This window comes from Rhinopithecus roxellana, chromosome 6 (assembly GCF_007565055.1).
Source record: "Rhinopithecus roxellana isolate Shanxi Qingling chromosome 6, ASM756505v1, whole genome shotgun sequence".
Lineage (NCBI taxonomy): Eukaryota > Metazoa > Chordata > Mammalia > Primates > Cercopithecidae > Rhinopithecus > Rhinopithecus roxellana.
The window spans coordinates 126,966,608-127,110,786 of NC_044554.1; the positions used below are offsets into that span (position 1 = coordinate 126,966,608).

The 144,179-nt window shown below is 39.8% G+C and overlaps 1 protein-coding gene and 2 pseudogenes across 1 annotated transcript; 1 reads left to right on the top strand and 2 right to left on the bottom strand.

Annotated features, from left to right (window-relative positions):
* Positions 1-19,194: 19,194 nt before the first annotated feature.
* Positions 19,195-92,331, top strand: SDHAF3 (succinate dehydrogenase complex assembly factor 3). The gene is made up of 2 exons (XM_010363286.1): positions 19,195-19,738; positions 91,565-92,331. Exons 1-2 carry the CDS (start codon positions 19,565-19,567, stop codon positions 91,766-91,768), a joined length of 378 nt encoding a protein of 125 aa, XP_010361588.1. The 5' UTR covers positions 19,195-19,564; the 3' UTR covers positions 91,769-92,331.
* Positions 45,052-45,772, bottom strand: LOC104662285 (annotated as a pseudogene).
* Positions 92,332-116,270: 23,939 nt separating the features above from the next.
* On the bottom strand, positions 116,271-117,024 carry LOC104662290 (annotated as a pseudogene).
* Positions 117,025-144,179: the final 27,155 nt, after the last annotated feature.

Sequence of the window (144,179 nt, forward strand, 5' to 3'; positions counted from 1 at the left end):
GATTATAGGCACGTGCCACCATACCCTGCTAAATTTTTAAAGTATTTTTAGTAGAGACGGGGTTTCACCATGTTGGCCAGGCTGATCTCGAACTCCTGACCTCAAGTGATCCGCCCGCCTCAGCCTCCCAAAGTGCTGGGATTACAGTTGTGAGCCATCACACTCGGCCTGTTTAATGATTTTAAATTACACGTCAGTTTAGAGAAATTATAATTGTTTACAAGTCACCTAAAGTATCTACAATATACAAACTATAATAAAAAGAATTTAATTGGAGGAAGCAAAATGTCACTCTGTTAGCTTATAAAACAGACTATGTTTTAGGATTGTGCTTCTCAAAGTATGGTCTATGGTTCAGCGGCATGGGCATCACCTGAGAGCTTGTTAGAGATGTAAGATCTCAGTTCCCTCACTGAACCAACTGAATCTGCATCTGCATTTAAAGGAGATACCCAGATGACTGGTGAGCACATTACAGTTTGAGAAGCACCAATTCAGGGTGAAGGCATTCTAGGAAAATCCTTCTTTTCTCAGGCCCATCTTCTTGAGACATTAGGTAGCTTCTCCAGTAGGAGTACTATGGAAAACATTCTGTGTGCTCAAGAATCCCTTAGGAATATTGGCAGCCCTTTTTGATCTGATGGGCTCATTAGGAGCCTGATAAAGAAATTAAAAATGAAGAATAGGCCTGGCGCGGTGGCTCACGCCTGTAATCCCAACACTTTGGGAGTCCAAGTCGGGCGGATCACGAGGTCAGGAGATTGAGATCATCCTGGCTAACACGGTGAAACCCCGTCTCTACTAAAAATACAAAAAATGAGCGGGGCGAGGTGGTGGGCGCCTGTAGTCCCAGCTACTCGGGAGGCTGAGGCAGGAGAATGGCGTGAACCTGGGAGGCGGAGCTTGCAGTGAGCCGAGATTGCGCCCGCTTCGGCTCACTGCACTCCAGCTTGGGCGACAGAGCGAGACTCTGTCCCCTCAAAGAAAGTAATAATAAAAAATAAAATAAAATAAAATAAAATAAAAATGATAGTAGCGTATAGTAAATACATAAACCAGTAAGTCACTTATTATCATTATCAAGTATTATGCACTATACCTAACTGCATGTGCTGTATTTTTATAGGCCTGGCAGCACAATGGGTTTCTTTAGTAGAGACAGGGTTTCACCGTGTTAGCCAGGATGGTCTTGATCTCCTGACCTCGTGATCCGCCCATCTCGGCCTCCCAAAGTGCTGGGATTACAGGCTTGAGCCACCACGCCCGGCCCACAATGGGTTTCTTTACACGAGCATCACCACAAACAGGTGAGTAACATGTTACTCTATGATATTATGACTGCTACTATGCCACTAGGCAATAAGAATGTTTCAGCTCCATTATAATCTTTTAGGACCACTGTTGTATATGTGGCCCATTGTTGACTCAAAGATTGTTATGCAGGGCATGATTGTATTTAAATTTGGTACCTGTGAACAAAAAATTTTCTTTAATATTATATTCTTATATATGGCAAAATAGATTCTCTATAGACTGTTTATTCCGCTACAGTTATTGAAAAGGCTATAATTCTGTCATACATCCATAAAGGAAGAATACATCTGTGTTCTGTTTGTTTGTTTGTTTGTTTGTTTGTTTGTTTGTTTTTTTGAGACAGAGTCTCGCTCCGTCACCCAGGCTGGAGTGCAGTGGCCGGATCTCAGCTCACTGCAAGCTCCACCTTCCGGGTTCACGCCATTCTCCTGCCTCAGCCTCCAGAGTAGCTGGGACTACAGGCGCCCGCCAGGTCGCCCGGCTAGTTTTTTGTATTTTTTAGTAGAGACGGGGTTTCACCGTGTTAGCCAGGATGGTCTCGATCTCCTGACCTCGTGATTCGCCCGTCTCGGCCTCCCAAAGTGCTGGGATTACAGGCTTGAGCCACCGCGCCCGGCGTGTTTGTTTGTTTTTGTTAGTATAGATGGCATTTGACATAACTTTGAAATGTATATTTCATGACTGGATGCATATGTTGTGACATTGTTACATTTTAAAATAATCTCATCGATTAAGAACATTATTATACTATCCGAAAGGCCATTTGGAGTTCAAGTAAATAAGATAATTAAAATGAATGAAATAATTTTGCGATTTGCTCTAAGCATAATTCTAAGATCTGTGTTACATTTGCTAATATGTTTGTAAAGAAATACTGTAGCCATTAATTGTCAAAGTCTTATTTTATTGGGGAGGAACAAGTGTTTGTTTGTTTAAACACTCTTAGTTCAGCCTTGAAAATATTTAAGGGCCGGGCACGGTGGCTTACATCTGTAATCCCAGCACTTTGGGAGGCAAGGAGGGCAGATCACCTGAGGCCATGAGTTCAAGACCAGCCTGGCCAACATGGTGAAACCTCCTCTCTATTAAAAATACAAAAAATTAGCTGGGCATGGTGGCGCACACTTGTAATCCCAGCTACTCCAGAGCTGAGTTGGGAGGATTGCTTGAGCCCAGAGATGGAGGTTGCAGTGAGCAGAGATCATGCCACTGCACTCCAGCCTGGATGACAAAGTGAGAGACTATTAAAAAAAAAATTTAGACAGTCATATACAGTTATATCATATCATTATTTCAGTTAATTTAAGTTGTATATATCTAACAATGTCATGGTCTAAAGTGAAAATTAGGTTTAAAAAACGTATTTTTAAAAAATAATGGATAGTTTCTACTGACTACCAATTTATATCATCATGATCATCATCATCATTACCATTGTTAACTCGAATCATCACTTTTTATGTGCTAGTCACTAACTATTCTCAATGTTTTGTTTTGTTTTGTTTTTGTGATAGGGTCTCACTCCGTTTGCCCAGGTTGGGGTACAGTGGCACAATCTCAGTTCACTGCAGCCTCAATCTCTCTAGCTCAGGTGATCCTCCCACCTTAGGTTCCCAAGTAGCTGGGGTAACAGGCATGCACCACCAGGCCTGGCCAATTAAAAATTTTTTTTTTGTAGAGATGGTGCCTTGCCATGTTGCCCAGGCTGGTCTCAAACTCCCAGGCTCAAGAGATCTTTCTGCTTTGACCTCCCAAAGTGCTGGGGTCACAGACATGAGCCACTATGCCTGGGCTTCTAAATGCTTTTTACATATTAAATAGCTAAATTCACAGACGCTTTTGTTTTTTTTTTTTTTTTTTGACAGTCTCGCTCTGTCGCCCAGGCTGGATTGCAGTGGCGAGATCTTGGCTCACTGCAACCTCCACCTCCTGGGTTCAAGTGATTCTCCTGCCTCAGCCTTCTGAGTAACTTGGGTTACAGGCGCCCACCACCACGCCTGGTTAATTTTTGTGTTTTTAGTAGAGATGAGGTTTTACCACGTTGGCCAGGATGGTCTCAAACTCCCGACCTCAGGTGATCCTTCCGTCTCTGCCTCCCAAAGTGCTGGGATTACAGGCATGAGCCACCACGCCCAGTCTCAGACGCTTTGTAAGTACCTAACAATATTTTCATTTTAAGAGGAGGAAACTGAAGTCCAGAGAGGTTAAACAACTAGCCCAAGGCATAGACTTCAAAAGTGGCAGAGCTGGAATCTAGCTGAATATGACTTAGTCACCCTAAATTTGTAATAATGGATAGATACTGTATTCTTATATAGACAAAACAGACTTCAAAGCAACAACAGTTTAAAAAGACAAAGAGGAACACTACATAATGATAAAAGGATTAGTCCAGCAGGAAAATATCACAATCCTAAATATATATGCACCTAACATGGGAGCTCCCAAATTTATAATACAAGTATTACTAGACATAAGAAATGAAATAGATGGCAACAAAATAATAGTGGGGAACTTCAGTACTATACTGACAGCACTAGACAGGTCATCAAGACAAAGTCAACAAAGAAACAATGAACTTAAATTAAACCCTAGAACAAATGGACTTAACAGATATTTACAGAACATTCTACCCAAGAACTGCAGAATATACATTCTTTTCATCAGCATACGGAACATTCTCCAAAACAGACCATATCATGGGCCACAAAACAAGTCTCAATAAATTTCAGAAAACTGAAATTATATCAAATAGCCTCTCAGACCACAGTGGAATAAAATTGGATATTAACTCCAAAATAAATCCTCAAAACTATACAAACACATGGAAATTAAATAATTGCTTCTGAATGATCTTTGGATCAATAATGAAATCAAGATGGAAATTTTAAAATTCTTTGAGCTGAATGATAATGGTTACACAACTTATCAAAACCTCTGGGACACAGCAAAAACAGTGCTAAGAGGAAAGTTCATAGCATTAAATCCTTACATCAAACAGCCTGAAAGAGCACAAATTGACAACCTAAGGTCACACCTCAAGGAACCAGAGAAACAAGAACCCAAACCCAGCAGAAGAAAATAAATAACAAAGATTAGAACAGAACTAAATGAAATTGAAACAAAAATAAAATACAAAAGATAAATGAAACAAAAAGCTGGTTCTTTGAAAAGATAAATAAAATTGATAAGCCAGTAGCGACAGTAACCAAGAAAAGAAGAGAGAAGATCCAAAGAAGCTCAATTAGAAATGAAATGTGAAATATTACAGCTGATACCACAGAAATACAAGAGATCATTCAAGGCTACTATGAACACCTTTATGCACACAAACTAGAAAATCTAAAGGAGATGGATAAATTCCTGGGAATATACAACCCTCCTAAATTAAATCCGGGAGAAATAGAAACTCTGAATAGACTAGTAACAAGTAGTGATATTGAAACAATAATAAAAAAAAATACCAATCAAAAAAAGTCCAGGACCAGTTGCATTCACAGCTGAATTCTATCAGCATTCAAAGAAGAGTTGGTACCTATCTTACGGAAACTATTTCACAAGATAAACAGGAATTCCTCCCTAAATCATTCTATGAAGTCAGTATCACCCTAATACCAAAGCCAGAAAATGACATAAGAAAAAAAGAAAACTACAGACCAATATCCCTGATGAACACAGATGCAAAAATCTTCAACAAAAATATTAGCTAATCAAATCCAATAGCATATCAAAAAGATAATACACCATGATCAAGTGGGTTTCATAACAGGGATGCAGGGATGGTTTAACATACACACGTCAGTAAATGTGATACACTACACAAACAAAAACAAAAATCACATGTTCATCTCAATAGATGCAGAAAAAGCATCTGACAAAATTTAGCATCCCTTTATGATGAAAACCCTCAGCAAAATTGGCATAGAAGAGACATACCTTAAGATAATAAAAGTCATCTATGACAAACCCACAGCCAACATTATACTGAATGGGGAAAAGTTGAAAGCATTCCCCCTGAGAACTGGAACAAGACAAGGATGCCCACCTTTACCACTGCTATTCAACATAGTGCTGGAAGTCTTAGAGCAATCAGACAAGAGAAAGAAACAAAAAGCATCCAAATTGGTAACGAGGAACTCAAACTGACACTGTTCGCCAATTACAAGATTGTATACCTAGAAAACCCTAAAAACTCACCCAGAAAGCTCCTAGATCTGATAAACGAATTCAGTAAAGTTTCAGGATACAAAATCAATGTACACAAATCAGTAGCACTGCTATACACCAACAATGACTAAGCTGAGAATCAAATCAAGAACTCAACCCCTTTTACAACAGGTGAAAAAAAAGAAATATTTAGGAATATACCTAACTAAGGAGATGAAAGCTCTCTAAAAGGAAAACTATAAAACACTGCTGAAAGAAATCACAGATGACACAAACAAATCGAAACACATCCCATGCTCATAGGTGGGTAGAATCAACACTGTGAAAATGATCATACTGCCAAAAGCAATCTACAAATTCAATGCAATTCCCATCAGAATACCACCATCATTCCTCACCGAACTAGAAAAAACAATCCTAAAATTCATATGGAACCCCAAAAAAAAGCCTGCATAGCCTAGCCAAAGCAAGACTAAACAAGAAGAACAAATCTGGAGGCATCACATTACCCAACTTCAAACTATACAACAAGTCTATAGTTACCAAAAGCGCAAGGTACTGGTATAAAAATAGGCACACAGACCAATGGAACATAATACAGAACCCAGAAACAAAGTCAAATACTTATAGACAACTGACTTTTTTTTTTTTTTTTTGAGACGGAGTCTTGCTCTGTCACCCAGGCTGGAGTGCAGTGGCGCGATCTCGGCTCACTGCAAGCTCTGCCTCCCGGGTTCACGCAATTTTCCTGCTTCAGCTTCCTGAGTAGCTAGGACTACAGGCGCCCCCCGCCACACCCGGCTAATTTTTTGTATTTTTAGTAGAGACCGACTTTCACCGTGTTAGCCAGGATGATCTCCATCTCCTGACCTCCTGATCCGCCCGCCTTGGCCTCCCAAAGTTCTGGGATTACAGGCATGAGCCACCACGCCCGGCTGACAACTGACCTTTAACAAAGCAAACAAAAACATAAAGTGGGGAAAGGACCCTGTATTCAACAAATGATATTGGGGTAATTGGCAAGCCACATGTAGAAGAAGGAAGCTGGATCCTCATCTCTCACCTTATACAAAAATCAGCTCAAAATGGATCAAAGACTTAAATCTAAGACCTGAAACCATAAAAATTCTAGAAGATAACCTCAGAAAAACTCTTCTAGATATTGACTTAGGCAAAGACTTCATGACCAAGAACCCAAAAGCAAATGCAATACAAAGAAATAGATGGGACCTAATTAAACTAAAAGGCTTCTGCACAGCAAAAGAAATAATCAGCAAACAGACAACCCACAGAGTGGGAGAGTATCTTTGCCAGCTATGTATCTGATGAAAGACTCATATCCAGAATCTACAAGGAATTCAAAAAAATCAGCAAGAAACAACCCCATTAAAAAGTGGGCAAAGGACGTGAATAGACAATTCTCAAAAGAAGACATACAAATGGCCAACAAACATGAAAAAATGCTCCACATCACTAATGATCAGGAAATGCAGATCGAAACTGCAATGCAAAACCATCTTACTTCTGCAAGAATGGCCACAATTTTTTAAAAAATAAAAACAAATAAAAGATTTTGGCATGGATGTAGTAAAAAGGGAGCACTTTTACACTGCTTTTGGGAATGTAAACTAGTACAACCACAATGGAAAACAGTATGGAGAGTCCTTAAAGAACTAAAAGTAGAACTACCACTTGATCCAGCAATCCTACTACTGAGTATTTACCCAGAGGAACAGAAGTTATCATTCATAAAAGACACTTGGTCATGCATGTTTATAGCAGCACAATCTGCAATTGCAAAAACATAGAACCAGCCTAAATGCCCTTCAATCAATGAGTGGATAAACTGTGGTGTATATATACACACACACCTTGGTATTTTATATATATACATACATATATATATATATATATATATACACATACACACACATATATATAAATTGTATCAGTTTTCTCCAAAGACTTTTCCCTCTCCATGCATCTGTGACATGTTTCCTTCTCTTGATATATGTCATTGTCAAGGAATCCTTGTTTTGACACTTTTTTGTAAATCAGTTGCTTTTTCTCCTTGCCATTGCCCACCTGCTTAGACTCTGTATCTCTCAGTGAAAGTACTGCAACAGTCTTCTGATTGCATTTCCTTTCTTTAGCTTTTTTTCTACCTCCAATTAATAGGACATAACATATATAGTATTCCATGGAATACTACTCAGCCATAAAAAGGAACAAAATAATGGCATTCACAGCAACCTGGATAGAGTTGGTGATCATTATCTAAGTGAAGTAACTCAGGAATGGAAAACCAAACATCTTATGCTCTTACTTATAAGTGAGAGCTAAGCTATGAGGATACAAAGGCATAAGAATGATATAATAGACTTTGGGTACTCGAGTGGAGGGGTGGGAGGAGGGTGAGAGATAAAAGACTGCACATTGCATACAGTGTACACTGCTCAGGTGATGGGTGCACCAAATCTCAGAAATCACCACTAAAGATCTTTTTCGTGCAGCCAAACACCATTTGTTCCCCCAAAACTATTGAAATAAACAACAACAACAAAACAGAATAGATACTGTAAATTCATTCTAATTTGAGGAGGACAGAGAGAAGGGAGATAACGTCCCTTGTCAATTTTTTTTCATTTGTTTATATATTTACTGACTTTTGCTTTCTGTAGGTTAAATGACAATGGCATTATGAAGTTGACATATTTGTCTGAATTATTATTTAAATTTTTTCTTCAATTTTAAGAGTGCTATGTACCATGAAAGTACAGTGCTATGAAAAAGTGAGTTAGTAATAGTGTGGCTGCCAGTGTTGCCTTTGATTACAATGTGACTTTATATCCTGGGGGCACAGGTTGTACTCTGAGGACAATGGGAAAGCTTTGGAAGATGGTGGGCTGTGGAAGACACCTGAGTGGAGCCATTTTTTAAAAAGATCAATTTGAATATGTTATGTCCTATTAATTGGAGGTAGAAAAAAGCTAAAGAAAGGAAATGCAGTTGGGAGATTGTTGAAATCCTTTAACTGAGACATACAGAGTCTAGGCAGGTAGGGCAATGGCAAGGAGAAAAAGCAACTGATTTACAAAAGTAGTATCAAAACAAGGATTCCTGGACAATGACACGTATCAAGAGAAGGAAAGATGTCACAGATGCGTGGAGAGAGAAAAGCCTTTGGAGAAAACTGATGAGTTTAGCTTGGAACAGAGACACTGAAAGGATGACAGGACACCCAATTTGGACTTACCCCTTGGTTATATAGAGAGGAAGACTCTAAATGTGGAGAGGTCAGAGGTGTGTGTATGAGGCTTGGAACGGCTTTTTGAGAAGCTTTGCTGGCGGTTTTCCAGATAAGGGTCCAGTGAGGCCTTTGAAGTAGTTACAATGGGCTTGGCCAGATGAGGGCAGCAGAGCATCAGTAATTGCTGGGGACAGCTGGCCAGGACAAGAGCGCTGACACGGAGTCATGTTTGGATTGAGCCTTCAGATGTGTTCACATTTGTGGGCTGGAAGAACTACAGCCAGTTAAGGAGACAGAGGGAATGGGGTCCTGAAGGTAGGATCGCCTGGGCAGTACAAATGTGCGGAAGGCAAAGATGCAAAGGCTTCTAGGAAGTCAGGAGGGGGTAGGAGTGTGAACAGAAGCAAATGACTAGTGACTTTGAAGAAAGCGATTTCAGAGGAATAGTGAGGCCAACACCAGGTTAAAAGGGATCAAATGGGCTGGGCACGGTGGCTCAATGCCTGTAATCCCAACACTTTGGGAGGCCGAGGCGGGTGGATCACTTGAGGTCAGGAGTTCGGGACCAGCCTGGCCAATATGGTGAAATTCTGTCTCTACTAAAAACACAAAAAGTAGCCTGCAATCCGAGCTACTTGGGAGGCTGAGGCAGGAGAATCACTTGAACCTGGGGAGGCAGAGGTTGCAGTGAGCCGATATCGCACAACCGAACTCCAGCCTGGGCGACAAAGGCCAGACTCTGTCTCAAAAAAAAAAAAGGAGGTGGGGGATTAAGTGAGGAATAGGTATGGAGATGGAGAAAGTGGGAACAGGAATGTATATTTTCAAGTCAGTCAGTGAAAAAAAGCTGAGTAACAGGATGATCTTTTAAAGGGGAGGCAGAATAGACAAAGAGCTTTTCTTTTAAGCTGAAGTATTCTCGTGAGTGTTGATGAGCTCAGTGAAATAATATCATGAAGAAAATAACTGAAAACGCCTGTGAGAGAAAGAACGAGGGAATGGTTATGAAGACACTCTTCAGAAGAGCTGGGATATAATCAAGAGTTCTGGTGGAAGATATAGATAATGGAGAACTTATGGATCAAAGATTGCCAACATTGTATAGTCAGCCCTTCATATCCATGCGTTCTGCATCATGGATTTAACCAACTCAGGATCGAAAATATTCAGAAAAACAATTGCATCTGTACTGACATATACAGACTTTTCTTTGTCATTATTCCCTAAACAATATAGTACAACAACTATTTACATAGCATTTATATAGTATTAGGTATTATAAGCAATCTAGAGATTATTTAAGGTATATGGGAGGATGTGTATAGGTTATATGCAAATAACTATGCCATTTCATATCACAGACTTGAGCATTTGCAGATTTTGGTACCTGGGGAGCATAGGAGAAGCACTGGAACCAATTCCCCATGTATATCAAGAGATGATTGTATAAGTAAGCTGTATTCCAAATGTTCATTAGTTATCTGGAAAAGTTAAATCGTTTTCCCAGAGAAACATGTGGTATTGCTGATGTGGCATATGGAAAGATTCTAGGGTGTGCTCTTCAGACCGTGACATTATAATCACCTCCCCCTACTTTATAAATGCAGATATAACTCAAAGTTATGTTTTTGCTGTTTTCACTTTGCTTTCTCCTCCTCAGAGAGAAGTTTCACTTTTATGGTTTAAAATATTGTTAACTATATAACAATATTTTCCCCCATTGTTGCAAAGACTCTTTAGTACAGAAAAGCCTGAACATTTAATAATTAGTTTTTAACACAGTGCCTTAATATCTTGTGTACTTTCCCAGAACTCAAATGTCTCCAAGATGGGAATTCAGATCACTGGTTCTGAATCCTGGCTCCACATTAGAATCACCTTGCCTGGAGCTTCTAAGCAATATCAATGTCTAAGCCCACCCTTGGAGGTTTGAATTGAGGTCTCATTCAAGTAGTTGAGAATGAGGCCTAAGAACCAGTATTTTTTTAACCCGTTTCACAGGTGAATGTAATATACAACAGATGTTGAGAGCCACTGACTTAGACCATTAAAGGAACTGCACTGACACTATTAGGTAAATTTTCAATGCATCATTTAGGGTAGGCTGTCCCATTCAAACTCAGTGTGATTAAAGTAAAATGTATTTCCACAGCAGTTTTCTCTCCAGACTTTCTGTCTTCACTTGTACATCCACAAAGGAAAACATGAAGACCTCTTAGATTCAGCCTTTTTTCCATTTCCTCATATCCGGTCAGTCCTTAAATCCAATGTCCTTCATAGAAGTCTCATGCCCATGCTCCCAGAGCTCTGCCTGCCTCTAGGTTATGAACTCCTGGCAATCTCTTGCTGTCTTTTTTGGCTCAAGTGCAGACAGCTGAGTTAATCATGTTCTTCAGGCATGTTGTCATCATGGATTCATGCAAGGCCCTTTGTTTAAATGAAGGTATTTATTCATTCAATAGTCTATTTTGCACATGGCTGCCAGATTGTTTTTAAAAGACTGCTTTCATCAATTCTCTTGGCTCACATCTCCCAGTAACTCCTCATTTCCTACTCTGTAAATGGTGAACTACTTTGTGTGCCTTTTAAGGCTTTGTATAATTGGTATTGAAACTCCAGGGATTCAGTCTAGGTCCTGCTGCTCACCACACAGGAAGCCAATCACTGAGAGAGTATTGCCAGGGAAGAAGGCTTTATTCAGGTGCTATAGCTGAGGAGATCAGAGATCAGTCTCAAATCCATCTCCCTGACCAACTAAAATTGAAAGTTTATATATTAGGAAAGAAAAATAACTACGTGTGGGAAAACAGGACTTAGGGAGGGGTAAGGAAGAGAAATTGGTCAACAGGAAGCAGGTGGTCAGTTAGGCAATAATAATGGCTAAGGGATCTGGCATCTCATTGTCCAAATGCAGTGATTTAGTAAGTTTCAGTTCCTTGATACTATGTGGAAGGCCTGATGTTTGGTTTCCTGAGATACTAACTCAGATAAGAAAAATGTAACTTTCTTAAGTCTTAAGAATCTCCCAGACATTTTTTTTCTTGCCATTATCCCTTAAACAATATAGGGAATAACTAAAAAAGTCTTGTGAGGGTCAATTTCTATGTTTTTTCAAAAGAAGCCATAAACATCAGTTTTATGGGACAATTGGGCCAGTTTCATAATCAACACCCATTCAACTTAGGATGTCGCTTAACTTCTCTGGCCCATTTTACCACCTGTAAAATTATACATTAATAAATATATAAAGACATGTAATTATATAATACTATATATTATACATGTATAATTCTTTTTGGATCCAAATAAATATTCCTATTTTTTAAAGGACTATTTTCTACTCTGCCTGCAATAGGCTATTCATTATTCTAATCAGTTTGGTTTCTTCACTGTTCTAACAACACAAGCTCAGTGTTGCTTTTCATGTTGTTTTTCTCTTTTGAAAAACCCTCAGGTCTTTTCTTAACCTGTCTATACGGTATCATTATTCGAGGCACAGCTTAGATTCCACTCATCTATAATGTCTTTCTAGATGAGTGCGTGAGTATATGATCACACAATTTGAAATATAATCCATTTTGTTTGTGTTGTTCCTAGTCCTTAAGTATCTCTTTTTAATATTTTCTAAATATTCTGTTTTTATGTTCCTTTTCCTTGCTCTAACATTTATGTAGAAGGATGCTTTAGAATTTTTGAGTGGTTGTACTTTTCTTTTGTGTTAAGTTTTAATTTTTGTGGGTACATAGTAAGCATTATGATTTTCTAATGTTGTGCATTGTGGTCAGAGAATAAGATCTGTAAAATTCCTGGTTTTTAAAAAATTCATTTACATTTTTCTTTGTGATATCATCTAATTTTTGATCAGCTTTTGTCAAGATTTTTATTGAAACTCGAAAGTAATATAAATTCTTTGTTTTCAAGTTTTTAAGCCAGTAATGTAAAATATCTTTTTACATGTAAAAGAGATATAACTTATTGTTCAAAATTGGGAACTACATCCATAATCTTACCAGTGTTTTAGCATATTTGCTTCTAGAGTTTCTATTTTTAAAAAATGACTAAAATCCACATGTATTATATATATTTGTATCCTGCTCTTGGTTATTAACAATAATTTGATGTGTTTTGTCATTAAAATATCATAATTAACATCATTTTTAAAGCATATTTAATATTCTATTATATGGCTATATCATAATTTACTTAATTCCTTGGTTTTGGACATTTACATTTCATTCTTTTTTTGCAACTATAAATAATATATCATTCTTCAAATGTTAATAGACTGGAAACACACCTCAACCTCCCATTCCTACTAATCTTTAGAAATGAGATAATGTATATTTTATTTTATTTTATTTTTTTGAGACGGAGTCTCGCTCTGTCGCCCAGGCTGGAGTGCGGTGGCCGGATCTCAGCTCACTGCAAGCTCCGCCTCCCGGGTTTACGCCATTCTCCTGCCTCAGCCTCCCGAGTAGCTGGGACTACAGGCGCCGGCCACCTCGCCCGGCTAGTTTTTTTGTATTTTTTAGTAGAGACGGGGTTTCACCGTGTTAGCCAGGATGGTCTCGATCTCCTGACCTCGTGATCCGCCCGTCTCGGCCTCCCAGTGCTGGGATTACAGGCTTGAGCCACCGCGCCCGGCCGAGATAATGTGTATTTTAAAAAGCAGTAACTGGATTGGAAAAGATGGGGAATTTAATAGTAATAATTTAATAGTAATTGAATTCTGTTTTAAACAGTTTTTAAACAAATTATGTAAAATATCTTTGTATATGTAAGAGATAACGTGTTGTTCACAATTGGGAACTACATTAGTAATCTTACGATGATAACAGTACCGTAAGAATTGAACTTCAGAAACTGTGAAGATTCCCTGAGTGATGGAGAATAGATCTCATTGAAAAAGAAAGCTCAGCCCAAAAGGTGAGTACATGAGTACGGCTAGAAGCAGTTAAGAGTGATTACCAGAATGTACCACACCTGGAAGAGATAAACACTATGCGCAGGGAGGGTCTTGGCAGCGAACAGGGTGATTAATTAGGGTGCCACAGCAGGAGCAGCCAGGTGGCTGCCTTCAGGTGAAGGCAATAGGTATGGGAGATTGGGTCAGAGAGATGAGAATGTGCCCTTAAGTGGATGACAAGGGCACACAAGAGGGTAGGAATTTCCACAAGTGTAAGACTAAGACACCCACTAAGATACTCAGACTGGCAAGGTATCCTAGTGGCACATTGTCTCTACTCCCTTACGCTTACTGAAAATTGACAGACATACAATCCTTGGTAGCCTGTCTTTCCCTTGAGAGAAGAGACACACTAATTGGGCATCTGAAATACAAAAGTAAGTACCTGGTCAGAATTGTTCATATTTGTGGAAAGCCAATACCAGGAAATACAATGAACTCAACGAATATAAGTACTTATACCTCAGGAAACAGTTAACAGAGCAAGCAGAACAGGATGAGAACAGAGGATAGTGTATCACTAACTACGATTAGGGAAACTAAATTTGAACAATAATCTGAACCTACAATTGGAATTGACATCAATACAGGACATTGCAGAGGGCAGGCAGGGAGGGAAATAAAATCATGCTGATGTTCCTGTCTTATTTGGAGGAGCATATAGGAACTGATTAACCTTAGATATTGTTTGAATGATATGATATTATGGATACATGTTGAAAATGCAAGGGTGATGAGTAGAACAACAGAAATAGAATTTAAAAGTTTCCAACTGGTAGTTCAATAAAAGGCAATACAGTCGAAAAAAATCTGGAAATTGTGGTTAGTAGAAAACACAAAACATGACAGCAGGGAGTAATCCAAACAGACCATGAAACACAATAGGCTAAATTGATCAACTGAGAGACTGCATAAAACCCAGTTATAGTAAAGAGGAGAAAAACAAAATGACATGTGATAGTTGAACATAAAAAAAAATTGAAGCAAATGCTAACAAAACAAAAGCAATTGTAACTATACTAATATCAGATAAAAAATAATTTTTTGTTTGTTTGTTTGAGATCGAGTCTCGCTCTGTCATCCAGGCTGGAGTGCAGTGGCACGATCTTGACTCACTGCAACCTCCATCCCCCGGGTTCAAGCAATTCCCCTGCCTCGCCCTCCTGAGTAGTTGGAATTACAGGCAAGTGTCACCATACCCGGCTAATTTTTTGTATTTTTAGTAGAGATGGGGTTTCACCATGTTGGCCAGACTGGTCTGGAACTCCTGACCTTATGATCCGCCCACCTCGGACTCCCAAAGTGCTGGGATTACAGGCATGAGCCACCATGCCTGGCCAGATAAAATACAATTTATGACAAAAATACTGAAAGGAACTTGAACTATTTCATGTTATTGAAAGGTATAATAAAGTATAACAATCATATACATAAGTCTTAATTTGTCTAACAACATAGTTCCCAAAACCACAAACCAAAAACAAATACATTCATGTGGAGAAACTGACAAATCCACAGTCATACTGGGTGAATCCAAAGCTCTACTTACTGAAATGAAAAGATCGAGGAGGCAAAAAAAAAAAAAGAGAAAGTATAGAAAATTTGAATAATATAATCAACTGGACCAGATAATGCAGTTTTTAGTTTATTCTTTTTGCACGGCTAAGGAAATACAGTTGACCCTTGAACAACATGAGTTTGAACTGCACCGGTCCACTTACATGTAGATTAAAAAGAAAATACATTGAAAAATTTTTGGAGATTTGTGACAGTTTGACAAAACTCACAAATTGCATAGCCTAAAAATATTTTAAAAATTAAGAAAATGTGAGGTATGTCATAAATTCATAAAATACAATGCAAATACTAGTTTATTTTTATCATTTCTTACCATAAAATATATGCAAATCTATTAGAAAAAGCTAAAATTTATCAAAACTGACACATATGAACGGACAGTATATGGGGCCATTCACAGTATAGAGAAATGTAAACAAAGGTGTAGTATTAAATCATAACTGCACAAAATTAATGGTGGTTCATACTGTTATACTGTAATAATTTCATAGCCACCTCCTGTTGCTATTTGGTGAGCTCAAGTTTGCAAGTATCTGCTTAAAACAGTATGATGCTAGGACCAGGTGTAGTGGCTCACGCCTGTAATCCCAGCACCTGGGGAGGCTGAGGTGGGTGGATCACATTGTCAGGAGATCAAGAACATCCTGGATAACACGGTGAAACCCCGTCTCTACTAAAAATACAAAAATTAGCTGGGTGTGGTGGCACACGCCTGTAGTGCCAGCTACTGGGGAGGCTGAGGCAGGAGAATCGTTTGAACCCGGGAGGCAGAGATTGCAGTGAGCCGAGATCATGCCATTGGACTTCGGCCTGGGTGACAGAGGGAGACTCCATCTCAAAAAAACAGAAACAAAAAACAAACAAAAAAATCTCTGTGTGATGCTAATAATCTCTGTGTGAACAGTTCATCTCTCCAGTAAACTGCATATCCCAGTAAAAAAAAATTTGTCACAGTTCTTGCATTTTTTTTATTGCATCCAGTGCAGTACAGTAAACCTTGAATAACACCAAGGGACCCATGTGAAGTGCCACTAGCAATGCTGGAAGTACTCCCAAGAAGCAGAAAAAAGTAATGACATTAAAATAAAAAGTTAAATTGCTTGATATATACCATAGATTGAGGGCTGCACCTCTGGTTGCCAGTCATTTCTGACATACAATTCATCTTGGAAACAGATGACATAAACTTATGGTATTAATAAATATACTACAGTACTGTAAATATATTTTCTCTTCCTTGTGATTTTCTTAACATTTTCTTCTCTGTAGCTTACTTTATCATAAGAACACAGTATATAACACACATACAGTATGTGTTAATCAACTGTTTACGGAATTAATAAGGCTTCTGATCAACAGTGGGTGAATCCAAAGCTCTACTTACCGAAATGGAAAGATCGAGGAGGCAAAAGAGAAAGTATAGAAAATTTGAATAATATAATCAACTGAACAAGATAATGCGGTTTAAGTTTATCCTTTTTGCACAGTAGTTATGTTTTGGGGGAGTCAGAAGTTATATGCGAATTTTTAACTGGCATCCCTAACCCTTGCATTCTTTAAGGGTCAGCTGTATATGGATTTTTTTCCATTCCCTTTTAATACAAAATTTTGCCTACTTTGTCAGATGTTTTTCTATCAACTAAGATGCTGGCTTTTGTGTTGCAGAATTCATTGATTTCTATTTTTTTACTATTATTATTATTATTTTTGGAGACAGAGTCTTACTCTGTCCCCCGGGCTGGAGTGCAGTGGTGAGATCTTGGCTCACTGCAAGCTCCGCCTCCCGGATTCACGCCATTCTCTTGCCTCAGCCTCTCAAATAACTGGGACTACAGGTGCCCGCCACCACACCCGGCTAATTTTTTGTATTTTTAGTATAGACAGGGGTTTCACCGTGTTAGCCAGGATGGTGTTGATCTCATGACCTCGTGATCCGCCCACCTCAGCCTCCCAAAGTGCTGGGATTACAGGTGTGAGCCACCGCGCCCGGCTATTATCATTATTTTAAAATCAGGAATGGGTGTTGAATTTGTTAAATGTTTTTCAACTTCTGAAGCAATGGTCATTTTTTTCCTATAGTATATCATTAATACTTTAAATTATAAAATATAACATTTTATTTGGACTTTCAGTTGATTTTCTGTTCTCAATAATCAACAATTATAAACATTTAAAAACATTCCTTATGGTTTGATTTTTCTCTCCAGATACAAACACATTAAGTTTCTCTTTGATATTTTTTATGTAACTTGTTTCAGAAATTCAGAAAAATACTAAAGACTATTATGCTTTCTAAATTGACTTTCAGAGAATGGACTTTCCATTAATGTATTTGCTTTTCTAATTCTTTGAACAGTATGTTTAAGCTTGAAATTTTGGTTTTAAGACTATCTTCTATCTTACCACTGCATTTCAATAATTAGACATATCAGATACCATATAAAAACGTTAAATAACACCTTCCTTTTTATAGTTTTCATCGTCACACAATGATGTACCTAAAGTTGAGACTCCAAGGTAAGGTGGGAAATGAAAGACAATTTCTGGTGTTGTTTTGGGGGACTATGGGTAGTCACAATGGCTAGATCCAGTTTGTACATCTCTCTAGGCCTCTTAAGCATGTGAGAGCTGTTCGGGTTCAAGATGTATCTTGTCCCAGACTTTTCATTGTTCTCAATAATTTAGAACTTGAAATTTGAGTAACTATAATTTGAAAACTGAGCCACTTATGCAACTGAATTCAAGACCGTAAAAACGTTGTGTTCTTATCTAATGATGTAAAGCAGTTTCCAAATCTTTTGTTATCAGTTTCTCCCCCTCCCCACTCCTTTCTCACTTCCGTTTGAGAGAAAAATGCTTTAGCATTATTTGCAAGCAAGACTTATTTTCAACGTTTTAGTCAAGACAAGAGTATAATACAAAGTAACAATTCAGTACACTATATGCAGGTGTTTCTTCTTCTTTAATTTACTTTTCCTTATTTACCAATTCTCTCCATCTCTTTTGACCTCAAAATTCTTTATCTGCTTGTCAAAAATTGTCCCTAGCCGTCTCCTTCCATTTCTAGTTTTGTGTGAGGTAGTCCACAGAAGCAGTACGCTGAATAGTGCAGTTGCTGTGTTGATCATCCCTATGGCTATAGGTGGTTATTATATTTTGTGTGCCCTGAAAGGCTTAGGCGATGTGTTACATATATAATTTTAAGGCATTTACCCCACTTTTTTAAAACAAAAAATTTTTAAGCAATTATTTAAGAGTGGATACATGTTCTCTTTCACTTTACAAAACATTTTGGAGGGAATCTGAGAGAAGTCATGGTTAGAGATTAGTAAAGTTGGAAAGCACTGCAAATTACCTAACCCAGCTTATTTACATGTGAGAAAATCTGGGCACAGAGCGGTTAAATCACTTGCAGAGTAACATATAAAAAAAAACAAACACATGAAGGAAGGATAAAGGAAAGGTCTGCATGAAGTGTAGTGATCTAGATTGGTGGCCAGAAATACAACTGTGATCTTATTTTCAGTTCATGGCTATTTTTACCACAAGAGCAACACCGATCAGCCTAAATTGGTCAGGGAAACAGAGGAAGTTTTGTCCTGAAAATGTAGCTCACTGTTCAGCTTGTAAAAAAATAAAATAAAGGTTGTCATTATTATTGCTTGATTCCACTTTTCAAGGGCTAACCACTTGTCTTGGCTTCTCTTTCACCCATCATCTGCTATTTTTGAGCATTGATTATCCAATGCTTTGTGGACCCTTTCTACTCTATTTTGGCTCAATTAATTCCTTTTTTAATTAATTCATTGGCAGAATGTTTTCTCACATTTTCACAAGTGTTGGCTCTTGAAAGAGGTATTTATTACACATGTTCCTTGACTCCAAAGGAAACCAGAAAAAAACAAACTGGAACAAGAAATTTGGTAGGAGGAACAGAAACGAAGTTGCATGAAAAAGGCAGTGGAGTGGGACTGAGAAGTGACAACTGCCCACGACTGACCTCCCTCTTTCAAGGCCTGTGTCGCCAGGACGCTGCCCAGAAGAAGCCACAACGAGGCGCAGGCGCGATTCCACGAGGGCCACGCCCCTCCTAGAGAAGGACCGACCCGTTTCCGCCCGCATCGGAGCTTGGGTTTCCGGAAGGACCTGATTCTGGAAGGGACCAAACCGGATAGAGGTCGCGCGCCCTCTTTCGTCTGCCTTCCGGTTCACTAATAAGCAATTTCGCAGAAGGGCTGGAACGGCTCTTCCCTCTGCGCAGGCGCAGTCGTCGCTTGACCCGCGGCGCTATGCCGGGGCGGCACGTTTCTCGAGTCCGGGCTTTGTACAAGCGCGTCTTGCAGCTGCACCGTGTTCTGCCTCCGGACCTCAAAGCCCTGGGCGACCAGTACGTGAAAGACGAATTTAGGAGACATAAGATCGTTGGTTCTGACGAGGCCCAGCGTTTCTTGCAGGAATGGGAGGCAAGTGACGCCCCCTTTTCTCTGCCCAAGACCTTTGGGGTCCCTCGGTGTCCCGGTTTCTCGTTCCAGTCCCCCATGCGGGGTTAAACAGAGCAGCAACCTGTTCTGTTTGAATTAAACAGCGTAATGCTGTTCGATAACACTTTCCAAAATTTCTCCCACGGGTTTCTCACTGGAGCATATCCTGTTACTTCAGCGTCCCCAATTCAGCTCAACTTTTCAGCTCCTGCAGATGCCAGGTGCTGGAAGGATGAGGGTAGGAGGTCACAAAAATGAGCAAGTCGTCGTTAAGTGTTCAAAGACTTCAGGAGCTTTTTGTTATTTTAAGTGCTTTTGCACATAGTAAGCGCCCATTAATAAATTAGTGCTTCTCTTATTAGTTTTCACATTTAAAGGCTTATTTCCGTAATTTATGATTTCTTTAATCTCAGCTGTTTTGGTTTGGTTTAAATAATTTTCTCACTTGGCTGATACAGAAATCAGGTAACATGAAAAAGACCATAGATTACAAAAGGCAGGAGATTACACACTGTGAAGGAGAAAAATGCTGGTGCCAGTGAAGTCAGGTGAAAGTTGTTTCCTCCGGGGTCTCAAGTCAGTGTTACATCGCCCTGCACCATTGCGGTAAATGTTAAACAGACACATGCATTAGCAGTAAGTCGTTTGACTTTTTTTTTGGTATTTTTGAGTGAAGGACAAAAGATATTCAGAGTATTTCGTGGGGCTCGGGGCCCTGCAGGATTGCCCCAAGTTTTCATTTGCAAATGTAAAGAAATGAATGGAATTAGAGATTGGAATGACAGCTCAGATATTTGAAAGCATGAGTTGGAGCTGGTATGAAAATAGAGGTAAGCGATTCTTCGGCCTAAAAAGTTGAAGGGGAGTTGACTAAAGTCTGCTTTTTTTAAAAAAAATCAAAAGAATGGTTAGGGTGAGCACAAAATTTGCACTGATTTCCAGAATTCTTATTTGAATAATTATTGAAGCTTTTAAGAGCGACATTTAGAACAATCGGGAAATTTAGAACTTTCTTGAAAATCATGGCGTATTTGATGTAATTCGCTTGCCTGAAGCCAAGGAAGTTGAAGCTTTTCAGGTACAGAGCACTTTATTTTAATACGGTAATTTGGTTTTGGAGCCTGAAGAACTGGATTCAGATTCAGTCTCTGACATTTATTAATATTAAGTGTCAATCACTTAATTTTTCTGGTCTTATTTTCTCATCTATAAAATAATAAGTGTTTATGCATCTCAAAATTTACGTATGTAAATGTATTTACAAGCACTTGTTTGTTGCCAATTGTTACGAAGCTATAAGATACTGTATTAAAGTATTTTACATCTTTTAAGGTAGGTCATTTTGTGGCCGTACAGGAAGGAGAGTAGCTCTCTGTTGGGAGGAAATAAGGTTTTTTTGAGAAGTCTTAAAATGTAAGCACTTGGAAGCCTTTTAGGGAAACAGTAGGAAAGAGGAGCAACTCAGAAAAAAAATTGATAATAGGTTGTAGGAGAGAAAGAGGGTATAAAAAAGAACTGCATAAATAAAAAATGTGTTAGTTGACCTAGTAGGCTTGGTAACTGGAATTGAGGTTTTTAAAACTCTTGGAATAATTTTAGACATACAGGAGAGTTAGAAAGACAGTACAGAGTTCCCTACATCCTGTTTCCCCCTATGTTAGCATCTTACATTATCAGGGTACAGTGATCAAAAGCAAGAAATTAACATTGCTACAATATACTGTTAACTACAGGCTTTATTTACAATTTGCCAGCCCTTTCACTAATGTCCTTTTTCTGTTCCAGGATCCAATGGGGATTTTACAATGCATTCAGTCATTCTTTTTCCTTAATCTCCATTCTGTGAGAGTTCCTCGTCTTCTTATCTTTCATTACCTTGATAATTTTTTGAAAAGTACTGGTCTGTTAACTTTGTGGAATGCCTCTCAATTTGAGTTTGTCTGATGTTTTCTCATGGTTTAATTGATGTTACGCATTACTGAGAATACCACAGGGGCTGAAGTGTTCTTCTCAACACTTAATGTCAGAGGTCATGTGATATTAACATGACTTCTTACTGGTGACGATAACTGTGATCACTTGGTTAAAGTAATAGTCCGCCTGGTGTCTCTACTGTAAACTTACTATTTCACTTTTGAAATTAATACATATCTGGTAGGTACTCTCAGGCTTTCAGATGACTACTAATCTTAGCATTCATTGATGGATTTTGCCATTGGGTTCGCTCATTCCTTTTGGACTTATTAGTTGACATACGTCTGTAGAGAACAGTTTTCCTGTCTTCCCGGACCATTGTTGATCTACTGGAATTAATGAATTGGCAGCTGGGTAAAGAGAAATTTAAACACAGTGATCTCTTTGGATAACATAATTATCACAGTTGCAAGGCAGCTTAACCTAAGCCTGGGAGTTAGACGTGGTAGGTTGGATCCTACCAAGAAAGATACTTGAAGAACTAGTCTTTTTGACAGAGTAGGGCTAGAGAAGAGCTAATGATTGGAGGGGGAAAAAAACCTGGCTAGAGAAGTTTTATCACCAGAGAGTAATATATTTAAGACTTCCAAGTCTTTTTTCCCCCCACATGTTCTTCAAAACATCTAATTTATGACTGTTATACTAGATACTGCTAGATATGACATGGATTTGTATGCCTTTATTTTTCAGTTAGTGCTCATTACAAACTTGGCACCTGTTGTTTGAATATTACTTAATGGTTACGTTTACATCAAACTAAGAGTAACTTGTGGATTTCTAACTTGATACGTTATGTAGAGTCTGGTCTACACAATCCCAATCCCTCACACATATCTAAACTTAATTGTGAACTTGAATGGATTCTGAATTTGTTTTACATCAGTGGGCAACGTTGGGTAAGTTACCACTGAAGAAAAGAAAGGGATCAAGAACACTAGAGGCCCCGTATTTGGAAGAGAGTTCTCTAGTTCCTTTCATTTGTGATCCTGGAAAACTGGCAATATAATAGTAGAGAGAATTCAGCTGGGGGAGGTTTTTGTTCAAGGACCAACTGGGGCAACGTGGAAGGAAAGTATTTTAAGTATATAAATGTAAAAGCATGTTTACAGAGTAAATAGTGAATTTGTATAATTTCTCTCCATAAGAGAAAAAATAAAGTTCAGGAAGAGTTTTTGGGAATCTATTAAGGGAGAGTGTACGATAACTGGTTTGTAAAATGTGCATTGTAATCTCAACTCTTAGGAGGTAACTATTAGAAGTGAAGTTGAGACTCCATAGATCAGGGGTCTTACTATGGCATTTTAAAAGTTCTGACTGCTCAATTTTGAGGAATAGTTGATTTAAGTAAGGCTTTCTATTTTTCTCTCTGTGCCTACCACTTATTTTCTAGGAAATCAGAATAAGCATTGAAGATTAAATAGATAAAACATGTTGGTGAGAGAATATGAAACAAAGAGCACGCAAGAGTGTGCTCTCAGGAGCTACCTGAAGAGACTTCATGTGTTTAATTTTTCTTTTTCTGTCCCATTTATTTTTCTCAATTGCCTCTTGCCTAGTTCCTGTTGTTTTTCTTAAGTACCTGTTTTGTTCTGTGTCTGTTGGGGAATGTTTTTTAAGTGTTTTGTTTTTAGAAAAAGGTATAAACATTTTTCAGATAGTTTTGATCAATTGCTATTTCCAGACAATGTACTAGGCATTTAGGACACAAAAATGAATAATAAATATATTTTTACTTTCACAATGTTCAAAGTTTAGTAGAAAAGGATAGACAATTGCAATATAGTATGAAAGAGTGTCTATTAAATGCTGTGGGATCAAGGAGGAATGGAGGAAGTCGAAAGCTATACAAGATGGTTAAGTCTTGAGTAGGTCAAATTTACCATGTCAAAAAGAGAACCTTTTAGAAAGAGGGAATAACATATGCAGAGGCATCGAGGTAAGAAACAGTATGACTTTTTTTCCAGGAACTGCAGTATTGTGTTTGGAATTTAGTGTTTTACATGGAAGATGAGGAAGAAATAAAGCTAAAGAGGTGGCAGGAGACAGGATATTCTCCTAAGGGTTTTAAGTTTTTATTTTGAATCATTGAAAGCTTCTTAAATGGTGGAAATGATATAAATTGTATTCTAGAAAGATCATGTTGGCAGCAACATAGAGGAATAATTGAAGTAAAAGCCGGATTGAAAGTAGGGAGAACTGTTAGTAGATGGATGTAGTAATCCCAGTCTCAAATAGGTATATGCCTAAACCAAGACAGAGGCCTTGAAAATGGAGGATATAGATGTATGAAAATTTTTTTTTTCCTTTTAAAGTAGATTGGAACTTGACTTGTTGACTAATACAGTATTAGTGAAGGAGAAGAAAACAGAATGGATAACTCTCAGGTTTGGAGCATGATACCAGTAACCAGAATAGTCATATAGGAGGAACAGATTGGGAATGAGTTCAATTTGGTGTGCTTTGTACTAAACATTCTCATGGAACAGTTACATGAAGATGTTCAGAGAGATATATGTTGGTCTGATACTCAGGAGACAGATTGTGGCTGGAGATACAGATTTGGAAGTTACTACCTGTAGTTGGTGGACCAAAGATGTGGGTGGAAGTGCCCCTTTTGGTTATAGTGTTGGGGAAGTTGGTCAAAGATAGAACATTAACATTTAGGAGTTAAGAGAATGAAAGTAGTCATATAGTGCTAGAATTTTTCTTTTTTATCTTTTATCTTTTTTTTTTTTCCATCTATATTTGTTCCTAGTTACTGCTACAAAGGAAGTACTTTTTTGCTTTTTTAAATTTTAAGTTCTGGGATACATGTGCTGAACGTGCAGGTTTGTTACATGGGTATACATGTACGATGGTGGTTTACTATACCTATCAACCCATCATGTAGGTTTTAAGCCCTGCATGCATTTGATATTTGTCCTAATGCTCCTACCTCCTCTTTTCCCCCACCCCCTGAAAGGCCTGGGTGTGTGATGTTCCCCTCCCTGTGTCCATGTGTTCTCATTGTTCAATTCTCACTTATGAGTGAGAACATGCGGTGTTTAGTTTTCTGTTCTTGTATTAGTTTGCTGAGGATGATGGTTTCCAGCTTCATCCATGTCCCAGCAAAGGACATAAACTCATGCTTTTTTATGGCTGCATAGTATTCCATGGTGTATATGTTCCACATTTTCTCTATCCAGCCTATCATTGATGGGCATTTGGGTTGGTTGCAAGTCTTTGCTATTGTAAATAGTGCTGCAGTAAACATATATGTGCATGTGTCTTTATAGTAGAATGATTTATAATCCTTTGGGTATATACCCAGTAGTGGAATTGCTGGGTCAAATGGTATTTCCGGTTCCAGATCCTTGAGGAATCACCACACTGTCTTCCACAATGGTTGAAGTAATTTACGCTCCCACCAACAGTGTAAAAGTGTTTATATTTCTCCACATCCTCTCCAGCATCTGTTGTTTCCTGACTTTTTAATGACTGCCATTCTAATTGGCATGAGATGGTATATCATTGTGGTTTTGATTTGCATTTCTTTTTTTTTTTTTGAGACGGAGTCTTGCTCTGCCGCCCAGGCTGGAGTGCAGTGGCCTGCTCTCAGCTCACTGCAAGCTCCGCCTCCCGGGTTCACGCCATTCTCCTGTCTCAGCCTCCCGAGTAGCTGGGACTATAGGCGCCCGCCTCGTCGCCCGGCTGGTTTTTTGTATTTTTTAGTAGAGACGGGGTTTCACCGTATTAGCCAGGATGGTCTCGATCTCCTGACCTCATGATCCGCCCGTCTCGGCCTCCCAAAGTGCTGGGATTACAGGCTTGAGCCACCGTGCCCGGCCTGATTTGCATTTCTCTAATGACCAGTGATGATGAGCTTTTTTTCATGTTTGTTGGCAGCATACATGTCTTTTTTTTTTTTTGAGAAGTGTGTGTTCATATCATTTGCCCACTTTTTGATGGGTTTTTTTTTCTTGTAAATTAAGTTCCTTTTGTAGATTCTGTATATTAGCCCTTTGTCAGAAGGATATATTGCAAAAATTTTCTCCCATTCTGTAGGTTGCCTATTCACTCTGATGATAGTTTCTTTTGCTGAGCAGAAGCTCTTTAATTTAAGTAGATCCCATTTGTCAATTTTGGTTTTTGTTACCATTGCTTTTGGTGTTTTAATCATGAAGTCTTTGCCCATGCCTGTGTCCTGAATGGTATTGCCTAGGTTTTCTTCTAGGGTTTTTTGGTTTTAGGTTTTACGTTAAGTCTTGAATCCATCTTGAGTTGGTCGTAAGGCGTAAGGAAGGGGTCCAGTTTCTGTTTTCTGCATATGGCTAGCCAGTTTTCCCAGCACCATTTATTAAATAGGGAATCCTTTCCCCATTGCATGTTTTTGTCAGGTTTGTCAAAGATGAGATGGTTTTAGATGTGTGGTGTTATTTCGGAGGCCTCTGTTTTGTTCCATTCATCTATATGTCTGTTTTGGTACCAGTACCAAGCTCTTTTAGCCTTGTAGTATAGTTTGAAGTCAGGTAGCGTGATGCCTTCAGCCTTGTTATTTTTGCTTAGGATTGTTTTGGCTATGTGGGCTCTTTTTTGGTTCCATATGAAATTTAAAGTAATTTTTTTTCTAGTTATGTGAAGAAAGTCAATGGTAGCTTGATGGGAATAGCACTGAATGTATAAATTACTTTCAGCAGTATGGCCATTTTCACAATATTGATTATTCCCATCCATGAGCATGGAAGGTTTTTCCATTTGTTTTCTCTCTTCTTTGAGCAGTGGTTTGTAGTTCTCCTTGAAGAGGTCCTTTGTGTCTCTTGTAAGTTGTATTCCTAGGTATTTTATTTTCTTTGTAGCAATTGTGAATGGGAGTTCACTCCTGATTTGGCTCCCTGCTTATCTATTATTGGTGTATAGGAATGCTTGCAATTTTTGCACGTTGATTTCATATCCTGAGACTTTGCTAAAGTTGTTTATCAGCTTAAGGAGTTTTTGGGCTGAGATGGGATTTTCTAAATATACAATCATGTCATTTACAAACAGACAATTTGACTTCCTCTCTTCCTATTTGGATACCCTTTATTTCTTTCTCTTGTTTGATTGCTCTGGCCAGAACTTCCAATACTACGTTGAATAGGAGTGGTGAGAGAGGTCATCGTTGTCTAGTACTGGTTTTCAAAGGGAATGCTTTATCATTTTTATTGTGTCTATTTGATTCTTCTCTCTTTTCTTCTTTGTTAGTCTGGTCAGCAGTCTATTTAGTTAGTCTTTTCAAAAAATCAGCTCCAATTCATTGACTTTTTTTGAAGGGTTTTTCAGGTCTCTGTCTCCTTCAGTTCTGCTCTGATCTTAGTTATTTCTTGTCTTCTGCTAGCTTTTGAATTTGTTTGCTCTTGCTTCTCTAGTTCTTTTCATTGTGACAGTAGGGTGTTGATTTTAGGTCTTTCCCACTTTCTGATGTGGGCATTTAGTGCTATAAATTTCCCTCTAAACACTGCTTTAGCTGTGTCCCAGAGATTCCGGCACATTGTCTCCTTGTTCTCTTTGGTTTCAAAGAAACCACTTTCAGGAACCTCAGTCAATCATAGTCTTGGTCTTTTCACATAGTCCCATATTTCTTGGAGTCTTTGTTCATTCCTTTTCATTCTTTTTTCTCTAATATCATCTCCACGCCTTATTTCAGTAAGTTGATCTTCAGTCTCTGATATCCTTTCTTCCTCTTTATCGATTTGGCTCTTGATACTTGTGTATGCTTCATGAAGTTTTCGCGCTGTGTTTTTCATCTCCATCAGGTCATTTATGTTCTTCTCCAAACTGGTTGTTTTAGTTAGCAGTTCCTGTAACCTTTTGTCAGAATTCTTAGCTTCCTTGCATTGGGTTAGAACATGCTCCTTTAGCCTAGAGGAGTTTGTTATTACCCACCTTCTGAAGCCTACTTATGTCAATTCATCAAAGTCATTCTCCATTCAGTTTTGTGTCCTTGCTGGAGAGGAGTTGCGATCGTTTGGAGGAGAAGAGGCATTCTGGTTTTTGAAATTTTCAGCATTTTTGTGCTGGTGTTTCCTCATCTTCATGGATTTACTTTGGATGGGGTTTTGTGTGAGGGTCTTTTTTGTTGATGTTCATGTTGCTGCCTTCTGTTTGTTAGTTTTTCTTCTAACAGGCCCCTCTTCTGCAGGTCTGCTGCAGTTTGCTGGAGGTCTACTCCAGACCCTATTTGCCTGGGTAAAACCAGCAGAGGTTGCAGAACAGCGAAGATTGCTGTCTGCTCCTTTCTCCTGAAGCTTCGTACCAGAGGGGCACCAGCCTGATGCCAGCCAGAGCTCTCTTGTATGAGGTGTCTGTCAACCCTTGTTGGGAGGACTCTTCCAGTCAGGAGGCATGGAGGTCAGGGACCCAGTTGAGGAGGCAGTTTGTCCCTTAGTGGAGCTCAAACATCGTCCTGGGAAAGCCCTCCTTGTCCGCATCCACTGCTCTCTTCAGAGCCGGCAGGCAGGAACGTTTAAGTCTGCTGAAGCTGTGCCCACAGGTGCTGCTTCCCCCAGGTGCTCTATCCCAGGGAGATGGGAGGTTTATCTGTAAACCCCTGACTGGGGCTGCTGCCTTTCTTTCAGAGATGCCCTGCCCAGAGAGGAGGAATCTAGAGAGGCAGTCTGGCCACAGCCGCTTTGTTGCATTATGTTGAGTTCCTCCCAGTCCTTAGTACTGTCAGGGGGAAAAGAGCCTACTTAAGCCTCAGTAATGGTGGATGCCCCTCCCCCCACCAAGCTCTGTTGGCCCGGGTCAACTTCAGACTTATTCTGGCAGCGAGAATTTCAAGCCAGTGGTTCTTAGCTTGCTGGCCTTCATGGGAGTGGGACCTACTGAGCGAGACCACTTGGTTCCCTGGCTTCAGCCCCCTTTCCAGGCGAGTGAACGGTTCTGTCTCGCCCGGATTCCAGGCACCACTGGAGTACGGAAATAAAAAAACAAACCTGCAGCTAACTCGGTGTCTGCCTGAATAGCCGCCCAGCTTTGAGCTTGAAACCCAGGGCCTTGGTGGTGTAGGCACACGAGGGAATCTCCTAGACTTCAGATTACAAAAAACCATGGGAAAAGCATAGTATCTGGGTCGGATAGCACAGGCCCTCATGGCTTCCCTTGACTGGGAAAGAGAGCCCCCTCACTTCTCCCCGCTCCTTGCGCTTCCCCGGTGAGGCAACACCCCACCCTGCTTCTGCTTGCCCTACATGGGCTGCACCCATTGCCTAACCAGTCCCAGTGAGATGATTTCTACATTTCTACATTAGTTGGAAATGTAGAAATCACCCGCCTTCTGTGTTGGTCTCACTTGGAGCTGCCAACCGGAGCTGTACCTTTTTGGCCACCTTGCCACATCCAAGAGAATCCATTTTCTTTTTCTTCCCTTCAAGTAAAGACAATGATCCCGGTATCACGGACTGACTGTAACTGCTCTTACTTGATTATGTTCAATTCTTTATATTTGTGTGATAATTTAGATATCATAACATTTTCTTTCTCATTTTATTTTGTCGCATTTGTTCGACAGGAGGAAATGCTTCAGACTTCAGGTAGCCATTCCTTTGTAACTCTCATGGGATGTCTTTTTCTTATATATGATTTTGAAGTGGATCATCATTTGTATGTATGTATCACACATACAAATGTATTATTAAGTGGCATGTCACCTATATTTAGAGTTTTCTTAATATAATTAGGATTGGATGGATATTTGGCTAGTTTTTATAAATGTACGCTTCTCTTACCTAATTTGTGGACCTCATTTTGTTGCTTTTGAACATCTTGATTTATAGTTTTAGCTTGCAGGAGAAAAGGAATGAATTGCTTCTCTGTTTAGTGAATGGATTGGATGTGTCAGGGATATGTCTCTCAAGTATGAGTGGGTCATTTGGGTCTCAGTCAAATTGTTAATTCTGCATTTTACTCATCGGTGTTTTTGTGATGGTTTATTCAATGGTGATTTGTCACACATACATGTTTTCTACATCAAGTTTTTTTTTTCTTTGTTTTTGAGACTGAGTCTCCCTCTGTCGCCGAGACTGGAGTGCAGTGGCACTGTGTGGGCTCACTGAACCCTCCTCCTGGGTTCAAGCAGTTCTCCTGCCTCAGCCTCCTGAGTAGCTGGGATTACAGGCATCCACCACCACACCCAGCTAGTTTTTATATTTTTAGTAAAGACGAGGTTTCACACGCTGTAACGCCCCCTTTGGGGCTGCACAGTTGCTGACATCTCCAAGTTTCCAGGCACCACTGCCCTCCCCTCATCCTGATGCTGGCACCCAAGGTGAAAGTCACTGTAGTATGCCTGGTCCAGCCACAGCCTCGCACGAAGCCAGTGCCTGGAGCTGCCCACCCCACCACAGACCCACCAGAGCAGCCGGCACACCTGGCTGTGCACCATGGCTGGATCCCACACTCGCTTGCTCACGTATCCCTTGCTGCTCTGTGCCTGGCTCGCCCTCAGTAGACATGGGATCCAGGCTGGCAGCGTGAACCGAGCGTAGCCTGCCAGCCTGGGTGGGCAGAGCAAGCCTAGTGGCCAGCTCAGAACTAAGTGAGGCCTGGGCAGGGGTGCTACCCACCAGAGAAGATTTCCGGCTGGCAATAGGACACTGGAAAAATCCTGCATCAATATCAAACAAGTCATTTTACTTCCATAGGCCTTAGTTTCTTCATCTTTAACATGAAAGGATTTCCAAGTAAAGATGGCAGACTGGGGATATCACGAGCTTATTTTTTATCTCCTCTCCCTTCCAAAGCCAGACTAAACTAGTAGTAAAGCAATTTTTAAAAGGAATAATCCATAATGACTAGAGAACAAGAATGGAGCCATTAGCAGCCAAGCTATTTCAACAGATTTTCTGAAGATGGAAAGCAGAAGAACAGTGTAAATAATGAAGCAAAGCAGACAGAGGAGGCCACAGTTCAGAATACAGAGAATACACCTAAAGAGATAGCCAAGCTGCCAAAACCAAGTGAACTCAAACACCAGGTTAGGTAGGAAATCAGGAGCGGGAAGCAAATACAGGCAAGATTAACCCTAAAACTAATTTCCCAATCAACAAGCCTATCTATATGTATAGTTCTTGGTTAGTTTCTTATTGCTTTATTCATAAATGTGGACAGATAACCAAAATTCTCGAGACATTTGAAACATGAAAGAGACCAAAATAAAACAAAAAATGTCCCCAGAGGAGATACACAGAAAAGAGGACATTTCTTTTTATTATAAGCCCTTCTACACTGTTAGCCTGAAGTGCTAATTGCCTGGTATTTCTATTTGAAAGATTGTTTTCAGTAATGAGATGAGAATGGAAATTGCTGGGCTGTAACTGTTAAACTTTCTTAATAATCAGGCACACACTCTTTTTTGAAAGGTTTCTTTGGGCCTTAGTTGTCTCAAGAGGGAAAATAATATTTTGCCTCTGAATTAGGGATGGACCAAAAGTTCCTTTTTACTAAACTCTTAAGATGTGATTATGTTATGAGGTGAGTTAAACTATTGAATCAAATGGCTTGGTTAAAGTATAAAGACAAATAGAATGTTTAGGATTAATATGTGATTGGCCACATTAATATGAAAAGAACTTATTTAGCTCAATAGGAAAAAACTTAAAGCTTTACTAAAAGAAATGGGCAAAAGAGACTCTTAAGAGGTCATTCTGTGGTTTATGTACAAAGATGTTAATTGCTGTGTTGCATATCTATAGTAAAGTGAGAATTTTAAATTACTGTAAATATCCAATGATTGAATAATGAAATTATAGCCACATAATGGATGGGTTAGTATGCAGTTATTAGAAATGGTGTTTCAGAAGAACTAATAACATGGAAAAACTGTAACATAATTTCATATAAACTTTATCTTTGGATGATAAGATTAAGAATGATTGTAATTTTCTTCTGTGTACCTCAGATTTTCTTGATTCTCTGCAAATATCAGGTGTTACTTTAGTAATTATAAGAAAGTTATTAAAGATAATTTTTAAAATGCACTGAATATATTTAATATTTTTACCAGTCGTATTTCACAGAGGACTTGAGGCAGACATGCTCACTGAGTCAGCTACTAGCACCTTATATATACATTTCCTAATTTTGCTTTTAAAATTTTGTAGGTTCAACTCAGACTTCTTCATGTTTAATAAATGCTGATGTCATCTATATATTTTGTATGATTTCTTGTTGAGTTTTCTAAGTGAAATAAATGAAAATCTAAATGTGTAGATTCAAAATTTATCTAAATATTTCTTTTTTACTTAACCATTAGAAAAAATATTTGGAATCTTTAGGACTCTAAACCGAGATCAGAAAATCATCATGATTATCTATTTGGTACCTGTCATCAGTGTCATCTATCTGGTCTAGTATTATGTCTTGTTAAGCAACGTGAAGAATCTTACGTTTAATTTCTTAGAGATCATACTTAAATATTCAATGATTTTCCACTAACTTAATTTGATAAAAATTAAGTTACCATGTAGTAACTGTATTCTATTTTAATTTTTTACCTTTTTCCCCTATGTTTTGTGGAAGGTGAATGAAGGCTGTCAGTGAGGTAGGATTGAGAGGGGATATAGATTAACTGTTGGTTTGTCTTCTGACACATCAATCAGGGAGGATGGAAGACAAACAGGCTTCCCTTGGCTTAGAAATCAGTAGGCTTCAGAAAGAGATTCTAGGTAGGTATGTGCCACCTTGATTGTGATCATACAGGGTCTGGTAATTGATCTTGCAGTCTGGAGTTGGACTTTACCAACATAACCAGAAATGATCAGATTCTTGGCAGCAGACTCACATTACTTAAATTTATATAACATTGAAGTATAAAGAAGAATACTGATTTATTTTTTCTGCTGCTAGGGGACTGGGGGCTAGTGAAGAGGGCTCTCATTTCCAGGAGTTAGAATATTTATATTTACTTCCAGGGGTAGGGGGGACATCTTTTCGGATATGTCTCAGAATCATGTATTTTTTTAGATTTTAGAAAGTGAAGAAATAGTATTTAGTGAATTTTAAGAAACATCGAGTGGGATCTAGGGTGGTACTGTAATCAAATACATTAGTATATCTGCAGAAAAAATTTGAATATTCACAGTAAGTGGAGTAAATAAAGACTTCATGTACATTTATGTCAGGATTTGCTGCCAGATAAGTTCTGAAAGAGCTTTTGTTTTTAAGAACTTCTTTGACTTCAGGGAATTGTGGACCTCTATTAAGCTTTCTGGAAAACTGAATTAGTGTTTAGAAGGTTGCCTGGTAAACATGGAATTAAAATGACAGGGAGTGGGTAGGCATGAGAGCTTTTTTCATCAGGCCTCACTGTGTCTGCAGTAGAAAACATCCCTTTAGTGATTATTTTTGTGGGTTCTACAGCTTCGTTGCCCTTTTTTCCTGAACAGTACTGAATGCATATTATAAGTTTGCCCTCAGTCCTTTATTTTTATGTTAACCACCTTCTTTCTGTTGAGGTATCATTGTTACTCTTACACATGTTAATGGATTAAACTACTTCTTGCTTTTTTTTCCTAGGCCCGAAAAATTTCAGATTCTTCTCTTTGTGTGTAAATTTAATTAGCTTAACCCCAGAGGAGGGAGAATGATATTTGCCTCACAAGTTGTTGCTCTTCTTTACTCCTAAGTCAGTGTAACTCAAAGCATTTCTAAAGTAAATTGCACTTTGCTTTCAGAGCTCTAAAATACTAAAATGTTTATGTTTTATTCAAAAAATTTAAAAATTATAGTATGGTTTATTTTCCTTTAAAAGACATTTCATTGTTATAAACACACAAAAACATAAGACCAAAACCAGAGTATTATTGTACATATCAGAGGTTAAGTAGGAACTGTTTCTGGACTTTGGTGCAATGACTCTTTACTGATGAAGAGGTCTATAGTTTGTTTAAAAACTATCCCACTTAAAAACAAATCCATACACTTTTCACGCAGCTGACTCCATGCCCCCTTTCCAAAGCTCAAAATGGCAGTAGATGATATAGCAAACACATACCTGCAGAAACAGCTACAGCAGCTACCTGGGTGAGATAGCTGCCAGCTGCAGCCTCAGCGGATCTGACTTCACAGCATATGCCTTGAATGTGGCCCCTCCAAAAAGTAACGTGTTTATTGCCTCACACTTCCAATCATAGGCCTCAAGAGTTTGTCTATGTGATTTATTTATTTTATAAGCTATAGATATATATAACTGATAACTCTGGATTACTGATGAATAACCAGAATGAACACCATTTGAAAAGAAAAATGCTGTGAATATCATTAAATGCTTTTATAAGGCTAAGAGAAAGATGCATAGCGTGAAAAGAACTTCTTTTGTTTTTGAGACGGAGTCTTGCTGTGTTGCCCAGGCTGGAGTGTAGTGGCATGATCTCGGCTCACTGCAACCTCCACCTCCCAGGTTCATGTGATTCTCCTGCCTCAGCCCTGCAAGTAGCTGGTATTACAAGTACCTGCCACCATGCCCGGCTAATTTTTGTATTTTTAGTAGAGACAGGGTTTCACCATGTTGGCCAGGCTGGTCTTGAATTCCTGACCTCAGATGACCCACCTGCCTTGGCCTCTCAAAGTGCTGGGATTACAAGTGTGAGCCACCTCACCCAGCTGAGAAGATGTTCTTTAAAATGTTTGGAAATTTTTCCAAGTTTGATACAGTTTCTGGGTGCTTATAACACCCCTACTGTTTAATGTACATGCTTTAGATTTTCAGAACACTTTTAGAAACTGCCATGTGATCATATTCTAATTTGTAATTAAATCTAGTAAGGGCAGAGACACATTCTCAGAGAGGTGTATTATGATGTTTTCCCTGCTGTGGAATTTACATGGAAAGAGATGCTCAGTTTTATTTCTTCTTCATATCCCCTTGCTTAAACCTTTCTTTCTCTTATCTGTCACCCTGTTCATCCTACTCCTCTTCTCCCCCATCCCCCCAGGAACTTTAGCTTTTTTCTTTGCACTGTCTAATTTTCCTGAAGTGGCTACATCCTTGTCATATTTCTCATTCAGCTTTACCCCCTTATTATTTTGTTATCAGTAAGGTTACTCTACATCATACCTAATTTTGGTCTTCAGTTAAGAGGCCAGTGTTTGTGGATTTGTTCTTAGGATACAACTCTAAACAGAGCAAGAAGCTAGCTGGCAGTGATAGTTTGTGGACGTTAGGATCCTTCTTCCTGCCTCTCTTAGCTGCTCCAAAATGCTTCATTTCCAGATCATCAAATTTAGATTTCCTTTCTTAGATGTTGTCTCCGACCTGTGAGAGCACTTCTTAAAAATCTGCAACAATTAGGCCAGGTGCGGTGGCTCACACCTGTAATCCCAGCACTTTGGGAGGTGGAGGCGGGTGAATCACGAGGTCAGGAAATCGAGACCATCCTGGGTAACACGTGAAACCCCGTCTCTACTAAAAATAGAAAAATTAGCCGGGCGTGGTGGCGGGCGCCTGTAGTCCCAGCTACTGGGGAGGCTGAGACAGGAGAATGGCATGAACCCGGGAGGCAGAGCTTGCAGTGAGCCAAGATTGCCACTGCACTCCAGCCTGGGCGACAGAGCGAGACTCCCTCTCAAAAAAAAAAAAAACAAAAAATACCTGCAACACTAATGGGGATCTCTGGATTTTTCTTTTTGTACTTATGGCTTGTACAAAGAAGGGAAAGTAACTCTTAGCCCATTGGTTTCTTGGGGTCCCCTTTAGTCATATTGACTGCATTATTTGCTAGTCCCTGTATATATATATGTGTGTGTGTGTGTGTATATATATATATATATGTATTTTTTTTTTTTTTTGAGATGGAATCTCACTCTGTGGCTCAGACTGGAGTGCAGTGGCTCAATCTCGGCTCACGGCAAGCTCCGCCTCCCGGGTTCACACCATACTCCTGCCTCAGCCTCCCAAGTAGCTGGGACTACAGGCGCCCGCCACCACGCCCGGCTAATTTTTTGTATTTTTAGTAGAGATGGGGTTTCACCATGTTAGCCAGGATGGTCTCGATCTCCTGACCTCATGATCCGCCCGCCTCGGCCTCCCAAAGTGCTGGGATTACAGGCGTGAGCCACCTTGCCTGGCCTAGTCCCTGTGTGTATTTTTAAAGAAGAATTTGGTAGATTCACGATTGTTAGGATAGATATAAATAAATGTATTTATCAGAGACTATCTTAAATATGCGTTTCTATGCCATTTTCAGTTAATGTATTTGGTTTCACCTGTCATAATTTGTCCAGCTATTGAGACAAAGACTGATAGGAGTTTCTGAAGCTTGATGCTCTTATGACTAACTGTAATTAATACCTTGAGTGTATTTCTGAAGAGTTGTTTATAAACTGATTTTTTTTTTAATATAACTTTTAGGTATATTGGCAAACTTACTAATTAAAAGAGTTCTTTTGTGAATCCTTTTGAAAAGTGAATTATCAACCTGTAATTTGTTTCTTTGTATAAACCTGTATTTGCATAAATCAAATTTGTTTTAAATAGGATATGTCTAGAAATCTTGATGCATGTATCTGAAAAGAAAATTTGTTTCATGTGAAGAATTCAGATTTGGTACATTCAATAAGTAAGACCTGCCATATTATTTTATTTTAGTTCCACTCTTTTTAACAAAATGCTATCAAAATATTTACAGCCTAAATTAAGGTGGTGGCAAGAGTTTGTGTAAGATTGAACTACGGTACATTTTTAAACTGTATTTTCTTAAACAGTAACAGGTAGTGTGAAGTTTTGCAAAGTTTAAAAAGTTATGCAGTATTTTTTTTCACTTTTAAAAGCATAACTGGAATCTGAAATTATTTTGCTTTAGCTTAGTCTGTAGTTATAGAAGTAGATGTATATTGTGCATTTAAATATAATGTTTGTTCACTTACTACTTACTATAGTTTAATACCCAGCAATTTATTGCTCTGCTTAATACTTGGAAGATAGTAATGATAATTCATCTTAGTTTGAATGCTTGAATTAGCCATAAACAGTGATCTAGTCCTTAATATAAAATGGTAGATTTATACTGAAAATATTAAATAGAATGTGATTCCTATTGTGTAATATTTAACTGCACCGTTTTCTTTAAATATAGGGTTTTTTGTTGGTGGTGGTGGTGGTTTGTTTTTCAGGGCTGTCTGGGAGCCTCACTACTATTTATTACATTCTTTCTTTGGGAAAGTATATACAAACTGAAGCTGAGAACATTGGGAACTTGTCTACATCTCTCACATCCTCTGCATAGCCTACTAGATTTAGATTGTCAGTCAAAGGAGAACCCTTTCATGATCTAACATGGTTCTGTTAGAGCCCATGGAAATTAAATCCTTTCCCTGATAACTGAGAAGGGAGTCTGTGGGTTAGGGAACTCTTGGAAATTTCCTAGGAACTAGGAGAAACACTTGTGATATAAATCAGGCCAGCTATATTTGTTCATGACCTTAACAAGTTGAGAGTCAAGGATAATGCACAGGACATTATTAAGTTCAAAACTAGAAAGGAAACAACAGGTCAGGAGCAGAGATTTCAGGATGAAGTTCAAGTCAAGGACATGGAGAAATTATTCAAAATGTAGCCCTTGAACTGTGTGAGGGTTTTCACACTATGTCAGAGAGGACTAGACAGAAGCAGCCCAACTGAGTTCAGTTGTTTGCTCAGTTATTCAATGTCTACTCTTTTTTTAGGGGTTACAGATATTAATACAGTCAGGATCTTTAAGGACTTTGTGAGCCTGCCACATACCAGTATATGAGAGGGTGAGACCCATTGTGTCTTAAAGAATAATTGTTGTGAATGCTGGTCTTTTGGCAATGTGACAGTGATTTGGAGTGTGAGCACAAGAGGGAAAGCATATCTTTTTCTTAGCTATTGAATTTATGATTATCTATTCAATAAATCTACCATGTCACTTGCCATTCCTTCATATACCCTCATTCCATTTGCTTTTTTTTTTTTTTTAATAGATGGAGTTTTGTTTTGTTGCCCAGGCTGGAGTGCAGTGGCGCCATCTTGGCTCACCACAACCTCTGTCTCCTGGCTCTGAGCAATTCTCCTGCCTCAGCCTCTCGAGTAGCTGGGATTACAGGCAAGTGGCACCACACCCAGCTAATTTTATATTTTTAGTAGGTTTCACCGTGTTGGCCAGGCTAGTCTCGAACTCCTGACCTCAAGTGATCCACCTGCCTTGGCCTCCCAAAGTACAGGATCACAGGTGTGAGCCACTGTGCCAAGCCCCACTGGCTTTTTTTTTTTTTTTTTTTAATGGAGTCTTTCTTTGTTTCCCAGGCTGGAGTGCAGTGGCACAATCTCAGCTCACTGCAACATTCGCCTCCCAGGTTTAAGCAATTCTCCTGCCTCAGCCTCCTGAGTAGATGGGATTATAGGTGCCTGCCACCACACCCAGCTAATTTTTTTTTTGTATTTTTAGTAGAGATAGGGTTTCACCATGTTGACCAGGCTGGTTTCGAAGTCCTCACCTCAGGTGATCCACCTGTCTTGGCCTCCCAAAGTTCTAGGATTACGGGCATGAGCCACCACTGCCCAGCCCTCATTGGCTTTTGAAGATCATTTTATCTTTGAGTTTATTTTAAAAATATGTATACCCATGTGAGAGATTGCATTTTAAATTTAATATGACTAACACTTTTAATAATTATCTGACACTGGTTAACATCTAGCCACTTACTCTGTGACCTTGGGTAATTTGATTAACCATTCTAAGCCTTGGTTTCCTCATCAGTAAAATGGGCATAGCAACAGTACTTAACCTCTAAGGTTAAGGATTAAATAAGATAGTATATGCATAATAGTTGCCCAGTGCCTTACACATAGTAAGTGCTCAATAAATGTTAGATATTTTAGCTTTAATGTTGACACAGTATTTTTTTCGTGCTGCTTTGCCAGCTGGAGACCTCTGTGGCTAGCAACACCTGCATCTGGTCCTCGCTTGTGCCCAGGCTCGCTGCAGGAGGCACCTACCCACTAGGCCCATTGGACCACGCCTGGCTTTCACTCTGGCCCAGATCCTGTGCTTGCCACAGGATCCACACTCAGCCTGTGTCTGGGCCAAGTGTTCCCCAGCCTGCCTGTGTTACAGCTCATTCAGTCCCACTGCCCTGCTCTGCCAGTGCCTCCGGGGCTGGCCTGGCCATGCCGCTGCTTCCCACTGCATGGGGTGGCTGCCCAGTGCCGGCTGAAGGTCACAGTGTTACAGCCTTTTTCCTACCTGTGTTCGGTGGTTCCTGAGTTCTTGTCCTGTGTCCAGGAAGAATGAGGTTACACTGACAACCAAAGGGTGAGAAGAGCAGAGAAGAGTTTTGTTGAACAACAGAACAGGTCTCAGCAGAGAGGGGACTCAAAGTGAGTGGTCCTCCACCTGAAGGTGGGTAGTCCCCCATACCTGGAGATGGGCATTTCCAAAATATGGCTGAGTCTGGGGCTTTTATGGGCTCAGAATGGGGGAGTGTATGCTGATTGGTTTGTGAGTATGCAAAAAAGGCTAAAACAAAGGCACCACTCAAAGGTAGGCCTGACAGTATAAAAAAAGCCAGTTAGGGAAGGGTGGGTATATGTAAAATAGGTGAAGGGTAAGGATCAATCAGAGGAAAGGGCACCAGACGGAAAGAGAGTTTCTCAGTCTGGCCTGTAGATTTATCTGAGACTCATAGCTTGACTTTTAGGCTTTAAACTGTCTTTGGTTTGAAATTAAGGTTTCACTGTGGACCTGCCCCTATCTGCCTAGGCATTTGTCTGCCTCCTGCTGCTGTCAATGTGGGGTAGGAAGTAGGTTGACAGGAAGGAGACAAGAATTCCAGATAAGAGTGCTCTGAAAACAAATTTTGTAATTTTATTATTCTTAACTTAAGTCTTTCTTCTTTCTTCTGTATGCTATTAGTTGCCAAATCCTGTTGATTCTTTTTTCCTTTACAGTATCAGAACTCTGACCTGTTATCTCCATTTCAATGGTCAGTACCTCTGGATGTGTATAGTTATTTCATCAATAATCTTGACTTTAGTCTCTTTTAACTGTCACCTTATAAAGTACAACTTTGATCATTTTGTTACCCTTGTCAAAACTGATGAGTGTTTTCCCATTGACCTCTCTTTAATGTGACATTCAAAACTGCAAAATCTGGCCTGAATGTATTTTTTCTACCTTTATCTCAATGTTCTTTGTCATGAGTTGTATGTTCTAGTCATTTAACTGAGCATTGCTCTCTGAAAGTGGCCTCAGGTTGTTTTGACTCTGACTGTTCATTTGGCTGCAATGTTTTACTGTATTTCTCTGCATGGCCAAACCCTAAAGTGTCTTTCAAAACAATCTTCATATGGTGCTGTCAATTCTTAACTGATTAATTCTTCAAATGGAAAGAAATCTCTATGTCTTTTAATTTCCCTCAAATTGTATTTTTCTGTTTTGGTTTTTTTTTTTTTTTTTTTTTTTTGGAGACAGAGTCTTGCTATGTCACCCAGGCTAGAGGGCAGTGGCGCAATCTCAGCTCACTGCCAGCTCCGCCTCCCGGGTTCAAGCCATTCTGCTGCCTCAGCCTCCTGAGTAGCTGAGACTACAGGTGCCTGCCACCATGCCTGGCTAACTTTTTGTATTTTTAGTAGAGACATGGTTTCACCGTGTTAGCCAGGACGGTCTTGATTTCCTGCACTCGTGATCCGCCTGCCTTGGCCTCCCAAAGTGCTGGAATTAGTCTATTTTGGTACTTAATGTTATCTACATTATATTATAGTTACTTATGTACATCTTTTTGCCACTAGTTGATGGTAAGTTCATTGAGGACACAAACAATGTTCTACTTATCTTTGTAAAATTACTGGGAGAGTAGTATGTTATAACAGGTGTTCAGTAAGTCTTTTTCCCCCCAAAAGAAAAATGAGTGATTATTTTTTGACAAAGACCAAATATGCTAATTACCACAGCTGGATAAAAACTTGAGCAAAGGCCGGGCGTGGTGGCTCAAGCCTGTAATCCCAGCACTTTGGGAGGCCGAGATGGGCGGATCACGAGGTCAGGAGATCGAGATCATCCTGGCTAACACGGTGAAACCCCGTCTCTACTAAAAACATACAAAAAAACTAGCCGGGCGATGTGGCGGGCGCCTGTAGTCCTAGTTACTTGGGAGACTGAGGCAGGAGAATGGCGTAAACCGGGGAGGCGGAGCTTGCAGTGAGCCGAGATCACGCCACTGTACTCCAGCCTGGGTGACAGAGCGAGACTCCATCTCAAAAAAAAAAAAAAGTTGAGCAATCAAATGTGTGAACTGTAGTCTTTTTTTTTTTTTTTTTTTTTTTGAGAGAGAGAATCTTGCACTATTGCCTGGGCTGGAGTGCAGTGGTGCTATCTCGGCTCACTCCAACCTCTGCCGCCCGAGTTCAAGTGATTCTCCTGCCTCAGCCTCCCAAGTAGCTGGGATTACAGGCGCATATCACCACGCCTGGCTAATTTTTTGTGTTTTTAGTAGAGATACTGTTTCACTATATTGGCCAGGCTGGTCTCAAGCTCCTGACCTCGTGATCCACCTATCTCGACCTCCTCAAGTGCTAGGATTATAGGCGTGAGCCACTGCGCCTGGCCCGAATTGTAGTGTTTATAAAGATTAATAATTTAAACAAAGTGTTAAATTCTGAAATTGTGTTTCATAAATATATGAGAATTTAGGGCATTAGGCTTATTCCAAGCACTTTAATTCATGTCTCTATGTAGATAATACTGTCAACCCATTAGGCATATATGATCGTATGCATAGCTGGTTCAGTTTTTACTGTTTTTTTTTGTTTGTTTGTTTGTTTGTTTGTTTTTTTGTTTTTTGCTATTTGGCTATTAATAAGCTTTTTGTCTTTATAAAACTAGTATCAAGCATCTCTAGTTTCTAATTATTCAGGACAAGTTAAAGTAGCTTAATACTCCTGTTTCTTTTCCCATTTAATGTAGTCTTTTAAGTGCCTAAAGTAGGGGAGAGAAAAGGAGAGGGTATTTAAGGAATTTAAGATCTTGAAGTGGAAAAGACCTAGAAGAGTCGTAACTGCTGAGTCTTATAAAGAAAATGAAATGGAGTGTCTGCATGCAATTTCCTTAAGGTACAAATGAACACCACTATCTTCTCTTAGGAAGAAGGAGCAACTTTTCAGAATTATTTTCTTCTTAAATTCTTTTTTTTTTTTTTTTTTTTTTTTGGCAGAACCTCACTGTCGCCCAGGCTGGAGTGCAGTGGCATGATCTTGACTCTCCCTCCTGGGTTCAAGCGATTCTCCCACCTCAGTCTCCTGAGTAGCTGGGATTACAGGCACATGCCACCACATCTGGCTAATTTTTGTATTTTTAGTAGAAAGGGGTTTCACCATGTTGACCAGGCTGGTCTTGAACTCCTGACCTCAAGTGATCCACCCACCTCGGCCTTCCAAAGTGCTGGGATTACAGGCATCAGCCACCGCTCCCTGCCCCTTCTTAAATTCTTCTAAGAATATTTACTTTGTTTAAAAACTGGATTAATCTTTTCAAATATTAGAGACTATTAGGGTAAACTAATATCCTATTCTGATACTTTTTTTTTCTTTTTCCATAAGTTATTGATATACAAGTGGTATTTGGTTACATGAGTAAGTTCTTTAGTGGTGATTTGTCACATTTTGGTCCACCCATCACCCGAGCAGTATACACTGCACCATATTTGTAGTCTTTTATTCCTCACCCTCATCCCACTCTTTCTTGCAAGTCCCCGAAAGTCCATTGTATCATTCTTATGCCTTTGCATCCTCACAGCTTAGCTCCTACATATCAGTGAGAACATACAATATTTGGTTTTCCATTTGTGAGTTACGTCACTTGGTATGATAGTCTCCAGTCTCATCCAGGTCACTGCAAATGCTGTTAATTCATTCCTTTTTAGGGCTGAAAAGTGTTCCACTGTGTTTGTGTGTGTGTGTGTGTGTGTGTGTGTATACACCAGTTTCTTTATCCACTCATTGATTGATGGCCATTTGGGTTGGTTCCATGATTTTGCAATTGTGAATTGTGCTGCTATAAACATGCGTGTGCAAGTATCTTCTTCAAATAATGAAAAAGATTATCTTTTCCTCTGGGTAGGTACCCAGTAGTACCTGGATCAAATGGTAGTTCTACTTTTAGTTCTTTAAGGAATCTCCACACTGTTTTTCGTAGTGGCCGTACTGGTTTACATTCCCACTAGCAGTGTAGAAGTGTCCCCTGAGCACCGCATCCACGCCAACATCTATTATTTATTTATTTATTTATTTATTTATTTATTTATTATGGCCATTCCTGCAGGAGCAAGACGGTATCATGTTGTGGTTTAGATTTGCATTTCCCTGATCATTAGTGATGTTGAGCATTTTTTCATACGTTCATTGGCCTTTTGTATTTCTTCTTTAGAGAATTGTCTACTTACGTTCTTTGCCCACTTTTTGATGGGATCGTTTGTTTTTTCTTACTGATTTGTTTGAGTTCATTGTTGATTCTGGTTATTAGTCCTTTGTCAGATGTACAGATTGTGAAGATTTTCTCCCACTCTGTGTTGTCTGTTTACTCTGCTGACTGTCCTTTTCTCTTTAGTTTAATTCAGTCCCAGCTATTTATCTTTGTTCTTATTGCATTTGCTTTTGGGTTCTTGGTCATGAAATCCTTGCCGAAGCCAATGTCTAGAAAGGTTTTTCCAGTGTTGTCTTCTAGAGTTTTTGTAGTTTCAGGTCTTAGGTTTAAGTCCTTGATCCATCTTGAGTTGATTTTTATATTATGTGAGAGATGAGGATCCAGTTTCATTCTCTTACATGTGGCTACCCAATTATTCTAGCACCGTTTGTTGAAAAGGTTGTCCTTTCCCCACTTTACTTTTTTGTTTGCTTTGTCAAAGATCAGTTGGCTCTAAGTATTTAGGTTTATTGCTGGGTTCCCCATTCTGTTCCATTGGTCTGTGTGCCTATTTTTATACCAGTGTCATGCTGTTTTGGTGACTATTGTCTTATAGTTTGAAATCAGGTAGTGTGATGCCTCCAGATTTGTTCTTTTTGCTTAGTTTACTTTGGCTTTGTGGGCTCTTCTTTGGTTTCATGTAGATTTTAGAATTTTTTTTTTGTAATTCTATGAAGAATGATGCTGATATTTTGATGGGGATTGCACTGAATTTGTAGATTGCCTTTGGCAGTATGGTCATTTTCAAAATACTTATGTTACCCATCCATGTACATGGGATGTGTTTCCATTTGTTTGTGTGATCTATGATTTCTTTCAGCAGTGTTTTGTAGTTTTCCTTGTAGAGGTCTTTCAACTCCTTGGTTAGGTATATTCCTAAGTATTTTATTTTTTTTGCAGCTGTTGTAAAAGGAGTTGAGTTCTTGATTTGATTCTCTGCTTGGTTGCTATTGGTGTATTGAAGAGCTACTGATTTGTGTACATTAATCTAGTATCTGGAAACTTGGCTGAATTCCTTTGTCAGTTCTAGGAGCTTGATAAAATTAATTTTGTGTGTATATACATGTAATTTCAGAAATTTCCACATGATGGCAGAAGATACTTATGTCTGAGAAGGCGTAACCAAATGAAAACTTTACATTTAAATTTTATCTGAAGTAATATTTGTCTTTTTACGTTCTAACTAGTGCATTTCATATTTGAATTGTCTGATACAGATTTGTTGCCACTTTAAATATTTTATATATGTTTTAACAAATTTTAAAAGGGAGTAAATATTTTTTCTACTATATACAATGTTAATCCATTTTTGAAAGCTTCATGGGTAATCACTGAATAGTGTTTAAATAATTGGTTTGGTAAAAGTCATTTTTCTTAGTAAGTTTAGGGGATATTGAGGGCATTTATTTATTTACCAGTTATAGATGAATATATGAAACCCAACATGTGAAATTTTTTTTTTTTTTTTTTTTTTTTTTTTTGAGACGGAGTCTGGCTCTGTCACCCAGGCTGGAGTGCAGTGGCGGGATCTCGGCTCACTGCAAGCTCCGCCTCCCAGGTTAATGCCATTCTCCTGCCTCAGCCTCTGAGTAGCTGGAACTACAGGAGGCCACCATCATGCCCGGCTAATTTTTTTTTTTGTATTTTTAGTGGAGATGGGGTTTCACTGCGTTAGCCATGATGGTCTTAATCTCCTGACCTCGTGATCCACCCGTCTCGGCCTCCCAAAGTGCTGGGATTACAGGTGTGAGCCACTGCGCCCGGCCTCAAATTGTATTTTTATTTTATATATTTTTTATTTATTTATTTTTTGATTTTGTACAAGATTTTATTAAAGGTCTTTACAGAGCAACATCCAGATTCCAGAATATAGCTGCCAAGGAGACCCTGTTATGCTGTGGGGACTGACTGGGGCATGGCAGGTGGCTCTGGCTTCCCACCCTTCTGAGATGGGAGTGGTGGGAAGTGTCTCATCTTTGGGTTCCAGGATGCTCCCTTGGTCAGGCAGGGGCGTCTTAGGGCCAGTCTTACCAGTTGGGTCCCAGGGCAGCATGATCTTCACCTTAATGCCCAGCACACCCTGTCTGAGCAACACATGGCGCACAGCAGCATCAATGTAGTAGTTAACAGGGTCTCTCCTCTGGATCATCAGGCCATGCACAAACTTCATGGATTTAGCCCTCTGTCCTCGGAGTTTCCCAGACACCACGACCTCACAGCCTTTGGCCCCGCTCGCCATGATGAACCGCAGCACACCATAGCAGGCCCTCCGCACAGCAGGCCTTCCTAGGAGTTTGTAACGCAGAGACTGGGCAATGGCACACAGACCTCTAGTGGCCACCTTTTCAGCATAAAGCTCTACACTGCTCTCTGGAAAGCCAAACCTTTTCTGAACAACAGCAGTCAGTTCCGGAATCCGCGGACCCTTCTCACCAAGAACATTCTGTGTTCTGGTGGCTAAGATAATGATTTCTGTCCTGGTTGGTGTAACTCACACCTCAACTCCAGAGTAGCATTCTTCAGCCAGCTCCCGAGTAAGAAACTCATTCAGTTCAGCTTTGAAGATGCCATCAGTGACAAACTTCCTCTTCTTGGAAATTTGCACAGCCATCTTGCTGCCACGCTCCGCCGAAAGAAAAGCCAGAATGTATTTTTAAAATGAGACTTGAAAGTCAAAATTACTTCTTGATCCATGGGGCTACATAATGGATGTTGTGTTAGTAGGCATGGAAACATTATTAATCTCCTTGTATAGCTCCATCAGAGCTCTTGGGTGACCAGGTGCATTGTCAGTGAGCAGTAATATTTTGAAAGGAATCCTTTTTTCTTTTTTTTTTTTTTTGAGAAGGAGTCTCGGTCTGTCCCCTAGGCTGGAGTGCAGTGGCGCGATCTCGGCTAACTGTAAGCTCTGCCTCCTGGGTTCACGCCATTCTCCTGCCTCAGCCTGTGGAGTAACTGGGACTACAGGCGCCTGCCACCACACCTGGCTAATTTTTTGTATTTTTAGTAGAGACGGGATTTCAACGTGTTAGCCAGCATGGTCTCGATATCCTGACCTCGTGATCTGCCCACTGTGGCTTCCCAAAGTGGTGGGATTACAGGCATGAGCCACCACACCCAGCCTAGGAATCTTTTTTTTCTGAGCAGTAGTCTGAGTAGTGGGGCTAAAATATTCAGTAGCTGGGACTACAGGCATGCACCACTGAGCCTGGCTGTCCGTTGTTTGTTTAAGACTTAGTATTTTAAGATTAGTTTTAGGTTCATGGCAAAATTAAGAGGAAAGCACAGAGATTTTCCATACACCTTCTGCCCCAACATATGCATAGCCTCTCCCATTATTAGCATCCCCCACTGGAGTAGTACATTTGTTACAATAGATGAACAAACTGTAGGGGTGATGGAAACTTTTACTGTACCCTCTGAAGTTTCTGTAGTTGAATCTGTGATAAACTGAAAGCAGACAGATTAATAGGAGAAAGACATACAGATTTATTATGTGCATATACGTATACAAGAGTCTCACAAAATAAAAGACTCAGGCCAGATGATTGGAATTTTTATAGTATCTGTAGCTGCAGAAAGAAATAGGGGCTTGGGACTTCTAGGGAGTGGAGGTGCGGACAGACAGCTTTGGGAGGATAAGAGGAAGAAATCTAGTGAACAAAGGTTGTCTTGTTTTGTAGATTAAAATATCTTGGGGAGCAGCCCTCCAAAGAATGGGTAAAGCTTCTGTGGGTGAGGTTGTTAACCTTTAGTCTCTCTTTCCTGTGGTACGGTCTTTCCACATCCATCTTTAGGCAGATTAGGGGTCCTCAGAGAAAACCAGCTTGCATCCGCTGGTTCCCTGCTGTTCCCCAGTCAGGATACCAAAGAACCTTACTTTGGGGTATCATTTTCTGAGCCCCAACACTACATTGACACATTAAGATCACCCAGAGTTCATCGTTTACATGTAGGGTTTACTCTTGTTTTCTTACTTTCTATGACTTTAGACAAATGTGTAATGACATGTATCCATCTTTATGGTAGTATACAGTATATGTTCACTGCCCTAAAAATTCTCTCTGCCTTGCTGGTTCATCCCCCTCAGCAATCTCTCATAACCCACAACTGTAACCCCCAATGGGTTCTACTTGCCTTCTGCCAGAGGAAGCCAATTTATCAAGACAAGGGAATTTTTTTATAGAGAAACTGTTTAATACATATAGAGCCAATTAAATGGGAGACTGGAATTTTACTATTACATCAGCCTCGCTGAAAATTTGGAAGCTAGGATTTTTAAAAGATAGTTTTGCAGGCATGGACTAGGGAATGGGGAATGCTGATTGGTTAAGTTAGGGATGAAATCATAGGGAGTTGAATCAGCCCTCTTGCATGGAGTCAGTTCCTGGGTGGGAGGTCACAAGACCAGATGTCCCAGTTTATGGGTCTGGCCAGTGGATCCATTAGAATGAAGGGTCTGAAAAATATGTCAAACACCAGTCTTACGTTTTACAGTAGTAATGTTATCCATTGGAGCAACTGAGGAGGTTAGGAAGTTTATGACCTCTGCATGACTTCTGAGCCATTATTTTATTTGTTTGTTTGTTTGTTTGTTTGTTTATTTTGCGATGAAGACTTGCTCTGTCACCCAGGCTGCGATGCAGTGGCACAGTATCGGGTCACTGCAACCCGTCTCCCAGGTTCAAGCAATCCTCGTGCCTCAGCCTCCTGAGTAGCTGGGACTACAGATGTGTGCCACCATGCCCAGCAAATTTTTGTAGGCATCGTGGTTTAGTAGAGACAGGGTTTTGCCATGTTGGGCAGTCTTGAACTCCTGACCTCAAGTGATCTGCCCATGATGGCCTCCCAAAGTGCTGGGATTACAGGCATGAACCACTGCTTCTGGCCCTGAGCCATTATTTCTAATTTTGTGGCAAATGTGTTACTTTTACAAAGGTGGTCTAGTCTCCAAGCAAGGAGGATGTTTGTTTTGGGGAGGGACTGTTATTGTCTTTGTTTCAAAGTTAAAAGTGTAAATTCCTCCCAAAGTTAGCTACACCTACTACACCCAGGAAGGAACAAGGGCAGTTTGGGGGTTAAAGGCAAGATGGAGTTGGTTAGGTCATGTCTCTTTCACTGTCATAATTTTCTTACTTATAATTTTTGCAAAGGTGGTTTCTCCACTGATTTGTGTACTCTTGCCCTAATTTTGCCTTTTCTGGCATGTTACACTTTGGAATCATACAGAATGTAGCCTTTTCAAATTGGCTTCTTGGCTGCTTTTATTTGGTAATATGCATTTAAGTTTCCTACAAGTCTTTTCATGGCTTGATCATTTCTTTTTAGCTCTGATTAATATTTCATTGTCTGAATCTACTACAGTTTGTCCATCTACCTACTGAAGGATATCCTGGTTGCTTCCAAGTTTTGTCAATTATGAATGAAGCTTCAGTAAACATCTGTTTGCAGGTTTTTGAGTATACATAATTATTCAACTTCTTTGGATAAATACCAAGGAATGCAATTGCTGGATCATATGGTAAGAGTATGTTTAGTTTTGTAAGAAATTGTAAAGTGTCTTCCAAAGTGGCTGTACCATTTTACATTTCCACCAGCAGTGAATGAGAGTTTCTATAGCATATCCTTGCCAGCGTTTTGGTGGTTTCAGTGTTTTGGCTGTTGGCTGTTTTAGTTAAGGTGTATAGTGATATCTCATTGTGTTTTAATTCTCTTTTCCTAATTGTCACATGTGTCCGTGTGAAGAGACCACCAAACAGGCTTTGTGTGAGCAACAAGGCTGTTTTATTTCACCTGGGTGCAGGCAGGCTGAGTCTGAAAAGAGTGAGCAAAGGGTAGTGGGATTATCATTAGTTCTTACAGGTTTTGGGATAGGCGGTGGAGTTAGGAGCAATGTTTCGCGGGCAGAGAGGGTGGATCTCCCAAAGTACATTCTCAAGGGTGGGGAGAATTACAAAGAACCTTAAGGGTGGGGGAGATTACGAAGAACTTTCTTAAGGGTGGGAGAGATTACAAAGTACATCAGTTATGGTGGGGCAGAAACAAATCACAATGGTGGAATGTCATCAGTTAAGTCTATTTTCACTTTTGTGAATTTTCAGTTGCTTCAGGCCATCTGGATGTATACGTGCATGTCACAGGGGATATGATGGTTTAGCTTGGGCTCAGAGGCCTGACATTCCTGTCTTCTTATGTTAATAAGAAAAGCAGGTTGGGCACGGTGTCTCACGCCTGTAATCCCAGCACTTTGGGAGGCTGAGGCAGGCGGATCACAAGGTCAGGAGATCAAGACCATCCTGGCTGACACGGTGAAACCCCATCTCCACTAAAAATACAAAAAAATTAGCCAGGTGTGGTGGTGGGCACCTGTAGTCCCAGCTACTTGGGAGGCTGAGGCAGGAGAATGGTGTGAACCTAGGAGGCGGAACTTGCAGTGAACTGAAATCGCACCACTGCACCCCAGCCTGGGCAACACAGCGAGACGCTTGTTAAAAAAAAAAAAAAAAAAAAAAAAAAAAAAACAGAAAAAGAAAAGCAAAACAAAATAGTGGTGAAGTGTTAGAGCAGCAAAAAATGTTGGGGATGGTATGGAGAGATAATGGGCAATGTTTCTCAGGGCTGCTTTGAGTGGGATTAGGGGCAGCGTGGTAACCTACAATGGGAGAGATTCAACTGAGGAAAGATTTCGGGGCAACGGGTGATATTGTGAGGTTTTTAGAAGGAGCATTTGTCATATAGAATTATTGGTGATGGCCTGGATATGGTTTTATATGAATTGAGAAACTAAGTGAAAGACACAAGGTCTGAATAAAAGAGGGAGAAAAATAGGGATTAAAGGACTAAGAATTAGGAGTACCCAGGACATCCAATTAGAGAGTGTCCAAGGGGGTTCAACGTTATTTTTTGCTTGGTTGGTGAGTTTTTGGGCTCTATCCTTGAGTTTTTTTATGTTGTCATATAACAGGCCAGATTGATTTAGGTAAAAACAACACTCTTCATTTAAAAATATACAGAGTCCTCCTTTTTCAGCAGTGAGTAAATTGAGGTCTCAGCGGTTCTGGAGGGCAACTGCAGCTAAAGAGTCAACCTGGATTTGGAGAACAGATAAAGTTTGTGATATGTCTGTAATGCTAGCAGAGAAGTCGTTAGGCTGCGAAATGTTGTGACAGAGGTTGAGACGCCTGCTATTCCAGTTCCAAGTGCAAGAGTGGAGGCAGAAAGTCCTAGACCCACAAGTAAAGGGATTGGTGGGATGACTCTTTTTTTGTCATGTTGGTGTCATGAGGGGGACAAGCAGTTGTTCATTCCCATCTGCAAACTGGATTTGGGGGGTAAGGAAGACTAGAGTACATGTGCCCATCCAGTTGGCAGGTAGGCACATGCAGGTGGAAGAGACACATAAAAAGAAGAGACCTTGTATCAGGCAGAACTGGAAATGTCAAGTGAAAAGGTGAGAGGGTGTACTGAAAGAGGAATCCTGCACCCAAAATCCTAGAGATCCAGCAAGGGCAGCAGCCATTAGAGGTTGTGATGGGCATTGATGGTGCAAGTGCATAGTGGGAGGGGTTCGTCTTTCGTGGTATATGAGAAAGCGCGTAGTGTCTACAAGTAACCTTGCACTGCTATTCATGGGGCTGGGTGTAAGCAAGCAAGAGGAGGGGCTAGGAGGAGATTCAGATGAGCAGGAGGAGGGTAGCCAAGGATGGAGTGAGATGAGGGTAGACGTCTTCCTAAACAATAGTGACTGCCAGTGTTTTTTAGTTTGTCAGTAATGATAGAAGGCTTATCAGTAACGCGAAGTTGGAATACTCCCATCCGTTTGGTCATGTGTGTGGCTGGGTTCTGGAGATAAAGAGTAAAGGAACATTTGGACAGTGGAAGGTTGCCTAAAGGTTTGCCTTGTGTGAGATTCCAGTAGGCTGTTGTCGGGGGATGCATAAAGGAGCGGCAACAGGGATAGCTGTTTGTGTGGTTAGGGGTCCAAATATGGGGGGTGGGGTGGAATTGACATAAGGAGAAAGGTACCATAAGTAGATGCAGAGAAGTGTGGCAGCTTGTTGGTGTGAAATGTCTGGGGAGTTCTCATCAAATTTGTCTAGAAAGTAACAGATATTCCTCAGGCGGGTAAAGATGAGGGCTATTAAAGGAGGTTCTGAGGTGCAGGGAGATGGGAGAGGTAGCCCAGTTGGCCTGTAGAGCGGAGATGGCTGTGTAAGAGCAGGAAGAAAGGGAAACGCATAGCTAACAATTATTTGCTAGAGAAGGATTGGAGGCAGTGAGGAGAGAGTGGGTGAGATTGATAGTATGCTGGAGGTAACTAGGGAGAGGTAGAGCGTGGCATAAGAATGGGAATGAGATTAAGAGTGAGTATAAAAGTAAAGAATAGAACTTCATCAGGGTGGAAGTATTGGAGGGTGCCCTGTCAGCAAAGATCATCTATCCACTCCAAGAGGGAGTCAAGAGTGGAAGTTAGGGGATAGCCAGGAGAGATCAGCTGTGATGACTTGGAGAAACAATGCAAACCGGCAATGTAAACAAGAGCAGGTCATTTATGAGTAGTTGAGAATGGTGAATAGGAGTATGACTAGACAGAATATGGCAGGGATGACAAGTTTTTGGGGCGCAGTCCAAGTAGTGGGGGTGACTGCGTAAAGCCTTGTTGCAACAAGTAGGGCAAGGATGGATAGACCTAATAGAATGAAAAGATATATTATGCTTGTAAGGGTTATTGTTCTTCAGAAATGTGAGTGAGTTTAAGGGAAGTAGGGGAGAGTACTTGCAACTTCCAGGAGGAAGAGGAAATATCAGGCTGACTGTCTGATGGAGACAGCTTTATTCTGGAACAGCGAACCCAGTGGGGAGGGTCCTGCAGGCGGACGGCGGTTGGGGTACTCTAGTTGATTAAGTAGGGTTCATTCCATCTAGGTTGTAGAGTTTAAGGGGTCAGATTCTTCTTTTTTTTTTTTTTTTTTTGAGACGGAGTCTCGCTCTGTAGCCCAGGCTGGAGTGCAGTGGCGCAATCTCGGCTCACTGCAAGCTCTGCCTCCTGGTTTCACGCCATTCTCCTGCCTCAGTCTCCCGAGTAGCTGGGACTACAGGATCCCGCCAGCACGCCCAGCTAATTTTTTTTTTGATTTTTAGTAGAGACGGGGTTTCACTGTGTTTGCCAGGATGATCCCAATCTCCTGACCGCGTGATCTGCCCGCCTCAGCTTCCCAAAGCGCTGGAATTATAGGCGTGAGCCACCGCTCCCGGCCGAGGGGTCAGATTCTTAACAAGAACTGATCATCTAGCCAGGGCATCTTCATATGGCTGGGAATATGGAGTGTGCAAGAGAAGATTAGCAGCCTGGCAAATTTCCTGTCTAGCCTGCTGGAGGACTGGAAGATAGTCACCTAGAGGGCTGGTGTCTGGGACGAGGTTGGGGCCGAGTAAGAAAGTGCATCCATATAAAAGTTCAAATGGACTGTAACCTGTAGCATCTTGAGGACAGGCTCTAATTCTGAGAAGGGCAAGAGGTAAAAATACTGTCTAATCCTTTTTAAGTTAGAGGCTGAGCTTGGTGAGGGTTGTCTTTAAAAAAGACCATTAGTCCTTTTTACCTTCCCTGAAGATTGAGGATGGTAAGGGGTATGAAGGTTTCACCGAATGCCAAGGGCCTGAGAAACTGCTTGGGTGATTTAACTAATAAAGGCCAGTCAGTTATTGGATTGTATAGAGGTGGGAAGGCCAAACCAAGGAATTATGTCTGACAAAAGAGAAGAAACGACCAAGTGGCCTTCTCAGACCCTGTGGGAAAGGCCTCTACCCATCCAATGAAAGTATCTACCCAGGCCAAGAGGTATTTTAGTTTCCTGACTCGGGGCATGTGAGTAAAGTCAATTTGCCAGTCCTGGGCAGGGGCAAATCCCTGAGCTTGATGTGTAGGGAAGGGAGGGGGCCTGAACAATCCCTGAGGAGTAGTAGAATAGCAGATGGAACACTGAGAAGTGATTTCCTTGAGAATAGATTTCCACGATGGAAAGGAAATGAGAGGTTCTAAGAGGCGGGCTAGGGGTTTGTAACCTACATGGAAGAGGTTATGAAATGACGATAGAATAGAATTGGCCTGTGAGGCTGAAAGGAGATATTTTCCTTGTCCAAGAACCATTTGCCTTGCGTGGGAAGAGATTGGTAGGTGGAAGTTTCAGTGGGAGAGTAGTTGGGAGTGACCAATGATAAGGAGAAAAACTGGCCATGAGGGACAGAAGTTGGAATGCTAGCATGCAGCATAAGTGTTGCCCTGAGCAATGGGATCTGATGCCTTTTGATGACCCTTGCAGTGTATGACTCCAGCTTCCTTTGGAAGTAAAGCAGCCTTGAGAAGAGTTTTTATTAAAGAGGCATTAATGATGGAGGACCTTGCGTAGTGAGGAAACTTCTTTCAGCCCGTATAACAGCATGGTGGTACAGGATATGGAAGGCATATTTAGAGTCAGCATAAATATTGACGTGTAATTCCTTTGCAAGAGTGAGGGCTTGAGTTAAGGCAATGAGTTTGGCTTGATGAAAGGTAGTGGTGGGGGGGCAGAGCGGTAGCCTCAATGATAGATGTGGAGAATACTATAGCACAGCCTGCCTTTGCTGGTGTATGGTGATTAGGCCTGGTGGAACTGCCATCAATAAACCAGGTGTGATCAGGGTGAGGAACAGGAAAGAAGGAAATATGGGGAAATGGAGTGAATGCCAGGTGTATAAGAGAGATACAATCATAGGGGTCAGGTGTGGTATCAGGAATAATGTGGAAGGACAGATTGAAGTCTGGGCCAGGAACAATGGTACCTGTGGGAGACTCAATAAAGAGTGAGTACAGCTGAAGGAGCTGGGAAGCAGAATGCATTTGTGTCAGGTGTGAGGAAGAAAATAGATTTTGGAAGTTTTGAGAACTGTAGAGAGTGAGTTGAGCATAGTTTGTGATTTTGAAGGCCTCTAAAAGTATCAGGGCGGTGACAGCCACCACATGGAGACATGATGGCCAGCCTAAAACAGTAAGGTCAAGTTGTTTAGACAAAAAGGCTACAGGGCACGGTCCCGGTCTTTGTGTAAGAATTTCGACTGCATGACCCTGCACTCGGCTGTGTGTAATGAAAAGGGTTGGGATGAGTCAGGGAGAGCTAGTGTGGGAGCAGTCGCTAAAGCTGTCTTCAAGGAACGGAAAGAGGAGTGGGGAAAGGATTTAGGATCTATGGGGTCAGCTAGATTTCCTTTTGTGAGTTTATATAATGGTTTTGTTAGGATGGCAAAACCAGGTATCTAAAGGGGAAAGTATCCAACCATGCCTAGGAAGGAAAGGAGTTGTTTTGTAGAAGGGGTTGGGGTTTGAGAGATCAGTCAGACACAATTGGCAGGGAGAGCACGTGTGTTTTTATGAAGAATTATGCTGAGGTAGTTAACGGATGGAGAAGAAATTTGAGCTTTGGAGGGGGATAACCAATATCCGTTGGAGAATAAATGTTGAAGGAGCAGGAGGGTGTCTTGTTGAGAAGATTCAAAGGAGGGGCTACAAAGTAGAAGGTCATCAATATATTGAATAAGGTAAGAAGCAGAGGGGTGGAAAGAAAGTAAATCATGAGAAAGAGCTTGGCTGAAGTAATGAGGGCTGTCCCTGAAGCCTTGCAGCAGTCTGCCCAGGTAAGCTGCTGGGACTCATGGGTGTCAGGGTCAGTCCAGGTAAAAGCAAAGAGAGATTGGGATGAGGGGTGTAGGGGAATAGTGAAAAAAGCATCTTTAAGATCAAGAATAGAATAGTGAGTTGTGGAGGAAGGTATTGAGGACAAAAGAGTGTACGGGTTGGGCACCACAGGGTGGATAGGCAAAACAATTTGGTTGATAAGACACAGATCCTGAACTAACCTGTAAGACTTGTCCAGTTTTTGGACAGGTAAAATGGGAGAATTGCAACGAGAATTTATAGGTTTTAGAAGCCCATGTTATAGCAGGCAAGTGATAGGCTTTAATCCCCTTAAAGCCTGTTGTGGGATGGGATACTGGCGTTGAGCAGGATAAGGGTGATTAGGTTTTAATGGGATAGTAATGGGCGTGTGATTGGTTGCCAGGGAGTGAGCAGAGGTGTCCCATACTTGTGGGTTAAGGTGGGGGAATACGAGAGGAAGACACAAAGGAGGCTTTCGGTTGGGAAGAAAGGTGGCAATGAGATGTGGCTGTAGTCCAGGAATAATCAGGGAAGCAGATAATTTGGTTAAAATGTCTCAGCCTAATAAGGGAACTGGGCAGGTGGGGATAGCTAAAAAAGAGTGCATAAAAGAATATTGTCCACGTTGGCACCAGAGTGGGGGAGTTTTAACGGGTTTTGAAGCTTGGCTATCAATACCCACAACAGCTATGGGGGCAAGGGAAATAGGCCCTTGAAAAGAAGGTCATGTGGAGTGGGTAGCCCCCATATCGATTGAACAGGGGACGGACTTACCCTTCATTGTAAGAGTGACCCGAATCTCGGTGTCCGTGATAGTCCAGGGGGGCTTCCAAGGCAATCGGGCAGCATCAGTCTTCAGCTGCTAAGCCGAGGAGATCTGGGAAGGAGTCGGCCAAGGAATGTTGGGTTGGGGCTTCAGGGGCTTTAGGAGCAGTGGCTGTGTAAGTTGGATAGTCCGACCTCCAGTGGGAGCCCGCACAGATGAGGCACGGCTTAGGAGGAATCCCGGGCTGCAGGCATTCTGAGGCCCAGTGGCCAGGCTTTTGGCATTTGAAGCAAGGTCCATGAAGATGTTTTGAAGGAGCCCCTGGGACCTGTGGCTTGGACGTTCTGAAGTTCTTGTATGCTGGAGACGTGGTTGTGGGTTGTCTTACAGCAGAGGCAAGTAGGTGTAACTCAGAAATGCGATGGTGTCTGCGTACCTCCTCTGTATTATTGTACACCTACCTTGAAGGCGAGGTTGATTAATTCCCGTTGTGGGGTTTGAGGGCCAGATTCCAATTTTTGAATCTTTTTTTCTAATATCAGGAGCTGACTGGCTGATAAAATGCATATTAAGAATAAGGCGGCCTTCTGGCCCCTCTGGGTCTAGGGCAGTAAAGTGTCTTAAGGGTTGCTGCTAAGCGGGCCATGAACTGGCCTGGGTTTTCATCTTTACCTTGGGTAGTTTAATTTTGTCATAATTAACAGCTTTGTAAGCTGCCTTTTTAAGCCCTTCAACTAGGCAGGAAACCATGTAATCTCGCCTAGCTATACCTGTGGAATCTGCCTGATAGTTCCATTGGGGATCTTCTCGGGGAACTGCTCTAATGCTTTCCTGGAGGTCTAGCTTCTGAAGCTGGCAGTCAATCATTGTGAGATTGGGCTAGAGAAGAAACTCTTTCCCGTTCATCTGGGAAGAGGATAGAACTTAGCATGACCTTTAAGTCACTCCGGGTTAAATTGTAGGACAGAGTTAGATATCGGAATTCTTGTATATATTTAGTGAGGTCTGATGAGAAAGAGCCCAATGCTGGCTGATTTGGGAAAGGTCTGATAGAGAAAAATGCATATGTACCCTGACTATGCCTTCAGCTGCAGCCACCTCTCTGTAAGAGGAAATTGTTGGGCAGGTTGGGGAGAGCTAGTCGCAGAACGAAACTGTAAACCAGACCAGGTGTGGGGAGGGGAGGTAATAGAAGGGTTACAGAGTGGGGGAGCAGAGGCTGAAGAAGAGTTGGAGCCTGATTCAGCCTGGCGGGGAGCAACCTGAGGGGGAGCAGTCTGGGGAGGAGGTGAGAGGTCAGATGGATCAGTAGAAAAGGAAGACGCAAGACTCAGCGACACTTGGGGTTGGGACCGAAGGGACAGGCAGGAGGGAAAGAAGAAGGATGTGGGATGAGTCACATTGGGAACAGATACTAGGGAGGGACTGAAGTGTGAAAAATGCCTGGACGTAAGTCACCTCAGACCATTTGCCCATTTTTCAACAAAAATTATCTAGGTCTCTTGGGATGGAGAAATCAAAAGTGCCATTTTCTGGCCATTTAGAACCATTGTGGAGTTTGTATTGGGGCCAAGCAGTGTTGCAGAAGAAAATCAGATGCTTAGATTTTAGGTCAGGTGAGAGTTGAAGAGGTTTTAAGTTCTTGAGAACACAGGCTAAGGGAGAAGAAGGAGGAATGGAGGGTGGAAGTTTGCTCATAGTAAAGGAAGCAAGTTTAAAGAGAAGGGTAGAGACACAGAGAAGGGGGTGGGGAGCAGCCAAAGGAGGTGTCCCCACAGTTGACTTGCCACCAAGGGAATGTGGGTGAATAATCAGGCAGGCATCCCCGCAGTGATTAAACACCAAAGGAAGACTGTCTTCCCGAGTTCGTGACTGGCGCCGGAGTTTTGGGTCCACAGATAAACTGTGTCTCCTTTGTCTCTACTAGAGAGGAAAAAGAACTGGAATTGGAAGGACAGGGAGATTGACAGGTAGCGAGAGAGGCTGGAGAAGAGAGTGAAAAGACCGCTTACACGATTTGAAATTGGTGAGATGTTCCTTGGGCTGGTGGGTCTGAGAACCCGAGGTTGTAAGTGGATCTTTTCACGGAATGAGGGTGAGGACAGGGGACTGGTCTCCCGAAGGAGTCCCTCTGACCCGGGTGTTCGGCACCAATTGTCACACAAGTCCGTGTGAAGAGACCACCAAACAGGCTTTGTGTGAGCAACAAGGCTGTTTATTTCACCTGGGTGCTGGCAGCCTGAGTCCGAAAAGAGAGTCAGTGAAGGATGGTGGGATTATCATTAGTTCTTACAGGTTTTGGGATTGGTGATGGAGTTAGGAGCAAATTTTTGCAGACAGGATGTGGATCTCCCAAAGTACATTCTCAAGGGTGGGGAGAATTACAAAGAACCTTCTTAAGGGTGGGGGAGATTACAAAGTACATTGATGAGTTAGGGTGGGACAGAAACAAATCACAATGGTGGATTGTCATCAGTTAAGGCTATTTTCACTTCTTTTGTGGATCTTCAGTTGCTTCAGGCCATCCAGATGTATACATGCAGGTCACAGGGGATATGGTGGCTTAGCTTGGGTGAAGAGGACTGACACTAATGACTACAGTTGAGGATGAACATCTTGTGCTTATTTTTCACCTTTATATTGTCTTTGGTGAAATGTCTGCTCATTTTGCCCATTTTCCAATCGGATTTTTTTTTTCCTATTTTGAGAATTTTTGATACATTCTAAATACTAGTCCTTTGTCAGTTATGTGGTTTGCAAATATTTTCTCCTAGTCTGTAGTTTTGTTGTTGTTGTTGTTGTTGTTGTTGTTTTTATCCTTTTAAGTCTTTTTCAGAGCAGAAGTTTTAAATTTTGATGAAACGCAATTTATCGTTTTTTCCTTTTTGGGGTTATTCTTTTGGTGTCAAGTATAAGAACTCTTTACCTACTTCTAGGTCCTGAAGATTTGCTCCTGTTTTGTTTTTTGTTTTGTTTTTATTTTTGATAGTTTTATGTTTTACATTTAAGCCCATGATCTATTTTGAATTAACTTTTCCATATGATTTGAAGTTTTAGGTCAAGGTTTGTTTATTTATTTAGTTTTGCTTAGGGATATCCAGTTGCTTCAGCATAATTTGTTAAAAGACTATTTCTCCTGCATTTAATTACTTGGGTACCTTAGTAAAAAATCAGTTAGGCGTATTTGTCAGCCTAGTGTTTTCTTTCTATTCCATGTCTATTAGCTGTCACACTGTCTTGTTTCCTGTGGCAATACATTAATCCTTAACATCAGAGTTACTCATTTCACTTAATTCATCTATTTCAGAATTGTTTTGGCTATATTAGAACCTTTATTTTCCACTATATATTTATAATAAGCTTGTCTTTATCTACAAAAAACATATCTGGGATTTTGATTGGAATTAAACTATAGAGGTCAATTTGGGGAGCATTAATATATTTTCTGTGCTGAATTGCTTCAGTTTTAAAATTAAAATTTAAATTAACATGAAATCAAATCAAGAATTGAGTTCCTCGTTCAGTCTCAGTAATCATGTTTCAAGCGCTCAGTAGTCATCTTGGTTTGTGGCTTCTCCATTGGACAGTGTAGCTCTGGACTCCTGTGCCTACTGGTCCTTGTTTCTTGAACACCTTCCTTTGATTTAGCTTGGCCAACTTCTTATCCTTTTAGACTCAGCTTAGATGGCACATTTTCCTGGAAACCTTTTCTGCCCCATGCCTCATTTCTCAGCCCAAGTGCTCCCATTGAACTCTGTTCATTTCTATTTGTGGCAGTTATTATGCACTTGCTGCTCTTCATTATGTTGTGTGGTGATTAACTACCTTATTACTTGTGTGTTTTTCCACTAAATTATAAGCTGCTTTAAATCAGAAATTGTGAGATCATCTTTATTTCCCAGCACTTGATATTTAGTGTATATACAATAAGTAACTGGGGATATATGGACACAGTAGTATCACATCTAGTTATTTATATGGTGACTACTTATTTTCTAGAATTGTAGTCTCTAAACTTTTGGAGCATATATTATTCATGTGTATATTATAAATTCTGAACTGTCTTATCATTAGCTGATATCTGAAGCATGATACATTACCTAGTGGGGAGTATTCATTAATAACAGTAGATATCAATTTGCATTCCAAGTAGTCTTCTTGATATTTTTGAAAGTTTTAGGTTGTTTTTAGACTTAATTATATTGCCACTTTTTAAAAAAGTATGGTACATTTGTCATAACTAATGAACTAATATTGACACATTATTACTAACTGAAGTCCATTCTTGTTCACATTTAGTCTTTTATTCACATTAACTTAGGTCATTAGCCTAATGACCTTTTTCTGTTCCCAGATTCCACCCAGGAGATCACATTATATTTAGTTGTCATGTCACCTTAGCCCTCTAGGCAGTGACAGTTTCTCAGTCTTTCCCTGTTTTTGATGACCTTGACAGTTTTGAAGGTACACATAGTATTTTGTAGAATGTCCCCCAATTGGGATTTGTCTAATGTCTTTCTCATGAAAAAATTGGGGTTATAAATTGTTGGGAGGAAAAACATAGAGGTAAAGTGCCATTCCCACCATATCAGGTGTACATTATTGCCATTGTTTTTACCTCATTAATGTGGCTGATGAGCTTGCACTAATAGTTGGAAAAGTATTCTCCACTATTTTCTTCTTTTGCTTGTGCTTGCATTATTAATATTGTCTTCAGAACATTCCTTATGGGCATCTTTTGAAGTTATCTGTCCATTTTAGGGGTCAGTTTAATTTAACTAGATAATATAAAGTTAAATCCATTTAACCGACATATCAAACTGTAGCACATATAAATACCATATATCAAAAGCAAATACAGGTGTATAGGTGGAGGTTTCTTCAGTGCAGAGGAACAGGAGAACTTCCGTTCTTCCCTCATACTATTTATTGCATGTATTCTACATGACCTAGACGGTATGTTACACAGTCATAAGGATGTTAAAGATAATCTATAAATATTAATAGAAATTCCTCTTTTTTAATGTTTTTTATATATACATATATTTTGGAGTGAATTTTTTTAAAATTATACTTTAAGTTCTGGAGCACATGCACACAACATGCAGGTTTTTTACATAGGTATACATGTGCCATGTTGATTTGTTGTGCCCATCAACTCATCATTTACATTAGGTATTTCTCTTAATGCCATCCCTCCCCCAGCCCCCCACCCCCAGCAGACCCCTCCCTGTGTCCATGTGTTCTCATTGTTCACCTCCCACTTTTAAGTGAGAACATTCAGTGTTTGGTTTTCTAACCAGAAATTTTAAATAGGAATTCTATTATTTCTCCCCTTACCCTAGTGGATTGCCTTGCTGTATGTAATCTCTATCCCTGGGGTACTGACATTTGACTCTGGACACTAATTGTCTAGTAGAGAACTGGAAGAATTTCAAAAGTCATCATTTTACTAGCTTCCTAAGTTGATTATTATTACATTCTCTAGACTTTTTCAAGTTAGACTTCTGTACATGGTATCCTTGCTATGACAGTTCCCTTCTATTTCCTGACAAACAAGATGGGTTGTATATTGGGGTTCTTAACTTGTAGTTAGTCAGAACCCTGGGAATCCTTATAGAAATACAATCATTGCTAGGTTACTTGTCTTAAAATTTTCTTTTGGGGGCTAGGTTAATTGAGAGAGCGCTTTTAGCAGGCTAACAGTTTTATTTCCACGAATATAGAATATAAAAGCTTTTACCCATGAACCTTTTTTGTTGTTGTTTAATGTTTCTATTTCTTCTGATCCTATAAACATCTTAGTTTCCCCATGTTTTTTGTTTGTTTGTTTTTTTGAGACGAAGTCTCACTCTGTTGCCCAGGTTGGAGTGCAGTGGCGCAATCTTGGCTCACTGCAGTCTTTGTCTCCCGGGTTCAAGCGATTCTCATGCCCCAGCCTCCTGAGTAGCTAGGATTACAGGCACCTGCCACCACGCCTGGCTAATTTTTGTATTTTTAATAGAGATGGGGTTTCACCATGTTGGCCAGGCTAGTCTCAGACTGACCTCAGGTGATCTACCCGCCTCAGCCTCTCAAAGTGCTGGGATTACAGATGTGAGCCACTGCACCCAGCGAGTTTCCCCGTGTTTATAAGTAATTCTTTGAAATGGAAATATACATGACCAATGTCATTGGAAAAAATGATTAAAAAATAATATAGACCAGGATCACTATAAGAAACCCAGTGTATAGAATATGACCTTAAACTGTGATAAAATAGAACTAATAGGAGATTTTTAACTTTAGCAGACTTTTTAGGAATTTTCATTCTGTAGTTAATTTAAAATACTTCAACTTATAAAAATTTGATTCATGCAGCTTTAAAATTATTACAGTGTAAGGTTCAAAGTAAATTATTGAAAAATATATACACATATGTAAACAACCTGCTTTTTTTCTTTTTTCTGTTTACTGTTGTTAGCAATTCAATGATATAAGGAAAGTATACTTGCTGAGATCCTAATTGAACAGAACATAGTATAAAGTTACACATTTTTCTTTAAATAAGTTCTCTATTATTTTCCAGCAAAATGGCATACATGTCTTTTAGATTGCTTCAAGTCTGTATTATTCATGTAATTAGTGGCAGCTTCTATAACAAATAATTCCAAACTCTTAGTGGCTTAATATGATAAAAATGTATGTCTTGTTCTTAAAACATAGTTTGTAGATGTTCCTGTTGAGGCAGCTCTCCTGGGGGGAATTTCGTCTAAGCAGTGAGGCTAGAATCTAAACTTCCTTAACATTTTAGACATGTAGCCGTGTGTATGACTTTTTAGATTTCCAGAAATATGTGGGTGCTTTTCAAAGCCCTTATTTGCCAGAGCATCTTATTCACCAGGCCTTCCTCCCAGATCTTTTGGTTAGTCTGTTGTTTTCCCCCAATATCCCTTGCCCCAGGCAGCACTGACTAATGTATTTGCCTTACATATTTTTGTTGAAGTTTCCCAAATAGCCCCCTCAGCACTGGGAGAGTTCTGAGTCAAGCAGGAGAAAGGCAGTCCCTTTGAGCTGTTCCTCCAGGAAATCACCAAATAAGTCATAACAAACAACCCCAATTTTTTTTTTCTTTTTATTAAAGAATAAGGCCTATTCAGTTCCCTCTGGTACTGAGTATGTCTACCAGGAGTATGGGCTGATGTCTTCAAGGCCACTGCCAGGCCCTTTGAGCTGTTCCTCCAGGAAATCACCAAATAAGTCATAACAACCCCATTTTGTTTTAATTTTTATTAAGGAATAAGGCCTATTCAGTTCCCTCTGGTACTGAGTATGTCTACCAGGAGTATGGGCTGATGTCTTCAAGGGCACTGCTCATTTGGGGAACATGGAAGTAGATAAGAGTGAGTTAAAAAGCCACAAGTTCTTTTCTTGGCTAAACATTTACCTGGTTGCTGTAAGCGTTCCATTAGTTTCTGGAGTTTCGAGAAAGTTGATTCTGACAATTTTTGCTAGTTTATTTGTTGCTTTTTGGAGGGTTAGACCATTGGCGTTCTCTACTCTGTCATATTTGCTGCCATCTGATTTCTATGATTGTTGTCTGAGGATGGTAGTATCCTGATGACATTAGGAAAGGAAAGATAATGACAAGGATTTGTTAAGAATAGACCAATGGAAAAGTGTCCAAATGGAGATGCGCTGTAGGCAGTTGTAAATATGTGACTGTGGTGAAAGGCAGAGGTGGTCAGACTTGAGATTAGGTTTTGAATTTGGCAATGCTGAAGCTCTGGAACATAGAGTATTTGTGGAAGGAATGACAAATGGCTGCTGAAGTCTGAGCTTTGGAGAACAGTCAGTGTAGGTGCAATAAGACTTCTCTTTTTTTTAAGTAGGAAAATTATTTTTGGAATTTAGTATAAACATGAATTTCTGCTTGTTTCAATTTCTTCGTCATCTCTTTTTAAAAAAAGGACAGATGGTCCCCCACTTCATGATGGTTGGACTTAAGATATGTTTACTTTTACAGGGGTGCAAAAGTGAAACACATTTAGTAGAAACTGTGCTTTGCATTGTAATGTTTTCCTAGGCTAGTGATATACAGTGTGATAGCCTCTTGTGATGCTGGGCAGTGGCTGGGTCCCAGTCAGCCACTCAGTCATAGTACTCTACAGTATACTGTGTTGCCAGTGTTTATTTTGTTTGTCTATAGGCTAATGTGAGTGTTCTGAGTATGTTTAAGGTAGGATAGGCTAAGCTATGATCTTGGGTAGGTGAAGTGTGTTAAATTATTTTCCACTAATGGTATTTTTACCTTACAATGGATTTGTCAAGACACTACCCCATAATAAGTCAGCGAGCATCTATATAGCCTATGGGACTTGACTTCACAATTAGCTGCTGTTTGGTTGGGATTACATGAAGAATGATTACAACAGTAAGTTTCTCTGCTAGTTTCTTATTTACTTATTTATTTTATTATACTTTAAGTTCTGGGGTACATGTGCAGAATGTGCAGTTTTGTTACATAGGTATACATGTGCCATGGTGGTTTACTGCACCCATCAGCACGTCACCTACATTAGGTATTTCTCCTAATGCTATTCCTCCCCTAGCCACCCACTCTCCAACAGGCCCCAGTGTGTGCTGTTCGCCTCCATTTGTCCATGTGTTCTCCTTGTTCAGCTCCCACTTATGAGTGAGAACATGCAGTGTTTGGTTTTCTGTTCTTGTGTTAATTTGCTGAGAATGATGGTTTCCAGCTTCATGTCCCTACAAAGGACATGAACTCATCCTTTGATATGACTGCATAGTATTCCATGGTGTGTATGTGCCACATTTTCTTTATCCAGTGTATCATTGATGGACATTTGGGTTGGTTCCAACTCTTTGCTATTGTGAATAGTGCTGCAGTAAACATACATGTGCATGTGTCTTTATAGTAGCATGATTTATAATCCTTTGGGTATATACCCAGTAATAGGATTGCTGAGTCAAATGGTATTTCTAGTTCTAGATCCTTGAGGACTTGCTACACTGTCTTCCACAATAGTTGAACTAGTTTACACTCCCACCAACAGTGTAAAAGTGTTCCTATTTCTCCACACATCCTCTCCAGCATCTATTGTTTCCTGGCTTTTTAATGATTGTCATTCCATCTGGCATGAGATGGTGTCTCATTGTGGTTTTGATTTTCATTTCTCTAATGACCAATGATGATGAGCATTTTTTCATAGTCTGTTGGCTGCATAAATGGCTTCTTTTGAGAAGTATGTGTTCATATCCTTTGCCCACTTTTTGATGGGGTTGTTTTTTTCTTGTAAATGTGTTTAAGTTCTTTGTGATTCTGGATATTAGCACTTTGTCAGATGGATAGATTGCAAAAGTTTTCTCCTATTCTATAGGTTGCCTATTCACTCTGATGGTGGTTTCTTTTGCTATCCTGAAGCTCTTTCGTTTAATTAGATCCCATTTGTCAATCTTGGCTTTTGTTGCCATTGCTTTTGGTGTTTTAGACATGAAGTCCTTGCTTATGCCTATGTCCTGAATGGTACTGCCCAGGTTTTCTTCTAGGATTCTTTATGGTTTTAGGTCTTAGTTTAAGTCTTTAATCCATCTTTAATTGATTTTTGTATAAGGTGTAAGGAAAGGGTCCAGTTTCACTTTTCTGTATATGGCTAGCCAGTTTTCCTAACACCATTTATTAAATAGGGAATCTTTTCTCCATTGCTTGTTTGTGTCAGGTTTGTCAGAGATCAGATGGTTGTAGATGTGTAGTGTTATTTCTGAGGCCTCTGTTCTGTTCCATTCGTCTATGTATCTGTTTTGGTACCAGTACCATGCTGTTTTGGTTGCTGTAACCTTGTAGTATAGTTTGAAGTTAGGTAGTTTGATGTCTCCAGCTTTGTTCTTTTTGCTTAAGATGGTCTTTGCTATAACGGCTCTTTTTTGGTTCCATATGAAGCTTAAAGTAGTTTTTTCGAATTCTGTGAAGAAAGTCAGTGGTAGCTTGATGGGGATAGCATTGAATCTGTAAATTACTTTGGGCAGTATGGCCATTTTCATGGTATTGATTCTTCCTATCTATGAGCATGGAATGTTTTTCCATTTGTTTGTGTCCTCTCTTACTTCCTTGAGCAGTGGTTTGTAGTTCTCCTTAAAGAGGTCCTTCACATCCCTTGTAAGTTGGATTCCTAGGTATTTTATTCTCTTTGTAGCAGTTGTGAATGGGAGTTCATTCATGATTTGACTCTCTGTTTGTTATTGGTGTATAGGAATGCTTATGATTTTTGCACACTGATTCTGTATCATGAGACTTTGCTGAAGTTGCTTATCAGCTTAAGGAGATTTTGGGCTGAGACGATGGGGTTTTCTCAATATACAATCATCTCATCTGCAGACAGGGACAATTTGACTTTCTCTTTTCCTGTTTGAATACTCTTTATTTCTTCCTCTTGCCTGATTGCCCTGACCAGAACTTCCAATACTGTGTTGAACAGGAGTGGTGAGAGAGGGCATCCTTGTCGTGTGCTGGTTTTTGAAGGGAATGCTTCCAGCTTTTGCCCACTCAGTATGATACTGGCTGTGGGTTTGTCATAAATAGCTCTTATTATTTTGAGATACATTCCATCGATACCTAGTTTATTGAGAGTTTTTAGCATGAAGAGGTGTTGAATTTTGTCAGCTTTTTTTTGCAGCTATTGAGATAATGTATATGTGGTTTTTGTCATTGGTTATGTTTATGTGATGGAATCCATTTATTGATTTGCATATGTTGAACCAGCCCTGCATTCCAGGTATAAAGCTGACTTGATCTTGCTGGATAAGCTTTTTGATGTGCTGCTTGATTCGGTTTCCCAGTATTTTATTGAGGTGTTTTGCATCGATGTTTGTCAGGGATATTGGCCTGAAATTTTCTTTTTTTTGTTGTGTCTCTGCCAGGTTTTGGTGTCAGGATGATGCTGGCCTCATAAAATGAGTTAGGGAGGATTCCCACTTCTTCTGTTGTTTGGAATAGTTTCAGAAGCATTGGTACCAGCTCGTTTTTGTACCTCTGGTAGAATTCGGCTGTGAATCCCTCTGGTCCTAGACATTTTTTGGTTGGCAGGCTATTAATAACTGCCTCAATTTCAGAACTTATTATTGGTGTATTCAGGAATTTGACTGCTTCCTGGTTTAGACTTGGGAGGGTGGATGTGTCCAGGAATGGATCCATTTCTTCTAGATTTTCTAGTTTGTGTAGCGGTGTTTATAGTATTCACTGATGGTAGTTGGTATTTCTGTGGGATTAGTGGTGTTATCCCCTTTATCATTTTTTTTTTTTTTTTTTGCACCCATTTGACTCTTTTATCCTTTCTTCTTTAGTAGTCTAGCTAGTGGCCTGTTTTGTTGATCTTTTCAAAAAACCAGCTCCTAGCTTCATTGATTTTTTTGAAGTGTTTTTTGTGTCTCTATCTCCTTCAGTTCTGCTTTGATCTTAATTATTTCTTGTCTTCTGCTAGCTTTCAAATTTGTTTGCTGTTGCTTCCCTAGTTCTTTTAATTTTGATAATAGGGTGTCAATTTTAGATCTTTCCTGCTTTCTTTTTTGGGCATTTAGTGCCATAAATTTCCCTCTACACACTGCTTTAAATGTGGTCCAGAGATTCTGGTATGTTGTGTCTTTGTTCTCATTGGTTTCAAAGAACATATTTATTTCTGCCTTCATTTTATTTACCCAGTAGTCATTCCAGGAGCAAGTTGTTCAGTTTCCGTGTAGTTGTGCGGTTTTGAGTGAGTTTCTTAATCCTGAGTTCTAATTTGATTGCACTGTGGTCTGAGAGACCATTATGATTTCCATTCTTTTGCATTTACTGAGGAGTGTTTTACTTCCAATTATGTGGTCAATTTTAGAATAATTGCGATGAGGTGCTCTGAAAAATGTATATTGTGTTGATTTGGGGGTGGAGAGTTCTGTAGATGTTTATTAGATCTTCTTGGTGCAGAGCTGAGTTCAAGTCCTGAATATCCTTGTTAATTTTCTGTTTCATTGATCTGTCCAATATTGACAGTGGGGAGTTAAAGTCTCGCACTATTATTGTGTGGGTCTAAGTCTTCTTTGTAGGTCTCTGAGAACTTGCTTTATGAATTTGGGTGCTCCTGTATTGAGTGCATATATATTTAAGATAGTCAGCTCTTCTTGCTGCATTGATCCCTTTACCATTATGTAATGACCTTCTTTGTCTCTTTTGACCTTTGTTGGTTTAAAAGTCTTGTTTTTTTTTTTTCTTTTAATTTTCAGTGCAGTGCAGTCTCGGCTTACTGCAACCTCAGCCTTCCAGTTTCAAGCGATTCTCCTGCCTCAGCCTCCCGAGTAGCTGGGATTACAGGTGCCCGCCACCATGCCCAGCTAATTTTCGTGTTTTTAGTAGAGATAGGGTTTCACCATATTGGCCATGCTGGTCTCAAACTCCTGACCTCGTGATCCACCTGCCTCGGCCTCCCAACGTGCTAGGATAACAGGCGTGAGCCATGGTGCCCGGCCTAAAGTCTGTTTTATAAGAGATTAAGATTGCAACTCCTGCTTATTTTTGCTTTCCATTTCCTTGATAAATATTCCTCCATCCCTTTATTTTGAGCTTATGTGTGTCTTTGCATGTGAGATGGATTTCCTGAATACAATACACTGATGGGTCTTGCTTGACTCTTTGTCCAATTTGCCAGTCTGTGTCTTTTAACCGGGCCATTTAGCCCATTAACATTTGAGGTTAATATATTTGTGTGTTAATTTAATCTTGTCATTATTACGCTAGCTGGTTATTTTGCCCGTTAGTTGATGCAGTTTCTTCATAGTGTTGATGTTCTTTACAATTTAGTATGTTTTTTCAGTGGCTGGTACCAATTGTTCCTTTCCATGTTTAGTGCTTCCTTTGGGAGCTCTCGTAAAGCAGGCCTGGTGGTGACAGAATCTCTCAGCATTTGGTTGTCTGTAAGGATTTTATTTCTCCTCTGCTTACAAAGCTTAGTTTGGCTGTATATGAAATTCAGGGTTGAAAATTCTTTTTTTTTGATACACAGTCTTGCTCTGTTGCCAGGCTGGAATGCAGTGGCGTGATCTCAGGTCACTGCAACCTCCGCCTCCCGGGTTCAAGCAATTGCCCTGCTTCAGCCTCCCAAGTAGCTGGGATTATAGGCATGTGCCACCACTGGGCTGTTTTTTTTTTTTTTTTTTTTTTTTTAATTTTAGTGGAGACGAGGTTTCACCATGTTGGCCAAGACGGTCTCAAGCTCCTCGCCCGCCTCAGCCTCCCAAAGTGCTGGGATTACAGGGATGAGCCACTGCACAAGGCAAGGCCCCCCCCCCCTTTTTTTTTTTTTTTTTTGGAGACAGAGTGTTGCTCTGTCACCCAGGCTGGAGTGTGGTGGCGCCATCTCGGCTCACTGCAACCTCCACCTCCCGAGTTCAAGGAATTCTCCTGCCTCAGCCTCCCGAGTAGGTGAGATTACAAGCAAGCGCCACCACACCCAGCTGATTTTTTTGTATTTTTAGTGGAGACGGGGTTTGACCGTTTAGCCAGGATGGTCTCGACCTCCTGACCTCGTGATCCGCCTGCCTTAGCCTCCCAAAGTGCTGGGATTACAGGCATGAGCCACCGCACCCGGCCCGGCCTCTTTTCTTTAAGAATATTGAATATTGTCCCCTACTCACTTCGGCTTGTAGGGTTTCTGCAGAGAGATCTGCTCTTCGTCTCATAGGCTTCCCTTTGTGGGTAACCTTACCTTTGTCTCTGACTGCCCTGAACATTTTTTCCTTCGTTTCAGCCTTGGTGACTCTGACAATTATGTGTCTTGGGGTTGTTCTTCTTGAGGAATATCTTTGTGGTGTTCTCTGTATTTCCTAAATTTGAATGTTGACCTGTCTTGCTAGGTTGGCGAAGTTCTCCTGGATAATATCGTGAAGAGTGTTTTCCAACTTGGTTCCATTCTCGCCATCACTTTCAGGTACACCAAATGTAGGTTTGGTATTTTCACATAGTCCTTTATTTATTGGAGGCTTTGTTTGTTCCTTTTTATTTGTTTTCTAATCTTGTCTTACTTTATTTCATTAAGTTGATCTTCAGTCTCTGATATCCCTTCTTCTGCTTGATCAATTCAGCTATTGATACTTGTGTATGCTTCACGAAGTTCTCATGCAGTTTTTCAGTTCCATCAGGTCATTTATTTTCTTCTCTAAACTGGTTATTCTAGTTAGCAATTCATCCAACCTTTTCTCAAGGTTCTTAGCTTCCTTGCATTGGGTTAGAACATGCTCCTTTAGCTCAGAAGAGTTTGTTATTACCCACCTTCTGAAGCCTATTTCTGATTCGTCAAACTCGTTCTCTGTCCAGTTTTGTTCCCTTGCTGGCGAGGAGTTGTGATCCTTTGGAGGAGAAGAGGCTTTCTGGTTTTTGCAGTGTTCAGCCTTTTTGCGCTTGTTTCTCCCCATCTTCCTGGGCTGTTGTAAATCTGATTTTAACAGTTTTGATTTAAAATATATTTGATTTTAAAAAACAATTTAAAAATAATCCTTAGAAGCTTTGTTTTGATTTATTAGTGTTTATGGACATGTACCACAGAAAGCCTTCTGTGGTTTTATTTGATTGTAAGAATTAAGAGAGCATGAATCAAAGCAGTCAAAAGTGAGTGGTATTGTAAGTACACCCATCTTTTTTGTGTTAAGATAGATGTCTTTGTTTTACCTTGCAGGTAAGAAAGAGAATGATTCTTATTTGTTGAAAAGGACTCAGGGACATCCCTTCCATGCTATTTCTTTTCATTAACCACTTAAAACATTTCAGATTTATTATTAAACATCTAGAAATTCATGGCATTTGAGAGCAGAACAAAGAGTAGTGTTTATGATAATTGCCCCCTTTCCCCAGGCATTTATGGTATTTATTTTACACAGACTGTATCTTCTGCATGGGCTCTGCACTTTCATAGGTGTTTGTGTGGAAATTGAGAGGATGTAGCTTTGTGGAAGAAATCAGGAAAAGAAGAATGTTAAACCATTATAGCAGTAGTTCTCAAATTTTAAGTTACACCAGAAAAATCCGGAGAGCTTCTTATAACACAGATTCCTGGCCCCCCAATCCTATTGTCTCATTCAGTAGATCTCAATATGAAACCGGAGAATATGCATTTCTTGCAAATTCCAGGTAATGCTGATACTGACTGACTTCTCTCTTAGAAAGTTAAACAGCAGAGATAAGGATGAACCAAGAAAACCAGAAGAAAGACTTCATCAGGAAGTGAAGGCAGGTTAGAAATGTATGAAACAGGGAATAGGACCCTGGCAAAATGGGGCCTAGTTCAGGAACTCCTATCCTACCTCCCAAAAAATACAATCATAAAGCATTCTTTTTAATTTTTTTTAAGTTTTATGTTTACATAGTCTCAAAAATCAGGTCGTATCAAAGCATTAAAAGCATCATTGCCTTGTCTCATCCCTTCCCATTTTTGTGTGTTTGCTTCCCAGAGGCAGTCATTTTATAAAACTAAGTCTTAAATCCCATGTTCAGATATTCAGGTGGGTACATCAGACACAGGAAGTATTTGGGCATGGTGGCATGTTAGCTGCTTGTGATTGGTTAAAGCTTGACTGTGATTGGTTGAAACTGCCATTTGTTACAAAATTAGCTTGCAGTTTGTTACTTAGGACAGCCTCAGGCTAATGGCCTCCTGCTTATTTAACAGACTGTGTGGTGGCAAGGTAATTATTATCTCTGAACTAAAGGTGTATTGGTTCATAGTTCCTTTTTTGAGACGGAGTCTTGCTCTGTCGCCCAGGCTGGAGTGCAGTGGCCGGATCTCAGCTCACTGCAAGCTCCGCCTCCCGGGTTCACGCCATTCTCCTGCCTCAGCCTCCCGAGTAGCTGGGACTACAGGCACCTGCCACCACGCCCGGCTAGATTTTTGTATTTTTAGTAGAGACGGGGTTTCACCGTGTTCGCCAGGATGGTCTCGATCTCCTGACCTCGTGATCCGCCCGTCTCGGCCTCCCAAAGTGCTGGGATTACAGGCTTGAGCCACCGCGCCCGGCCTGGTTCATAGTTCTTAAAGGTGTATCGTTCTTTTTCTTTTAGGTGTAATAATTCATTTTTTTTTTTTTTTTTTTTGGAGATGGAGTTTCACTCGTTGCCCAGGCTGGAGTGCTATGGTGCAATCTCAGCTCACCACAACCTCCACCTCCTGGATATAAGCGATTCTCCTGCCTCTGCCTCCTGAGTAGCTGAGATTACAGGTGTGCACCACCACGCCCGGCTAATTTTGTATTTTTAGTAGAGACAGGGATTTCTCCATGTTGATCAGGCTGGTCTCGAACTCCCAACCCCAGGTGATCCACCCCTCTCGGCCTCCCAAAGTGCTGGGATTACAGGCGTGAGCCACTGCGCCTGGCCGGTTCATAGTTCTTTTATACAGCTATGATACATTCATGCCCCAAGTCATCTTGAGTAGTTGTGTGAACCGTGCACACATCACACACACAGTGAATAACTAGTGGTAGAGATTTGAAGTGAAACTGATCTACCAATGTGGGGATGGAGGGATGATAGACTAATGCAGTTTTTCAGTTCCATCAGGTCCATCAGTGGATGGAGGATGATGATAGACATAATTGATTTGTTTTTCTAAAACCAGCCGAGAGGGCACAAAAGAACCAGCGGGTAGGCAAGGGTAGGAGCAAAACTGCAAATTTATTTTGGTCACCTAGCTTCAGGGAAGTAGGTGGGTAGGGAGAGGTCTGTCGGCCTCCGGCAAAGAAGGCCGACAGAGTCCCCCGGTGGAGCTCTCGGGCGGGGTTCCTGATACAGTCCCGACATCCCGACAGGAGTGGGGCTGGGAAGTCCGTACGTGGCGTCCGTCCGGAGCGGCTTTTCTAGGAGTGAGAGGGCAATAGGCGGGGCACGGGCGTGTCGGGGGGCGTTCTGCAGGTGCGACCAGGTAAATCTTAGTCTCTTCGGATTGACGTCACCTGGTGCATGCCCGGTTGGTCTGCACCTTCCCGGGTGCCAGCTGCATTTTCGCGCCCCGGGGGAAAAGTTGGTGATGAAGAACCCGGAAGTGCGCCATCTTGCCTCCGTCCAAACAGTCCAACCTTTTATTGATAATAGTGATAAGGGGCGCCGTGGTCTGTCTGGCTACTTCCTGCTGTTAAGGGGCGTCATTAAGGTTGGGGCCCATGGTTGGCATTTGGACGTACGGAATCTTGGCACGGAGAAATTTGATCAAAATGGGGACAAAACATAAAATAAGGCACAGTATTAGTATAGGAATGAGGAATGGAAGCATTTGTTGGAATATAGGTAAAACCCAGAGGGATGGTCTTGGCAAGGCTGGGGAGTATGAGATAGTTAAGAAAATTTAGTAAGTTTGAGGCGAGTGGGGGAAAGTTGAACTGATTTCTCGGCCTAGTAAGGGGGTAGGGCATGAGGGTATAATGAGGAACGAGTGTGCAAAGTAGTTTTTGGCCAGGCAGCAATTAAGGAGTGGAGTTTTTCATGGAGTGGATGGCTTTCCGTTTACTCCTACTACAGAGATATTGGATGGAAGGCTAGGTCCAGAGAAGGACGGCAAAACAGGATAGGTAGCCTCGCTGTTGATTAAAAAATTGTCTTACCCGCTACCAGGAGAGTTACCCGCGGCTCGGCGAGGGTGATGGGGGTCCCCGGGTCTCGGCACCTTCAGTTGTCGTCGTCCAGATGTAGGAGCTGGAAGGAGCTCCCAGGATCCTGCGAAAGGGGGGGTCATGTGGAGTGGCGGCCCCTGTTCTCAGGGTGGGGCAATCAGACTTCCAGTGTCCTCCCTGCTGGCAAGCAGGGTAGGGGGTTGCTGGTGGACGAGGGTTAGGACATTCACTGGCCCAATGTCCTGATGCCTTGCACTTACAGCAAGGCTGCGTTGGGGCTCGGGGACCTTGCGGACACCTGTTGGCATTGTGTCCTGCCTTGCCGCACTTATAGCAGGCTTGTTTTGTAGCCTTGGAGTCTGCGGGGTGCGTGCTCTCTGGCCTGGGGTTACGACTGGGCTGTAAAGCCGCTGCTAGGAGCTGTAACTTCTGTTCGAGGCGAGCCTGCCGTCTCCTCTCTGGAGTTATAGACCTTAAAGGCTAATTTAACTAGGTCTTGTATTGGTGCCTGAGGACCATCCTCTACCTTTTGAAGTTTTTTACGAATGTCACGAGCTGATTGAGAAATGAAATAAGACGCCAAAATGGTGGCCCCTGTGAGGGAGGCCGGATCCAACCGGGTATATTGGGTTAGAACCTCAGTCAGCCTATTTAAGAATGCGGCTGGATTTTCTTCTGGATTTTGAACTAAATTCCTTTATGTATATGGTAGGATTAGCTGAGAAATCACCTAAACGCTTCTCAATTTTGGAAAGATGGGCCAGTGAAAAAGGGACATGTACTCTGACTACCCCCTCTGCCCCAGCTACCTCTCGCAAAGGCGCTAACACTGTAGGAGGGTGTGGGCAGAGATAGGGGACTCTAGGTGGCCGGCTGAGGACATGGAAGGGGGCACGGGTGCGAGCGGGCTACCAGTCGATGAGGAGCAAGGAGGAGGAGTCTAGGCAGGAAGGGAGAGGGTGGAGAGAGTGGGGAGAGAAGGAGGAGTATAGGGCAGGTCGGGATGAGAGCGTAAGGCCCAAAAGCCTTGTATGTAATTAATTTCAGACCACTTGCCTAGCCGCTGGCAGAAATTGCTGAGGTCGATCACGCCACAGTGGAAAGGAAAATTAACCGCTTCCTCCTAAGGTCTTGTTCGAGCTGTAAGGTTTTCAAATTGGCTAGGAGGCACCCTAAGGGGGTGCTCTTTGGAAATTTGGACTGGGGGGTTTCCCATTTGTTTCCTCTTTACTTACACAGTGAACACAATGGAAATGGAAGTGGATCTCTGCCTGGCTTCAAAGCGTCCTTTGGAACCAGCAGAGACAGACTGGAGGCTCATGGAGCCAAAGTGGAGATCACCTTCAGGCGGACGTCTCTGTCCTGAACGGGTCTCCCGAGCCACTTGGTGGCTCAAAAGTGGACCTCGGACCTGCACAGGAGTTTTGGCCGAGGGAGGTAAAGAGGAGCCAAGGGCACTTACCCCAGAGAGGCCGTGAGAGTGAGGGAAGCGGGTCTCAGGTCCTGGTCCATCTGCGGCGTGGGAGCAGGAGGAGGTTTCTCAACCCTTAGAGGCCTGAGGAGGGGGTCTCCTCCCGGGTTTCGGCACCAACTGATTTGTTTTTCTAAAACCAGCCGAGAGGGCACAAAAGAACCAGCGGGTAGGCAAGGGTAGGAGCAAAACTGCAAATTTATTTTGGTCACCTAGCTTCAGGGAAGTAGGTGGGTAGGGAGAGGTCTGTCGGCCTCCGGCAAAGAAGGCCGACAGAGTCCCCCGGTGGAGCTCTTGGGCGGGGTTCCTGATACAGTCCCGACATCCCGACAGGAGTGGGGCTGGGAAGTCCGCGCGTGGCGTCCATCCGGAGCGGCTTTTCTAGGAGTGGGAGGGCAATAGGCGGGGCACGGGCGTGTCGGGGGGCGTTCTGCAGGTGCGACCAGGTAAATCTTAGTCTCTTCGGATTGACGTCACCTGGCGCATGCCCGGTTGGTCTGCACCTTCCCGGGCGCCAGCTGCATTTTCGCGCGCGCGGGAAAAGTTGGTGATGAAGAACCCGGAAGTGCGCCATCTTGCCTACGTTCGTCCAAACAATAATGAAGCAATATTTATTATATAAACAAAATTACATAGTGAACTGAAACTATAGGAAAGATGGCAAGATAAACCTATTAGGGAACACAGTTTGAAATGATGTGTCATGGCTGTGATGAAACTTAATGGAAAACAATAGCTTGGAGTTCTTTGAATATCACTTGCTCTTTGAAAGATTAAACCCCCAGCACTTTGGGAGGCCAAGGCGGGCGGATCACGAGGTCAGGAGATCCAGACCATCCTGGCTAACATGGTGAAACCCCATCTCTACTAAAAAAATACAAAAAAAATTAGCCAGGCCTGGTGGCGGGCGCTTCTAGTCCCAGCTACTTGGGAGGCTGAGGCAGGGCAATGGCGTGAACCCGGGAGGCAGAGCTTGCAGTGAGCCGAGATCACGCCACTGCACTCCAGCCTGGGAAACAGAGCGAGACTCCCTCCCAAAAAAAAAGAAAAAATTAAACCATAGCTGGTTGAAAAGCAAAGAGACAGTGTTGCCTTGAGAATCATCTTCTAAAAGCAACAGTTTTTGTTAACAGTTTTGTTAGATTTATCATCTTTTGAGAAAGTGTACACATATATGATAGCTGCATTTTATTCTTTTCAATAAAAATAAAAGTTAAAAAGTCGATGTAATTTTAATGGTGCAGTTTTTACATGTGTACAGAGAAAGGAATAGAAGAAGGTATAGACAGCCTCAGAACTCCTTTCAGGTTAAATTTTTTAAGAGACCAGATTACACTTGTGTTTATACTGACAAATTTATTGACTTCAGATCAATTAAGGTATCTCAAAGGATTTTCCTTTTTTTTTTTTTTTTGCTTGTTTTCATTTTGATTACCAGTTAGCATTCCCTTAGCATGTTTTTTAGAGGTATTTACTTGAAAATCAACATTTGACTTTCAAATGTGGAATTAAAGGGACTTTGCTGCCTTTTTAATAATACTTTTTTTGGGATTGAAGAATTTAAATGACTAGGTGAGATTTTGTAAAATGGTATAAAGGAGAAATAAACACCTCCAAATAATCATGTTTATGCTAATCCTCACTGAGTATCCTCATTTTCTTGGGATAAACCCGGATCTGAATTCTGATATTTAAATTTGCAAGCTCATCCATTCAAACTTGTTGAAGTTGTATGTGTTTTTGTGAAATTGAAGAGGTTAATATGCAGACTCCAAGGCTAAATTGGCAGTTTGCCTTGTAAAACAAAAATTGTCAGATGAATTGTGAATACAGGTTGTAGCTGGTCAGCACAGATTACACATTTTATTCTCTTCCTTTTTTCTTTAATAAGTAGATATCAGTGCCTGGTATTAGACAGTGAAGGCATGTGGTTGTCTTGGCATGATCCTATGTCTTTAGGACTTTGCTGTCAACATCAACAATAAGAACTCTATAAAAAACTGCGTGGAGTGCCAAGGGAGCATAGAGGCAAAGCTGGGGCAGGGGTACAGTTGTCCTCAAGAAAATGACATTTGAACTGAGTCTTGAAATCTTATTCCATGAAGTAAATAAGGACATTCCAAATAGAGGGAATATATGGCTGCTGATGCATGGATGGGTATAGAATATTTGGGAATGTAAACCAGCAACTATCTGAGACAAGTCTCAACCAATCAATTTAGCAGTTTTTTGTCAGTTTTTTGTTAAGGACATGCTCGTGAAACAAGCCTCAGGAGGTCCTGACATCATATGCCCTAGGTGGTTGGGCAACAACTTGGCCTTATACATTTTAGGGGACATAAGACATCTGTAAATACATGTAAGACGTACACTGGTTCAGTCTGGAAAGCTGGGAGAACTCAAATTGGGGAGGGTGGGAGTTCCAGGTCATAGGGGGATTCAGAGATTTTCTGATGGGCAGTTGGTTGAAAGAGTTTATTTAAAGACCTGAAATGAATAAAAGGGAGTGTCTGGGTTAAGATAAGGGTTTGTGGAGAGGAAGGTTCTTGTTATGCAGATGAAGTCTCCTGATAGCAGCTTTTGGAGAGAATAGATTGTAAGACAGTCTGTTCTGTTAGTTTTAAGGTTTCCGTTTTAATGTTAATGCTGGTCAGCTGTGCCTGAATTCCAAAGGGAAGAAGGTATGATGAGGCATGTCTGACCACCCTTTCCCATCATGGCCTGAACTAATATTTCAGGTTTACTTTAGAATGCCCTTGGCCAAGAGAAGGGGCCAGTTAGTTGGCAGGGAGCTTAGAATTTTATTTTGGGTTTACAGGAATTATAGGTAGTTTGTAATGATGCTGGTGACATAAGGAGCCAGATGAGAGACCTTATAGAATAGTAGAAATAATAATCGCCATCTAAAAGTTATTCATTCAGCATAGAACAATGCATAATGGATTTTATGACTAAACTTAAAATGGATTTTATGTACTTTTTCCACTATAGTGTCTTGCTCAGGACATCAAAATACTAATTTGATCTAGGCACTTTCTTTCTTGACAATGCTTGATAAAATTTTATAACTTTCAGTGATTTTTTTTTTCTTTTCATGCCAAGGCAGTTAAAGACGAGTTAGGGGGGATTTACATGTAACCACCTGATACGGTTTGGATTTGTGTCCCCACCCAAATCTCATGTCGAATTGGAGGAGGGGCCTGGTGGGAGGTGACTAGATTATAGGGGCAGATTTCCCCCTTGCTGTTGTCATGATAGTGAGTTCTCACAAGATCTGATGGTTTTAAAGTGTGTAGCACTTCCCCCCTTGGCTTGCTGTCTCACCTATGTGAGACATGTGGAAAAGGTGCTTGCTTTTCGTTCATCTTCTGCTATGATTGTACATTTCCTGCAGCCTCCCAGTCATGTTTCCTGTTAAGGCTACCAAACTGTGAATCAATTAAACCTCTTTTCTTCAAAAATTACCCAGTCTCAGGTAGTTTTTTTAATAGAAGTGTGAGAACAGACTAATGCACTACCCAATGTGTTCACCAGGCCTACTGCCTAGACAGAGCCAATTTATCAAGACAGGGGAATTGCCATAGAGAAAGAGTAATTCACACATAGTCGGCTGTATAGGAGATGAGTTTATTATTATTCAAATCAATCTCTCCAAGCATTTGGGATCAGGGTTTTTAAGAAAAATTTATTGGGTTGGAGACAGTGAGTCTGGAGTGCCGATTGGTTGGGTCAGAGATAAAATCATACAGAGTTGAAGCTATCCTCTTGCACTGGGTTGGGGGCCCACAGATCAGATGAGCCAGTTTATCTGTTTGGGTGGTGCCAGCTGATTCAAGTGCAGGGTCTGCAAAACAAGCACTGATCTTGATAGAGGCAGGAGGCAGACAAATGCCTAGGTAGATAAGGAAGGGTCCCTGGAGAATCTCTGACCCACCCACAAGTGTTTTGTTTACACTGGACTTTTTTGTGCAGGTAAGGGAATACCTGCACAAGATCTTCCCTGGGCATGCCCACAGTGAACTAGAGGCCCACATGCACTGGGGGGAATGGGGTGGAGCTACCAGGAATTCGTGCTTTATGCAGGGGAGGAGCGTGGTTTCTTCAGCCCATGTGTGAGAGCCCTGGTATTCAGTCTGTGAGGTGGGAGCTTGCTGGTGGGACCCCCTCTTTTTACCTAATGAATTCTGCCCTCGTCACCCTTCAGTGTATTCACCTGCCTAATTTTTCCTGGTCATGATACAAGAACCTGGATTTAGCTGAACTAAGCTTAGAGCAAAAACTCCTGCGTCAATCTTAAGTTTCACAGTAGTGATATTATCCTCAGGAGCAATTTGGGGAAGGTCAGAATTGTGTAGCCTCCAGCTGCATGAGTCTTAAATCATAATCTTTTGGCTAATTTGTTGTCCTACAAGAGCAGTCTAGTCCCCAGGCAAGAAGGGGGTTTGTTTTGGGAAAGATCTGTTATCTTTGTTTCAAACTATAAACTAAATTCTCCCAAAGTTAATTGAATCCTGTGCCCTGGAAAGAAATAAGGACAGCTTGGATGTGGGAAGCAAGATGGAGTTGGTTAGGTCACATCTCTTTCACTGTCCCAGTTATAATTTTGCAATGATGATTTCAATCCCTTGCTTTGGGTTTTATAACACCTTAAGATGTGGGCCAGTGAAGATGGAAAAAGTGTGACAACTGCTCTAACTTCTTCCTGCTAACTGGGGGTGTAACTGGGATAGGGGTTGACTCCAAGGTGAGAGGTTTCATACACTTGGCTTTTGTGTTTTCTTCATGCCTTTTACATTTTCTATTATGTTACTTTGTTAACTAATTTTTGTTTCCTCTTCTTTAGCCCATAAATAAATATCCTGTTCATTTCTTATGTGCTTATATTCTCCTTTAGTGAGTGAGCTATCTTATTTGTTTGATATTTTAGTTTGATTACAGATGTGTAGATTCTGGGTAACGTGAAATGTGATTGTGATAATGCTACACTCTTTCATTTGGTTAATTAGAATAACAAACAGAAGATAACTTGTAAGACATTAGAATATATTTAAATTTTCTGTTAAAATTTGCCTTTCAGGGCTAGGTGCAGTGGTTCACGCCTGTAATCCCAGCACTTTGGGAGGCTGAGGCAGAAGGATCACCTGAGGTCAGGAGTTCAAGACCAGCCTGGCCAACATGGAGAAACCCTGCCTCTACTAAAAATACAGAAATTAGCTGGGCATGGTGGTGGGTGCCTATAATCCCAGGTACTTGGGAGACTGAGGCGGGAGGATTGCTTGAACCTAGTGAGCTGAGATCACCTCACTGCACTCCAGCCTGGGCAACAAGAGCGAAACTGTCTCAAAAAAAAAAAAAAAAAGTATTAATATCATGATTGTCTGCTTTGGATCAGTATTACTCCAAATTGAACTGCGAAAGTACTGTCAATTTAATATATAACTTTAAAAATATTTGATTTGATGTAACTCACTTGATGTTAGATTCCCTTGGAGATATAAGAATTATGCAGATTGCTATACATTTTTTTGATGCCAGCTATAATGTAAATAATTTGTTATAAAACATACTGATTTTATTTTCTCAATAAATTGGGAATTTTCTAAACAGATTACATCAAAATAGAATTTGAATGCATCATGTCCTTTAGTTTATATAATTGTTTTTTAAAAAAAATATAGAATTAACCTGCATTACAGGTGAACAGGTAGTTAAAAATCTATTGCTAAATGCAGTTTTTCTGTAGAGTGAAAAGAAAAAGCCTGATTATAAAAAATGTAAAAAAAAGAAAAAGAAAATTACAGTTTTGAACTCTTTACGTTTTTAATGTCTAGGAGTGAACTTTTTCGTTCTGTTCTTAACTTATTACAATTTAGTTGTTTTTAATGACTGATAGTAAAATATTTGGAAGATTTTTTCAAAAGCTTTTTTTGAGTTTTGTATATTAGCTTTATAAGCTGTTTTTTGTTCCCCATCAATTTTTAAATCAGTAGTGTATATACATTCTTATCTAACTGGATCGTTGTCACCCTTAGGTATTATATTTAAGCTTATTTTCTTGCTACTTTCCTAGAACCCATCCTCATCTCCATTGAGGTATAAGTGAGTAAGGTAAGGAGTTGGCCAGTTACTTTTTTTTTTTTTTTTTTTTGAATATAACAGCTTTAGTGTGGCGTCATTGATGCACAGTGAACCACACATATTAATGTGTACACTTGGGTGAGTTTTAAAATATGTATACACCCATGAAACTGTCACCACATTCAAGGTAACAAAAATCTATTACTCCAGAAAGTTTCCTTGTGCCTCACTGTATTCTAATATTACTAAAGAATAAATTAAAGGTCATATATAAAACATAAAATGTACAAATAGTCCATTCACCTAAATGATCAGGAGAATGTATTTTTAAAATTAGTTTCATGAATACATTTTTAGATGAAGTAAAATAAGTTATGTAATATTACCTTAAGTACAATGCTATTGTTGTTTCTGGGAACTTTTGGATGAATTTCATAAACAAGAATGTGCTTATTTTCTGTGCTGACTTCTCATTTCTGACATTATGACATTTGATTTGTAAGTTTCCAATATCACGGACATACAGAGTTTATAGTAGACAAATGTAAAGAATATTTCTGAACTAGGTTTTCTGTAACATTTCCTTATTGCTTCCTTAGCCAAAAACTTTCTATGTTCTTGCTTTTTTTTTTTTTTCTTTGCTGTGCTGTGTCACAACTAACACCTTTTTTGCTCATCTCTGGGAGTCACAGGTGAATCTTGAGTTTGGTTTACAGAGGAACCTGGGGAATTTGACTTCACAGAGGCTAAGCTTCATGGCCACCTGGGAAATTCACTTGTTAGTGACACTAATGTTACTTTCTATTCTTTGCACTCTGTGAATCAAAGTGTTTTATATTACAAGTGTTTGTGGGCTAAGAAATAGCATGTATAATCTATCATCTTTGACTCGAAAATCATAAAACCTCGTCAGAATGAGCCCAAGAAACCAAATTTATTGTCATTGCCAATGTAGGTTCTTTTTTTTTTTTCTTTCTATAATATATTGTGTATTAATGACTTGGGCAGATGTGCTTCAGATCCCCAAAGTGTCTTTGAATTTAGCTATTGTAAATTCAGGTAACTTTCAGGCTTCTTGTGGAGAGGGGTGTTTTGGTTTTTGCTCCTCTAGCAGGCATGATATTTTTCATAAGTTCTCTAGGGAAAGCTTGACCAAATGCTCCTAACTTAAGTTTGTTGGTTCAGTGTTGCTACATAAAATCTTACAATAATTGAATAAATTTTGGGGGAAAGTTACCTTTTTCTTTCCTAGATAATAGTTGGATGTCTCTTTGGTTGTTTACATTGAAGAATACATATAATTGTTCAAAACTATAAAAAAATTACTGTCATTTTAGGTGTCCAGGAAGTTGTGAGAACAGTAGCACAATTTACGCCTATTTTAAAGGGAATTTAAAATTCTTGTAATTCAAAAGAAAGGCATCAGACTAATTCTGATTGTGATGGCATTTTTATGATTTAACCTAAAAGCTTTTTTTATGCTATTAAGGAAATTCTTTGTATATAAAGTATTTAAAAAGTCAAGTTTTTAATGGGACAGATGTTATATAGTTTGGTATTTTCTTGAACTCTATACAGTCGATGAGTATCTTAAAAATGCTATTTTCATAAAATGTTTTAAACCATTTCGTTTTAGTATTAAAGGAGGCCCATGATACATACTTTCCTAAATAAGAATAGCCTTTTGTGAGGCAACTAATTGTCTTTATTTACAGAGCTTGACAGTTTAGATTTTCATATATCATTAGTTCTTTTGGGCCATTTAGTTTGAATTTTGTTTTAAAAAACACAGATAAGCAAATACTAGATATGTGATTAAAGCTTTGTGTTCAAATTACATTAATTACAGTCTGCAAAATCGCTTTGATCTCTGCTGTTAAGGACAAATGAAACACTGGAGCTGTAATTTCCTTATCCCCCAATTTTTCCTATAGCTATTCTTTAATTTCTTTCCCTTTCATTTAGTTAGTTAAATAATATTTATTATAAAATATCAAAACAGTACAGAGTTGAGGTGTTCAGAACAAAATATGAAAAACTATTCAGAAGTTTCTGGTCATCCTTTCAGCCTCTGTTTAAATTTGTACATGTTTTGAAGCATATACAAATGGCATCTATACATATTTTGCAAGTTGATTATTTCATGTGGGAAGCTTTTCATGTCAGTACATGTTTGACCTTGTTCTTTTTAACTATCGCATGCTTTTTTGTAGTCTAGATGAACTAGATAGTTAATGTGAGCAATCCTTATACCTCTTTCTATATGCATGTATTTTTTCAGGGATGAATGGGTCCAGTATCTTTTCTGCCTTCATAGTCCTGTTACTCAGAGTCCTCAACTCTCCGAAATCCATTGTTTTCTTGGTTCTTGTCTTTCTGTGACTCTATCACCATTCCATATTCAAATCCCATTCTCTTCTTCCAACACTGTTCATTGTTGGAATCTTAAACTGTGGCCCAGATTTGTTTGTTGAACCAGTCAGTCTCAATTTTTGTATGTCAGTTATATAAGGAATTTCATGCCACTTTGGTTCTAGCCTGTGGGGAGATTAAATTATTTACATTATAAATAAAAATATTAATGGTACACAAAGTGAATTATTTAATAAAGGTTCACCAGCTATGTGCTAAAGCGACAGTTCTGAAATCCCATTGTTTTGGTGAGGAAATTACTGTGAATCTATTTAAAAATGATTTTGCTATGTTTTGGATTTTAAAAATGTATATTGTAAAAAATTATTATAATAAGATGTTTAAGAAATATTTTTAGAAACAGAAGAAAAACTACTGGTAAATCAAGGCTTTATCAAAGAACTTTAAGTGGTCCCCTTTTGGAGATTGGTTTTGTGGAAGACAATTTTTCTACAGGTTGTGGGGGATGGTTTTGGAATGAAATGGCTCCACCTCAGATCATCAAGCATTATATTCTCATGAGGTGCACATAACCTAGATCCTCTGCATAAGCAGTTCACAATAGGGTTCATGCTTCTGTAAGAATCTAATGCCACTGCTGACCTGACACAAGGCAGAGCTCAGGTGGTCATGCTTGCCTGCTTCCTAACAGGCTATGGACTGCACCAGTACCTGGGAAGCTTTGTTGGAAAGAAATATCAAACCCATAGTTGAAAGTGAGAAGTTACTGAAATAGTTTTAGTTGAATGTTTTTAAGTTATATATGAATGTGTGTATGCATGTGTATATATACATTTTTTTAATTAGAGAAATCTCAACCATATACAAATGTAGAGAAAATATAATGAACCACCTTGTACCTGTCACTCGACTTCAACAGTTATCAACTCATGGCCAATCAGGTTTCATTTGTACCTCCACTTACTTCTCTTTCTCCCAGATTATTTTTAAATCACAAACATAAAATTTGCCTTCAATATTTTAATGTAGACTCTTTAAAGTCATGACCATACTATTATGTCACCTCCAAAATTAGAAATAATTTTTTTTTTTTTTTGAGATGGAGTCTCGCTCTGTTACCTCGCTGCAAGCTCCGCGTCCTGGGTTCACACCATTCTCCTGCCTCCGCCTCCCAAGTAGTTGGGAGGACTATAGGCGCCTGCCACCACACCAGGCTAATTTTTTGTGTTTTTAGCAGAGACAGGGTTTCACCATGTTAGCCAAGATGATCTCGATCTCCTCCTGACCTCGTGATCCGCCTGCCTCAGCCTCCCAAAGTGCTGGGATTACAGGTGTGAGCCACCGCGCCTGGCCGAAATAATTCTTAATACCAAACATCCAGTTTTTAAAGTTTCCTGATTCTTTTTGTTAGCAGCTTTTTTTTTTTAGATGGGGTCTTGCTCTGTTGCCAGGCTGGAGTGCAGTGGCACAGTCTTGGCTCACTGCAACCTCCAACTCCTGGTTTCAAGCAATTCTCCTGCCTCAGCCTTCTAAGTAGCTAGGATTACAGGCACATGCCACCACACCGGCTAAGTTTTGTATTTTTAGTAGGGACAGGGTTTCACCATGTTGGCCAGGCTGGTCTCGAACTCCTGACTTCAAGTGATCCACCCAGCTCAGCCTCCCAAAATGCTGGGATTGCAGTCATGAGCCACTGTGAGCATTTTTGTTCAAATAAGAAATAAATAAATGTATTATAATTAGTTGATACACCTGTTAAATCTAAAATTCTTTTTTTTTTTTTTTTAGCTGAGTTAATTTTAGACTTACTGAAGAGAGTTGCAAAGATAGTACAGGTTCCCTATACCTTTCTGTGCTACTTCCCCTGTTAATAGCCTACGTAACCATAGTACTGTTATAAAAACTGAGAAGCTAACATGGATGCAATGTTATTAACTAAACTACAGAGTATATTCAGTTTCACCAGCTTTTATAGGAATTTTTTTTTTTTCTGTTCCAGGGCCTAATGCAAGATCCTGCATCACATTCAGAGCTCCTTAGTTTCCTCTAATCTGTAATAGTTCCTTCCTTTTTCCTTGTCATTGATGGCCTTAAAACTTTTGAAGGGTACTGATCAGTTATTTTATAGAGTGTCCCTTAATTGAGGTTTATCTGATGTTTTCTTATGATTAGATTGAGGTTGTGCATTATTGGGAAGAATACCATCAAGGTGATACATCCTTTCAGTGCCTAATTATCGGGAAGTACATGAGGGCAGTGTGACTTATTATTGGTGATGTTTACCTTGATCATTTCATTGAGGTGGTATCTTTCAGCTTTCATCACTGTAAAGTTGCTATTTTTCCTTTATTACTTCTGAGACTGGGGTTGTTAAGTAGTTTTTCATAGTCTGAATCATGCTGATTGCATTCCCATGGTGATGTTTAACACTTAGGTCTCTTGTGTTTCCTGTAAATTGATAATAGATGTAGAGGCTTATTAGGTGTATGTTTTGTTTTTTTGTTTTTTGTTGTTTGTTTTTGGTAATATGTACTTCTATCAGGAGGCACATAATATCTGGTTGTTTCTCTTTTTATGTTATTTATGTTTTTTAAGGGATGAATGGGTCCAGTAGCTTTTCTGCCTTCATAGTCCTGTTACTCAGAAATGTTTACTTGAAATGGTTTATTTAGTTTGATTCTAAATGCTGTTAAGAAGCAATCTAATATAGTTCATTTCTATTCTTTAAAAACATCTGTATAATAGATAAATGATTTTTAAAATTTTATTTAAGTTATAGTTTGTTTTCTTAATGTTATTAAACTGACAAGTTTTTTATATTTTAATTTTAGGTTTGGGGGTACATGTGAAGGTTTGTTGCATAGGTAAACTTGTGTCACGGGGGTTTGTTGTACAGATTGGTTCATCACCCAGTCATTAAGCCCAGTATCCAATAGTTATCTTTTCTGTTCCTTCTCCCACCCTTATGTAGGTGTCTGTTGTTCCCTTCTTTGTGTTCATGAGTTCTCATCATTTAGCTCCCACTTAGAAGTGAGAATGTGTGATGTTTGGTTTACTAAAAACTAAGCACTCCTCTTGCCTCGGCCTCCCAAAGCTGTGGGATTACAGGTGTGAGCCAGTGTGCTCGACCATACTAGTAATTTAATAGTATCAATTTGATTCAGACTATAAACAAGTTTAATATATAGGTAGAGAATTAGAGTACAGTGAAGGCACAGCTGGGCCTCAAAATATTTGATTCTTCTATCCCTGACAAACTGATACTATAGCTTCTCTGCCTTTTCAAAAACTAGTGGGAAACAGTATAGCATGAAAGTTAGTTTTTTTCTACTAGGAGACTTTAAGACTGTTTCTGTAGTTCACTGCTGTATTAATTTCCTGTGTCTGCTGTGATGAACTACCACAGCCTGACTTAAAACAATGGTAGCGTATTCTGGAGAGGCCTAATTAAAGAGTGAGAGACTCTAGGGAAGAAATCCACATCTTTTAGCTTCTGGTGGATCCAGGATTCCCTTGAATTATGGCCATATCACTCCAAACTGATTTTTTCTTCATATCAGGTTCTCCTCTGTATGCCTAATTTATCATACCCTCTAAGAATACTTTTCGGGACCATCAGTATAATCTCATCTCAGAATCCTTAATCACACTTGCAAAACCTGTAATATACATATAAGGTAACACAGTTCCAAAGATTAGGACTTGACATCTTTTGGGGACACCATTCAGCCCACTGCACCTGCTCTCAACATACTCTAAGTGTTTCTCTTCGATGGCTTTGTGCTACTTAAAGCAGCTGCTTAACTTATCCTGAGGAAGCACTGCACATTCTCTTTGGTTCAAGAGAGCAATCATAGGAATCTTCTAACTTTCAGGATAGCTTTATTCCTAGAAGCCAGCATGATAACAGTTTGAAACCAAAGGATGCTGTTAATGTGTAGTGTAGTATTTTTCTGTTCTGAGTCTTTTCCCTCCAGGTAGATATGTTTGGCAGGGTGACCTAGTCAAATTCACATTTTATTGCTGCTTCTTACCTATGTCTGGACCACCTCCATATTGTGGTCCTGAAGTTTTTTTTATTTTGGCCATTCTTCTGTCTTGCCCGGAAAAGAATGCTGTTGCAAGTACATGGAATCAAAGACTAGTAGGTAAATGGGTGGTGTATAGGGGGACGGTTGGGATTTTTTTCTGTTTCCTTTTCGTGACAGTCTTTCTAGAACCCAAGATGTTCATTCATTGATTATTTCTCACACATGAAATGTATTTCTGCTTTCCATAAGAAACATTATTCCCATAATTATTATAAATTATACCCTAAGTGAAATGTGTTCTGAAATTATATACAAAGTTATAAAAATTTTCAAAAATGGGAAAGTTATGTATTCACCACTCAGATTTAACCAATATTAATATTTTGAAATATTTAGATCACTTTTTGAAAGTAAATAATATTAAAAGGTACAGCTAAAATTGCATTCCCCTTTTTACTCCTCAGAGGTAATCAGGATCCTGATGTTGGTTGTTTCCATGCTTGTTTTTATGTTTTGTACATTTGCGTATATTTGTAAATGATAAATATTTTTTTAACTTTTTAAAAAAATTTTGCTTTATTTTTCTACAATTTAACTATCATATGCTTAGGTATAGTATTTTGTATTCTCCTTGGAACTTGCTAAGCTTCTTGAATTTATGTTTCCTTAAAATACTCATTAAAATTCATAAAAATTTATAAAAATAAGATACCCGCCTGGGCGCAGTGGCTCAGACCTGTAATCCCAGCACTTAGGGAGGCCGAGACCTCAGGAGATCGAGACCATCCTAGCTAACATCGTGAAACCCCGTCTCTACTAAAAGTACAAAAAAAATTAGCCGGGCGTGATGGCGGGCGCCTGTATTCCCAGCTACTTGGGAGGCTGAGGCAGGAGAATGGCCTGAACCCAGGAGGCGGAGCTTGCAGTGAGCGGAGATCACGATACCTCTGCACTCCAACCTGGGTAACAGAGGCAAGACTCCATCTCAAAAAAAAAAAAGATACCAATTGAAATTTATTTTTCTTCTAAGGTAGTTACCTCTTTTCTTGGATTCCACTTAAACTTATGATAAATCTTTTGGCATTGTTTAAAACTGAATAATTTCTGTTGCTGTATTTTCAAGTTCATGAATCTTCCCTTCATCTCCAGTCTACTATTAAGTGACACTTTAAAAATTCTAGATATTGCATTTTTGAGTTTTCAAATGTATTTGGTTCTTATAATTCCTCATTCTCTGCTGAGATTTATCTGCCCATTTATGATTACCATATTGTCTTTTACATACATTTATGGTACCTGCTTTAAAATCTGTTTCTGCTAATTCTAATGTCTGAATAATCTCAGGCACTGGTCTGCATTGATTGCCCGTTGTCTTGACTGTAATAATTTTGAATTTTTTTCCTGGACACTGTAAATGATACATTGTAGAGACATTATTCTAGATTTTTCTTCACCCAAACGGAAACTCGGTGGCCATTAAATAACACCCTCTCCTACCTCCTCCCAGCCCTTAGTATTCTCCATTCTTTCTATGAATTTGCCTATTCTAGATATTTCATGTAAGTGGAATCATACAATGTCTTTTTATGTTTGGCTTCTTAGCATAATGTTTTCAAGGTTTACCCATGTTGTATGGATCAGAACTTCATTCTAAGAGTGATAAATATTCTACTGTATGTCTATACCACATTTTGTTTATCTACTTGCTGGTGGACATCTAGGTTATTTTCTGAATGTCATCTATTTGTGAATATTGCTGCTGTGAACATGGGTATACAAGTATGTGTTTGAGTTCCTGCTCTCAGTTATTTTGATATATACCTATGTGTGCATTTGCTGGATCATATGGTAATTCTGTGTTTAACTTTCTGAGGAACTGCCAATCTTTTCTGCAGTGGCTATGCCATTTTATATTCTCATTATCAATGTATGAGGATTCCAGTTTATTCATAGCCTTGCCAACAACTGTTATTTTTCTGGGGTTTAAAAAAATTATTATAGGAGACAACTTGGTGTGAAGTGGCATCTCATTGTGGTTTTGATTTACACTTTTCTAATGACGAATGCTTTTGAGCATCTTTTCATGTACTTGTCCATCTGTATATCTTTGGAGAAATGTCTATTCATATGCTTTACCCATTTTTACATTGGGCTATTTGTCTTTTAGTTGTGGTTCTTTATATATTCTAGATAATAAACCCTTTTCAGATATGATTTGCAATTTTTTTCTCATTCTGTAATTTGTCTTTTCACTCAAGTGTTCTTTGATGCACAGAAGTATTTAATTTTGATACTGTCCAATTTATCTATTGTTGTTGCTTGGGCTTTTGGTGTCATATCTAAGAACCTATTGCCAAGTCAAAGGTCATAAAGATTTACCTCTATGTTCTCTTCTAGGATTCTCATGATTTTCACTCTTGTGTTTAGGTCTTTGATTCACTGTGAGTTAATTTTTGTATATGGTAGAAGATGGGGGTCCAACTTCACTCTTTTGCATGTGGAAATTTAGTTTTCCCAGCACCAGTTGTTGACCAGACTATTCTTTCCTCCATTGAATGGATTTGCCGTCTTTGTCAAAAACCAGTTGGCTATACATGTAAGGATTTAATTCTGGACTCTCCATTCTATTGGTGTTACATATCTATTCTAATGCCAGTACCACACTGTTTTGTTTGATATTGGGAGTTGTGAGTCCTCTAATTTTGTTCTTGTTCAAGATTGTTTTTGCTATTTAGAGTTCCTTACTTTATCAACTTTTCCATTTTTGCAAATGAATACTTCCTTAAAGCCTGCTTTTTAGATTTTATTTTTTGGAGACTCATCCATGTTGATACGTAGACTTACAGCTTATTTGTTGTGACTTTATTATCATCTGAGTAAATTTCAGTGTATTTGACTTTTCTCCTATTGAAGTACAATTGTTTCCATTTTTTTTTGTTTGTTTTGCTTTTAACAATGAACATTCTTGTGCATGATACTTGTTCACGTGTTTGGAGACATTTTAGATTATCAAGACTGGGAGAGGGGCGTTACTGCCATCTGGTGGTCAGAGACAAGAGATGCTACTAAACATCCTACTATGCAGACTCCCACAGACCCATCCCCACCCCTACCCCCCAACACACACACAAAATAGTGCCAAGGTTGAAAAACCCTGCTTGCTCTGAAGCGTATAGAAGTGGAATTGATAAAACTTGAGGTGTTTTGGTCTTAATAAGTGGATTTCTGTAAATCATGGAAAAATATTTTCTCCATAGGTTTGGAATGTTTGGAATTAAAGTTGCTCTGTCTATGCTGCCATTCCAGCAATTACAAGCAATTTAGATATCTCAAGACAGATTAGGTAGCAGCATTATCCAGAGTTAGCCAGTTCATTCACTTTAACTTCATGAACTAAAATACACTGGTACTTTGTCTAATTAAAAGATTAATTTTAGAGTGAGTTTCAAAACAGTGGCACTTGTGCAGATGGGGATAGTTGGAATATTAGGCTGAATGTACTTAGTTTTTCTTGACACAGATGGTTGTTAAATATTGAAGGCTTAAAGGTTTAAGAAGTTTCTCTCTAGTATGTTTTGAATTAGAATGGTAATTGAAGACATAGGAATGAATTTAGACTCACTTGAAAAGATGTATTACATGTCACAGTAGAATACTGTGCTGACATAAATAGGATGAAAGCATGTCCTTTGCAGCAGCATAGATGCCATAATCCTAAGCAAATTAACACAGGCACAGAAAAATAAAATTTTAAGTGGGAGCTAAACATTGAGCACACATGGATGTAAATAGGGAACAATTGACAGCATGGACTACTGGAGGGAGGTATGGGTTGAAAAGCTATCTGTTGGGTACTGGACTTACTCTCTGGGTGACAGGATCTGTACCCAAAACTTCAGCATCATGCAGTTATTCCCATGTAAGAAACCTGCACATGTACCCCCTTGTATCTAGGGGGTACATGTGCAGGTTTAAAATAAAAGTTGGGGGGAAAAAGACGCATGGTTCCTGTTTGAGAATCTATTGAAAGCTATGGCCCTAGAAATGTCCATACTTGTGTAAATACAATTTTGCGTATGGTTTGAGGTGGTTTATGCATGCTCCTGAAGCCCATCCATGGACTCACCACTCTTATGTCCAGGTTAAACATTTTGCTAAAAGTTGATTAAATCGTTTAAAGTGCTAAAAATAGATATATATGAAATTGTCAATGAATTGTATCTTCACAACTATATTTATGTTTTCCTAACCAAATGCTTCTACATTTAGTGATGAGGAAAAATAGGTGACTAAGAATTAGACTTCAGGTCCTCTAATGTTAAATATTATTTAAACTTTACATCTATAACATTCATTCCTTATCTTTTTAGGTATATGCAACAGTGTTATCGCAACAAGCTAACGAAAACAGACAAAATTCAACTGGAAAAGCATGTTTTGGCACCTTCCTCCCAGAAGAAAAACTTAATGACTTTCGTGATGAACAGATTGGACAGTTGCAGGAGCTGATGCAAGAAGCCACAAAACCCAATAGGCAATTTAGTATTTCTGAGTCTACAAAACCAAAATTTTAGTTCATACGACAAAGCTTAACAAGACATGCAAAAATTTAGAACCCTTACTTTAACTGTCATTGGTTTTTGAAATGTATTATTTAAGCTTTGAAAATGCCTGTTATTAATGAAATATTCTCTTATTTTGGATATTATGAATGCAACAATAGGTGAATCAAGATCACTAGTGACAATTGAAAGAATTACTGGAATAATAGCACTTGCTGTATGAAATTCGATTTTGGAACTAAACGGGAAATAATGGATCTAAAATGGACAGATTTCTAGAATTTTGCTGAAAACATTTTAAAATGCTATTCTCATCCAACCATATTAGCCTTCTGTCTTTTCTTTAGCTTCATCAAGTAAGTATGTTGTGATAGTGATAGATACAGAATTCCAATAAGGTTTTTTTTTAAATACATTGTCATTTTGAACATTTCATCACTTCTACTTTAATAATACATGATTTTTCTTCTGAATGTCTCTTCTCCCTGCATCACTGTTCATTCACAATGAAAGGTTAGGGAGAAGCTTTAAAATTCACTATTTTACTATCATTTGTATAATAGACTATACAACGTCTAATACATTTCCTCCAGTGTTTGTTTATTAATAACAGCCCCTGAAATAATGTGTACCTTGAGACTCTGATTTATCAGCTAATAGTTGAGGACATTACAAATCAACTTAACTATAAGAAACTTCCCTAAGATCTTACATTTAAAAATGGTAACCCCATTTACAACATAAAATGTGGATTTTCAAAAATATTATGCTAAATGACTTATATCTTTAGTTATTGAAACCTGATTCCCAGTGTGATACTATTAGGTGGTAGAGTCCTTATGAATGGGATTGTTGGCCTATAAAACAAAGCCCAAGAGAGATCTCTTGCCCCTTCTACCATATGAGGATACAGTGAGATGATGTTAAAGCAAACATGGCCCCTCATCAGACACTGAATCTGCTGGTGCCCTGATCTTGTACTTTGCGGTCTCCAAAACATGAGAAACAGATTTCTATCTATGAGCCACCCAGTTTATGGTAGTTTGTTATAGCAGCCCAAGGAGACTAAGACAGTTATGGAGGCTTACTCCAAGATTCTAAAATGGTCATTTTTTTAAGATGCACTTGCAATTTATGTCATCTCTTTAGAAACTGATACATGTTTTCTCTGGTTTGGTGTCTCATGTGTTCTCTCTTTGTATATAGCTGCTTTTTTTTTGAGTCAGTCTGAGCTGTTGGTCTTTCTCATTGAGAAAGATAATCAATTATTCTACTGTCTGTGTTATAACAGGCTTCAGGGATAAGACAAAGCTCCTGCTCTCAAAAAGGTTAAAATCTAGTTGTGCCTTCAGGAGCTCTCTTTCATAATGAACAAATATATCTGCAAACTCTTTACAGCATTATCCTTTTCATCTTGCCTAATAGAAACCTAATAATTATGAAGACACTGCTTCACTGTAGTCTTGTAAAGTGGGCCACAACTCCCACTTTACAAGAGACCCATCCTATTGTCCCTTTCAACCCATCACTCTGCAACCCTCGCTTAAGAACTCTTCCCTCTGTGGCTTTCTTTTAGGGTATACTTCCCTTCTGTTCATTGGCACTTGACTTACCTCAAATCTTGTCATTATTCTGGTGACTTAGTATTTATGTCGTTTACTTATCCAGTAGACTGAGAGTTATCTGGCATTACTCATTTTCAATCATTCAACCACTCACTCATGCCATGGCTACACTTAAACCTTCACTCTGTTCGGAACTGTTCTGCATCTGAAATTATGAATTTAAATATCCTGTGCTTTTGACACTGTCTGTTAACAATACAATCAGTTTCTTACTCCCACCACACAATTCATTCCACAGATACTTATTAAAAGCCTGCATTTTCCAGATGTCATTCTAGGGACTAGGGATACAGCACTTATCAAAGACAAAAAGTCTACTACCACCATGGAACTCACATTCTAAAGGAGAGAAATAAAATATGTAGGGTGATAAGTACTATTGAGAAAAATAAAAGCAAGGATAGGGAATAGGGCTATGGTTCCCAAATTATAAACTGAGATTCCCTGGGCATCACAGAGAACTCAGGGGTGCTGCAGGATATTTTAACTTTGAGGAAATCACAGCCACGTTTGTGTTTGCTGGACACCACACACATGACTAGTACAAGGTTTTTCACTTTTACAGTTATATTTCCATTCTTTTTAATGACAGATCTTTGTGAAGCTGGGCTTTTAGTGGTTACCGTGATAAAAATGCAAATATCACAGAAGATGAGTAACAGAAAATATAGGTAGTGTTGGTCAATATGATTCCAGTGTCAGTTGCATAGTATCCAACAGGTGCTAAATTGTTATGGCATAAATAAGTTGTTTGGACTACTTAATAAATAAAACTGTTTTGCCTAGATGCACTGTGCAAATACTGGGACACCAAGTTTGTAAACTAAAAGTTTGGGAAATAGGGAGTGGTCTTTTAACAGTAAACTGATACATACACTTATCAGTCCTTTGACTGCTTGGTGCCTTCAGTGTTATTCTACTAGTGCTTTTATTTCCATTACAGACTGCCTAGTTTCTGTGATCCTTCGCTTCAGCCAGCCACTGAGTAGTACCTTCCATGTCTCCTTTTTCTTTTACTTCATCTGCTGCTCTAGCCAGGGTAACCACTCACTTGCCAAAATCAATGGGATATTAATCACTGTAAGATGGATATGTTGAAGATTTGATAGTGTTACTCTCTTCTGCTTTTAAATCATTTCTGTTTTTTATACTGCCTTACTCTCCTTTGGATTATAAATTTTCTCCCCACCCCCACTTTAAAAATATGATGTTCTCGGGGATTTCATCCTCAGGACTTTCATGTTACATATCTGTTGCTTCAAATATTAGCTCTACTCTTAAATCACTAACACTAACCTAAATCTCATTTTTAAATTTTTAATTTTTGTGGGTACATAGATGTATATATTTATGGGATACATGGGATAATTTTAATACAGGCATGCAAGGTGTAATAATCACCTCATGGAAAATGGGTTATCCATCCCCTCAAACATTTATCTTTTGTGTTACAAACAATCCAGTTATACTTAGTTACTTTGAAATGTACAATCACTGACTATAGTCACCTTGTGCTATGAAATACTAGGTATTGTTCATTCCTTATTTCATTTAACATACTGACTTCCAGTTCTATCCATGTTGTTGCAAATGACAGGATCTCATTCTTTTTTATATCTAAATGGTAGTTTATTGTATACTACATTTTCTTTATCCATTCATCTGTTGATGGACACTTAGGCTGATTCCATAACTTTGCTATTGTGACTTGCTGCGGGAAGTCAGGGATCCCAAATGGAGGGACTGACTGAAGCCATAGCTGAAGAACATAAATTGTGAAGATTTCATGGACATCTATCCTTTCTCCAATCAATACTCTTGTGATTTCCTATGCCTGTCTTTAATCTCTTTTTTTTTTTTTTTTTTTTTTTGTGTGTGTGTGTTTCAATAGAACTTTATTTAAAAAACAGGCAGAGGGGCAGATTTGGCCTATGGTTTTTCTTTTTTTTTTTTTTTTTTTTTATTATACTTTAAGTTCTAGGGTACATGTGCATAACGTGCAGGTTTGTTACATATGTATACTTATGCCATGTTGGTGTGCTGCACCCATCAACTCGTCAGCACCCATCAATTCATCATTTATATCATGTATAACTCCCCAATGCAATCCCTCCCTCCTCCCCTCTCCCCCCTCCCCATGATAGACCCCAGTGTGTGATGTTCCCCTTCCCGAGTCCAAGTGATCTCATTGTTCAGTTCCCACCTATGAGTGAGAACATGCGGTGTTTGGTTTTCTCTTCTTGTGATAGTTTGCTAAGAATGATGGTTTCCAGCTGCATCCATGTCCCTACAAAGGACGCAAACTCATCCTTTTTTATGGCTGCATAGTATTCCATGGTGTATATGTGCCACATTTTCTTAATCCAGTCTGTCACTGATGGACATTTGGGTTGATTCCAAGTCTTTGCTATTGTGAATAGTGCCGCAATAAACATACGTGTGCATGTGTCTTTGTAGTAGACTAATTTATAATCCTTTGGGTATATACCCAGTAGTGGGATGGCTGGGTCATATGGTACATCTAGTTCTAGATCCTTGAGGAATTGCCATACTGTTTTCCATAATGGTTGAACTAGTTTACAATCCCACCAACAGTGTAAAAGTGTTCCTATTTCTCCACATACTCTCCAACACCTGTTGTTTCCTGACTTCTTAATGATTGCCATTCTAACTGGTGTGAGATGGTATCTCATTGTGGTTTTGATTTGCATTTCTCTGATGGCCAGTGATGATGAGCATTTTTTCATGTGTCTGTTGGCTGTATGAATATCTTCTTTTGAGAAATGTCTGTTCATATCCTTTCCCCACTTTTTGATGGGGTTGTTTGTTTTTTTCTCGTGTATTTGTTTGAGTTCTTTGTAGATTCTGGATATTAGCCCTTTGTCAGATGAGTAGGTTGCAAAAATTTTCTCCCATTCTGTAGGTTGCCTGTTCACTCTGATGGTAGTTTCTTTTGCTGTGCAAAAGCTCTTTAGTTTAATTAGATCCCATTTGTCAATTTTGGCTTTTGCTGCCGTTGCTTTTGGTGTTTTAGACATGAAGTCCTTGCCCATGCCTATGTCCTGAATGGTACTACCTAGATTTTCTTCTAGGGTTTTTATGGTATTAGGTCTAACATTTAAGTCTCTAATCCATCTTGAATTAATCTTCGTATAAGGGGTAAGGAAAGGATCCAGTTTCAGCTTTCTACTTATGGCTAGCCAATTTTCCCAGCACCATTTATTAAATAGGGAATCCTTTCCCCATTTCTTGTTTCTCTCAGGTTTGTCAAAGATCAGATGGCTGTAGATGTGCGGTATTATTTCTGAGGACTCTATTCTGTTCCATTGGTCTATATCTCTGTTTTGGTACCAGTACCATGCTGTTTTGGTTACTGTAGCCTTGTAGTATAGTTTGAAGTCAGGTAGCGTGACGCCTCCAGCTTTGTCCTTTTGACTTAGGATTGTCTTGGCAATGCGGGCTCTTTTTTGGTTCCATATGAACTTTAAAGCAGTTTTTTCCAATTCTGTGAAGAAAGTCATTGGTAGCTTGATGGGGATGGCATTGAATCTATAAATAACCTTGGGGAGTATGGCCATTTTCACGATATTGATTCTTCCTATCCATGAGCATGGTATGTTCTTCCATTTGTTTGTGTCCTCTTTGATTTCACTGAGCAGTGGTTTGTAGTTCTCCTTGAAGAGGTCCTTTACATCCCTTGTAAGCTGGATTCCTAGGTATTTTATTCTCTTTGAAGCAATTGTGAATGGAAGTTCATTCCTGATTTGGCTCTCTGCTTGTCTGTTGCTGGTGTATAAGAATGCTTGTGATTTTTGCACATTAATTTTGTATCCTGAGACTTTGCTGAAGTTGCTTATCAGCTTAAGGAGATTTTGGGCTGAGACGATGGGGTTTTCTAAATATACAATCATGTCATCTGCAAACAGGGACAATTTGACTTCTTCTTTTCCTAACTGGATACCCTTGATTTCTTTCTCTTGCCTGATTGCCCTAGCCAGAACTTCCAACACTATGTTGAATAGGAGTGGTGAGAGAGGGCATCCCTGTCTTGTGCCAGTTTTCAAAGGGAATTTTTCCAGTTTTTGCCCATTCAGTATGATATTAGCTGTGGGTTTGTCATAAATAGCTCTTATTATTTTGAGGTACGTTCCATCAATACCGAATTTATTGAGCGTTTTTAGCATGAAGGGCTGTTGAATTTTGTCAAAAGCCTTTTCTGCATCTATTGAGATGATCATGTGGTTCTTGTCTTTGGTTCTGTTTATATGCTGGATTACGTTTATTGATTTGCGAATGTTGAACCAGCCTTGCATCCCAGGGATGAAGCCCACTTGATCATGGTGGATAAGCTTTTTGATGTGCTGCTGAATCCGGTTTGCCAGTATTTTATTGAGGATTTTTGCATCAATGTTCATCAGGGATATTGGTCTAAAATTCTCTTTTTTTGTTGTGTCTCTGCCAGGCTTTGGTATCAGGATGATGTTGGCCTCATAAAATGAGTTAGGGAGGATTCCCTCTTTTTCTGTTGATTGGAATAGTTTCAGAAGGAATGGTACCAGCTCCTCCTTGTACCTCTGGTAGAATTCAGCTGTGAATCCATCTGGTCCTGGACTTTTTTTGGTGGGTAGGCTATTAATTGTTGCCTCAATTTCAGAGCCTGCTATTGGTCTATTCAGGGATTCAACTTCTTCCTGGTTTAGCCTTGGGAGAGTGTAAGTGTCCAGGAAATTATCCATTTCTTCTAGATTTTCTAGTTGATTTGCGTAGAGGCGTTTATAGTATTCTCTGATGGTAGTTTGTATTTCTGTGGGGTCGGTGGTGATATCCCCTTTATCATTTTTTATTGCATCGATTTGATTCCTCTCTCTTTTTTTCTTTATTAGCCTTGCTAGCGGTCTGTCAATTTTGTTGATCTTTTCAAAAAACCAACTCCTGGATTCATTGATTTTTTGGAGGGTTTTTTGTGTCTCTATCTCCTTCAGTTCTGCTCTGATCTTAGTTATTTCTTGCCTTCTGCTAGCTTTTGAATGTGATTGCTCTTGCCTCTCTAGTTCTTTTAATTGTGATGTTAGAGTGTCAATTTTAGATCTTTCCTGTTTTCTCTTGTGGGCATTTAGTGCTATAAATTTCCCTCTACACACTGCTTTAAATGTGTCCCAGAGATTCTGGTATGTTGTATCTTTGTTCTCATTGGTTTCAAAGAACATCTTTATTTCCGCTTTCATTTCGTTATGTACCCAGTAGTCATTCAGGAGCAGGTTGTTCAGTTTCCATGTAGTTGAGCGGTTTTGATTGAGTTTCTTAGTCCTGAGTTCTAGTTTGATTGCACTGTGGTCTGAGAGACAGTTTGTTATAATTTCTGTTCTTTTACATTTGCTGAGGAGTACTTTACTTCCAATTATGTGGTCAATTTTGGAATAAGTGCGATGTGGTGCTGAGAAGAATGTATATTCTGTTGATTTGGGGTGGAGAGTTCTATAGATGTCTATTAGGTCCGCTTGGTGCAGAGATGAGTTCAATTCCTGGATATCCTTGTTAACTTTCTGTCTCGTTGATCTGTCTAATGTTGACAGCGGAGTGTTGAAGTCTCCCATTATTATTGTATGGGAGTCTAAGTCTCTTTGTAAGTCTCTAAGGACTTGCTTTATGAATCTGGGTGCTCCTTTATTGGGTGCATATATATTTAGGAGAGTTAGCTCTTCCTGTTGAATTGATCCCTTTACCATTATGTAATGTCCTTCTTTGTCTCTTTTGATCTTTGATGGTTTAAAGTCTGTTTTATCAGAGACTAGGATTGCAACCCCTGCTTTTTTTTGTTCTCCATTTGCTTGGTAGATCTTCCTCCATCCCTTTATTTTGAGCCTATGTATGTCTCTGCATGTGAGATGGGTCTCCTGAATACAGCAGACTGATGGGTCTTGACTCTTTATCCAGTTTGCCAGTCTGTGTCTTTTAATTGGAGCATTTAGTCCATTAACATTTAAGGTTAATATTGTTATGTGTGAACTTGATCCTGCCATTATGATATTAACTGGTTATTTTGCTCGTTAGTTGATGCCGTTTCTTCCTAGCCTCGATGGTCTTTACATTTTGCCATGTTTTTGCGATGGCTGGTACCGGTTGTTCCTTTCCATGTTTAGGGCTTCCTTCAGGGTCTCTTGTAAGGCAGGCCTGGTGGTGACAAAATCTCTAAGCATTTGCTTATCTGTAAAGGATTTTATTTCTCCTTCACTTATGAAACTTAGTTTGGCTGGATATGAAATTCTGGGTTTAAAATTCTTTTCTTTAAGAACGTTGAATATTGGCCCCCACTCTCTTCTGGCTTGTAGAGTTTCTGCCGAGAGATCTGCTGTTAGTCTGATGGGCTTCCCTTTGTGGGTGACCCGACCTTTCTCTCTGGCTGCCCTTAAGATTTTTTCCTTCATTTCAACTTTGGTGAATCTGGCAATTATGTGTCTTGGAGTTGCTCTTCTGGAGGAGTATCTTTGTGGCGTTCTCTGTATTTCCTGAATTTGAATGTTGGCCTGCCCTACTAGGTTGGGGAAGTTCTCCTGGATGATATCCTGAAGAGTGTTTTCCAACTTGGTTCCATTTTCCCCCTCACTTTCAGGCACCCCAATCAGACGTAGATTTGGTCTTTTTACGTAATCCCATACTTCTTGCAGGCTTTGCTCATTTCTTTTTCTTCTTTTTTCTTTTGGTTTCTCTTCTCGCTTCATTTCATTCATTTGATCTTCAATCGCTGATACTCTTTCTTCCAGTTGATCGAGTCGGTTACTGAAGCTTGTGCATTTGTCACGTATTTCTCGTGTCATGGTTTTCATCTCTGTCATTTCGTTTATGATCTTCTCTGCATTAATGAGTCTAGCTGTCAATTCTTCCACTCTTTTTTCAAGATTTTTAGTTTCTTTGCGCTGGGTACGTAATTCCTCCTTTAGCTCTGATAAGTTTGATGGACTGAAGCCTTCTTCTCTCCTCTCGTCCAAGTCATTCTCTGACCAGCTTTGATCCGTTGCTGGTGATGGGCTGCGCTCCTTTGCAGGGGGAGATGCGCTCTTATTTTTTGAATTTCCAGCTTTTCTGCCCTGCTTCTTCCCCATCTTTGTGGTTTTATCTGTCTCTGGTCTTTGATGGTGGTGACGAACTGATGGGGTTTTGGTATAGGTGTCCTTCCTGTTTGATAGTTTTCCTTCTGACAGTCAGAAGGACTCTCTGTTGGTCTGTTGGAGATTGCTTGAGGTCCACTCCAGACCGTTTGCCTGGGTATCAGCAGCAGAGGTTGCCGAAGATAGAATATTGCTGAACAGCGAGTGTACCTGTCTGATTCTTCCTTTGGAAGTGTCCTCTCAGGGGTGTACTCCACCCTGTGAGGTGTGGGGTGTCAGACTGCCCCTAGTGGGGGATTTCTCCCAGCTAGGCTACTCAGGGGTCAGGGACACACCTGAGCAGGCAGTCTGTCCGTTCTCAGATCTCAACCTCCGCGTTGGGAGATCCGCGGCTCTCCCCAAAGCTGTCAGCCAGAGTCGTTCGCGTCTGCACCGGCTCCCGCTACTTCCCCTGTTGGTCTTCAGCTGTGCGCTGTCCCCAGAGGTGGAGACTACAGAGACAGGCAGGCTTCCTTGAGCTGCTGTGAGCTCCACCCAGTTCGAGCTTCCCAGCGGCTTTGTTTACCTACTTAAGCCTCAGCAATGGCGGGCGCCCCTCCCCCAGCCTCGCTGCTGCCTTGCCGATAGATCGCGGCAGACTGCTGTGTTAGCAGTGAGGGAGGCTTCGTGGGCGTGGGACCCTCCCGGCCAGGTGTGGGATATATTCTCCTGGAATGCCTGTATGCTTACAGCGCAGTATTGGGGTGGGAGTTACCCGATTTTCCAGGTGTTGTGTGTCTCAGTTCCCCTGGCTAGGAAAACGGATCCCCTTCCCCCTTGCGCTTCCAGGTGAGGCGATGCCTCGCCCTGCTTCAGCTCTCGCTGGTCAGGCTGCAGCAGCTGACCAGCACCGATTGTCCGGCACTCCCTAGTGAGATGACCCCAGTACCTCAGTTGAAAATGCAGAAATCACCGGTCTTCTGTGTCGCTCGCGCTGGGAGTTGGAGACTGGAGCTGTTCCTATTCGGCCATCTTGCTCCGCCCCTGTCTTTAATCTCTTAATCCTATCATCTTTGTAAGCTGAGGATGAATGTCACCTCAGGACCCTGTGATGATTGCGTTAACTGCACAAGTTGTTTGTAGAGCATGTGTATTTGAACAATATGAAATCTGAGCACCTTAAGAACAGGATAACAGCAATTTTCAGGGAACAAGGGAAATTAAAGTCTGACTGTCTGTGGGCCGGGCAGAACAGAGCCATATTTCTCTTATTACCAAAAAATGGGTAAGATAAATATATCACTGAGTTCTTTCCCCAGTAAGGAATATTAATTAACAGCCCTGGGAAAAGAATGCGTTTCCCAGAGGAGGTCTCTGAATGGCTGCTTTGGGGGTGTCTGCCTTATGCAGATGTAAATAGGGATGAAACACACCCTAGTCTCCTGCAGCACCCCCAGGCTTGCTATTGATTAGGAAATTCCAGCCTGGCAAATTCTAGTCAGACCAGTTCTCTGCTCTTGAACCTTGTTTATCAGTGACAATGTGTGCACAGCTGGACATGGAAGTTCATTAGTGATTCTAGTTTCGCCCTGACCTTATGATCTTTTGTTGCCCTGAAAGCATGTGGTCTCTGTGACCCACTCCCTATTCGTGTGCTCCCCTCCCCTTTGAAAATTGCTAATAAAAACTTGGTTTTACAACTGAGGGAGCATCACGGAACCTGCTGACAAGTGATGTCTCCCCCGGACACCCAACTTTAAAATTTCTCTCTTTTGTACTCTTTCCCTTTATTTCTCAGACCAGGTGACACTTATGGAAATAGAAAAGAACCTATGTGAATTATTGGGGGCGAATTTTCCCCGACAGTGAAGAGTGCTGCAACTTGAGCGTGCAGGTATCTCTGTAGTATACTTCTCAGGCCTCTGAGCCCAAGCCAAGCCATTGCATCCCCTGTGACTTGCACGTATATATGCCCAGATGGCCTGAAGTAACTGAAGAATCACAAAAGAAGTGAAAATGCCCTGCCCTGCCTTAACTGATGACATTCCACCACAAAAGAAGTAAAAATGGCGAGTCCTTGCCTTAACTGATGACAACATTCCACTACAAACAGTGAAAATGGCTGGTCCTTGCCTTAAGTGATGACATTATCCTGTGAAATTCCTTTTCCTGACGCTTCCTGTCTCAAAAACTCCCCCACTGAGCACTTTGTGACCCCCACTTCTGCCCACCAGAGAACCCCCTTTGACAGTAATTTTCATTTATCTACCCAAATCCTATAAAATGGCCCCACCCTTATCTGGCTTCGCTGACTCTCTTTTCGGACTCAGCCTGCCTGCACCCAGGTGATCAAAAAGCTTTATTGCTCACACAAAGCCTGCTTGGTGGGCTGTTCACACGGATGCGCATGACAATACTGACTTCTCTTATTTTTGGTCTGTATCCATCAATGGGATTGCTGGATCATATATTAGCTCTGTATTTTTAGTTTTTTGAAGAACCTCCAAACTGTTCTCCATAGTGGTTGTACTAATTTACATTCCCACCTAAACTGCACAGGGGTTCCCTTTTCTCCACATTCTCATCAGCATTTGTTATTGCCTGTCTTTTGGATAAAACCCATTTTAACTGGGGTGACATGATATCTCATTGTAGTTTTGATTGGCAGTTCACTGATGATCAGTGATATTGAGCACCTTTTTATATGCCTGTTTGCCATTTAAATGTCTTCTTTAGAGAAATGTGTACCAGATCTTTTGCCCATTTTTAAATCTGATTAGATTTTTTCCTGTAGAGTTGTTTGAACTCCTTGTATATTCTGGTTATGACTCCCTTGTCATATGGGTAGTTTGCAGATATTTTCTCCCATTCTCTGGGTTGTCTCTTCACTTTGTTGATTATTTCCTTTGCTGTGCAGAAGGCTTTTTAATGTACTGTAATCCCATTTTTCCATTTTTGCTTTGGTTGCCTGTGCTTGTGGGGTATTACTCACATTTCTGTCCAGACCAGTGCCCTGGATATTTTCTTCAGTGTTTTCTTATAGTTGTTCCATAATTTGAGTTGTTGGATTTAAGTCTTTAATCCATTTTGATTTTATTTTTGTATATGGTGAGAAACGGGTCAAGTTTCATTCTTCTGCATATGGATATCCAGTTTTCCTCACTATCATTTGTTGAAAAGACTTTCTTTTCTCCAGTGTATGTTCTTGGCACCTTTGTCAACAGTAAGTTTACTGTAGATGTGTCTTGGCATCTTTGTCAACCAGAAGTTCACTATAGATGTGTGGTTTTTTTGTTTTGTTTTTGTTTTTTGTTTTTTGTTTTTAACAGAGTCTTGCTCTGTCACCCAGGCTGGAATGCAGTGGCATGATCTCGGCTCACTGCAATCTCCCCCTCCCAGGTTCAAGTAATTCTTGTGCTTCGGCCTCCTGAGTAGCTGGGAACTACAGGCATGTGCCAGCATGCCTGGCTAGTTTTTACGTTTTTGGTAGAGATGAGGGTTCGCCATGTTGATCAGGCTGGTCTCAAACTCCTGATCTCGAGTGATCCACCTGCCTCGGCCTCCCAAAATGCTGGGATTGTAGGCATGAGCCACTTCGCCTGACCAGTAGATGTGTGGATTTATTACTGGATTCTCTTTTTCTTTCCATTGTTCTATGTGTCTGTTTTTATGCCAGTACCATGCTGTTTTGGTTACTATAGCTCTGTAGTAGAATGTGAAGTCAGGTAATGTGATTTCTCCAGTTTTCTTCTTTATGCTCACGATAATTTTTGCTATTCTGGGTCTTTTGTGGTTCTACATAAATTTTAGAATTTTTCCTATTTCTGTGAAGAATGTCATTGTTAGGGATTGCATCAAATCTGTTAATATGGACATTTTAACGATATTGAGTCTTCCGATCCATGAACATGGAATATCTCCGTAGTTTGTCCTCTTCAGTTTTTTTCATTGTTTTATAGTTTTCATTGTAGAGATCATTTACTTCTTGGTTAAAGGGTTAATTCCTAGGTATTTAATTTTATTTGTAAATATTGTAATGATGGGATTTAAAAATTTTTTCAGATTGTTCACTTTCGGCATATAGAGATGTTACTAATTTTTATATGTTGATTTTGTATCTTGCAATTTCACTGATTTTATCAGTTCTTGTGGTTTTTGATGGAGCCTGTTAATCTCATTTCTGAACTTCAGATCTGTGTTTGAAATGGACATTTCCAACTCATGTTTAAAATCAAATATACTTCTCTTCCCTTTTCAGTGAATAATAACATATACACAGAGTACCAGTTCAGATTTTTGTAATTTTGCTTCGACTTCACCATTTCCCTAGAGGCCTCTTCCTCATTATTCAGCAATTCTGACAACACTGTATGGTGGATCACAAAATGCTCATACTCTACCACTCCTTGAACCCATGCCCTTTGCAAGGTAACTTTGCAGTGCCTCCTATTCATCTGTTTTCCAGTTATTCAAATCTGCAGGCTTTGTGACTTGATTTGTTCAAAAGAATGAGGTAGCAATATTATACAGACTTAGGTTCTAGGCCCTCAGAGCTTTGCATACTTCTGCCGGCACTATTGGACATCTGTCCATCTGCCATGTGAGCAAACTAGGGCTGGCCTACCAGAGGATCGGATCAGATGTGGAGCAAAGGTGAGTCATCGTAGACCAGCCAGCTCTCAGCCAACCACATTTATATGAGTGAGCTCAGCCATGACAGCTAATCCCAGTCCAAATTGCCAATTACAAGCCAAATTAATGGCAGTTCTTTTAAGTCAGTACGTTATGGGATGGCTTATTATATAGTTAGAACTGATACACTCTACTGCTTTATTGTCTCAAAATCTCTCATTCCCCCTTTTCCGACTATTAGTCTGATACTTCAGACTTAGATTTTTTTTCTGTAGCAATCTATATGAGGCTTTCTTGTCTCCAGCGTGTTTTTTAGTATGTTATTTGCAGCCAGTCACCTTAGTGATATGCAAATCCTATCGTATTTCCCTGCTTAACATTTGGAGTGGAGGAGGGTGTTTGGATTTTACTTAATGGTAGTGATACATGGCACAATTGGCTTCTTACCATTGGTCTTGGTGGTTGGGAGGATTCTGATACAGCTTATTGAAAATAAATTGGAAATATGTATTAAGAACTTTAAGAACAATGGTACTTTTTGAACCTGTAAATTTTATTTCTAAGATTCTATACTAAAGAAAAGATATGCAGGAATGTGCACTAAGTTTTTCACATAATCATGTTATTAAAATGATTTTGAGTGAATTTGGGAACAGCAGAACTCCCCCAAATACTTAAAAGGTTAAGTGAGTTGTGATGACATATATAACGAAGTATTTTAAATGTAGTTTTATGAAGACTTTTTAATGACATGGAAAATTTCCTGACATTGATAAGTGAGAAAATGGTGTTATGAAATATATGGGATTTTAAATAAAATGTTATATTTTCTTTTCAGTAATGTGGCAGACAGTGCTAATCTGAGCAGTTCTCCTGCTGAAAATGAAAACTTTTAGGTAGAGTAGAAACAGTATTTTGAGAAGCTTCTAGGAGCTGGCAGTATCCTAAGAGATTAATTATAAGGCCAATATTGGTGAGTGAAACTGGTAAAGCCTCTTTTACCCTAACATGAATTTCTGCTTTGGTTTTGATGGTCCTTTGGGACACAATGGGCAGAAGACAAAGCACAGAACCCACGTAAGAGTCATGGGAAACATTTTTTCGAGAAAGACGGGACCCTAAGGACTATACCCTCAGTGTTAGAGTGAGCCAGAAGAAAACCTGCTCCAGTACTTGTGCAGAATTGCAGGCTATCCTGGATTCAAGTCATCTGTGTGCTAAAACAAAACTTAAGCTATAAATTTAATATATGGCCCCAGAATGAGTACCTGACAAATGTAAACAAGTTTTTGAGGACACTTGGGTCACAAATAATTTCAAGGAAAGTGAATCCTCAAGTTTCAGTAAACAAGCAGACTCCACATAGAAAGGTAGCACCATGACTAAGAGGCAGCAGAGATAGACCACCAGAAAACTCAGATACTGGAATTAACACATGTATAATATAAAACGTTCACGTGTTTAAACTTAAAAGTTATTTGGAAATATCTACAAGAAGCAAGGCATTATAAAAAGTAACCTGGCATATTTGAAAAAGAACCAAGTAGAACTTGTAGAAAATAGAATAACTGAAATTAAAAAATAAACCCTAATGGACAAGTTTAAAAGACTAGATGGATTTGAAATGATGACAATTAGTGACTGTTATATAGAACCAAAAGAAATTATCCAGAATTCAGCATAAAAAGCAAACTTGAGAATATGAGAGGTGGTTAAGACACAAGAGTCTAATGTATATCTAATAGTTTCAGATAGATACTGCAGCAGAGCCAATATTTGAAGCTATAATTCCTGAGACTTTTTGAAATCAATGAAACACATTAGTCTACAGATTTATCCTAAGCAGGATAGATATAAAATCCTCACTCTTAGACATACTGTACTGAAGCAGCAGAATGCCAAAATCTTGTAAAAGCAGCCAAAACAAAAGTCACAAAGGAACCTCAGTTAGTACAGGAAAGTCCATGGATAGATTTGGTGACCCAGCTGTTCTCCACTTTCTCACTTGTAGTTCTTGTAAAAATGTGCCAGGAATACAACATCCTAAGATAATAAAGAATTTTCCAGAACAGCCCATGCTGTGTTCCTGTCCATCCTGGAACAGGGTGTCCTTCACCACTTTAATCCAGCAGACTGTGTCACCCCCTGGGGGGTACGGCTTTCGAAACCCAGGGGCCCTCAGCGACAGTGCAAGTGGAGTATGCACAGATGAGTCCAAATCTGCCCTAGGTAGCTTTCGTCAGCCTTTGGAGACTTGCTTGTCATGAATCCTGGGCTACTGTTGTTCCTTACTGCTTACCTATAATTAATAAGACAACTTCATGAAACGTGTGTATGAATGTCCTGTCTCACCAGACTCTTGGAAGTGGTAGAGATTACAGTGCAAGATGCAGTGGGCTAAAGTGGTAAGCAGTGGACAGTGAATCTTCCTCACAACTAAATCTTAAGCTGACTTCTCAAGAACAATAATGGAAATCAGAAACCAGTTGAATGACTATCTCTAATGTGTTGAGAGAAATAAATTCCACTTAAAAATTCTGTACCTAGCAAGTGTATTTCAGGAATGATGGTAGAAAAAAGATAGTGTCAGCCAACAAAATATGAGCAAGGTTGCCACCTGCAGATTCTCACTAAAGGAAATCAAAGGATGTGCTTTGAAAAGGCTTTCGATAAAATTAAACACCTCATCATGTTAAAAACTCTCAATAAAGTAGGTATTGAAGGAACATACCTCAAAATTTTAAGAGCTGTCTATGACAAGCCTACAGCCAACATCATACTGAATGGGCAAAAGCATACCCTCTCTCTCACTACTCCTATTCAACGTAGTATTGGAGTCCTGGCCAGAGCAACCAGGTAAGAGAAAGAAAGGGCATCTAGATAGGAAGGAGGAAATCTGTTTCTGTTTGTAGACGACGTGATTCTGTATCTAGAAAACACCATAATCTCAGCCCAAAACCTTCTTAAGCTGAAGCAACTTCAGCAAAATCTCAGGACACATAACATGCAAAAATCAGTAGCATTCCTATACACCAACTACAGTCAAGTCAAGAGTGAAATCAGGAATACAATCCTATTCACAGTTGCTACAAAAAGAATAAAATACCTAGGAATACAGTTAACCATTGAGGTGAAAGATCTCTACATGGAGAACTGCAAAACACTGCTGAGAGAAATCAGAGATGATACAAACAAATGGAAAAACATTCCATGCTCATGGATAGGAAGAATCAATTTTATTAAAATGACTTTGTAGCAGCCCAAAGCAGTTTATAGATTCAGTGCTACTCATACTACATTACCAGTGACATCCTCACAGAACTAGGAAAAACTACTTTAAAGTTCACGCGGAACCAAAAAAGAGCCCAAATAGCGAAGGCACTCCTTTGCAAAAATAACAAAGCTGGAGGCATTAACACTACCCGACTTCAAACTACACTACAGGGCTACAGTAACCAAAATGCATAATACTAGTGCAAAAACAAACACATAAACCAGTGGAACAGAATAGAGAGCCTGGAAATTAAGCTAAACAGCTACAACCATCTGATCTTTCACGAAGGTGACAAAAGCAAGCAATGGAGAAAGGACTCCCTATAAATAAAAGGTGCTGGGATAACTGGCTAGCCATATGCGGAAGATTGAAACTGGATTCCTTCCTTATACCATATACAAAAAACTCAAGATGGATTAAAGACTTAAATGGAAAGCCCAAAACAATAAAAGCCCTAGAAAGCAACCTAGGCAATATTCAGGACATAGGCACGGACAAAGATTTCATGACGAAGATGCCAAAAACAGTTGCAACAAAAGCAAAAATTTACAAATGGGATTTAATTCAAACTAAAGAGCTGCACAAACAAGGAGCCTTCAGAATGGGAGAAAGTATTTGCAAACTATGTATTTGACAAAGTTCTAATATCCACCATCTGGAAGGAATTTAAATCTACAAGAACAATACAATGCCATTAAGATGTGGGCAAAAAACATGAGCAGACACTCTTCCAAAGAAGATATACTTGTGGCCAACAAGCATATAAGAAAAGCTTAATATCATGGATTATTAGAGAAAGGCAAATCAAAACCACAATGAGAAACCATCTCACACCAGTAAGAAGGGCTACTATTAAAAAGTCAAAAACTAACATGCTGGTGAGATTATGGAGAAAAAGGAATGCTTATACACTGTTGGTGGAAGTGTAAAAAGAAAATCTGGTACATAAACACTGTGGAATACTATTCAGCCACAAAAGACTGAGATCATGTCCTTTGCAGGAATGCTGATGGAGCTGGAGGTCATTATCCTTAGCAAACTAATACAGAAACAGAAAACCATATGCCGCATACTCTCATTTATAAGTGGGAGCTAAGTGATGAGAACATATGGACACATAGAATGGAACAACAGAATTGAGGCCTGTCGGAGGGTGGGGAGCGGGAGGAGGGACAGGATCAAGAAAAACGACTAATGGGTACTAGGCTTAATACCTGACAAAATAATCTGTATGACAAACCCCTATGACATGAGTTTACCTATGTAACCTGCACATATACCTCTGAACTTGTTTCTTTTTAATAAAAAAGGATGTGCTTTGTGTAATGAGAAGAACTAAAAGACCAATTAGATTGGAAAAATGGATGACTCTGAAGGATCTTTTATTGAATAATGATGTTTCATGGGGTTAAAAAATGAGAGATTTAAAAACATACAAGAATAATACATAAATTGGTATGGTAATGATAGAAGGAAGTGCTTTAAGTTTAGACGTTGTGAGAAGTGAATAAAATGTACTGATTAACTTAATTGTAAATACAGATGTGATTTCTAATGTAACCACTACAAATGACTGTTAAATAGAAATGAATGTATAACTTTCAAGCTAGTAGAGTGGAAAAATGAAATAGGAAAAATTATAAAATAAGAAATAAAAAAACATACAAGGAACAGAGTAAGTAGAAAAAGATATTAACAGATGTAATAAGTATAGATGTAATTTCTAGTGTAACCACTACAAATGATTGTTACATAGAAATGAATATATAACTTCAAAACTAGTAGAGTGGAAAAATGAAATAGAAAAAAATATTATAAAATAAGAGAAAGAGAAGGAACAGAATAAGTAGAAAAAAAGAGACAGTATTAATAGACATAACCGAAATATGTCAGTAATTACATTAAATGTAGATGGACTGAGTTATCCAGTTAAAGGCAGATTGTTAACTGATTAAAAAATGAAACCAATTGTATGCTGTTACAAAAGACAACACCTAAACCATAAAATACAAACAATTGGAAAGTAAGGCGATGGGTAAAGTTACACAAACCAAAAGGAAGCTGATGTAGATATATTAGTATTGGAAAAAAATTGCTATGGAAACAGTCATATAATGAAAATTTCAGTCCACTAGGAGGCAATTCAAAATTGACATTACCAGCCAGGTGCAGTGGCTCACTCCTGTAATCCCAGCACTTTGGGAGGCCGAGGTGGGTGGACTGCTTGAGGTCAGGAGTTTGAGACAAGCCTGACCAACATGGTGAAACCCCGTCTCTGCTAAAAATACAAAAATTAGTTGGGTGTGGTGGTGCATGCCTGTAATCCCAGCTATTTGGGATGCTGACTGAAGCAGGAAGTTGCTTGGACCCAGCAGGCGGATGTTGCAGTGAGCTGAGATCGTGCCACTGCACTCCAGCCTGGGTGACAGAGCAAGACTTGTCTCAAATAAATAAATAAATAGTTTGGCATTACCTGGTAAGTAAATGATTAAGCAGCCCCATATTTGAGGATGTTAACACAATTCAAAGTAACCCATACTACAAGGCTACAGTAACCAAAACAGCATGGTACTGGTACCAACGCAGATACATAGACCAATGGAACAGAACAGAGGCCTCAGAAATAACACCACACATCTACAGCCATCTGATCTTTGATAAAAACCAGCAATGGGGAAAGGATTCCCTATTTAATAAATGGTGTTGGGAAAACTGGCTAGCCATATGCAGAAAACGGAAACTGGACCCCTTCTTTACACCTTATACAAAAATTAACTCAAGATGGATTAAAGACTTAAACGTAAGACCTAAAACCATAAAAACCCTAGAAGAAATCCTAGGCAACACCATTCACGACATAGGCATGGGTATCATGACTAAAACACCGAAAACAATGGCAACAAAAGCCAAAATTGACAATTGGGATCTAATTAAACTAAAAAGTTATTTTGCTGTGCAGCAGCTCATCATCAATGTGAACAGACAACCTACAGAATGGGGAAAAATTTTTGTAATCTATCCATCTGAAAAGGGCTAATATCCAGAATCTACCAAGAACTTAAACAAATTTATGAGAAAAAAAACAACCCCATCAAAAAAATGGGCAAAGGATATGAACACACACTTCTCAAAAGATGACATTTATGCAGACAACATATGAAAGCTTATCATCACTGGTCATTAGGGAAATGCAAATCAAAACCACAATGAGATACCTTCTCACTCCAGTTAGAATGGAGATCATTAAAAACTCAGGAAACAGATGCTGGAGAGGATGTGGAGAAATAGGAACACTGTTACACTGTTGGTGGGAGTATAAGCTAATTCAACCATTGTGGAAGACAGTGGCAATTGCTCAAGGATCTAGAACCAGAAATACTATTTGACCCAGCAATCCCATTACTAGGTATATACCCAAAGGATTATAAATTATTCTGCTATAAAGACACATGCACATGTATGTTTACTGTGGCACTGTTCACAATAGCAAAGACTTGGAAACAACCCAGATGCCCATCAGTGATACACTGGATAAAGAAAATGTGGCACATATATACCATGGAATACTGTGCAGCCATAAAGGATGAGTTTATGGCCTTTGCAGGGACATGGATGAAGCTGGAAACCATCATTCTCACCAAACTAACACAAGAACAGAAGACCAAACACTGCATGTTCTCATAAGTGGGAGTTGAACAATGAGAACACATGGACCCAGGGAGGGGAACATCACATACCAGGGGCGTGTCTGATGGTGGGAGGCTATGGGAGGGATAGCATTAGGAGACATACCTGATGTAGATCACGGGTTGATGGGTGCAGCACACCACCATGGCATGAGTATACCTATGTAACAAACATGCACGTTCTGCCCGTGTACCCCAGAACTTAAAGTATAATTTAAAAAATAATAATAATTGGAATTAACTATACTAAAAAAATTTTCTGGAGGAAATTGTGAACTTTTTACTTAAAGACACTAAAGAACTCTTAAAGGAAGTGGCACTCCACAGTCAAGGATTAGAATATTTAATATTGTAAATTCCTTGTTTCCAAGTGGTCTGTAGTTTCAACGCAGTCTTCATCTAATTTCTAAATGTTTTTATTTTTAATTGGCAAACTTATTTTAAAATTGATACGGAATTGTAAAGAGCCAAGGATAACCAAGTCGCCCTTAAGAACAATATAATCAGACTTACCCTACCCGATGTCAAAATATAGCTTTAGTTATTAAGATAGTATAGCCTTTTATTATAGGGTGCCTTGACTTATGGCAATGATGTCCTGCAGTATAATGGAGAAATGACTACTTTTCAATAAACTGTTGTGGAAAGTGGTATTTTTCTACGAAAAAAAAAAAAGACTTTGGTGTCTCAAATTGCTTATAGGTTTCTTAAAGATCAAAATATGAAAGGCAGTATTACAACACTGCAAGAAAATAATACAGACAGTATCTTCAAAATACTGGAGTAGGAGAGAACTTTTAAAATAAGACAAGTTCTAAAGAACAAAATGAATACATCTGCTTAACATACAGATTATTAAAGTAGTAAAGAATGCAGACACAAGCCTCAGTATAAAAAGATCATTGCTACACATATTAATGACTAACAGAACATCTGAAGAACTCCTATAAATCAATGAAAAAGGGGTACATTCCAATAGAATAAGGGCAGAAATACTGAACAGTAAATTCACAAAAAAAAAGAAATTTACATGGTCAGTCAACAAAAAAATCCTTGGCCTCTGCCAAGTGCAGTGGCTCACATCTGTAATCCCAGCACTTTGGGAGGCCATGGCGGGTGGATCACGAGGTCAGGAGATGGAGACCATCTTGACAAACATGGTGAAACCCCATCTCGACTAAAAATACAAACATAATTAGCCGGGCGTGGTGGTGGGCGCCTGTAGTACCAGCTACTCGGGAAGCTGAGGCAGGAGAATGGCATGAACCTGGGGGGCGGAGCTTTCAGTGAGCTCAGATCAGGCCACTGCACTCCAGCCTGAGCCACAGAGGGAGACTCCGTCTCAAAAAAAAAAAAAAAAAAAAAAAAAAAAAATCCTTGGCCTCATTTGTAGTAGGGAAATTTAAATATAAATTACAATGAGATTACATTACACAACTTCCAGATTTAATAAAATAAAGTCTGACAATAACAAGTGTTGAAAAAGATAAGGAAATATTAAAAACTCTTATCCTGCTCTTGGGAGTGTAGATTAGTATAATGTCTTTGGAATAGATTTTGATATTCTCTAGTAAATTTGAAGATTATGCATAATACTATTGCATTTTCATGTTACTGCATTAATGGTATTGCACTGTAGTATGATGGTTGAGTACAGACACTTCTGCCAACTACATGGATTTTGAATCCCATTTTCCTAGTCTTTTGACCTTGAACATGTGACTTGATTCATAAAAGTAAGGTTTGTCTCCCCACCAAAACCAATTTTTGCTTTCATAGTGTTCTGAGCATTAAATGAGTTAGTCTGTGTGAAATGTTCAGAACAGTACCTGGAGTGTAATAAACACTGCAAAGCATTTATTATTGTTACTGCTGTTACTGTTATTACTTTGCAACCCACAAAACCAGTTCTAGACAATTTTGTGCATGTGTGAATTACGATACTATACAAGAATGTTCATATAAGAATTATTTTAGCAGCTTCAGTTTTCTAGAGTTTTTATGGTTTTAGGTCTTATGTTTAAGTCTTTAATCCATCTTGAGTTAATTTTTGTATACGGTATAAGGAAGGGGTCCAGTTTCAGTTTTCTGTGTAGGGCTAGCCAGTTTTCCCAACACCATTTATTAAATAGGGAATCCTTTTCCCATTGCTTTTGTGAAGCTAGAAACAATGCTAATGTCCCTCAATAGTAGAATGGAAAAAAAGTTATGATATAGTCATATAGCAGCAAACCTGAATGAACTATTATTTTCATATACACTGATTGAAGAAAGAAGTCAAATAAATATGGTGTGAATGCATTAGTACAAAATTGAAAAACAGGCAAAACAAAAAAAGATTGTGAGGGATGCAAGTATTCATAGTAAAATGTTAAAGAAAAGCAAGCGAATTACAATCACAAAAATGAAATAGTGGTTAACTCCACTAACAAGGTTGTGATTGGAAATGGGCACATGGGGTCTTCTCGGATCCTGGGGGGCTATGTTTCATATTTTAAGTTGTATTATGTTTATGTGAGTGTTCATAATTATTCTTCAAATTGTATGTGTATGTCATTGACTTCCATTTTTAAGCTAGTAAAAACGTCTGGAGTGGGAAAGATAATTGTTCAAAGTGTGCGCATATAAAAGAGAAAGTGTAATCTCTAAATGGACAGTCCAAAGACATGTGGAAACATTTGAAGAGTGGACATGATGTGGAACCCCATCCTTCTCCCAAGGTATATTGAGCCTTATAAATGAGAGTGTTTCACCATTGAGTACAATGGTGGATTTTTTTAAAATACAAATTACTGGGTGCCCACCCTGAAGAAACTGTGTAGGATAGAGCCTGGGCATTTGCAGTTTTAAAAAAAGCTCTCTAGGAAATTCTAAAGAGTTTCTGGGCTTGACTTTCAGTGCTATATTAAAAACAAACTAAACCAACAACATACCTTGAGTAAAACTAAAAAAATTGTAAAATAATTATTTCAATTAAAGATCAACCACAGGTTCTTTCATTTACAGTGATTAGCTCCCTTTCAATGTAATCCAGCTCCCCCCAATTTTGAATTATTCATAACACTTCAAGAATTTGGTTAATATGTAATGTAGGAATATATCTGCTTAAGAGGGAAAATTGACCTAATGGTTATTTTGTGTTTGTATTTGTTGCTTTCATTTTTTATAAAGCTCCTTATTTTCTAGCTCTTGGCATTTTATGTTGATGTGTTTCAAAAATGGGTTTTACAATGAGTAACACTTGAGGGTTGTTTGCATTTTCCTTTTGGTAAGATACCTGATAGAGGAAAGACTACAGGACCTTTGTTATATCAATTTGATTCCTATAAAATTATGGAATTTCAAGAGGTTGATAAATGTATCTAGTTTAACCACATTTTTTACCCTTTTATTTTCAGACCTTATTTGATCAAGGAATGCATTTTGACTCTGGAGATTAATGAATTTGAAAGATAAATTCACTTATTCCACCTACTTGAGTATTTTAGACATCTTTAAGTCTGACTTACAGAAACATGCAGAAATGCTGGGGTCAGTTGACAGTTATGGGCTTTAGGAAATGTATTATTTTTGTACAAATTGTAAGATTAGCTTATAATGTTTTAGCAAAGAAACAATAGAGTTCAATGCTAGATACCTGAAATAGTACACCCTTTTCAGGATTTCAAAATGTATCAGTGCGAAAGCTGAAAGGAGCTGAATGTTGAATAATTGTTGCTAAGCAACATTAAAAGAATAACTATCTGCATAGTAATGGCATATCTAATGAATGCTGCCACTCACATTAGATGACTGAAAGGAGAACAAAGCACCAGGGTACAAGAATAGTAAAATTTTACATTTAAAATGTATATCATAATGAACTTGTAAGACAAGCTTACTCAATAGCAATTTTATTTTAAAATATGACTAAACAAAAAGATTATGGTAAAAACATTTGAATGAATGGGAGTTGGAATAGATAATATTTTAAACCAACTAATTTCAAGTAGGGAGAAAGGCAACATTGTAACACTTCAATAAAATAGTACAGTGAATATCTTCAAAATATTGGATTTGTTCTCAAAGCATAGCTTTATGAAACACGTGAGGGTACCTTTGTGTCTTCTAGACCTAAAGACACATCTCACATTGTTTAACTCTGTCGCCACAATCTGTCTTTTTTTTAAAGGATAATTTGTATTATTTTAATTATTTTTATGTACAGAATACTCAACAGTGTACATTTAACCATTTGGCGGCAAGTTCTTTAGCCTTTGGCTTTTCCAGCTTGGCAGTGCGAGCCAGACTTGGGACTCAGGATGTTGTCTCCCCAGTGATGGGGAATCTCATCATATCTGTCGTTGTAATTGGTCCTGATAGCTTCCAACAGTTTAGCCAGAGCTCCTTTGTTGTCCAAGTTAAGCTGTGTGAAGGCTACAGTGGTGCAGGTCTTCCTGTGGACTAGATGCCCCAGTCTTACCTTTCCCTTGATAATGCAGTAAGGGGCCCCCATATTATGACACAGGGCAGGCAGGAAGACACCAGCTCAATGGGATCCATGTCCTTTGCAGCCACCACCAACTGAGCCTTCTTGTTCTCCACCAAGGTGGTGATGGTGTTAATTCCTGCTTGAAGGACAGGTGATCTCTTAGTGGAGACTTACCCTTTGTCAGCAGCTTTCTTCTCAGCCCAGGCCAACAGCCTCTGCTTCTCTGGTCAGTGGGCCAGCTTAAGAAGCTGAGTAGCTGTTTGGCGGTCCAAGGCCTGGGTGAACTGGTTAATCGCTGGAGGTGCTTTCAGTCACTTATAGAGGATGGCTCTCTGGTGCTGCAATCTGATACAATGGGGCCATTTCATAAAGTAGGTGAGCTCCCTTTTGGGCTGAATGTCCTGTCCAGTGCCAAAATTCTTAACTATTTTCTCAAACGGGATTCACCACTTTCTTGGCCATCTGCTTCTTCCCATTGCCTTTTCTTTTTGGCATCTTGGGTGGTAGGAGGAGAGAGCCCAATCTCAGTCTTTCTATAGAGAATGCAAGTTCCATAAGGCAGAAATTTTGTTTTGTTCTCTGATGTTTGACCAATAGTTATAAAGTGCCAGCCACACTGTAGGGACTCAATAAACATTAGTTGAATAAGATAATATCTAAAAATAGTATAGCAGTCAGGGTTCATTCTGGAAACAAACGATCAATTTGAATATGGAAAATTTAACATAAAAAGTATTAAGTAGGGTAGTAACTGTAAAGCTGTTGTAAAGCTGTAAAGAGAACTCAAAGGAATACCCCAGGGATAAGGCAGAGTGCCCACAGAAGAACAAACTTGGAAAGAGAGGCCCTTCCCAAGGTTAGAACTCAGAGCCTAGTAAATAGCAGAGGCATTTGCTGTGTTGCCCAGGCTAGAGCTAGTGTATACTTGCTAAGCAAGCAGGAAACTACCCTCTGGCAGGTGTGATGGTGCTGGCAGGCAGGCAGGCTTACAGAGGAATTGGGAGTTTGGGGATTCTGCTCATTGGTAAGGCCGTGTACAGACGGATATGCAGTGTGGATATCTGGGCATCTTAAGAAACAACTTTATGCAATGCAGACAGGTTGAGGATGGTAACAGGCACACAGAGGGTATGAGGCCTAAGGAAATGTGTGGCTTAGAGTGCACAGTGTGTGTGTGTCTAGAGTTACATAATAAGCAACTCAGGTACGGATGGGCAGAGCTGATAACCAGGTAGGGCACAAAGAGGGAGTCAGGGCATCTGGAGTTTACTTGTGAGCAGGGTGCCCCATAGCACGAAATGTTCATTGATCATGTCCTGAGTGCCAGGTGAGGTGATCACCAGTCCAGTCCAAGCTACAAGCTTGGCAAGAGACTTTACATCCTGGACATGCAGGTAGGCAGAGTATGCCAGTGTCCCAACATACATGCTGCTGGCATCTGTGCAGTAGGAGCAAAGGAGAAGCAAAAATGGCAGCACACTAGATAAATCCCTGCTTTTGCAATGATCCTCTAGCACTCTCCACTGATAAAGCTAGATATTTTCTCACTACAAAGGAAAAATATTCAAATCTCCATCATTACAGAGCTGGTAAGGCAGAATCACTTTGGAGAAGAGAGGCAATAAACTGACATCAAGCATAGGTAGTTAACATAGAATGTATGCCAGATACTGAGATTTATATTGATTATTAGATTACATATAGTATACAGCTATTCATCTATTATATAGATCATGTTATAAAAATTATTTAAACCTCAACTTCTCTATGATTTGCTATTTGTTTTATAGATGAATAATTGGAAGCTTAGAGGAATGAAATAACTTGCTAGGTGTCAAATAGCTGATAAGAGCAAGAAGTGGGATTTCAACCTTTTTAGTTTTCCTAGCACCTATGCCTTTAACTACCATTACACTTCCTCCGAGAGGAAAATGTAATTGAATTTTTAAAGGTGACCTTTTGGGTCAGCACCTATTGGTCGTGTCCCCATCAAGTGACCCTTTAGACACTTGCTTTTCAGTGGTCTTACCCACTCAAAGGTTCTCATGTTGCTCGTAGGGTGCTAGGCATTCCTTTAGGTACCTCTGCATCAGTTCCTCACAGACAAGCACCCCATACTGGTCATCAAATAGTGATGCCAATAGGGTAGTCCCACTAGAGTCCCCTGTGCAAGGAGACAGTGCAGGTGTGACAGTCAACACTAGATGGTAGTAACTCTTCCAAAAAGACTGCGAGGCAAATTTCCTGAGATCATGTAAATGGGCCCTAACTCTGGACACAGTTAATAGTACCTTTCAAATTCAGGAATGGAAAGAAACACCTGCTTACTCAAAGTACCACACCAAACATCCTCACAGTTTATTCTTAGGATTTTGGTCTTAGATCTCTTCTTACTCCATTCCCTCCCTGGGTACTCCATCAACTCCTTTGGCTCTCTGAACCATGTATTTGATGATATCCAGATCTCTTCCCAGACTACATCTCTCTCATGAGCTCCATACCTCTGAATCCAAGCATTCCTTAGATATCTACCCCTAGCTATCCTAAGACCCAAGACAACAATTCAAAACTCCATTCATTCAATTGCCCTAAACCTGATCACCCTCTCTGGGCTTCTTTTTATGAACAATCACCCAGCTGTCATTACCCGAAACTGAGTGTCATCTTTGATGTGTTTCTCTTCCTTACCTCTGCATGAAATACATTCCTTTTGTTCCCTCCCCACCTTTATCCAACCTATCACCAAGTCTTGTTTATTCTATTTAATAACTCTTACATTCACTCAGTTTTTTCTATCCACACTTTCACTCTAGTTCAACCCATTATCTCATCTGGATTTCTACAATATCTTCCCAACTTCCTCTAGTATTGGCCTCTCCAATCTGTTCTCTAGAGTGCCATGAGGGTAATTTTTCTCAAATTCAAATCTGATTATGTCACTTCCTTGCTTTAAAAAGCCTTCAATGCTATCTTGTTCAAGGTAAGTCCAAACTCCTCAATGTGTATTGTTAGATGCTTTACGATCTAGCCTGAGTTTACCTCTTGAATCACTTAGAGTTGCTAAAAGAAACAACCGTAGACAAATTAAACGGTTTAGTTGAACTAAGAAGGACTGGCAAATCAGGCAGTCCCCAAAGCAAAATAGGTTCAGAGGGACTTCAACACAGCTCTCTGGTAGAAGATGATTTATGGACAGGAAAAGGAAAGTGACATACAGAAAATGGAAGTTGAGGTACAGAAACAGCTGGATTGATTACATCTTTGTGTTTGCTTTATTTGAACATGGTTTGAACAGCTGCCTGCCTTCAATTGGCCAAAACTTCTTGATTGAAACAAGATTAGGTTATAATTTGTTTACAGCTCTGGTTTACAGTATTTCTCTGTATGGAGAAACCTTTAAGCTGAACTTAAAATAGGTGAGAAGGCAGTTTTAGGCTAAACTTGGGTCCAGTCCGAAGACCGAAACTACTCTCAGAGACAGAAACTACACCAGTCATTTTTATTGAATTTAACATGCAAAGTTGTTTATTACTTATTAAGAACTGGTAAAGCAAAAGAGAACAATAAGATGTCATAGAGGTGGCAATTGCAGGAAGAAGCTATCAATTCTAGGGCTGAGGGAATAATGGGAAGAGGTTAAAATTGTTAAACTTTAAAAGAAGTGTGCCCCAAGCAGCTGAAACTCAGGCCTCTGAGAGGGGCAGTGGACAGCTGGTGTGTCTTAGGTGGAGTATGATGCAGCTAGTTTTGCAAATGTTAGAAAGTGTAAATTTGCTTCAACTGCTGCTACTAGAATGGGCTGCAGCTTCTAGAGTGCAAAGAGACTGGAGGACACTGGTAGGAATAGGAATAAGAAGCAAACAGGAAGTAATAAGGCTTTTCCTTCTCTCCAATCCAGTAGCTTTCCTCTAGTATCCCCTTTTGGCAGAGCCTAAGGAAACCATCTGGCAAAGCAGGAATGTAGTTTGTAGAGTCCTAACACCAGCATCACAAAGCTGAGTTAGAAGAGTAGGTTTGAAGCTAAAGGACAATAACTCAGAAACTGGCAAAATCCATCCTTTTAGCTACTCAGCATGCTCGCATCTTTATATGTGTATTCATCTTACAAACAACAAAAACAACTCTGTTTTCACTTAGAAATGCAACTATCCTTTGTACAATGAAGATGTTCTCATCTTTTTCTTAAAATGAGTAGCCTAAAGTTACAACAATAAAAGCATCCACATCCATAAATGATTTATCTCTGGGCTATGATAACTACTCCCCAAATTCAGTCACAGTTCCATGTAAATATTTGGTCACCTAAAGACCAAATTGTAAACTTACCTGCCAACAGAATTTGTGAAAATTAATAAGGGGATGCATATGAAAGAAAAATTTGTATTTACATGTACAGAGATGAACACCCACTTATACAATAAGCAGAAAATACATATATTATTTAGTCATTACTTCTAATAACTAGTCCCAAGGTAATAGTTTATAACTTTCTTCTTTCACTACAAATCCTGTCTGTTTTGTTCTCAGCCATAACTTCACCAGATCAAAGTTGTCTTTACTGTTGTTTTTAACCTGGTGAGATGTCTCAAACCCTCATTCTGAAGGACCTGAATCTTCAGTGGACCTGCCCTTTTGAGGTGGAAAAATTTCTGGGTTCCAAACAGTCCTCCTGGCTCCGGCTTAGGCAGCAACCCCATTTCCTCTTAGTAATCAGAGTCTATCATCCCAGCCAGTTTATTAACCCCATCTTTGCTTGCTGGATCAGTAGCATGAAGAACCCCAAATGGCCAGGTGGTAGCCCTAACTTCTAATTCAATAGAACCATCATTGTGTCCCCCCATAGAAACATTTTTCCCTTGGAACCATGTCTTCTAAACTGGCAAAGTTCAAAGCAAAAATTCTGCAAGTATATTACTAATAGTGAGGAGAATGATATTCAGTTCTGTATGTGAATTTCTGGGTCCATCATCCTGACTTTGGGAGAGACAGCACCAAATATTGGTCACTAATTCAAACTATAAACTTCATCCTGTAAAATAGAACCCCATACTTTCAGGGCATTGTCTCCAAACTGGCATCATAACTGAGTCTTCACTAGGTTATTCTAGCATTCTACTAGATCAACTGCTTCTAGGTGATTGGTGCTGGGAGAGTAACGAACTCCATGGACATGAGCCCATCGTGCACTTCTTTTGCTCCGAAATGAGTTCCCTGGTTACCAGCAACATTTGTATTATCACATAATGATGAGTGAGGCAATCCACAGGTTCACAAATTGTGACGCTGGCAGTGTATTATCAACAGGGAAGCCCGATTCATAGCCAGAATACATACCTATTCCAATGAGGGTAAATCCCTGCCCTTTCCTCATGAAGAAGAGACTGATGTAATTAATTTGCTACCAGATATCTATCTAGTCCCCTAGAGGGTACTGGCACATCAAAATGCTCAGCATTGATCTCTGATGTTGATAGATTAGGCTCAACAACAGTGGTATCCATGTCAGCCTTGCTGAGGCAAGTCCATGTTGTCTAGCCCATGCATAGCATCCTGCCACCATATCCCTGCTGCCATGGCCACTTTGTACATAGGCCCATCAAGCACTAGAATGGTTGGAGAAAGAAGCTGAAAGATATTCACAAATCACGTCAATTTATTCACCTGATTACTGGGAATCTCCTCTGCCATAGATGTTTGTTTTTTGAGACGGAGTCTCTCTCTGTCACCCAGGCTGGAGTGCAGTGGCACGATCTCGGCTCACTGCAACATCTGTTTCCCGGTTCAAGTGATTCTCCTGCCTCAGCCTCCCCAGTAGCTGGGACTACAGGTGCGTGCCACCACGCCCAGCTAATTTTTTTGTATTTTTAGTAGAGACGGGATTTCACCATGTTAGCCAAGATGGTCTATATCTCCCTGAGACCCCATGATCCACCCACCTCGGCCTCTCAAAGTGATGGGATTACAGGCGTGAGCCACCATGCCCAGCCCATAGATATTTTTATTAGTTTTTATTTTTTTAGTACAGATGAGGTATCACTGTTGCCCAGGCTGGTCTCAAGCTCCTGAGCTCAAACAATCCTCTCATCTCAGCCCCCAAAATGCTGAGATAGGCATGAGCCACCATGCCAGTCCTATTGAAAAACTTTTAATTGTAAATTGACAAGTTATAACTGCATGCAATTATGGGGTTCAAAGTGATTTTTTTTTTTTTTTTTTTTTTTGAGAGATGGAGTCTTACTCTGTAGCCCAGGCTGGAATGCATTGGTGCGATCTTGGCTCACTGCAACCTCTGCCTCTTGGGTTCAAGCGATTCTCCTGTCTCAGCCTCCTGAGTAGCTGGGATTACAGGCGTGTGCCACCACACCCGGCTAATTTTTTTTTTTATTTTTAGTAGAGATGGGGTTTCACCATGTTAGGTTGGTCTCGAACTCCTGACCTGGTGATCCAACTGCCTCAGCATTCCAAAGTGCTGAGATTACAGGTGTGAGCCACCATGCCTGGCCCAAAGTTATATTAATGAATATAATATGGAATAATTAAATCAAGCTAATTAATATGTTCATTACCTTTAATACTTATTTTTTTTTGTGGTGAGAACATTTGAAATTAACTCTCAGTGATTTTGAAATGTACAATAGGTTATTTTGCTATATTCACTCTGCAATGCAATATATCTAAAGAAAAAAGAAATACTTCTTTTAATTGAGGCTTTGTTTTCCTTGACCATCATTTCCTCATTCCTCCTGTACCACCCCCCAACCTTCACACCCTGGTAACTACCATTCTATTCTGTGCTGCTTTGCATTTGAGTGTTTTATATTCTACATATAGTGAGAACATGCAATCTTCATCTGTGTCTGGCTTATTTAGTTTAGCATAATGTTTTTTACTTCCATCCATATTGCCACAAATGACAATTTTTTTTAAGTGAATAGTATTCCATCATGTGTAATATATTTTATCTATTCCTCTGATGGACACTTAGGCTGACTCCATAACTTTCCCACTGTGAACAGTGCTGCAGTGAACATAGGAATGCAGACATCTCTTCAGTGTATTGATTTCAAGTATTTTGAGTAAATATTCAGAAGTGGGAATGCTGAATCATATGTAATTCTATGTTTAGTTTTTTGAGAAATCTCTATACAGTTTTCCATAATGGCTGTACTAATTTATACTTCCACCAACAGTGTACAAGGGTTCCCTTTTCTATACATTCTCATTAATACTCATTATCTTTCATCTCTTGAATAGCCATTCTGACACGTGTATGGGGATATTTCATTGTGGTTTTAATTTGCATTTCTCTAGTATTGGAAATATTGAGCATTTTTGCATATATCTCTTGGCCATTTGTAGATCTTCTTTGGATAAATGTCTATTCAGTTCCCTTACCTATTTTTAAATCTGATTTGTTTTCTTTCTATAGAATTGACTCTCATATATTTTACATATTGACCCCTAATCAGATGCATGGCTTGCAGGTATTTTTTCCTGATCTTTAGGTTGTCTCTTCACTCTGTTTCCTTTGTTGTCTGGAGGATTTTTATTTTTAGGTAATCCTGTTTGTCTCTTTTTGCTTTTATTGAGTGTGCTTTTGGGGTTAAATCTAAAAAATAATTGCCCAGACCAGTGTCTTGTAGTTTTTCCAGAATGTTTTCACCTAGTAGTTTTATAGTGTCAGGTCTTATGTTTAAGTCTTTAATCCATTTTGAGGTAATTTTTACATATGGTGTGAGATAAGGGTCTAATCTCATTCTTCTGCATATGGATACCCATTTTTTTTCCCAACAGAATTCATTAAAGACTGTCCCTTTCCTGTATTCATGGCACCTTTCTTGAAAATCAGTTGTCCATATATGCATGGGTTCATTTTCAGGCTATTTTTCCCCATTAGTCAATGAGTCTATTTTTAGGCCAGTACCATGCTGCTTTATGATTGCTTTATGATTGCTTCAGGTGGTATGATGCCTCCAGTTTTTTTCCCTCATGATTCCCTTGGCTATTTGGGGTTTTTGTGGTTCTGTATGAATTTTAGGATTTTTTTTCTTTCCCATGAAAAATGACATTGAAATTTTGATAGGGATTGCATTGAATCTGTAGATCACTTCAGGTATTATGGATATTTAAACAATATCAATTCTTCCAATCCATAAACATGGGATATTTTTTCCATTTATTTGTGTCTTTATCAATTTATTAACATTTTATAGTTTTTAGTGTGCAGGTCTCTTTATCTCCTTGATTAAATTTATTTCTAAATTATTTATATAGCTATTATAAATAGGATTGTTCTCTTTTGGGATGTTCATTGTTAGTGTACATAAAGACCTCCCATTTTTGTATGTTGATTTTGTATTCTACAACTTTACTATTTTCTTAAATTAACTCTAACAGTTTTTGGTGAAATCTTTATAGTTTTTCTATATATAAGCTCTTGTCATCAAACAGTAATATCACTACTTCCTTTCCTATTTCAATGCCTTTTAGTTCTTTTTCTTGTCTAATTGCTTTGGCAAGGACTTCCCACACTACAATGAATAGAAATAATGAGAGTAGGCTTTCTTGTCTTTTTGACATCTTAGAGAAAAGGGTTTCAGTTTTTCACTGTTGAGTATGTTTACTGTGGTCTTATCATATATGGCCTTTATTGTGTTGAGGTATATTCCTTCTATATCTAATGTATTGAGAGTGTTTAATCACAAAAGATGTTGACTTTTTTTGAAAGTCACTGGTTTTATTGATTCTATTTTTTTAATTATATTTTAAGTTGTAAGGTACATGTGCACAACATGCAGGTTTGATACATAGGCATACATGGGCCATGTTGATTTGCTGCACCCATCAACTCATCATTTACATTAGGTATTTCTCCTAATGCTATTGCTTCCTCAGGCCCCCACCCCATGACAGGCCCCAGTGTGTGATATTCCTCACACTGTGTCCAAGTGATCTCATTGTTCAATTCCCACCTATGAGTGAGAACATGCAGTGTTTGGTTTTCTGTCCTTCTGATAGTTTGCTGAGAATGAAGGTTTCCAGCTTCATCCATGCCCCTGCAAAGGACATGAACTCATCCTTTTTATGGCTGCATAGTATTCCATGGTATATATGTGCCACATTTTCTTAATCCACTCTATCATTGATGGACATTTGGGTTGGTTTCAAGTCTTTACTATTGTGAATAGTGCCTCAGTAAACATACATGTGCATATGTGTTTATAGTAGCATGATTTATAAACCTTTGAATATATACCCAGTAATGGGATGGCTGGGTCAAATGGTAATTCTAGTTCTAGATACTTGAGGAAATGCCACACTGTCTTCCACAATGGTTGAACTAATTTACGCTCCCACCAACAGTGTAAAAGTGTTCCTATTTCTCCACATCCTCTCTAGCATCTGTTGTTTCCTGACTTTTTAATGATTGTCATTCTAACTGGTGTGAGATGGTATCTCATTGTGGTTTTGATTTGCATTTCTCTGATGACCGGTGATGAGCGTTTTTTTGATATGTCTGTTGGCTGCATAGATATCTTTTGAGAAGTGTCTGTTGATATCCTTTGTCCACTTTTTGATGGGGTTGTTTTCTTGTAAATTTGAGTTCTTTGTAGATTCTGGATATTAGCCCTTTGTCAGATGGGTAGATTGCAAAAATTTTCTCCCATTCTGTAGGTTTCCTGTTCACTCTGATGGTAGTTTCTTTTGCCGTGCAGAAGTTCTTTAGTTTAATTAGATCTCATTTGTCTATTTTGGCTTTTGTTACTATTGCTTTTGGTGTTTGAGTCATGAAGTCCTTGCCCATGCCTATGTCCTGAATGATATTGCCTAGGTTTTCTTCTAGGGTTTTTATGGTTTTAGGTCTAACATTTTAGTCTTTAATCCATCTTGAATTAATTTTTGTATAAGGTGTAAGGAAGGGATCCAGTTTCAGCTTTCTACATATGGCTAGCCAGTTTTCCCAGCACCATTTATTAAATAGAGAATCCTTTCTCCATTGCTTGTTTTTGTCAGATTTGTCAAAGGTCAGATGATTATAGATGTGTGGTGTTATTTCTGAGGCCTCTGTTCTGTTCCCTTGGTCTGTATCTCTGTTTTGGTACCAGTATCATGCTGTTTTGGTTACTGTAGCCTTGTAGTATAGTTTGAAGTCAGGTAGCATGATGCCTCCAGGTTTGTTCTTTTGGCTTAGGATTGTCTTGGCAATGCAGACGTTTTTTTGGTTCCATATGAACTTTAAAGTAATTTTTTCCAATTCTGTGAAGAAAGTCATTGGTATCTTGATGGGGATGGCATTGAATCTATAAATAACTTTGGGCAGTATGGCCATTCTCACAATACTGATTCTTCCTATCCGTGAGCATGGAATGTTCTTCCCTTGTTTTTGTCCTCTTTTATTTCATTGAGCAGTGGTTTGTAGTTCTCCTTGAAGAGGTCCTTCACATCCCTTGTAAGTTGGATTCCTAGGTATTTTATTCTCTTTGTAGCAATTGTGAATGGGAGTTCACTCATGATTTGGCTCTCTATTATTGGCATACAGGAATGGCTATGATTTTTGAACATTGATTTTGTATGCTGAGATTTTGTTGAAGTTGCTTATCAGTTTAAGGAGATTTGGAGCTGAGACCATGGAGTTTACTAAATATGCAATTATGTCACCTGCAAACAGGGACAATTTGACTTCCTCATTTCCTAATTGAATACCCTTTATTTCTTTCTCTTGCCTGATTGCCCTGGCCAGAAATTCCAACAATATGTTGAATAAGAGTGGTGAGAGGGCATCCCTGTCTTATGCTGGTTTTTTCATTTTATTTTGTTTATTATTATTATTATACTTTAAGTTCTAGGGTAAATGTGCACAGCATGCAGGTTTGTTACATATGTATACTTGTGCCATGTTGGTGTGCTGCAACCATCAACTCATCAGCACCCATCAACTTGTCATTTACATGAGGTATAACTCCCAATGCCATCCTTCCCCCCCACCCCCTCCCCATAATAGGCCCTGGTGTGTGATGTTCCCCTTCCCGAGTCCAAGTGATCTCATTGTTCAGTTCCCACCTATGAGTGAGAACATGCGGTGTTTGGTTTTCTGTTCTTGTGATAGTTTGCTGAGAATGATGGTTTCCAGCTGCATCCATGTCCCTACCAAGGACACAAACTCATTCTTTTTTATGGCTGCATAGTATTCCCTGGTGTATATGTGCCACATTTTCTTAATCCAGTCTGTCACTGATGGACATTTGGGTTGATTCCAAGTCTTTGCTATTGTGAATAGTGCCGCAAATCATGCTGCTATAAAGACACATGCACACGTATCTTTATGCTGGTTTTCAAAGGGAATGCTTCCAGTTTTTGCCCACTTGATATGGTATTGGCTATGGGTTTGTCATAAATAGCTCTTATTACTTTGAGATACATTCCATCGATACCTAGTTTATTGAGTTTAGCATGAAGGGCTGTTGAATTTTGTTGAAGGCCTTTTCTGCATCTATTGAGATAATCATGTGGTTTTTGTCATTGATTCTGTTTATGTGATGGATTACATTTATTGATTTGTGTATGTTGAACCAGCCTTGCATCCCAGGGATGAAGCTGACTAGATCGAGGTGGATAAGCTTTTTAACGTGCTGCTGGATTCAGTTTGCCAGTATTGAGGATTTTCACATCAATGTTCATCAGGTATATTGGTCTAAAATTCTCGTTTTTGGTTTTGTCTCTGCCAGGCTTTGGTATCAGGATGATGTTGGCCTCATAAAATGAGTTAGGGAGGATTCCCTCTTTTTCTATTGATTGGAATAGTTTCAGAAGGAATGTTACCAGCTCGTCTTCATACCTCTGGTAGAATTCAGCTGTGACTCCATCTGGTCCTGGACTTTTGGTTGGTAGGCTGTTAATTATTACCTCAATTTCAAAGCCTGTTATTGGTCTATTCAGAGATTCAACTTCTTCCTCCTTTAGGCTTGGGAGGGTGTATGTGTCCAGGAATTTATCCATTTCTTCTAGATTTTCTAGTTTATTTGCATAGAAGTATTTATATATTCTGTGATGGTAGTTTGTATTTCTGTGGTATCAGTGGTGACATCCTCTATCATTTTTTGTTGAGTCTATTTGATTCCTCTCTCTTTTCTTCTTTATTAGTCTTGCTAGTGGCCTATCCATTTTGTTGATTTTTTCAAAAACCAGCTCCTGGATTCATTGATTTTTTGAAGGGTTTTTATCTCTGTCTCCTTCAGTTCTGCTTTGATCATAGTTATTTCTTGCCTTCTGCTAGCTTTCGAATTTGTTTGCTCTTGCTTCTCTAGTTCTTTTAATTGTGATGTGAAGGTGTCACTTTTAGATCTTTCCTGCTTTCTCTTGTGGGCATTTAGTGCTATAAATTTCCCTTTACACACTGCTTTAAATGTGTCTCAAAGATTCCAGTATGTTGTGTATTTGTTTTCCTTGGTTTCAAAGAACATCTTTATTTCTGCCTTCATTTCATTATTTACCCAGCTGTCATTCAGGAGCAAGTTGTTCAGTTTCCATGTAGTCGTGTGGCTTTGAGTGAGTTTCTTAATCCTGAGTTCTAATTAGATTGCACTGTGTTGTGAGAGACAGTTTGTTGTGACTTCTGTTCTTCTACATTTGCTGAGAAGTGCTTTACTTCCAATTATGTGGTCAATTTTAGAATAAGTGCTATGTGGTGCTGAGAAGAATGTATATTCTGTTGATTTTGGGTGGAGAGTTCTGTAGATGTCTGTTAGGTCTGCTTGATGCAGATCTGAGTTCAGGTCCTGGCTATCCTTGTTAACCTTCTGTCTTGTTGATCTGTCTAATATTGACAGTGGGGTGTTAAAGTCTCCCATTATTATTATATGGGAGTCTAAGTCTCTTTGTAGGTCTTTAAGGACTTTGCTTTATGATTCTGGGTGCTCCTGTATTGAGTGCATATATGTTTAGGATAGTTATCTCTTCTTGTTGAATTGATCCCTTTACCATTATGTAATGGCCTTGTCTCTTTTGATCTTTGTTGGCTTAAAGTCTGTTACATCAGAGACTAGGATTGCAACCCCTGCTTTTTTTTTTTTTTTTTTTGCCTTCCATTTGCTTGGTAGATCTTCCTCCATCCCTGTATTTTGAGCCTATGTGCATCTTTGCACGTAAGATGGGTCTCCTGAATACAGCACACTGATGGGTCTTGACTCTTTATCCAGTTTGCCAGTCTGTCTTTTAATTGGGGCATATAGCCCATTTACATTTAAGGTTAATATTGTTATGTGAATTTGATCCCGTCATTATGATGGTTGCTGGTTATTTTGCTTATTAATTGATGCAGTTTCTTCATAACATCGATGGTCTTTACAATTTGGCATGTTTTTGCAGTGGCTGGGACTGGTTGTTTCTTTCTACGTGTAGTGCTTCCTTCAGGAGCTCTTGTACGGCAGGCCTGGTGGTGACAAAATCTCTAAGTATTTGCTTGTCTGTAAAGGATTTTATGTCTCCTTCACTTATGAAACTTAGTTTGGCTGGACATGAAATTCTGGGTTGAATATTCTTTTCTTTAAGATGGTTGAATATTGGCCCCCACTCTCTTCTGGATTGTTGGGTTTCTGCTGAGAGATCCACTGTTAGTCGGGTGGGCTTCCCTTTGTGGGTAACTCGACCTTTCTCTCTAGGTGCACTTAACACTTCTTCCTTCATTTCAACTTTGGTGACTCTGGCAATTATGTGTCTTGGGGTTGCTCTTCTTGAGGAGTATCCTTGTAGTGTTCTCTGTATTTCCTGAATTTGAATGTTAGCCTGCCTTGGTAGGTTCAGTAAGTTCTTGTGGATAATATCCTGAAGAGTGTTCTCCAACTTGGTTCCATTCTCCCCATCACTTTCATGTACACCAATCAAACGTAGATTTGGTGTTTTCACATAGTCCCATATTTCTTGGAAGCTTTGTTTATTTTTACTTTTTTTTTCTAAACTTCTCTTCTCCCTTCATTTCATTAATTTGATCTCCAATCACTGATACCCTTTCTTCCACTTGATCAAATCGGCTATTGAAGCTTGTGCATGTGTCATGAAGTTCTTGCGCCATGATTTTCAGCTCCATCAGGTCATTTAAGGTTTTCTCTACACTGTTTATTCTAGTTAGCCATTCATCTAATCTTTTTTCAAGGTTTTTAGCTTCCTTGGGATACATTTCAACATCTTCCTTTAGCTCAGAGAAGTTTGTTATTACCGACCTTCTGAAGCCTACTTCTGTCAAGTCCTTAAAGTCAGTCTCTGTCCAGCTCTGTTCCATTGCTGATGAGGAGATGTGACCCTTTGGAGGAGAAGAGGTGCTCTGATTTTTAGAATTTTCAGCTTTTCTGTTCTGGTTTCTCCCCATCTTTGTTATTTTATCTACATTTGGTCTTTGATGTTGGTGACCTACAGATGGAGTTTTGGTGTAGCTGGCCTTTTGGTTGATGCTATTCCTATCTGTATGTTAGTTTTCCTTCTAACAGGTCCCTCAGCTGGAGGTCTGTTGGAATTTGCTGGAGTTCCACTCCAGACCCTATTTGCCTGGGTATCACCAGCAGAGGCTGCAGAACAGCAAAGATTGCAGAACAGTAAATATTGCTGCCTGGTCCTTCCTCTGGAAGATTTGTCCAAGAGGGGCAGCCACCCATATGATGTGTCTGTTGGTCCCTACTGGGAGGTGTCTCCCAGTTAGGGTAAACAGGGGTCACGGACCCACTTGAGGAGGCAGTCTGTCCATTCTCAGAGCTCAAATGCCATGCTGGGAGAACCACTGCTCTCTTCGGAGCTGTCAGACAGGGACATTTAAGTCTGCAAAAGTCTGCTGCGTTTTGTTCAGCTATGCTCTGCCCACAGGGGTGGAGTCTAGAGGCAGTAGGCCTTGTTGAGCTGTGGTGCACTCCACCCAGTTCGAGCTTCCTAGCAAATTTACCTACTCAAGCCTCAGCAATGGCAGACGCCCCTCCCCCAACCAGGGTGCCGTCTTGCAGATCCATCTCAGACTGCTGTGCTAGCGGTAAGCAAGGCTCCGTGGGCATGGCACGGGAGAGAATCAGGCACAGGAGAGCCTTGCACAAGCCAGGCACGGGAGAGAATCACCTTGTCTGCTGGTTGCTAAGACCTTGGGAAAAGCACAGTATTTGGGCGGGAGTGTCCTGTTTTTCCAGGTAGTCTGTCACGGGTTCCCTTGGCTAGGAAAGGGAAATACCCTGACCCCTTGTGCTTCCCAGGTGAGGCAATGCCCCGCTCTGCTTTAGTTCACCCTCTGTGGGCTGCACCCGCTGTCCAACCAGTCCCATTGAGATGAACTGGGTACCTCAGTTGGAAATGCAGAAATCACCCGTCTTCTGCGTTGATCACGCTGGGAGCTGCAGACTGGAGCTGTTCCTATTTGGCCATCTTGGAACATCAAAGATGTTGAATTTTGTCAAATATTCTTTCTACATCTAATGAGATGACCGTATGGTTTTTGTCTTTTGTTCTGTTAACATGATGTATCACTTACAGATTTGTGTATGTTGAAACATCGTTGTATCCCTGGGGTAAATCCCCTTGATCATGGTAAATTATTTTAATATGTTGTTGAAATTAGCTAATATTTTGTTGAGGATTTTTACATCGATATATATCAAAGACATAGACCTGCAGTTTTTTTTAATGTGTTTTTTTCCTTGTAGTGTCCTCTGGTTTCATTATCAGGGTAATGCTGGCCTCATAAAAAGAGTTTGGAAGTATTCCTGCCTCTTCCATTTTTTGCAAGGATTTGTGAAGAGTTGGTATCAGTTTTTTAAGTATTTGGTAGGATTCTGCATTAAAGCCATCACGTCCTAGGATTTTCTGTGATGGAAGACTTTTAATTACTGATTCAATCTGCTGCTCATTATTGGTCCGTTTAGATTTTCTCTTTCTTCCTGGTTCTGCCCTGGTATATGTGTGTAGACATTTGTTTTCTGAGTTATCCAATTTATTGGCATGTAATTGTTCATAAGTCTCTCATGATCTTTTTTGTTTTGGTGTTATTAGTTGCAATGTCTTTTTCAGTTCCCATTTTGAATTCTCTCTTTTTCTTAGTCAATTATTCTTTTCAAAAAAAATTTATTTTCACTGATCTTTTGTATTCTTTCAGTCTCTTTCATTTATGCTCTAATCTCTTTGTTTCCTTCTGCTAACATTGGGCTTAGTTCTTTTTTATTTCCTTGAGGCATAACATTGCTTCTTTGATATCTTTTTTGATATGTTTATTGCTATGAATTTTTTGCTTAGCACTGCTTTTGCACATCCCATAAGTCTTAGTATGTTGTGTTTACATTTTTCTTATTGATTTCTAGTTTCTTACCATTGTGGTCAGTAAAGGTGCTTGATGTTATTTTTAACCTTCTTGAATTTGCTAAGGCTTGTCTTTTGGCTTAACATATGATCTACCCTGGAGAATGTTCCATGTGCAGTTGAGAACAATGTGTATTCTGTTGCCGCTGGAGGGGATGTTCTGTATGTCACTGTTAGGTTCATTTGGTCTAAAGGATTTTTCAAATCCAATGTTTTCCTGTTTTCTGTCTGGATGTGTCCATTATCGAAGTCCCATACTATTATTGTGCTGTAATCTCTCTCTCACTTCAGATCCTTTAATAATTTTATATATTTAGGTATTCTGATGTTGTGTACATATACATTTACAATTATTTTGTCTTCCTGATGAATTGACTGACCCCCTTGTAGAATGTTGTCTTTATCTTTTTACAGTTTTTGATTTAAAGTCTAGTTTGTCTGCTAAGTATAGCTACCCCTGTTCTTTGTGGTTTCTATTTGCATGAAATGTTTTTTCATCTTTTTACTTTCAGCTTATGTGTGTCCTTAAAACTGATATGAATTCCTTGAATGCAGCATATAGTTGGGTCTTGTTGTTTGTCTATTCAGTCATTACGACTTTTTATTGGATAATTTTATCTATTTATTTTCAAGAAAATGATAGGTAAGAACTTATTCCTGCCATTTTGTTAATTGTTTTCTGGTTGTTTTGTAGACTTTTTTCTTTTTTCCTCTTTTTTTTTACTCTCTTGCTGACTTTATAGTGTGATTATTTTTTGAAGTGGCATGCTTTAAATCCTTTATATTTTTGTTTTGTGCATCAAATATAGATTTTTGCTTTGTGGTTGACATGCTTTGGATATTTTTTGATAAGCCATCAGTTGAAATACAAATATTTTCACACTGTGCCCATTCTGAGAGGTCTACCCTCATATTTCTCCAGACCTTGCTGTTACCAATCTTCTAATCTTGTTCTTTCCAAATCCCTGATCATTGGGCCCAAGTGTTAACAAATCCCCGTAAATCAATATAGACACATTCTTTTGTCCACCTTCTGAGGCAAAGTGATCAAACGAACTGGTTGAAGTTTTGCCCATTGAGATAAATTTCTATTACTACTGCCCTTCATTGCCAACCCTCTCAAGAGGGATTATAATGCTATAGCCACTCACTTCTGGTGGGTACTAGTATATGATATAGAAACATCTATAAACCAGTACTGACTTTTTTCCTTCTCAGTTAGTCATAGGAACTCCCATGGGGCCATAAGTGTGGATTGACAAAAAAAAAAAAAAAAAAGAGGGAATGCAACGGAAGTATCAAAGAAATCTGAGCCATCTAGTTATAGAACTTGAAAATAGATGGCTGCTGTATATATTCAAATTATGGCTCAGCAAATCAGGTAACACCCAGTTTTTTATAGACATCCCAGGTTGCATGCTCACTTGATATAGTTAGCATTTAGTCTATATCATTGCCTCATAGAAAAGATTGTTTCTCAAAATGAGGATAGTTATCTGCTGAAGGGAGTGCGAGTTTGCTTCAACCCTAGAAGCCTACGTTGTGATTTTTCATATTTTGCCTGTCAGAGACTCCATACGTCATTTCTATTTGCTACAGACATTTTATGTCTCATTGGATCTGCTAATCATAAGTCCCAAGTGGAAGAGTAGCTTGTTCTGCAGTCTTGACTTGCTACAGAGCCCTTTATTGCTTTGGACGAAACTCAAAGGTGGCGCCCTTTTGCAATACCCTTAAACATTTTGGACAATATAAATTTAATAGAGTTTATTTGAGCAAAGAATCATTCATTAATCTGGTAGAACTCAGGAGAGTTTCAGAGTGCACCACCACAGCAGCATGGGCAGCGAGGTTTTATGTGGAGGGAAGACAAAGACATTGATTAGTTTCACACGGAAACAATCTCAGAGGTTAGTTGGCAGTTTCTGATTGGCTAAGTCTCTTGTTTCATTTTACTGTTTACATTGGGCTTTGGTCTGCTCACATAGAAACCTAAAGCACAGTGGCTCTCTCAGCCAAGTGGCCTATTAGAATTTTTTAAAAAACAGTTATTGAATAAGAGTAGAAGCCTCCTATCATCTCTTTCCCTTTCAAACTTGAACTTCATGGTGAAGTTTGTACCATTAGTGCAGCATGCTTTCTTTCTCAACCCTAGAACTTTGCATATACTGCTCCATGTATCTAGAATACATTTTTATCCCTTTTCTGGTCCGTGTGTGCTTTTTGACCTTAGATACTGCCTGCTAAGCAGTCTTTCCTGTCTTCCTAAGCCTGGGTTAGGTGTCCCTTCCTTGTGCTCCCACAGCCCACCTGACTTATTCTTATCACAGCATTTAGCACATTATGTTGAAATTCCTTGGTGGATTGTTTATATCAGTGTTTCTCAGCCCTTTTTATTATCACCCATCTAAAGAGTCTTTTTAGACATTTTGTTCCTAATCACCATTCCCCTCCTCTTTGAAAATTTAATGACCTGTATATGCTATATATCTTTGTACTGCATGTATATCTGTGTCTTATATGTTTTTTAAAAAGATTTTCTTCCAGCCAGGCACGGTGGCTCACGCCTGTAATCCCAGCACTTTGGGAGGCCGAGGCAGGCAGATCACGAGGCAGGAGATCGAGACCATCCTGGCTAACACGATGAAACCCCGTCTGTACTTAAAAAGTACAAAAAATTAGCCAGGCATGGTGGCAGGCACCTGTAGTCCCAGCTGCTCAGGGGGCTGAGGCAGGAGAACGGCGTGAACCTGGGAGGCAGAGCTTGCAGTGAGCCGAGATCATGCCACTGCACTCCAGCTTGGGTGACAGAGCAAGACTCCTGCCTCAAAAAAACAACAAAAAAAGATTTTCTTCCACCTCCACCAAGAGCCAACTTTCATCCGCTCTGTGGGTGGTATTACTTTCCCCCACTCCGACGCCCCTTCTCGGGAATGCCTGGTCTCTAAGCACTCCTGAGGCATACGTTGTGTCTTGTTCTTTGTTGACTTACCAGAGCTTAGCATGGTACTTATCTAGTAAAGACCCAATACAAATTTTAACAAATGAGTTAGTAAATGAATGAATCAACTTTTAAAGGAGACCTAAGAACACAGATGAAAGATTGCTATTCCTACTTTTACCTTTGATTCCCCTTACAGAATTTGCTAGGCTATGATTTTTATGCCTTTAATTTTTTATACTTTTTCTTCTAAACGTTTTGAAGGCTATAACCATTCCTCATCCATTTGTCAACCCCTTGGAGAAACATAAATCACGGTGCTTTGCACACAGAAGGTATTGAATGAATATTCATTGAAATATTCAAGTGAATAAGTTAAGACTTCCCAGAAAATCATCAGTTTTCAATTAAACCCTAAGGACGGGGGTCAAAAAGGAAAGGTGAGTTAATGGGTGCAGCACACCAACATGGCACAGGTATACATATATAGCAAACCTGCACGTTGTACACATGTACCCTAGAACTTAAAGTATAATAATAATAATAAAGAAAGGTGATTTCACTGGGACTTCACTTCAAGGACTGTAAGATTTTTTTTTTTTTCTGAGACGGAGTCTCGCTCTGTTGCCCAAGATGCAGTGCAGTGTGTCATCTCAGCTCACTGCAAGTTCTGCCCCCCAGGTTCACGTCATTCTCCTGCCTCAGCCTCCCAAGTAGCTGAGACTACAGGCACTCGCCACCACGCCCAGCTAATTTTTTGTATTTTTAGTAGAGACAGGGTTTCACCGTGTTAACCTGACCTCGTGATTTGCCCGCCTCAGCCTCCCAAAGTGCTGGGATTATAGGCGTGAGCCACTACGCCCGGCCTGTAAGAGACTTTTCTATAAACCATTGCCTATTTGTTTGTTTCTTCCTCTATGCTCTCTTAGTATTATTTATTTGTGTTTACTGTATATCAAGCTACCAGATAGACTGAGAAATCCCCTAAGGCAAGAACCACTTTTTACCCAGTCTTGTATCTCCTGTGCCACACATGGTTTCAGACATCAAAGGAAATAGTAGAGTAGTAGAGGCATATCCATATTTGAGTTCTCCCTTTGCCTTTGACCAGTTGTGATCTGTGGCAAATTACTTAAATTATTGGTCTCTTTTATCGTATGATAAATGGAAATAATAGTAACTATCTCAAAGGAGTAGACGTCCCACTTCTAAAGTGGAATGTACATCCATACTCCTGGGTCTCTGGTCTATGCCAGACTAGGATAATAAAAGGGGACCTTTGGTAATACAGAGAAGAGTACACATTCTGTTAGCCGGGAAATGCAATTGATTATACTAAGAGGGGACAATCTTACAATTAAAATGTTTGTTATAAATGCTTTATCATCAAACTGACCCATAAAGGACTGATTTCCTCCCAAGTCTGATTTTCCTACATTCAGAATCTCAGGATTCGGCTCAAGCTTTTTTCCTTTTTCATTATCCCCCCTCCTTTGTCCATATCGATCCTCTCTCACTAAGCAAACAGGGGGGTCACTCACAGTTCCCTCCCCATTCCTATTTTTTCTGAACTTTGTTTATCCCATTTTTTCCTGCTTAGAGGGCTCTTCACCTGATCCCATTTCCCCCTCAGTTCCTGACCCCCAACCTCTTCTCCCTACTCTAACCCCATTCCAGCTTGGCCAAAGTGCAAAGCAGAGAACTCAGAATGACCAGCTCTGGGGGAACAGAGTGAGAAAAGAAGTGGAACCCTAGGGGAAGAGATAAGAGATTAAAAGATGAATTGACAATACTTGAATGAAGAAAAGAAAAAGGTGGGATTTATGTTTGCTCGTATAAGAAGTGAGTGTGGACTGACAGGTGACTAAGAGACAAACTTTTTTCTTCTTTCTTGGATTCTGTGAATGAACTTAACTCTCAGATACTAAGGTTTGTTGTTTGTAATGGATTCTTCCTGCTCTTACATATGTTAAGGGCATAGGGTGATGAATACTAAATGAGATAACATCAGTTAGGAATTGTGGTCAGTTTAAAAAAGACAAGTAGGCATTCATTTTTATCTTGTACAATAAGAAAAGGAGGGCTGGGCGCAGTGGCTCACTCCTGTAATCCCAGCACTTTGGGAGGCCAAGGCTGGCGGATCACAAGGTCAGGAGATCGAGACCATCCTGGCTAATACGGTGAAACCCCCGACTCTACTAAAAAAAAAAAATACAAAAAAGTTAGCCAGGCATGGTGGCAGGCACTTGTAGTCCCAGCTACTTTGGAGGCTGAGTCAGGAGAATGGCATGAACCTGGGAGGTGGAGTTTGCAGTGAGCCGAGATCGTGCCAATACACTCCAGCCTGGGTGACAGAGCAAGACTCTGTCTCAAAAAAAAAAAAAAAAAAAAAAAAAAAAGGAGAAGTGGGTGGTAAAGACCTAGTATGGCTGCTTCATGTTGTCATTAGAGTCCCAGGCTGACTGTGGCTTCCTTATGCTGCCATGATGCAGCAGGAGAAGGTCCATTAACATAGTCATGTTTCAGGCAACAGAAAGGAGGGTGGATCAAGGACTGAGTCTACATCCCTTCTAAGGAGTTTTCCCAGAAGCCCTGTATCCAACTCCTCCTAGCCCCATCTGAGCCACACACCCACATCCACAAAGGAGGCTGAGGAATACAGTCTTTTAGCTGAATTCACTGTCATTTCTAATACAAAAAGCGTTAAGTCCTGGATTCTGTTAAATGAGAAACAATTGTCTGTCTCTGTTATTAATGCATTGAGCCAGAAACAGGTAATGCTCAGTTGTAATTAATACTTAATTATTGGGTACTTAATGCTTATTGAATAAATAAGCAAATGGATGGAAACATTTCCCTACACACATCAGAATTAGAGATAGCCGGTAGTTCCTTATTTCATTTGAAAGCTTATAGACTTTGCTTACATATTTGTAGCCACTCAATTTGAATCCTAAGTTCAGAAGACATAAAGGAGGCAGCTGCACACTGAAAAGAGCCTTGCTACTTGCTGCAGTATTGCATTTCTCTATCTGAGGGCAGGCAGAGCAATAGAATGAAAGTCTTAGGACTCTATTCTAGCCACTCTCCTTCATTTCATTTTTTTTCCTGCTTCACGCGTGTAATCATCTCTCTGTAAGCAAATAAGTCCACTGAGTTTCAGTTCTGTCTCTGTTTCTGTTTCCTCTGGTACTTTGTTCAAACCATTTTACCCCTGTATAGAAAGCCTTCTGCCTTCCTCCTCTCCATCAATGCCTCTTCATTTTTAGAGACCTGCAGCTTCAGTGTCCTTACCATGGGCCAACCCATTCTGCTTTCTCTGACTCCATCTGTCTCCATGCTGATCTCTGTCTCCTTCCTTGGAATTTTTCTAACACTGCCAAACACACTGAAAGAGACTTTAATTCTTATACATAAGTTTCTTGTGTGTCTTTCTTTTTGTAGCTTTCACAATGTCTCAATACCTACCAGATGGTCCATAAACATATTTTGGCCAATTATTCCACTGACTATTAAAGCCTAAGCCTTGTTGATGTGATAAGTGGTGGCCAATGAGAGTCAGGGTGAAGCATTTTTACTTTGGCGAGATGCATAGGGACTGCTCCATTGCACTGGTTGTCTTCGCTCCTCTGTTGTGTAAGGCAGGCTCTTGTGCAACATTTTTTCCCCCAAAGCTTCCTTGTTTTTGACTGTTTTAATGTTCACGAGGCCGGAGAGGTCTCCCAAATTATCCAAACATCTCATAGCAGTCGGGTCCCAAGAAAGAGTTAACCATGGGCCTCAGTTTCCTTTCCTCTTCCAGTGGTTGTCTGACTGCCTCATTGAAAACCTCAGATAGATCAAAGAATCATAAACAAGTCGTAGGCAGCTTTGTGGGAGTTTGAATTTCAGGCAGAAGCCTTTAGAAACAAGTCTTGAACCTTACAGTGTGTAGGTGAACAGCTTTTATTCAGACCTGGGTTTTACATAGGAGTTAAAGCCAAACTGAAGTAAAATGTTCAGAACAATCCCTTCAATGTGATAGAGAAAAGGTTCTAATTTTATTAACCAGGGTTCTTTTTTTTTCTTTGAGACGGAGTCTTGCTCTGTCGTCCAGGCTGGAGTGCAGTGGCACGATCTCAGCTCACTGCAAGCTCTGCCTCCCGGGTTCACGCCATTCTCCTGCTTCAGCCTCCTGAGCAGCTGGGACTACAGGTGCCAGCCACCTCGCCTGGCTAATGTTTGGTATTTTTAGTAGAGATGGGGTTTCACCGTATTAGCCAGGATGGTCTCGATCTCCTGACCTCGTGATCCGCCCGCCTCGGCCTCCCAAAGAGCTGGGATTACAGGCATGAGCCACCGCGCCCAGCCGACCAGGGTTCTTAATGCAGAAAGAGTCCCTTCTACCTAATAGAAAGATGCATATTTAAAGGAATTGATTCGCCCACAGAATTTAAGTAGTCAGGACCAAAGAGTCGGGAAAAGTATCCCACCATACCTGAGTTAGTTATAATGGAAAAAAATCCCTGCTGCAGTAGCTTGCTGCTTGTACTTATGATGCTAGAGACTGGACGATAGACACTGGAGTTGCCACAGAAAAAACAAATACTTTTGTCATGCCCACTAAAACATCTGATGGCTTTTCCTGTGGGCTTCATCACCTGGTCACCTCGTGCTCACTTCTGCCTCCAAGTCTCATGCAGGTGGATCTGCTTGGCAGAACCTAAGTGCATGGTCATTAGAGTGGGTTCCTAGTTTGGATTGTTAGTCAAACTTTCAAAGCACAAACTTACCACCACAACATTTAACTAGCTCTTAGAAAGGATACAGAAGAGACAGCATCCAGAACAACAGTGTCTCAGAAGCCTTGGGTGCAGTTTCTGATGTCCCCAAGCACATACACTGGGGCATGTTTTGGTCACAACAAATGACAAGCTGAAGTGAATGGGGATCACATCAGCATAGGAAAGTCAGAGAGTTTAGGATCCCTGAAGCCTGCAGTCTCTGCCAGTCCTCAGCATCCCAAAGGCTGCATGCCATGCTTCCATTCTTTAGTGCAGCTACAGTCCACAAACCACAGGTTCCACGATGAACCATCTTGACAACTAGGTACAACACTTAGGAATGTCTTACAAAGGCTTATTTAGCCACAGTGGATATGTCAAGAAGTTCAACTAAAGATCAAACTATGTTCAAGCATCCCTGAGACTCTAAGAGTGACAGTCCAGCTGTTAATTCTTACCTTTCACCAGGTCACTTGTGGAATTCTGGCTGAAAGGGAGTCTGGGAATTGCAGTTTTGAGCTTTTCTGACATCAGTGGTCCAGGAAATCAAATAAGGAGGTTAGAAAAGATGTTGTGTGAACCAAAATACCACTTAAAAGCAAAAACAAGGTAACCTAAAAATTCTCCAGACTTGGTGTCTGGCGATGGGCCGCTAAAACTATCTGCCCTAAGTTGTGACTTTGGACAAATTACCTGCTCACTTTGTTTTTCAGCTTCCTTAGCTGCCACAAGAGAGATTCAGACTGTATTGCTTTAGCAGTTCAGCTGTAACATTATTTAATTCCATAATTTGGGGGCAAATGTATTCTATATCTCCGAGCTTCAGCACCACAGAAGACACATGACCAGACTGGCTGTGTGTAATTGATACTTTTGAATTAAAATATCACGACATGTCAGAACTTGGCTCTAATCTTTGTGCTATTTCCAGATTTGTGAAGTATTTTACTCAGTCTTATTCTAATGTGACTTGTATAGAAGTCAGTTGGTTTTAATTCATATTTATAATATTCAGTTTTACAAACCTAAACTCTGTAAGCATATTTTACCTTCTTTTGAACACATTTAATTTCTGGAAAAATTTTATTAATAGCAATATATACAAAAAATTATGTTGGGTGGCATTTTATCAACTTGAGGCAAAAGTGAAACTGCTTGGGCTGCCATAACAGTGCAGTTAACAGAGTACAGAGTTGTTGGCTTAAACAGCAGAAATTTCTTTTCTCACAGTTCTGGAGGATGGATGTCCAAGATTAATTTTACTTTAATTACTTCCTTAAAGCCCCTTTCTCCAAATACAGTCACATTGGGGGTTAGAGCTTTAATTTTTAAACTTGGGTTGGGGACACAATTCAGTCCACAGCACTGCCTCAGTGGGACCTAAAAAGCAGGATGAAGAGAAGTCCCAGATCATTACACTCTGAGTCAAAATCCCTAAAGCGCCTGGGCATGGCGGTCCACGTGTGTAATCCCAGCAGTTTGGGAGACTGAGGTCGGAGGATTGCTTGAGCCCATAAGTTTGAGACCAGCCTGGGCAACAAGGTGAGGCCTCATGTCTACAAAAACTTTAAAAGTTAGCCACACATGGTGGCATGGGCCCGTAGTCCCAGATGCTTGCAAGGCTGAGGCCAGAGGATCCCTTGAGTTTGAGGCAGCAGTGAGCTATGATGGCCTGGAGGACAGAATGAGACCCTGTCTCTTAAAAAAAAAATCCCTAAAGGAACTGTGGTACACAAGTCAAAACAAAACAAAACAAAAATCAATGAATGAGTATCGATGTAACCATTTATTTGTTACTTTGGGATCTATCTGGCTTACCTTTCTTCATCAACTTGTTTCTTAAGTCCCTGCCATAGGAATAACCTTACCTACTTAGAACTGATATAAAGATTCAGAAAGATGTTGAAGGGGCATAATTATTACAGAAGGAGGACTGGGCAAGATGATTTAAGTAGTTTAGAAATGAAAATCCTCTCACTGACACAAGTGGTATTCACCTCCCTGCAGGACGCTCACCAAAAATCTCAGTTCAGTGTGTTTTTATAACCTTAATGAACTGAAACCTAATTGTAACAATTCATTTGGTCCAGATTACAAAGATAACTAAGAAGAAATTAAGAACATAAAACTCTTGGGAGAGCAAGGCGGGTGGATCAAGAGGTCAGGAGTTGGAGACCAGCCTGACCAACATGGTGAAACCCCATCTCTACTGAAAAAAAAAAAAAAAAATTAGCCAGGTGTGGTGGCACACGCCTGTACTCCCAGCTACTCAGGAGGCTGAGACAGGAGAAATGCTTGAACGCGGGAGGCAGAGGTTGCGGTGAGCCAAGACTGCACCATTGCAATCTAGCCTGGGTGACAGAGCAAGACTCCATCTCGCGGGACGGGGCAGAACATAAATATCCTTGGCAAATTATTCTGAGTATTTCTTAGGGGCTGTTTTTCTTTGAAGATGAGTTCAATTTTGGAAAATAGTAAAGCTTGGCAAATACAGTAGGTGATTAATTGGACAGTATATATAAATTATGCAACATGTTAATGACTGGACTGACTTCCTGTGCAGTTGAAACCAGTTCTTTTTTTTTGAGGCAGAGTCTTGCTCTGTGGCCCGGACTGGAGTGCAGTGGCCAGATCTCAGCGCACTGCAAGCTCCGCCTCCCGGGTTTACGCCATTCTCCTGTCTCAGCCTCTGGAGTAGCTGGGACTACAGGCGCCCGCCACCTCGCCCGGCTAATTTTTTTGTATTTTTAGTAGAGACGGGGTTTCACCGTGTTAGCCAGGATGGTCTCGATCTCCTGACCTCGTGATCCGCCCGTCTCGGCCTCCCAAAGTGCTGGGATTACAGGCTTGAGCCACCGCGCCCGGCCGAAACCAGTTCTTTTGAGGACACAGTTGGTGAAGTTCAACCACTGAGAGTTCTGTGTCCTGAGTTTTGCTTTCACTGTTCTTCATGGGCCATTCTTTTTGTTGTTGTTGTTTTGAGACAGTGTCTTGCTGTCACCCAGACTGTAGTGCAGTGGTGTGATCTCGGCTCACTGTGGCCTCCACCTCCTAGGTTCAAGTAATTCTTCTGCCTCACCTCCTGAGTAGCTGGGACAATAGGTATGCACCAGCAAGCCCAGCTAATTTTTTGGCATTTCTAGTAGAGCTGAGGATTCGTCATGTTGGCCAGGCTGGTCTCCATCTCCTGGGCTCAAGTGATTCACCCACCTAGACCTTCCAAAGTGCTGGGATTCCAGGCCTGAGCCACCGTGCCCAGCCTCAGCTCTCAGTTTTGAAACTAATAAGCTGTGTTATAGATCTTGAGTTACTTAGTTCTCAGAATGACCTCCAGCTCTTTTGGCTTTTTCCCCTTAGTTTTACAGCAATGCGAAAAGACCAGTATATGGTATACTTTTGCCTGAAAAGTTCTGAGAGACTTTATTGACTGGGGAATGGAGAGAATATGGAGAGGCCAGAAGAATGGGGGCTCAGAAGAGCTCTTTGGAACTTTATCAACCCCCGGGGAAAATGAATACAATATGATTCCTTTCGTTTGTTGACCTCAGTGACATGAAAACTAAATTGCCAAGCCTTCTTGAGGTCCACAGGTCTTCATTTCACACTTAAAATGTGCCCAAAGATTC

What these genes read in the sequence shown, in the direction of transcription:
- SDHAF3 (XM_010363286.1), top strand. Translation starts at nt 19,565, where the DNA reads ATGCCGGGGCGGCACGTTTCTCGAGTCCGGGCTTTGTACAAGCGCGTC. An exon ending in GTTTCTTGCAGGAATGGGAG is followed by an intron (nt 19,739 to 91,564) that starts GCAAGTGACGCC and finishes TTATCTTTTTAG; the next exon opens with GTATATGCAACAGTGTTATC.